The sequence below is a fragment of the Chanodichthys erythropterus genome, chromosome 7 (assembly GCF_024489055.1).
Source record: "Chanodichthys erythropterus isolate Z2021 chromosome 7, ASM2448905v1, whole genome shotgun sequence".
Lineage (NCBI taxonomy): Eukaryota > Metazoa > Chordata > Actinopteri > Cypriniformes > Xenocyprididae > Chanodichthys > Chanodichthys erythropterus.
The window spans coordinates 31,469,166-31,613,344 of record NC_090227.1 but is presented as its reverse complement, the minus strand read 5'-3'; the positions used below and the strand labels follow the sequence as shown (position 1 = coordinate 31,613,344).

The window sequence follows — 144,179 nt, the reverse complement described above, 5'->3', positions numbered from 1 at the left end:
CAAACAATATACTTTCTCATAAAAAATAAAAAAATTAAAAAATCCATTGGGCTTTATTATAAATAGTGAAATTTACTGTCCTCTAAAAGGCTCAGGAAAAATTCTAGCTTGACAGATTCATCACCATCACTATATATTACAGTGAACCAGTTTATCTTTGTGCTTTCTTCAAAGGAAGTCCTGGAGAGAGCTATCTGTTAGCATTTCCATTCATTTCAAGGCATGTAGCCTGGCTAGAACAGGAAGTATGCAACTTGTAAGACAAAGACTGCATTTAAAATGCATATATGGTAAAAGTTGGTATGCTAAATATTTTTGTAGCATACTAGCATATATATGGATTCAAAGATAATAGACATTGAAAAGTCATCTGATGTCATGGGTTCCTTTAACCATAAAACATGTCCTATATATAATGATTCCAGTATTGCACATTACCAATACTCCCCCAGAGACACATTTCATTCTGAGAGTTTTCCTTTTTCCCGTGTGTATAATGTCTGGGCTAACAAACACAAGATAAATGTAGTCAAAAGACTTCTCTGAGTGAAGTCGTGTGTTGATGTTGAGGCTGAATTATGGATGAGTTCACTCAAAAGATGAGTGTTATATGGAATTCATTGTGGATTTGCTGACAGTTCTGGTGCACCTTGATCCAGAGGGATAGAGTGAGAGAGAAAGAAAGTATATGGGGAGAGAAGTACTGTAAATCCTCTCCACCTCATCATACAATAGTCACTGTGATATAGCGCGAACCCTTCACTAGTCCATCCAATTGTTTCATCCACACTGTGAATTTACTATAGGCTATATTTCTGGATAGTAGTTACTATTCACTGTTTTATGAATATAATATCATTGCGATATTTTTAATTGCAAAAATTACACACACACACCACATTGGGTTTTCATGTTTTATAGTATGGGGATATTCCATAGAAATAATGATCTTGATATTGTACAAACTCAATATTTTATCCCCTTTTTACGAACTGCTACGAGACTTGGGTTGGAGATCCAAACACAGTTTTATTGAGGGTAATCCACAAGTAAGAAGAAGGACTGGAGACTGAGGCAGATTGGGGAGCCAGGACGGAGCCATCAGAGCAGGTGGCCAGAGTGGAGCAGACAGGGCAAGTGGCCAGGGCGAAGCTGATGGGACTGAGAACCATCTCTGCAAAGTTGAAGACAACAAAGGAGGAGCTGATGACCACCACAGCTGAGCAGACAGGACAGAAAATCCCCACAGCGGAGCAGAAGATAACCACAGCAGAATAGCTGGGACTGAAGATTCCCATAGTGGAGCAGATGAGCACCATGGCAGTGTGGGAGGAACTGCAGACAACCACAGCGGATCAGGCAGAACTGGAACATAAAGCACACAAAGGCTAAAGATGGCCCCTGAGGCCATAGCAGGACTGGCACAGAGTTCAGATATGGCCTTCGTGGCTGTGACATGACAGGCTGAGAGTTCAGAGATAACCTTCGTGGCTGTGACATGACAGGCAGAGAGCTCGAAGACGACAGGGCAGGTAGGACACTCAAGGTCAGGAGTTCAAGGTCGACCTCCATGGTCATAACAGGACAAACAGGAAGTTCAGGGACAACTTCCATGTTTGTAGACAGAGAGTTTGCTGACGATGGTGGGAGAACTTCTGAGACCTCCAGATTTGATGCACTGGACTCAAAGCTGCTCGCACTGTCATCAGTGGTGGGTCTGCCAAACTGGAAGCCAGTCTCAAATGCCTAGCGACTGGCTTAGTAGCTTCAGGTACAGTGTCCATGACGGCTGGAGATTCTGCCATGGTGTCCATGATGGCTGGCTATGACGTGAAGAGGCCCTGGTGTAGCAGCCATGTCGTGAAGAGGCTCTGGTGTAGCAGCCATGACATGAAGAGGCTCTGGTGTAGCAGCCATGACGTGAAGAGGCTCTGGTGTAGCAGCCATGTCGTGAAGAGGCCCTGGTGTAGCAGCCATGTCGTGAAGAGGCCCTGGTGTAGCAGCCATGTCGTGAAGAGGCCCTGGTGTAGCAGCCATGTCGTGAAGAGGCCCTGGTGTAGCAGCCATGTCGTGAAGAGGCCCTGGTGTAGCAGCCATGTCGGGAAGAGGCCCTGGTGTAGCAGCCATGACGTGAAGAGGCTCTGGTGTAGCAGCCATGACGTGAAGAGGCTCTGGTGTAGCAGCCATGTCGTGAAGAGGCCCTGGTGTATCAGCCATGTCGTGAAGAGGCCCTGGTGTAGCAGCCATGTCGTGAAGAGGCTCTGGTGTAGCAGCCATGACGTGAAGAGACTCTGGTGTAGCAGCCATGACGTGAAGAGACTCTGGTGTAGCAGCCATGTCGTGAAGAGGCTCTGGTGTGGCGACCCTGTCGTGAAGAGGCTCTGGACTTGGGACCACCGGAAAAGCAATCCTCAACTGATTATTTCCTGAATACTACATTTAAAAATGCAGATGTTTAAATTTCCTTTTAAAAAGCAGAAATTTCTTTATAGATGATGTTAGATTAGATATATTAGATATCTTTATACATACATACTAAAAGTATACATACACAAGAAAAACTACCATTCAGCTAATCACACCACAACAGCATTGCAAACACCTCAGCAACACTTAATTATTTATAAAATATTATATTGTTTTTGTAATTTAATAGTCCCATGTATATTATAGGTTCCAAGTTGGTCTATAATCAGAGCTTATTTTCTCCATGTAATACAGTGAAACCAATTGTGTTCTGTGACACATCTGCTGGGAGTAAATTAATTAAAAGTAAATACATCTTCCCAGCCAAAGGGAACACTAGTCATCATAATAGTGAGTTCAAATGAAACTCTTCACACTATTATTCCACAATGCAGCATAACATGTTATTGTTTTTATAGTAATTTGTTTGTTATGAAAGAATATATGACCTAGTCTGAATTACAGTAATACTCTTAATACAATATTTTATTGAAAGAAATTACCTTTAAATCTACTTTAAAAAAAAAAATCTGGCAATTGTTCTGTACAAAACAGCAACAACAAATAAACCCAAGAATATCCAAGGAGCATGAAAATTTCAAGGGGCAATAACGGAAACAGATTGACTGGTATGCTTTCAGAATGCGTTGTCTCATTGCATGCTGCAGTTCACACACGTACAACACTGCAGAATAGCTATTTTTGACACAGAGTTCATGGTATAATGGTTAAAACGGAGCATGTACATATGAGTGACTACTTAACCATGCCATTTACTGTAACAACACACATTACCGCTTTTAAGCTACCGATATACTGACAGAGACAGTGAGACACATTTACTCACTAGCTCCTGTTTCTGCACTTTGTAGAATATTATGCTTTTTAAAGTTAACTTAGGTAATCAACTTTTCATGAAGGAAAAAATTCTCAAAATGCCTGGAATGTGATTTATAGAGAAAATATAGTGTGGGAGGAGTGAAAGTGGGGGTGCCGGTTGTTCTGAAAAACACTGACAGAACAGATGCTAAGTTTGCATAGTCGTATATATGCACATGAAAACTCACACATGCGCACATACATACACCTACACACCCCTTTACCGCTCTATCCTGTTCTCAAGCTGCATTTCTTCCATTCCTGCACTCAGATTCTCTCCTTTTTTAGCACTGAAACATCACGCTCTTCTTCTATGGCTCTGGGCCCACTAGACACTATAAAAAGATACAGGCTCATGAAATATAGAGAGTGTTCAGGATTCAATTTTATGGTGCCTATTACTGCAAATTGTAATATGGCTAATTACTCCTTGCCGTGTAGGATTGCTTCAGCAATTGTCTCGTGCCCCCATCACACGAAATTTCAAGCAAATGGCACCTGAGGGGCGTCAATTGAGCATTTCATTATTTTAATTATGTGGACTTATGATTTACCTTTGCAGACGGAGAGAACAAGGCAATTTGAAAATCTTTCGTTAGGCTATGCTTTCCTCATGGGTACTGAATTCATTTTGTACAGCTTTCCAGATGTACCAGACTGATCTGAGAAGGAGACAAGCTAGATAGATAACATGTATCGCTTTTTTTTTTTCTCAAACCAATGTGGTTATACATATACATGGTCTGGGATGTCTTGGCCATTCATAAATTACACATATTTTTATTTGTACCCCCCTTGTATAGCTTATTGCCTTCACAGCACTTGTCAAATCAGTCTTAGTGAATCACAGTGTTAAACACATTTAGCTTGGAGAGTTATTCATCTTAAGTTTTACTGTGGATATTGAAAAACTGAGAATGAGATGGATGAAGATACATTTTAAGACTGGTATGATGGAGGGGGCAGAAAATGTTGGATTTATTTCACAGTTGTTAGGATTGATTAGATTGTGCTTCATCGCTAATTTCAATAAAAATGGTTGCCCTGTCTTTATGTAACTGAAGACTGAACTGTGTGGTCAAAAAGTCCTGAACCACATTAAAATTCTGGGATTTGTTTGTGAACTTGAAAATAAATAAAAACTAGAATTTTAACAAAGAAAAAAAGATTATTTCTGTCAATCTAAAAAACAAATTAGAGACAGTTCAGTTCAGTGAATTCAAAATTTTATGCTGAGGATATATTTTGTAGTGTAACATTTTGCATTAAATTAGGAAAAAAATAAATTTAAAAATTATCAGGAAAAGTTGATTTAAAAGTCAACTAATCATTTAAAAGTATTTCTAGTGTAAAAATATGCATAATTTTACACATTCTATACAATATTAAATGACATGCTCCAAACAAAGCACAAAATGGCAGTCTGCATTCTGAATGTAAAAGAAAAAAATATGTAAATATAGTTATATTTTGAGCAGTGACAGTAACCCTTTATAACATAAACAATATTTATCTATATAACATTTGTTACATCCAGTTCTCATGTTCATGATTTCTGCAGTAGACTCATTTTCCTCCCCCACAAAACTGTGTCTGACCTTTATGTGATCGGTTTTCTAAGAAAAAAGGGGTCAATCGTGAAGAGCAGGTTGATTTTTCCCCCCTTTTGTTTCTCTCTTGGCAACAGAGCATATGCTAGACTCTTGACCTGTGGCCACTTCACTTCCATCTCTTCATGCTAATATATTACATGTATAAAAACACACTGTACACCCCCATGCATTGTGGATTTGCTCTGACCATTCGTTACTGCCATCCTCGGAGGTCTAAATTTGTCAGTGGGGTTAAGAGGGACAGAGGGGGCTGGTATTGGCTGAAGAGATGGGCGATTAACTGTGTGGCTGACTCAGACGGCTGGTGTCTTTGTATGTCAGGGCACGATGGAAAAGCCAATGAAACAGTTCTCAGAGGGTGTCATAAACTCTGCTTTATTGCCGGTTTGTGTTGCCTTTGCAGATTAAGTTCAAAGAGAGATGGCTTCTCTTCTCCCTCCATCTTAAATCCCGTTTCTATTGAGTTTCTTCTATGGATATATTCTCAGGGCCTCTGAGAAATAACCCTGCAGTCAGCAGCTGCAGGGCTGAGAGTGATTGTAAATGAGGGAGGATTACTCCCTCAGGGCGCTTTTAACCCTTCAGATTCTGGTTAGAAGTATGTTCTGGCATAGAACCCAGTGGTTACATTTAGTTGGTTTTTTTTTAGATGATAGTGACTCATCTCGCAGTATCCGTGTTTTAAGGTGTTTTTGCAGCCATTTACTCACGATGCCTCTCTTGAGCCAGACTTGTTTTTTCTTTATCCAAAACAAGTAATAAAATTGGGCTGTAATATTGAACTGTCATGAAAATAGATTTTTTTCCCTGCCACTACTATTACACTACAATGTTGAGGAGTAGCCTAACTAAAAATAGCGGCTATAGCTAAGTGTGTTGTTCAGTAGCATGACACTGACTCGCTCCGTTCAAATTACAAGAGCATAGTAGCCTTACAAATCGCCACATCGCTGTTTTTAATCACAATTTATTTCACCCAAAGCTTAAGAACCAAACAAGCTATGAAAATTAAAGTAAACTCACCTGAACTGTCCTGTATTTTTTCTAAGCAGCTCTAGGAAGTCCGCTTCATTTTAGTGAATCGGTTCATTTGCACGGTTGTATAACAATTAACTGATTCATTCCTTCCGCAAAACTGCAGCTGCTTTCGGCTTCAAGAAAAGATGATAGATAGATAGATAGATAGATAGATAGATAGATAGATAGATAGATAGATAGATAGATAGATAGATAGATAGATAGATAGATAGATAGATAGATAGATAGATAGATAGATAGATAGATTGATTGATTGATTGATTGATTGATTGATTTGCATATGCCAGCCCATGATCGAGGCATTACACAAGGGCAGCCAGTATTCACGTCTGGATGTGCACAGGTGAATCATCAGACTAGGTAAGCAAGCAAGAACAACAGCAAAAAAGGGAAGATGGAGCAATAATAACTGACATGATGCATGATAACATGATATTTTTAGTGATATTTGTAAATTTAAGGCAAGTGTGAGCTCCGGGGGCGGAGAGCGCGAGCATTTAAAGGGGTCGCAGCATGAATCGGCGCATTTCTAATTATTCCCCAAAATAGGCAGTTAAAAAAATTTATAAAAAAAAATCTATGGGGTATTTTGAGCTGAAACTTCACAGACATATTCAGGGGACACCTTAGACTTATATTACATCTTGTTAAAAAAACGTTCAATGGCACCTTTAATGCCAGCATTCCCAGGCATCCTTGCTTTGAAAAGAAAATGAACTGTCAAAAAGAGAGTACGAACCATGGCCATATCCCTTCCTAATCACTTTTTTGGTTTCCAAGCTGAAGCTGGACTGCTGACGTTGAAAAGGTGATCAGCACTTCACCAATGCTTCAGCCTCAGCAGAACACCACAAGTATGTCAAGTATTAAAAGAAAGAAAACTGATGAGAATAGCAGACCATAGAAAATACCATACAGAAGTAGCAAACACCTACATCAAACCAATGCTTTCAATTCATTTCTATTTGTCAGTCCTGCTTAATTATTCATAAAAAGACAGGTCAATATGTTTGTGTATTACATAGAAAGCATACATATAAACAAATAAGCATTCAAAATCATTAATACCGCTACACCAGTCACAGAGTGTCCTGCATAATTCTGTACCTTTTTCATAAATAAATAATTTGTTATAAATAAATAACTAAATGAAACAAACACATTATGTATCATTATTCCAAAGGGCTGAAACAAAATAAAGGTAATGAGGAATAATTTAGTTCACCATAGATTTTCTCTTTTATCTGCATATTTATTAACTGGCAGTGCGGCTGAAGAATTGCATTTAATCATCATATACCTGAGATGAGTAACAGTTGTTTACACAGCATTTGTCCAATATGTAAAAGTGTTTGCGCTTAAGGGCATGATTCATTTAGAATTAATGAATTGCTTAATGGCATGATGGCATGAACAACAACACAAAGTTACCAAAGACATCATGAAATTCAAGAGCATTTAAGGCTAAAGACTGGCACAATTCCATATTCCCACACCTCATAATATCTGCATTACTATTCTCAAAAAACTTTTGAGAATTTGAGTATTGGTACTTCCAAAATATCATGTGTTCATGGATTTAGTAACTTAATCCATGATATGAACTAAAATAGTAATTAGCAGATCCACATTAACCCAAGGGATCAAATGGGCTACATCCAAATTCTCAACCTCAAGGGGACCCTGTGAACAGGAGATAACATAATTAAATCAGGATTTTGGTTTGTATAATTTCATATCTGTTATCCACAAACTGCAAAGTAGCTTCATAGCTCCAAAGTGCTTTTCCTAATGTTGACAGTGCACTTAGAATTAGTCCCTGACTCTGATTCACAAATTCCCAAATGCCATCAGAGACAGATTATTTTTGAAGTTGTGGCTTCTAAATAATTTGAGGACTTCAGTGGATGGAAACACATTGAACTGTCTGCCAGTGATTTACACTGAACACGACCTTCTGTGCTGACTTGATTTTATTAGAGACTTTGCTTTTAAGAAGAACATAGATGGGTTTTCAATGGCGCTGAGTGGCATTTCAGTCATTTTAGATCTCTGCTTGACTGTTTATGAGGTTGTAAGGACATTTTTGCTGATCAACATTCATACTTAAGGCCATAAATGGGCTCGTCCAGATAACACATGCTCTTCCTCTGCTGTGCTTTTGTCGGTAGTGTTACTTTGATCATATAAATGCATATTTACATGCTGAAAATGATAGGCATGTATGCTCTTTTAGCATCATGCTATTCTAAAGTCCTGACTCGGGAATATTAATTACTTCATGTGACCGGGCCCTTAAAGGCATAGTCCACCCAAAAATAAAAAAATAATGAAAATAAGATATTTTGAAAAATGTTGGTAACCAATTTTTTTTTGTTACTACCGATTTAATGAAAATAAATAAATAAATAAATTAATAAATAAATAAAATCCATAATATCTTATGTTCCAAAAAAGAGGTTTAGAAAAACATGAGTAAATGATTTTTGACAAAATGCTGCCTTTAAGGGAAGGTACCAAGCATCATAATCATAACCTAATTATTATTCATGAGCAAAATTTTCCCCAAAGTAGTATCCATAATGTTGCATGCAATCACATGGCATGTATGCAAGTTGTCAAAACAAATAAAAAAATATGAAAAGCAATTAACACAATATTATGCAACCAAATATACTTTGATGGGACCTGTGAGCCCTGTTTAGTTCAATGTATACATTATAAGTCGCTTTGGATAAAAGTGTCTTCCAAATGAATCAGCAGTTCACATAAAAGTTAACTTAACTACGTCCTGGGCTCCATTAAATGTTTTGTTATATTCCTCAGTTCATCTACAGACTGGACAGGCTTATAGCCTAGTAGGGAAAGCGTTCTGTTACACAAAGATTGAACTGTCTTAACAATGTCAAAGTTCAGATGTGCTCTCCAACTCTGAGCTGTGGCTTTAGAATCTCTTGTGGTGGAGTACTTATAGTTCCACTCTGAAGAGGACGGCACAGTGCCATTGGTGTTATGAGCAATCCATGTGAGAACTTTCTGATGCAGGTCCAGCCCCAGAAATCTGTATATCTCCTTGACCTTTTCCTCAGGATTCAAGGCCAAGTCTTCATAACGCACCAATAGATACCTCCCCCTCAGCCATGAGGGTTTCTGCAAGCCGGTCTCCACAGAATACTCGATATCTCTGCACGTCCTCGTTATCTGCGTCAGGTCCACGTACCGCGGTTGGCGGCCAGTGGCGTTCCAGATCTTCCAGGCCCTGAATTTGCCAGCAAAAGCAGTCATGCGGGAGGCGAGAATGGCTCGGGGGTCTCTCACCAAATGGATGATTCTCAAATCTAAACGGGGGTCTTCTGACAGCGTGCGTAGGTCGCCTACCTCTGGGATACGAACTGTTTTTATGGCCACATGGCTTCGTGCTTGGCAAGCTTGAGAGGCTAGAGTGAGGTTTAACGCCTGGCACTTTTTCGGGCACCAGGTTTCATCCGGTTGCCCTGCTAGAATCTCCTCGCCACCCTCCTGGCAGACAGGCGGCGTACACAGGGCGTGGCTGGAGCTGCGGCGGAAAAAGGCCCCAGTCATGTGATCCTGTGGTTCGGGGCGAATGTAGCTCTCCAGGAAGCTGAAGTCACAGTTGTAGAGATTGAGTAGGAGGTCTCGGTAGGCCCCCAGAAGAGCCCTGCCATCCAAAGCCCTTTGTAGGCGGCTACTAGAATTGGTAAAGGCCTGTTGCACATGATAAAGAGGCTCAAAAACATAAAATATGCCAGGATGTTGATTGAAAAGCTGTCCGGTAAAGGAGGAGCCACTACGGGTTTGCGCAAACAGAAGGATGTGCTTCCGAGCAGTGGCAGCGCTAGTCTCAGCAGGGACATGGCTGTCATCGCAGAGAGATTTCCATCTCTGCTCTGGGGAAGAGAAGCAGAGAAAGTGAGATAATACGGCACTCTGAAACCACAGAGGACATTATAGGGCCACAAAAGACCCAATTAGTTCAGCTTCATCTTTAATCAATCGGTTATTTGGGTAAGAAAATACCTGGAGCTTTAGTTAAAAAAAGTTTAAATTTAACAAAAACTTGCAATTCAGAAGCCTATTCTTACTGCAGAGAGAAAATGTACAGCAATAATAATGTTGTTTTGAAGACTTGGATTGCCTCCTTCTGCAATGGTAATCATTTCACCATTGTGGAGCATGTGAAAAAACAACAACATATAAATCTGAAATATGAACAATGACTGCATTTCCTCAGATATGAAAAAAGATGATGTGACTTTTGCTCAAAATGAACAATTACTATATATAGCAGGGGGGTGGGAGAGACTGATAACGCTTGTAATTACGGCTGATGAGAGACTGATTGCGCGTGGCACATTAGGTTGTGCGAGTCGACGCTTGCTGGAAGTGCAAACAGCTGGTCCGTGAGGACATATTACGGTAGATTAATGATGAGATAATTGTAGAATTAATTATTGATATTCCATCTCTCGCTCCTTACAGCGGATGAGGAGGGAATATCCAGGTTGCATTTCTAAAAGTTCTCTGCTAATTTCTTTCCTTACAAACTCAGTCATTATAGAAGTGATGACCTGAGAGAGATAAGCCTATAGAGAGAATGTCATTCGGATCCTTCAGGATAATCTTGTCAAACCAGCTAAAGCTACGTCCATAACCAAACATGAATTTTAATTGAATTTAAGTCTCTATGCAAACTATAATTTAATGGAGGGCTTAAACTGTGTCTAAAATGCATCCTGGCACTTGGACTTGAATGCAGATGAAATTGAGGACACATCACAGATGGGTCACTGCAGTTTTTGAGCTATGTGGCTTTAAAAACTCCCTGTGTCAAAGTTTATGGAAATATTCCTATAAAAGGTTTTTTAGATATATGTTCTGGTCCTACGGCTTCCCTATTCAACTTACGGAAAAAGTTTAACTGATGCCACGCCAGTTTACACTTTCTTCGTAATTTGAATAAGGAAGGCGTTCTGGCGGAAGCTACATATTTTACTTCTTAACTTGTTCTTAACCAGAACTGTGTGAAATATGTTTATGATAGAAGCACTTTTTTTTAGCTCATACTCGTTAGTCCCGCTCACTGCCTTTTTAAAGCTTGGATGCCTCAGGAAATGTATTAAAATATCTCAGATTGTGTTCATCAGAAAGAAGAAAGTAATATATACAACTAGGATGGCTTGAGGATGAGTAAAGTTTGGGCTAACTTTCATTTGAAAGTGAACTAATCCTTTAAAATAGCTTGAATGTAACTGTAACACAGTTCGTATATACGGGAAGAGGGAGGCGGGAACCGGCGAACATTCAACAAAACTTTAATACCAAAATAAACAAAGAACAAAACCAAAGTAATGCCGGCAGACCCTCGCGGACGTCTGCCGGCCACACAAACATAATAAAACATAAAATAATATCCAGGCCTGGTCCTCTCTCGTCCTTCACTGTCATCGCTCCTCCTTTTATGCTCCCGGAGCTCCTCCGTGAGAGACTCAAGGCTGGAGTGCCTCCCAGGTGATGCTCGTTAACACTTGTGTCACCGGCCTCGCGCCGTTCCCTCACGGCTCTCGCCCGCCCTGCTCGTCACAGTAACTTTACACTCTTGCCTTATTTAGTATACGTGGATCTATGAATATGGTAATTAGCCCCGCCTCCACTCATTTGCACAAGCTCAGAGATCCACTCAATAAACACTGCACAATGGTATTGCTTTTTACAAAGTTGGACACATAACGGTAACTAATATGATTAGTCTTTTGCTTGACTATCAAACAGCTAATAATGTGTTGCTAATAATTACACAAACCGTGTTCCTTTTCTTTATCTCAGAGTCAGACAGCTTCCTTCAAAATCTCAATATCCTTAGAAACGCTTTGAACAACTTCAGTGGAGAAAGGCATAAAGTTCATCATAGCATCGTAATACACCCGCCATACCAGATTTTTCATATCAACAGAAAAAAAACAAACAAACGGGATAACCTGGCTTCTTTTCAGACTCCCTTGCGCAGTCAGATAATGATATACTAAAGCCTGCCGCCACATTGATGTGACTGGTTACAAGGTAGTTTGTGATGCCACAAACACCAGCAATTTCAAACCACATTTAGATAACGCACCAACGCATCTTTAGATCATTGCAGTTTTAAAGAGAAAATACTCAGCAATGGTGTTAACTTATGAATTTGCACATGGTTTGTCTTAAAGCATATAGACATAGACATATGAACAACATTAAAAAATATGATTTTCACCAGAGGGGGACTTTAAGGAACCACCCCAGATTTAGATAATGGAAAACCTAGTTGATTTGTTAATAAAAAATGCATGTAAATAAAATCCATTAGTAGGGTATTGTAAACCTAATACGATTTGAATGAAAACCACACATTTCCACTTTCAAATTTCATTTTCCATTCTGAGAGTGAGAGTACTATTCTGCAGGAAGCTCATACAATGTTAAATGTCATTGTGAAAATCTAATGCTTCATGTTACAGGACAGTGACTCACCTTTACCCTGTCGTCCTTGGCAGTGGGCGGAGTCTTGGCATGGGCCACTGAAGGAGTCATGAAGGGAGCGGATGGCAGTGTACTGCACCCCCAAGGATGTGCACACGAGCAGCAGTAGAGTCTTCCACGAGCACTCCATACTGCTCCGTCACCATCACATTCTTCACTCTGTGAGGAAAGCAAGCATGAACACTTACATTTACTTTTATTTTACATGGCTTTTATTTACTATGATAACCTATATAGCATTTTGGAAGGATGACACTTTTATTTGTTTTATTTTTTAGACTTAAATGCAAGTGCATTTCAAGAACACTTGTTTTAAGTATGCATCAAATTGCAAATAGTGTGTCTGCTTTGCATTTGATAATCATTACACTGAGTGCTTGTGGAGTTTCATTTCAAATAGGTAGATGTGAGATGCATTATTATTGTGGGAGGTAAAGCCTAAACAAGAAGCTGTTTAGAATTGGGACTTTATTACATATTTTAAACATTTGATCATTCTCACAAGATGCTACTTGGCCCTATTGCCATACTATTTCCATATTTAAATAAGTGTAAAACCATAGCCTAAACCACAGTAACATGGTGGCCATTTCTGTCACCTGGACTAGTGTAAAATAAATTGCTTTTTAATAGTTGACAGCAGAATGATTTTTGAGGTTCCTATAAGGCTGAAATGGCACACCCACAGACCACCGAGTCATTTCGCTGACCAAATACTTGATGCATGTACAGTAGTTCTCGCTTGATCTGTCAAGCTCTAATCTGATAGATTAGTCCACCAGGAACAAAATTTGTGTTTAAAAGGTACCAAGTTGATACATCTGAGTAATAAATAATTCAAATAGTTTACCATATTAGCCTATTATTCTATCATTGTGGTGTAAGAGCATGTAAAAACATTGACATGTTGCTTTACATAAAATGAAGATGGAATATATAAAAATAATAACATAAAAAACTATAATACACTGCCCAGCCAAAAAAAAAAAAGTCACTGTTTGGATTTTAATAGGCAAATACTTAAGAATCTATGAATGGATAATTATTACAGTGATTATTATGTTTCTAGCATGTTATATGTTTGGCAATGGTTCTTTTAACCCTAAAAGATGGAGTGTGTAGCTTTTCATTTCTTAAACAACCATGTAGGAAGAAACATCATGGCCATATTCCAGGATGACAATGTCAAGATTTACCAAGGTTAAAATTGTGAAAGAATGGTTCAGAGAGCATGAAGAATCATTTTCACACGTGAATTGGCACCTCTGGGTCCAGACCTTAATTTCATTGAAAGTCTTTGGGATGTCCTGGAGGAGACTTTACAGAGTGCTCACCCCTTGCATTAAAATACAAGATCTTGACCAAAAATGTATGCACCTCTTGATGGAAATATCATCACAACATTTACTCGAGAGGTGCATCATTTTTGGTCAAGATCTTGTATTGACAATGCAAGAGGTGAGCACTCTGTAAAGTCTCCTCCAGCACATCCCAAAAACTTACACTGAGGTTAAGGTCAGTGCCAATGTGTGAAAATGATTCTTCATGCTCCCTCCCAACAATTCTCTCACAATTTGAGCCTGATGAATCTTGACATTGTCATCCTGGAATATGGCCAAAATACATCTTAAAAAATGGTTGTTTAAGAATAGAAAAGCTACACACTCCATCTTTTAGGGTTAAAAGAACCGTTTGCCAAACATATAACATGCTAGAAACATAATAATCACTAATAATGATCCATTCATAGATTAGTATTTGCCTATTAAAATCCAAACTTTTTTCTTTTTTTTTTTTGGCGGGGCAGTGTAGTATCTCAGTGATCTTAAAATAACACTGTTCCTGTCCAAGCAAGCAGTTCTTGGCCAGAATAGGCTGTGATGTGGAATAGACCATTGTCATTTTGTCAAAGGTCTGGCTCTGTGAGACTAGTGAGGTGGAAGCCCATTAGCATGTGCTTCAATACAGCAATGTGAATTCCTCTACCTCTGAATGCCTAAAATTCAATTCAAAACTTTTAGAATGGCATCTCAGTGTTAGTCACAGATGACAACCCAAGCTAGTTGGACTTTCCTCAGCTGAAAAACCGTTCCACTTTCAAATTGCCCAAAACCTGCTCCAAATCAATGTGTTGCTACAGTTTTCAGTTCACGCTGGTTGAGGTGTTGCTATTAGAAATGCAATATCTGCAACATATTCTGTGCCTCTCTCATCGCAGTTTCATTTCTCTTCAAATGATGAAAAACACCATCTTAAATAATGCAGAACCTATTTTAGCTGTGATGTATGTTGCCACATGTTTCTCTCCAGTAAGCCCTTAAGAACCATTTCATCAATCATAGGTGGCACAAAATTGGCAGTGATGGCCTCCAAGTACAATTTTCTCTGTTATTCCATGAAATAATATGGTCTGTGGTATCAGTGATTTTGTATGAAGAAAAGTAAGAAGCAGAAATGCAATATTATATATTCTCTTCTGCAGCTAATATAGATTAACAGCCATGTCAGAAAAAAATGTAGCATGGCACTTTTGGACGTTTTCAGAATTTCAAACACATTTTTAGGGCATACATTTACTGATATGACAATCAAGCACTCAACAAATTCCTTATCAATGAACAGCCATGTCGGTTGCCTCAGGTTCCTTGAACTTTGCATGAAAAGGCTCTCGCTGGCCTGCTAATTGAGCATTCAATGAGGTGGTTTCCTTGTGCTCTCCATTAGTCCCTGAGAGGGGCTAGTTGCCACTGCAGTAGTACAGTCTTAAAAAAATAAAGGTTCTTTATTGGTATTTAAAGTTCCATGAAGAATCTTTAACATCCATGAACCTTTCCATTCCACAAAAGTTCTTTATAGTGGAAAAGGGTTCTGTAGATTTTTAAAATGTTTTCCAAACTAAGAAAAAAAATGCTCTTTTAAGATCTGTTGAGTGAAAGTTCTTTGGGGAACCAAAATTGGTTCTACTATAGCATTGGTGTAAAAAAACCTTTTGGAAAATATATGTGTATATAATGACAGTTATATACGCTATCGGCACAAAAGAGCTGTTTTATTAAAACAGTCAAGCCCCATCAAGAGATTGATCAGACTGTCTGTGACGATCAATGTATTGAATTTATTCAACTTACAGCTGTATGTAACATGCTGGTCGTATTTTTTTGAACCTCTGGTTGGGTCGATGTTTTCTGACATAACTACACTTTCATTTAACAAGAACACATTATGATGGCTCCTGAAATAATAAAAATAGAATCAAATCTAACATATGCTTCAGTGTCTATACTGCAGTAAGACAGTCTTTCTCTCTTCAATCACTGCAAACTTGAAAGCCTCATTGGCTGCAGCTCTTTTCATACCATTTACAGGATTTTCAGGGTTGTCTCTTACAATAAACTCTCTTATGATTCTGCTTTTTCATTCAACAAACTGATTACCACATTGGGAATATGGAATTCATTTCCATCAGTGTGCACACTGAGAGCTACGATTAGCTTTCTCTGCCATTTGACAAAATCGCTCCAGCCACATCGACCAACACAATCAAGCACCAGCACAATCATGCACTATCAGACATGAGAGTGCTACTGAAAGAAAATGTATATCTATGACTCTTGTCACATTTCTCCCCTGTAAATTTCTTTGGGTCTCTTGACCTGCTGTGAATATATTAATCTGTTTTTAAAAACTAGTTAATGTCTCCAAAGGTGACAAATGGATTAAAAAAGTTATGCTTTCACCTCACCTAATAAATGAGTATAGTTGGAGAATTAATTAAATATTTGAATACTTTGGAGTACAGGATTTCAAACTCGTCACAAGTTTACATCCTGCCAAGAAATGTTAAAACCAATGTTTTGCCAAGTTCTCAACACAATAGCATGTCTATAGCACATTTTTTGACCACTCTGAATTGAATCACAGGAATGAAAAGACCCTTTAATGTAAAAGCAAATGGATTTATTCCCTTGCAAATTTACTATTAAGATAGATGTTAAAGTGTTAGTTCACACCAAAATGAAAATTCTGTTATTAATTACTCACCCTCATGTCGTTCCACACCTGTAAGACCTTCGTTCATCTTCAGAACACAAATTAAGATATTTTTCATAAAATCCGATGGCTTAGTGAGGCCTGCATTGCCAGCATAACAATTGACACTTTCAATGTCCAGAAAGGTATACTGAAGACGTATTTAAAACAGTTCATGTGGCTACAGTGGTTCAACCTTAATGTTATGAAGTGACGAGAATACTTTTTGTTCTCCAAAAAAACAAAATAACAACTTTATTCAACAATATAGTGATGGGCAAGTTCAAAACACTGCTTCATGAAGCTTCAAAGCTTTACAAATCTTTTGTTTCGAATCAGTGGTTCGGAGTGTATATCAAACTGCCAAAGTCACGCAAACCATTGAAGTTTTGAAACACTTATGATGTAACGAAGCCTTGTTTACTGAAATCATGTGACTTTCACACTTCGAACCACTGATATGCAACAAAAAATTTAAGCTTTGAAGCTTCATGAAGCAGTGTTTTGAACTCTCCCATCACTAGATATTGTTGAATAAAGTCGTTATTTTGTTTTTTTAGTGCACAAAAAGTATTCTCGTCTCTTCATAACATTAAGGTTGAATCACTGTAGTAACATGAACTGTTTTAAATATGTCTTTAGTAGCTTTCTGAGCACTGAAAGTGTTAACTGTCTTGTTGGCAATGCAGGCCTCACTGAGCCATCGGATTTTATGAAAAATATCTTAATTTGCATTCCGAAGATGAATGAAGGTCTTACGAGTGTAGAACGACATGAGGGTGAGTAATTAAGGACAGAATTTAGATTTTTGGATGAACTAACCCTTTAAAAGCACAATATGTAGATTTTTCGCCGCTAGAGGTTGCCTATTCAAAGCAAACACTCTAAAAACTGCTGGGTTAAATATTGACAGAACCAGGGATTGGGTTGTTTTCACCCAGCCATTTTTTCCAACCAATTTTGGATTTATTTTTTTAGCCAGCAATATATTAATATCGTAAAAGGCATGTTTTTACTCACCCCAAATAGGGGCAAATTTGTGGAGTATTTTAAGCTGAAACTTGACCAGACCAGAGACTTATACTACATCTGTGAAAGAGGGCATAATAGGTGCCTTTTAACCCAACCTGCTGGGTTTGTCCATATTTTACCCAGCTTGGGTTTTTTTTAACCCAGCATTTTTTAGAGTGAAGGCGTAGCTTGATAATGCCGAGTTTGAGCACGGAATATTGGGAGATGTCATCTTCACCTCACAACCGGCGGAAAAGAATCGGGATGGGACTCGGGCAGAAATCATGTACATGGATGAGATTATTAACGTTACTGTAGTATGAAGCAGAGCGGGGCACATAGCGACACATGGCTCAACCGTAGCGGAATTTATTATGCCACAGTCGCCGCTTCCGCTTCTTCCGGTCAAGCGTACGAGGGAACGCAGTGCTGTTTAAATACATTTGAGTGTGTTGCAGCCGAACAAATGCTTTGAGCCCACTGCAGTAGATCGATTTTAGAATATCATATTAATAAATGCCGGATGGCTTTTGCTGATAAATGGCATGCAATTAAATACAAACCTTATGGAGAAAATGCTAAATTACTGTTACTAAAAATAAAGCTGCATCTGATTAGGCCTATGCTATGTTTGCTTCTTGACAAAATAGAGTTTTTTTCTGAGCCATGGTACTCACAGAAAATCAAGAAAACAAGATTCAAACAATAAGACTAAACTTGTTGAGCTATATAGCAATTCGTTTTCTGAACAGTTGTTCTCTTGCCTAATAAAACATGTAATATATTAAAGCGTCTTTAGTGTTTCCATGGTTTCTACAAAATAAAACCAGAAATCGAGGGTAGTGCAGGTATGACGTCACTGATAGGCGATGTACGGACAGTCGGACACGTCCATGTCCTGGTTAAAAATGGCTTCTTTCTCTGGATTTAAACATTCTTGGAAACATTTGGGATAATGTACATAAACAAGTCAACGAAATATATATCAGTGTTCTAGTGGTTTTTTGATATTTTAATACATATTGTGCCTTTAATACAAGAGAGATATGCAGGATTCTAAGGTATGTGGAAGAACATACGTTATGTATGTTCAAACTCTCTCCATGTGTCTATGCCTACAGGCACAGTATTATTCAAGGTTAATGTGTGTCTATGGTCAATATAGCTATAGGCAAGACACTAATGTGAGTGACAAATCCATAATATCCCAAAAAGCATAAATATAGTATCACTCAATAAATAACCATCAAAATGTCTATAGTGCATTATTAGCCTAAAATGGTTTGCAGTTTTTGCTGGTTTTTGGCTAGTTTGCTGGTCATAGCTGATTTAAGTTAGTATACATGCATCTCCAAGCCTAACCTGCTGAAAAGTACCCAAACACCTCTAAAACCAGTCAACAGACCAATATGATCATGTTTGGAGACCAGATAAGACTTGCAATGCAGTTTAGCCTGGTTTGCAATAGATACTAGAGTATGTCTGATATCTGGAACAAGGTACAATGCATAATATTTTACACATAGTTTTAAGACTGTAAAGTGATTATAAAATGCATTCAATATTTATTACCCTTATAAAACGAATCATACTTAACTCTTTCACCAAGACATTACACAAATAACTAATAAATAACTGGTATATAAATTAATTTACAACTGATTAGATTCAGGACTGAGCTATTCGCAGTTCACATTCCTAGATTAGTTTTAAAAGACTGAACCCAGCTACATCTGTCATGAGCATCACTCGCCACACAGCCTCCGCTGACACAACTTCTTGCCCAAGCTCCGATCGAGAGAGGCTTTATCAAATGCATTTGCAGCCTAGAAGTTAGTATGATCTGTATTACGAGCATAATTCACACGGCAGACACACAACATTTATAAAAACCTGATGAAAGCATTTAGATCAGAACGTACAGTGACGAGAGGACGATCCACGGATCTCTTACCATTCACGATGTGCTTAAATATTCCCCAATAAAATACGCATGGACTCGATCCAGTAAAGTTGCTATTCAAATAGTCCTGTGGTTCCCGAGTCAACCCACCTATATCAACCAAATGATACGTGTGCGGAGCGTCTGTAAGTGACAGATGGATAATGTTGGCTTTCTGTAAAGGCAGGGGGTGGGCAGCGCGCGTGGATAACCAGTGGGGTATTCTCTTCCTCTGTCATTGGTTTGTCTGCGTTCTATGACTGAAAACGGGCAAAAGGGAAGACAAGATTCTGGTTTGTTTGTACCTGAAGAACAACCAGTTGCTTTTTGAACAGTTCGTCCCTTTAACTTAATGAGTTCATTAAGGGTTCACTCAAAAATTCAATTTCTGGTATTTACTAACCTTCATGTCGTTTCAAACCTGGATGACTTTCTCTCTTGTGGAAAACACAAATAAATTAATTTCGAATTGATCAATCTTTTTCATGCAGTGACAATAGTGATAAAGAGCCTCGCAAAGGGATCACCCTAGTCGACAGGGACAGATGAAGTTCATCTAAAGTCATATGATTTGTGTGAACAGAGCGACATTATTCATTCTATTTTCCCCTGTGCGTTTAGACACTCGAAAGCGGCGTAACAGCGTAACTGTTTCTGCAGTTCCTTGCTCTCGGAATGATCGTAAATATGAGTTTCCTATAGATAAAACAAATTTGCATATGAACGCCCTATCATCTCAAAACTAAGCACGTAATCTCTACTTCAGAAGTGGGAATTATCAAATTTCCTATAGCACGTGAAGGCAGCATTTGTTCAGACTGACTGGCAGTTGTTTTCCTTGCGCGCGCTCTGTAAAATCCTGTACGAACGCCGCGCTCCACCCCAACATCGGCGTGAGACTGGCGGCCTGGCGCTGTTGCCCTCAGACTGCTGTCACGTATGGTCTCTGCGGTTCTGCAGTTTGTTATAATTGGTTAAAGGTAGGGTGGGTAATTTTCAGAGAGGCTTTAACAGCAATTCATAGGCTGCGTCCGAAAACTAAGGTAGGAAGGCATCAAGGCACGTCCGAATCCAATGTTAGCTTCACTTCCTGTTTCCTGAGACACCTTCATCTGATTGATTTTTCAAGGCAGCATAGATGTATCCTTAGCTGCCTTTGATATCCCACAATCCTGTGCTTTCCGATCTGTGACAGTTGAGCTACAAAAATAAAGATGGCGTCCGAAAGTTGCGTTTGTGAGTAAATGTACATTTTTGACCAACATTTTACACTTTTGATGTCATTTCTAGTAAGAAATTACTACTGTAGTAATTAAAGGAACACTCCACTTTTTTTTGAAAATAGGCTCATTTTACAACTCCCCTAGAGTTAAACAGTTGAGTTTTACTGTTTTCGAATCCATTCAGCTGATCTCCGGTTCTGGCGGTACCACTTTTAGCATAGCTTAGCATAGTTCATTGAATCTGATTAGACCGTTAGCATTGCGCTTAAAATTTGCATTGCGCAATGATATTACGCAGTGTCTCTCACAAACGTCTCCATGGTTGCAAGGCACGTTCCCTGTGCAAGCAGGGGCTCACGGGCGCTGCGTAATATCATTGCACTGCTGCAGCCATGGAACGGCAGCAAAGTTTCTTGATTATTACGCCTGAATGAGAGTATAGTTCCTAGCCATATCAGCCTAGAAAATCACAACTTTTTATTTTCTGTCGGTCTTAGTACACGATTTAACTACAGAAGAGTCAAGTTTTAAATAGGGAAAATATCAAAACTCTTTGGTCATTTTTAAGCGCGATGCTAACGGTCTAATCAGATTCAATGAACTATGCTAAGCTATGCTAAAAGTGGTACCGCCAGAACCGGAGATCGGCTGAATGGATTCTAAAACGGTAAAACTCAACTGTTTAACTCTAGGGGAGTTGGAAAATAAGCCTATTTTCAAAAAAAGTGGAGTGTTCCTTTAAATATTTGTTTAGTTCTCACCAAAGCTCGTGCTATATTGTGGTAGATCATTAAACTCATATGCTGCCTCAAAAGTCTGTCTGAAATCCGTTTCATGAGGTGCCTTCATACCCAAACGTAAGTCTTTGCTTACAAGTCATTGTTTGATAAGGCAGCGATGCAGCAAGTGAGCTACCTAGGTTTTCGGACGCAGCCATAGTTTAATATACGTGACTGTCGCGGAGCCCTGGAGGACAAAACAGCCATGTAAATGCAACACAAGCCTGTCAATTATCCATCTTAAAAACAAAAATATGTGAACAAGATGCAAGTTTTGGGCATTTTTGATCCATATACACCACCTACAGTGATTTTAATCACTAAAAACAGTGGGACGAGGGTGGGTTGTACCAATAAGGATTAAATTAAGCAAAGTTTAACACTAATCAAGGATTTTTTGATCTGGGTTTTATTTTAAATCCAGTTGTGTTGCACCACTTAATTTTAAACACAGATTTTAAACGCAGGAGGACCTTTAGAATGAAAGGTCTGATCAAGCAGAGTGAACCGACGCCAGGCTAAAGAATCCTTAGTGCAACCCACCCTTAAAGTGTCTTAATGTACTAAAACACTGATATTAAAAGATCAAATTCAGTTAAAGGTGCCCTAGAGTTAAAAATTGAATTTATCTTGGCATAGTTAAATAACAAGAGTTCAGTACATGGAAATGACATACAGTGAGTATCAAACTCCATTGTTTCCTCCTTCTTATATAAATCTCATTTGTTTAAAAGACCTCCGAAGAACAGGCGAATCTAAACATAACACCGACTGTTACATAACAGTCGGGGTGTACGCCCCCAATATTTGCATATGCCAGCCCATGATCGAGGCATTACACAAGGGCAGCCAGTATTAACGTCTGGATGTGCAGAGCTGAATCATCAGACTAGGTAAGCAAGCAAGAACAATAGCGAAAAATGGCAGATGGAGCAATAATAACTGACATGATCCATGATAACATGATATTTTTAGTGATATTTGTAAATTGTCTTTCTAAATGTTTTGTTAGCATGTTGCTAATGTACTGTTAATTGTGGTTAAAGTTACCATCGTTTCTTACTGTATTCACAAGAGACAAGAGAGCCGTTGTTATTTTCATTTTTTAAACACTTGCAGTCTGTATAATGCATAAACACAACTTCATTCTTTATAAATCTCTCCAAGTGTAGCATTAGCCGTTAGCCACGGATCACAGCCTCAAATTCATTCAGAATCAAATGCAAACATCCAAATAAATACAATACTCACATAATCCGATGCATGGATGCAGTATGCATGACGAACACTTTGTAAAAATCCATTTTGAGGGTTATATTAGCTGTGTAAACTGTGTTTATCCACTGTTTAAGGCAAGCGCGAGCTTCGGGGGTGGAGAGCGCGTGATTTAAAGGGGCCACAACCTGAATCGGCGCATTTCTAATTAGGCCCCAAAATTAAATGGCAGTTAAAAAAATTAATAAAAAAAATCTATGGGGTATTTTGAGCTGAAACTTTCATTCATTCTTAGACTTATATTACACCTTGTAAAAAAACATTCGATGGCACCTTTAACTCTTTTTGATGATGCATACTATATACAGGTGAGCAGATGAGCCCAGAATATGAATGCAACGCGTTTTCTTTATAATGGTTTTTGATGGAAAAAATGCTTAATGAGAAACCTCGTGTTGCATTAATATTCTGTGTTCATTTGCTTGCCTGCACAATGTATACATAATAAGGTATATATTGAATTTGGTATTTTAATATCACTGTCTTTCTAGATCTTACTACAAACCTGGTAAAAATGACTGGCGGTCAGTGGAGGAAAGCCTTGTTTTGCCTGCCGGGGGGGGGTTGACATCACGTGAAATCTATCAATAGCGAGTTAGCTTTGAAAGCATTAGATTCCACTCTCCCTTCAGAGCTCTCCAAAGCCACGTCTCCTTCAAAACACATGAATGCATACAACAGGGACCAAACAAAAGCGTCATGACAGGTGGCTCTCATGTCTCAAAGCACATAACATTACAATAGTAAATAAAGCTGCAAGCAGCAGTTAACAGTGTTCAAATGCTTTAAGGCCTTTAAGCACTTGCATAAAAAAGATATTAGCTTATGTTTTATTTAGCAAGCATGTAATCACTTAGATCATAGATGGAAAAGACCATTTACAGGCAATTTACCATAGGAAATGTATTGTTTTTAAAGCTTTTTAACAGTTATAGCACCACCTATGGTCAGATTGCAATTAAAGTATGCATGCTTGTTTATGCAAAAAAATCGCAATATACATTCCTTTACACACGTGAAAAATGCAAATTTCTTTTGAATTTCTCACAGGCCTCTAGGGCCGTGAGTCAAACAGGACCAGGAAGTTTCATTCCGATCAGCCTTACATATGTGTGCCGATTTTGTTAAAATATATCTCATTCCGTTCACGAGTTATAGACATTTTAGTAAATGTAGCTCTTGCCACTTAGAGATGGTGAATCTAAATTTCAACTTTTTTTTATAATTATTGACATACTCCAGAGAATCTTGCTGCACTAGTTTGGTTCCAATCGGGCCAAAATCCTAGGACATGTTCGCAAAAGTAGGTTTTTCAAAAATTCCAAAATACCAAGCTATGTACTTAAACCCCTAAAGAACATAAATAACTTACAGTAAAGAACACTGACCTGTACTAGCTGACTGCTGCACATTCATTTCAGCGTTGATAGTGTTGTTACTGAAACGCATAAATTCCAGTGTTCGATTTTTTTTTATTCAATTGTCTTCTGCCATTCCCCTCCAAATCTCTTGAAACCAAATAAGTGGGAGAACCAAATAAGAAACACAGAAACCAGATTGCTGCTCAGTTGATTCTCAGTTTAATACAGGAAACATGATGATCGCGTAAACGATTGGCTGATGTTTTTAAGGCCCTACCTCGTGCGCAGATGATGTATATTAATATTATTCCTTTCAGTGCAACTAATAAATAGTCTTTTATCAGTTAGTAAAGACAGTTTCAAGTAATATTGCAAAAATGTATAAAACAAAACATCCTCTTTAGCACCTTTAATCCCTTAAACTAAACAGCGTTCGGGTTTACATCAATTTCAGAATGTTGCTTTCTGCAAAAACCTGCAGGTCCACCAACACCCTGAGGCAGCGTACAAACAAAGACAGAAACATTATTTAGACTAGGCAGCTTGTCCCATAAAAACAGATGAATAAAGCTAAACAATGCTTCAAGAGAGGAATAGTAAACATTATAGAATCAACAAGATGAAAATAAACTGGCTATCGGACAAAATCAAACAATAAAAACCTTAACTCTTTACTGGCGCTGTCAGTTCAATGCATTGATTTTGTATAATTTATTATTAAAAAAAAAAAAAAAAAAATTATATTTCCTAAAACATATGTGAATTTCATAAAAAGGTTCAATTATACATGCATGTTTTAAATAATTTTCATTTGAGGGCTTTCCTCAGTACATTTTGTGTTATGAAAATATTTAATCAGCAAAGAGTGTAATTAATTTATCACATAAAATGTTGTGTTATTTAATAACCCTGCTCTATTGATTGATTTTTCAGGTTTTTCAACCTAATTCATAATTCGAACAGCCATTATCTCACCTAGACGCCCGTCACATTCTTGTTAACATAAGTTTAAATTGATGGACATTCCTGACGATCCTCTCTCCTTAATTTCAGTCCCCTCAGAAGGCAAGAAGACTTATGCCGCTAGTGTTTTTTTGTCCTAGAACTCACTCCCAGCTCATAGTGTTTGTTTGTGTGTGCGTTTTTAGTACGGTTAGGCTGTTCCAGGGCTATTTCAGGGGCCATATCCTGTCTGCACAAATACGCTTGGTTGGTTGAGTTTATTAATGTGATTTTTTTGATTTAGTGTTGCTGTACGGCAAAGTCACATTGCCTCATGACACATATTTGAGTTATAAACATGGCTCATCTCTAGGAACTGACATTTTTTGGAAACAGTCATATCATGTGTCATGTTTAACATTAATGGAAAAAAAAAGAAACCAGATACTGAGGTCTGATAGGTCGGTGTGTTTCTCTCTCTGAAAAGAAAAACAGCCTTCTTTCATGCTTGCATTTTTAATTAAAATCAATAAACTACAAGGTAATTCCTGTCAAATCTGCTGGCCAGTTAGATCGCACAAATGCGATGTTTAATTTTCTTTACAAAAAGGACACCCCCCAGTGGACATGCACTTCATTACAGGCCTGATAGAATCTTGCAGGTATAACTGAGGGAGAGACATGCTTTTCATGTGCTTAAGGTAATGTCTTTCATTGCATGCTGTCATTAAATGAGTTACACAAGACAAGACCATGCAGCACCTAGATAACCTGGGTAATATTAACATACAAGACAACCTTAATAAAATCAAACTTGGGTATTAATGAATTAAGGGTTTACAGATTTTTCAAAATGTTACAAATAAAGGACAGAAGGTTTAATAAAAATACATACATGTGTGTTGTTTGTGGAGCACAAATGACACCCATGAAATATGACTCTTGCCTTTTGGCATAATGCATAATGACAGTTAGGGAGGTTGACAGCTTATTTTGACAAGTGAAAGCAAACGTGGCCCATCCAAAAACTTGCCTGTCTAACTGGTCTACATTACTAGATGATTCATGTTTAGGGACTTCGTTATAAATCATTGACATACATCAAAAGAAAAGAAAACAAGAAACTAGAGATTAGATGTGTCACACTGGCTTCAATCACGCAAAGGGAGTCTAATCGGTTATTTCAAAAATATTTTTATTTAGTGTTGTCCATCAACACCTCTTATAATGTTTCTTTGTGTCTCACTCAGCAAGTTCTGCATGGTTATGTTGCTATAGCATGTTCAGTTAATTCTCAAGATCGTTATATGTTCCAAAATCTGTTTTTTAAACATTTGACAGCATTTTTGAATGCAATCAAGGTGTTATTATAAAAAGAAAATCATTTAAATCCACTGGATACATTGAGAACGCACCTGTATAATGAAAACACAAATATGGATTAAAGCTTTTAAACAAGTATGACCATTCCATTGTAACTCAAATGCTTTTAATAGCTGTTTAACAAACAGTATGTTGGCCGCCAGCCCAGCCTCGGTGAGAATGCATTGGTCATGTCATGCATGCACATTAACAGAGCTGTTTCACTAATCTGTGTTTCCACACAGGACCACCAATGAAGCTTTACGTGACATAACCGTGTCCATCAAATCTGTACTGTGCTCTCTAGACATCATCAGCCTTTCTCTCACTAACTGCCGCTGTTTACACAGCCAGCTGTTAGACTAGGATATTACATTCAGCAGTAGATTCAGACTTTGTTGACACATTAATGGAAACCGAAGAGAAATTAGAACAGGAAATATACTACATGTCACAGTGAGGAGAAAAATGAAAATGTTTACGGATCATTACCAAGATCTCTGTCATGGGAGACATGATGTTAACGGTTGCAGTTTAGTAATACTAAATGCTTCATTACAGATGAAAGCATGGGGTACGTGATCAGTGATCACACATGATGCAATTTTAAACAGAAAAGAGCTAAAAAGAAATATGTATTATATGTATACCATCTACTAAAAATGATCATTTTGTCATCATTTACTCACCCTCATAATGTTCTGAGAACAAAAACATATATAGTCATACAGGTTTGGAACAACATGAGGGTGAGTAAATGATTTTTCATTTTTGTGTAAACTATCTCTTTAAGACCCATATGTTTGTCTTCATATGAATTCAGCTTTGATGCAGGCTTTATGGTGTGTTTATTTTTAAAGCGCCATTTGCTTACTGTGTACTCAAGATTTGACAGGGAAACAAACCAGCCGGGCTTGTCTTCTTTGCACAAGAAAATGTCACGTGTTTCAGTAGCTGTTTTACATACCCTCACGCCTGAGACTTGCACATAGAAGACACTTGTCATCCATTTAAGCATTTACAAGATTTATTGTCAAATTAAATTTTGATATTGAACTCCCTTTTGCAGTACTTGAACGCCCTTTTAAATAAGTCTTACAAATCTGTTTTTTCACCTCTAGGATGGTTGATGATGAGGTGAAAGACAAAGGTGAAATTGCACCATAAAGGCATAGTCCACCAACACCCCCCACAAAAAAAAGAAAAAAAAAAGTTTGAACTGCCATTTTTTGGTGAAATATCTATTTACATTGAGTAGTTTCCTCTCAATTTTCACAATTACATTTTTTCATGAACATTATGCATTATGCAAATTATTGTGTAAAAATAAAGCAGTAGAAGAATCATGAGGAGTGACCTCATACTCTACGTCTTTGTGGATTTAAGTGCTCTTCCTTCCTCTTCAGATAGTTCAAGACCTCTTCCTTGAACAGATGCAGATTTTTTCTTTGCTCTCCTTTTTATAACCATCACAATACCAACCAAAAAAGCCAATGCTAATAGGCCTCCAAGCCCTGCACACACAGCATATATTGTCAGGCTAGTCTCAGGTTCAGGCTCAGGCTCAGGCTCAGGCTCAGGCTCAGATTTAGGCTGAGCTCTACGATATGACTGAAATTTTAGATTGGTGACTTGCCTAAATAGACACTTTTCCATGTACTCTTCCTCCATCACAAATTGATGGTCCACCTCATCCTCTTGATCCTCTTCATCATCATCATTGGAAGAAGTATCCTCATAAACAAAGCTTTCATCATCCAGCAGCACCACGCACCAGTACGTCCCATTGTCCTCCTTTTTTGGTTTAGTAAAGGTGAGAGAGGAATATGTCTTTGAGAACTTTAACCGACCCTTTAGATCATTAGGTAGGGTTAAAGAAGGATCCCCTGAGTCCATTATTTGGATTTCTTGGTCACCAGTGTTTCGATACCACAGAACGCTAGTGTCCTCCTCTTTATCTTTAAATTCTGGTAAAGACATGAAGTCACATTGGAGAACCACCTTCTTATCTTCTGCAGAAAATGAAATATCAGGTGACTCACGCAAAGGGCACACATTCACAACATACTCTTCGACGAGGAAGGTAGAGAAACATTTATAGCTCCCAGAATATTCTGAAGAGAGAGAGGGAATGTCTAGGGAATAGTCTTCTGAATTCTTGCTTGTCGACACGGACAACTGATCCTCGATTGTCCCTTTGAGACGTAACGGTGCAGATGAGTTAACTTGTCCAAAAGGTGTTTCCCAGTGGCTCTGTCTGAAGCGGTCTACTGAACATGCAAGAACTATGCGCTCTCCTACAGAACGATAAACAATCTTCATCTCAGGATCTTCTGGTAGTCCTATGGGTTGAAAACTACTGCATTGCCCTCCCTCCATAGCCAGGCAGTAAAAACGAGGTCTGTCCTGAATAAACTCATCTGAAACGTGTAAAAATGAGCCTTTGTCTTCCGCCTGGATAAGGCTTTTAAGCTCAGGTTGTAATGGTTCCAAAGAAATCTGAGTATCCATGAACAAAGATATGTCTTTATACCATTTTACTGTTATGTGTTTTCTGGAACCCGTATTACATACCAGATCTGCACCTGTTCCAGGTTTCAGTGAGATTTTCTGTAAGTCGAACTCCTCATTACACACGTAGAGATAGTGTTTATGATAATTTTCCATAGTGTCATTGTTCCAGCACTCTCTGATGTAGGTTCCAGAGTCAGAGAACTGAAGATTTGTGATCTTCAGACCAAGCAGACCTTCAACGTCATCTGAGAAACTGATCCGACCCTTAAAAGCATCAGGTGGTGAAATTGAGGGAGTTGAGGATTGACCCAATAGCTCCTTTTTTCCAGCATTCAGTCTGTACACAGCAATGTCATCACCAAAGCAAAAACCCATCTCAAGTTCCCCACCAAGTGCTCTGAATATAGGCTCTGGGTCATCTTCGGCGAGAGCGCACACCAGCAGCAGAGCGAGAAGTATCACAATGTTCCTTGTTTGGCTCATCCTGTTGTATTCTGTCCATCCGCGAGACTGCTTTCTGCCTGTTGCCTTCCACATACTCAGAAATTTGAGTAACCTGTTTCTGAAGTTTGGCATTAAGATCCACCCACGTTGGGATGTTGTCCTTTTTAAGTGCAGAGTTTTTTCTTTCATTTCTCAGGTGCAGTTTTTCTTGCTTTTCTTTCCTCATCCTCCCTTATAACCCAGAGCACATGGTTATCATTTATCTTTCCATTTAAGGTTAGTCTTTTAATCTTGTTGAGCTGTTGTTGAAAGTTTTATCTCATAAATCAAAAGAAATTTTGAAACATTGCATAGACAAAATAGTTTACTTTCTCTATCTTTAGGTTTTATCTTGTGTATGTCTTTGAATATTTATTCCAAGAGACACTATACACTTCAACCACATTGTTAATGAAGCATAACTGAGAAAATGCTCTGTGTTAAAAAAAATAAAGCAATTCAGTCTGTTTGTTAATTCTCAGTTGAAACTTAAGGAACATACCTTTTTTCCGAGTCAGCTTCAGTCAACCATTTCAGCAATGTTCTGCAAGAACCAGATTGTTTGCATACAAGGAAAAACATTCACAAGATTGTTGATTCTTGTACTACAAAAACATACTGCATTAAAGGTGCCATCGAAAGTTTATTTACAAGATGTAATATAAGTCTAAGGTGTCTCCTGAATGTGTCTGTGAAGTTTCAGCTCAAAATACCCCATAGATTTTTTTTAATAAATTTTTTTACCTGCCTATTTTGGGGCATCATTAACTATGCACCGATTCAGCGCGCGGCCCCTTTAAATCTCTCGCTCCCTGCCCATCGAGCTCGCAACTCTATAATACAGTGCATTTACAAAGTTCACACAGCTAATATAACCATCAAATGGATCTTTGCAAGATGTTCATCATGTATGCTGCATGCATGCTTCGGGTCATGTGAGTATACTATTTATTTGGATATTTACATTTGCTTCTGAACAAGTTTGATAATACTCCGTGGCTAAAGCTAACATTACACACTGTTGGAGAGATTTATGAAGAATGAAGTTGTGTTTATGAATTATACAGACTGCAAGTGTTTAAAAATGAAAATAGCGACGGCTCTTGTCTCCGTGAATACAGTAAGAAACGATGGTAACTTTAACCAACGGTAGCCTACATTAGCAACATGCTAACGAAACATTTAGAAAGACCGTTTACAAATATCACTAAAAATATCATGATATCATGGATCATGTCAGTTATTATCGCTGCCATTTTTCGCTGTTTTCCTTGCTTGCTTACCTAGTCTGATTATTCAGCAGTGCACAGATCCAGACGTTCTGCCCTTGTGTAATGCCTCAATCATGGGGCTGGCATATGCAAATATTGGGGCGTACCACCCCGACTGTTACATAACAGTCTGTGTTATGTTGAGATTTGCCTGTTCTTCTGAGGTCTTTTAAACAAATGAGATTTATATAAGAAGGAGGAAACAATGGTGTTTGAAACTCACTGTATGTCATTTCCATGTACTGAACTCTTGTTATTTAACTCTGCCAATATAAATTCAATTTTTAATTCTAGGGCACCTTTAAAGTCACCATGACTTCAAATGGAGTCACAATGGACTTTTAGGGATGTAAAGACTATCGTAACTTCCATTTAATGTCGACCTTGTATTGTGTGACCAGTATAGCCCCAAAATTACATTTGAGAGATGTCTAATATGGTTTCTTAAAAACGTTTCTTTCTGAGAGACAAAGATTTAAACATGAGAAAAATGAGTCATAGTCATTAAAATAATGAACATCCTTTGTCTTAACCTGTGCCTTGTACAGGTACCTAATAGTCTCTGGGGGCCGTGTGAATGCAAAGCACTTTGTAAGTCGCCAGATTGTAGAGACTTCAAGGGTGGGCTGAATGAACAGTTTGAGTAGGCAGGCATGATCCAGCATTGTGATTAAGCTCCAACTGTGACTCACTTTCCACTGCCGTTCAAACAAATTGCTTTCTGTGCTGATTATAGAACTCACAGTCTCTGATGCCATTTTAAGCAACGTTTCAGTTTTGAAAACACACAGTCGCAAAAAGGTTGCTGTTAAAAATATCTGTTGCTTGAAATAGTTTGTGTGCCATTCTTAAATGTTCATATTATATTAGTGCCCGTTTTGACTATTTTGTAGTTGAGGTGAAAGGTCAACTCATAATTCGTTCTGCTCTGCTCTATCAAAATCTATAAATCAAAAAGTTTCAATGTTCCTCCTGTACTGAGGGTGGCGCTTGTTGTGCTCAGACCGCATGGCCGTCATAAAAAGAACAAGAGGTGCCATGTTTCCGCTGTACTACTGACGTTTGACCGCTGTCACTACGGAGGTAATGATCAGTCTGATTTACTGTATGAGCACGTTACAGATGTGATATTTTTGCCGACTAATAATAAATGCAAGCCACTGTTAGACTGTGGAGTTTGTTTCTTTATCTCGATGTCACGACTTCTGTTTCGTAACAGAACACACTCTTCCCCTCATGTTCTGTTGAGATTGACTTGTGTAATAATCATAATGATAATAATAACATTGTTTTCCTTTCCTTTTCCATATATAGTATGTTATAATACATTATTACATAATAATGTAATATATATTGTTTTTTTTATTTTATTTTTACAATGATTTTGTTAATGTTTATTGCATAAGTCTCAAATGCTCACCAATGCTGTATTTATTTGATTAAAAATACAGTAATATTGTGAAATATTATTACTATTTAAAATAACTGTTTTCTAATTTAGTATATTTTAACATGCAATTTATTTCTGTGATGGCAAAGCTAATTTTCAGCATCATTACTCCAATCTTCAGTGTCACATGATCCTTCAGAAATCAATCTAATACGCTGATTTTGGAAAATGTAGTATTATCTTAAGTGTTGAACACAGTATTTGCTGCTTCATATTTTTGTGGAAACTGATACATTTAAAAGTGGGGTAAATTAAAAAAATAAATTAATATTTTTTATTCAGCAAGTACACATTAAATTCATCACAAGTGACAGTAAAGTAATTAATAATGTTACAAAAGATTTCTATTTCAAATAAATGCTGCCTTAGTGGGCAAAAGAGACTTCTTTCAAAAACATTAAAAAACCTTAATTATTCCAAACTTTTGATGGGATGTATGTATTATTGATATTTACTATGTAAGGAAAATCTTAACATATGAAAATACTCTCTTAGACTGCAAATATTTTTCATGTTGGGCATTTCAAGTATGTTATTCTCATTTTAGAACGCATTTTATTGAACAAAAATTTGGATGCACCCCTCAGTACAAGTTGAGTCATTGATATTTTCTACTGTTGCCAAAGACTGTAAAATATTTTATGAGTATATCTTCTAAAAGTTTATTTTGTCAAAGTTTTTCTCAACTGGGGGTACACAAGCACATAGAGTGCATCAAAAAAAAAAAAAAAAGAAAGAAAGAAAAAAGTTTATTTAAAGGCCTGAAAGACCCTAAACTGAACATGAGGGTTAATAGTTTCGCCTCTCTCAAATGTCATTCAAAATCTATTGGGACATCCTGGTCCCTCAAGGTATCTAGTGTTTTTGTTTTCAATTTCAAACAAAATATGTCATGATCTCATTATAAAGGAACTGTCTAACTATGTAACTTTTTCTGTTTGCATACCAAACAGTGGTTGTTGCATAACTTCACAGTTTTCTGATATAAAACCCTTGGCTCTTTTGTGATATTAACATCTTGTGGGTGTCGGCAAATAGAAAGCTAGTTAATATCAGCTGGCAATAATTAAGTACCAGGGCATGTGTATGCATTGCATCTTCAAAATAACATCCTATGGCTAGATGATTTGTAGTGTCTGAATTCTCATTCTATTCATTAAACTCAGAAGCTTGTGCATATATCAGCTTTGCATGAGAAATAGGAACGAGGAAGTGTTTTATTAAAATAGTTTGAGACTTTCTGAAATGTTTTTCCCCTTGTTTCAGGCACGTCACTTGCGTGCAATGCACACAATTACCCAACAGTCCCACCCACAGACCTGTAGATTGTGCAAACATGTTGCGATTAGTCACGACATCGTTGTGTCTCTACTGCCAGCGGGCTCAAGTAACACCTTCACTCCTCACAAGGCCTTACTCCTCAATCGTTCACAAAGAGAACCTGGTTGCTATAGACGCCCTTTACGACTTATCCGTAGACATCAGTAAGATCCGAAAGCTGAAGGGATGGGTGTTGCGGCAGAGGCCCTTATACGTGAGCGAGACTGCCGCCCTGCTGAGGGACATGGGGGCTAGTGGGCCTGTCATCGCACGTGTTTTGGAGCTCCATCCTGAGGCCATCCTCTGCAAACCTGAGCAAATGGAGGCGCAGAAAAAGCTGTGGATGTCTGTGTGCACCAGCCAGAAGGATCTGGTTGGAATCATCGAAAAATTCCCTGCCTCGTTTTTCACCTCGTCCGCCGATCACGACAACCAGAAGGCCAACATCATGTACTTCCAGACGTTGCATCTTAACAAACGCATCATTAGCAAGCTCATGGCCAGCGCCCCTCAGAGCTTCAGCCGACCTGTGAAGCAAAATGAGGAGATGATCCAGACCCTGCAGAAGACCTATTTGGACTTGGGTGGGAGGGAGGATAATATGAAGACCTGGTTGCAGAAGCTGCTTACTCAGAATCCCTACGTGCTCCTGAAGCCCCCAGAGGTTTTGCGCGATAACTTGGCGTTCCTGCGCGACAGGGGCTTCACCAGCAATGAGCTCTTGCGGCTGCTTTCCAAACTGAGGGGATTTGTTACTGAGCTGAACCCTGAAAGCATGAGACTCACCCTCAGCTACTCCCAGGAGACCCTGGAATGCACAGAAGCAGAGTTCAGGGAGATTGTACTTCAGTGTCCAGCCTTGTTATACTATTCTGTGCCTATACTAACTGAACGCTTCAAAGGCCTCCTCGCTGCTGGAGTAAGCATGGAGCAGATCATGAAGACTCCCACAGTGTTAGAACTGACAACGCAGATAGTTCAGTATCGCATTCAGAAACTGCGCTCTTTTGGTTATGATGTACGTACCGGCAGCCTGGAAGTCCTTAATGGCACCAAAAAGGACTTTGAGATGAGCAATGGGAAGCTGCGTCTTAGGCAAGAGAGGCCACTTTTTAACCCAGTAGCTCCACTTCGAACGGAAGATTAAATATGGAAGCCCGTTTCCACCATAAAATAAAAAAATATCAGTTATGTAATTGTGACTTTTTATCTCACTTCTGATTTTATTCTCTTTTCACATAATTCCAAGTTTATATGCTGCAGTTTTTTAGTTAGTTTTGGGTTAGTTCACCCAAAAATGAAAATTCTGTCATTAATTACTCACTCTCATTTTGCTCCAAACCCATAAGACCTTTGTTTATCTTCATCACCAGTGATGAACTGGCGTTCTGATGTAGAACCTGGAAGCTACACTGTGTACAATGTCAACTGCGTAGGAGACTGCCATGGAAGAGAAGAAATTGTCATTATTTTTGTCTGTTTTTTGTGCATAAAAAGTATTAAGGTTGAACCACCGCAGTCACATGGACTATTTTTGTGATGTCTTTGCTACCTTTTTGGGCACTGAAAGTGGTAATTGTGTTGCAGTCTATCGATAGCTCACGGATTTCATCAAAAATATGGGTTTGGAACGACATGAGGCTGAGTAATTAATGACAGAATTTTCATTTTTTGTGAACTAACCCTTTAACATCTCTTTAACTGGAAAAAAGTAAAGTCAGAATTGTGTTTTTAAAAACTCGCAAATCTGAAAAAGTCCTAATTGCAAGTTTTTTAACATACGATTAGTGAGTTTATTTGCTGGAATTTCAAGAAGCAAAAAGTAACAATTACGAATCGTGATATATAAACTCGGAATTGCATAGAATTTTGTGCAAGTTTATAAGACATGACTTTATTTCTCGCAATTACGAGTTTATATTTTGCAATTTTGAGCTAACATCTGGCAAAATTGACTTATTTTTCTCAGAATTGCAAGCTTTTTTTTTTTTCTCGGAATTTAGACCTTCAGAATTGCAAGGTTTCCATTGTTTTCTATATGAGTACATTTATTTATTTAGATCATTAATTCCCTGAAAAGGATAAATGATTGAAGGTTCTGTTTATGTTGTGGAAGACGAATCTTACCAAATAAATGTCAACCCATATTGTGCTCAAAGAAAATGTAATTTCTCTCCTTTACTACATTGTAGATGTACATTTTTGCCATTGTGGCACTGAGTCATTAGTTGAATTGTCATATACAGACATGTTGTGCTAAGTAGCTTTTGAAATTCCTCATCAAAGTCTCTAATAATGAACAATATAAAATACCTCTCAGAGGTATGCATTATGCAGATAAATATTCAGATCAATGAATGTTTACCCGTATGCTGCCGTCAGAATCTCATTTGCAAGCATTTCCCAATATTTTGGCCTCTGGGCAGCATTTTGAGATAATTTTGTGCTTTTTAATGATTAGACTAAAGACATTACTGGTATCTATAATGAAGTTACATTACATATTGCCTTTTGGCATCTGCTGTTTACGTGGTGGACTTTCTTTTAATGGTAAGCCATTAAATTTCTCACAAGTTTCTCAAAGCCTCTGTGAAATCAAAATAAGAATGTTTTTTAGCTTGATTAGAGCTGAAAATTAAATTTATGCATGACATTTTGGGCAGGTTTCATTAATATTTATTGCTGTTCTGATTTTTCTACATCTCCACATTTTCTGTCTCTCTTTTTTGTTCTCTATTCTTTGTCCACTCCTAGTGTAATGCTCCAACCGGATGGCTGCTTTATCCTGCAAATGACACTTTGAGTTATACCCGAACACATCGGAGGTTAATAAGCGAGGGTATAAATAGCTCTTTTTCATTTGAAATGTGGCAGTGGGTATTATTAGCAAATGTTACACATTGATTTTATGGGGCATAACTCAAGGAAATTATGAAAATAGATGACACATGCAATTAAAGTCTATAATTTCCTGCCCTGGACTTTGCATGCTGGAATATTAAGGTGGTAAATATTCCATGTCTGAGGTCATGCTGAAGCGCAGTGCTGTCCTCTGTGCAATCTGCTCTCAGATCTCCTAATCAGAGTGGTGTCCAGAAAAATGTGCTTTATGTAATAATGAGAACGTTTTTATAGATGTCAATGTGAACATTGTGGATTTAAAAACCCAAACAAATTAATTCAGTAAAATTAATTTATGTTCATCCTAAATTAGTATGACATTGTAGCCATTTTGGATCTTATTTTAGCTCTGTTCACCTTATATTAAGGGTGAGTTGTCAGTTTGTCAGTTTAACATATATATATATATATATATATCAGTCCAAAAGTTTGGAACCACTAAGATTTTTAATGTTTTTAAAAGAAGTTTCATCTGCTCACCAAGGCTACATTTATTTAATTAAAAATACAGTAAAAAAACAGCAATATTGTGAAATATTATTACAATTTAAAATAACTGTGTAGTATTTAAATATATTTGACAAAGTAATTTATTCCTGTGATGCAAAGCTGAATTTTCAGCATCGTTACTCCAGTCTTCAGTGTCACATGATCCTTCAGAAATCATTCTAATATGCTGATTTGCTGCTCAATAAACATTTATGATTATTTTCAATGTTGAAAACAGTTGTGTACTTTTTTTTAGGATTCCTTGATGAATAGAAAGTTCAAAAGAACAGCATTTATCTGAAATACAAAGCTTCTGTAGCATTATACACTACCGTTCAAAAGTTTCGGGTCAGTAAGAATTTTTATTTTTATTTTTTTGAAAAGAAATTAAAGAAATTAATACTTTTAGTCAGCAAGGATGAATTAAATCAATCAAAAGTGGCAGTAAAGACATTTATAATGTTGCAAAAGATTAGATTTCAGATAAACACTGTTCTTTTGAACTTTCTATTCATCAAATAATCCTGAAAAAAAATATTGTACACAAATATTTTGTACAATTGTACACATTAAATGTTTCTTGAGCAGCAGATCAGCATATTAGAATGATTTCTGAAGGATCATGTGACACTGAAGACTGGAGTAACAATGCCGAAAATTCAGCTTTGCCATCACAGGAATAAATTACTTTGTGAAATATATTCAAATAGAAAACAGTTATTTTAAATTGTAATAATATTTCACAATATTACTGTTTTTTTACTGTATTTTTAATTAAATAAATGTAGCCTTGGTGAGCAGACGAAACTTCTTTTAAAAACATTAAAAATCTTAGTGGTTCCAAACTTTTGGACTGTACTGTATAACAAAAACTATTACATCTAGTACTTATGGCCTCCGTGATTTTTAATGACAGCACCAAGTCTTCTAGGCATGGAATGAACAAGTTGGTGACATTTTGCAACATCTATCTTTTTCCATTCTTCAAGAATGACCTCTATTAGAGACTGGATGCTGGATGGAGAATGATGCTCAACTTGTCTCCTTAGAATTCCCTGTAGGTGTTCAATTAGGGTTCAGATCAGGAGCCTCTGAATCACTTTCACCCTGTTCTTCTTCAGAAATCCAACAGTGGCCTTAGATGTGTGTTTAGGATCATTGTCATGTTGGAAAAGTGCACGACGACCAAGGGCACGGAGTGATGGTAGCATCTTCTCTTTCAGTAGAGAGCAGTACATCTGTGAACTCGTGATGCCATCAATGAAATGCAGCTCCCCGACACCAGCAGCTCTCATGCAGCCCCACATAAGGACACTGCCACCACCATGTTTCTTAATTATTGTTAATTGTGTCTTTAAAATGATGTAGTGTGTGAAATAAAGAAATAAATAAAGAAATAGGCACCATGCATTTTTCTTTGTATTCCTCACCTTTGCGACGCCTTACAGTTTTGAAGTCATCAGTTCCAAAAACATTTATCTTGGTCTCATCACTCCAGAGTATAGAGTCCCAGTAGTCTTCATCTTTGTCAGCATGGGCCCTGGCAAACTCTAAGTGGGCTTTTCTGTGCCTGGGCTTTAGGAGAGGCTTCTTTCATGTACGGCACCCATGCATGCCATTCCTCTGCAGTGTACGCCGTATTGTGTCACGGGAAATAGTCACCCCAGTTTGGCTTTTTACTTCTTAAGATAACTGCAGTAAACTTGCATGCCGATTTTCTTCAACCCTTCTCATCAGAAGACGCTCCTGTCGAGGTGTTAACTTGACGACCTGGATGTCTCTGTGTGATGGTTGCAGTTTCATCTTTTTTACATTTTTGTATCACTTTTGCTACAGTATTCTGACTGATAAGTAAAGCTTTGCTGATCTTCTTGTAGCCTTCATCTTTCTGGTGTAAAGAAATGATTTTCTTTCTCAGGCCTTGTGACTTTTCTCTTCCATGTGGTGCCATTGCTGACAGCATGAAATGGGAAGGGGGTTTAACAGACTTAGTCAAATGTCTGCTGGACACCTGTGTAATGAATAATTAGACTCAGCTGTGGTTGAATTCTTGTTAAATTAGACATTTGTAGTCTAAAATTTAGCTTTGCTCCAGAGACTTTCAGTGGGGTGAACTCATTTTTGCATCACCTTTTGCATTTTGCATGTTATATAAAACGTAGTCTTGCCAACATTTTGGAAATTGTTTTTGACTTCATTGAGAGTTTCAAATGTTACTTTTCAAAGGGGGTGTACTCATTTACACTGAGCACTGCACACACACACATTTGTTTTTGTGAATTGTGGGGACATTCCATGGACGTAATGATTTTTATACTGTACAAACTGTATTTTCTATCCCCCTACACTACCCCTAACCCTAAACCTACCCATCACAGGAAACTGTGCACACTTGTACTTTCTCACAAAAACTCATTCTGTATGATTTATAAGCCTTTTGAAAAGTGGGGACATGGGGTTATGTTCCTCATAAGTCACCTCTTTTTGTAATATCTATGTCATTATACACATTTGTGTCCTGATATGTCACAAAAACATGCACACACACACACACACACACACACACCCAGGGGTTCAAATATGATTACATTTACATACATGTATACACGTGCGGATTTTCTGTTTATATGTATGTTTGAGTAAAATGAATTAAAAAATTATAATTCTATATACTGCTGACAACTTTTCTTCCCAATTTCAAATAAAAATATATGACATTTTAGAGCATTTATTTGCAGAAAATGACAACTGTTCAAATTAACAAACAAGATGCCATGTTTCAGACCTCGAATAAGGCAAAGAAAAAAATTAGTATTGTGTTCAAACAACACAATACTAATTTTTTAACTTAGAAAGAGTTCAGAAATCTATATTTGGTGGAATAACCCTGATTCACAGCCTTCATGCGTCTTGGCATGCTCTCTACCAGTCTTTTACACTGCTGTTGGGTAACTTTATCAAAGTGATGTGAAGTGTAGCCAATGGAGCGATTCTTGCTCAAGAGTAATGAGTTGTGGGTAATGAGAGTCGGAACTGAGACCTTTGTTTTTCCCACAGGACAGTGCTCCATGCCACACAGCCAGGCCAATAAAGGTGTCATAGCCAGCCCAAACTTCAGATCTTAACCCTACTGAAAACCTTTTTTGTTCCAAGCTGCTGACTCCATCTAGTGGGGAAAGTCATTCACTGTCAATGTACACTGAACATGCAGCATTTATTCAAATATATATATATATGTAAAAAAACATCATCCTATTATTTTTGGTCATAAAGTTTCACACTTAAAAATGTAATTTGGATTAGAAATGAACTTTAATATAGCACCAAAGATTAAATTTAACAAAAAAATAGTTAAATACACATCACTGAGAACTGCCTATAAAGCACACACACATACAGCAAAAAAAGAATACTAACTGCAGTAAGGCACTGAGTTCACACAGCAGATGGTATGTACACACAAACCATATATGCCTCCTACTGTGTCCCATCCTTTGATTCACTTGTCACCATGGTGACGGTGAGATGAGTAACAGTGGATCTGGTGAGTGGTCATAAACTGTTGCATGTGTAATCGTGAGTGAAGTGCTGCTCATCACTGACAGCATTGTCTGAGTCCATCTGCTGTTTCACATCATGTGTGGTGTGATTTCTTATGTAATAACTGAGCAAAAAAGATTAGGGAAATGATCTTCATAGGGTTTATATGAAGAACTAGCTGCTTCGAAATGGTTGTGATTTGAAAATTGATGAAATAGCACCAGTTAGTTGCTAAGAGCCTTTGAGTTAAAGTGTTCTTCTGTGCAATATTGTTAAGATTCTACAAAGCTGACATAACTGTATTAAAACCAATAAAATGCTGTAAAATACTGTAAACATCAAACAGACCCAGCATCATGTTTGACAGTCTGGACTCCCAGTCCTCGTGGCTTTAAGCTTCTTTCTTGAAGACTTGAAATTGAAATTTAATACCATTTTCTTCATGAATTTCATTTGGTACTCCAGGAAAGCTTATATAAAGAAAATATACCATAAAAATACATTTCTGGATTCAGAATAAACTATTATAGTATTACAGTGGTAATAAAATAGCACTGAGACCAATTACAATGCATATAAGTGTTATCTTTGAAACAAAATGAATAAATCAGAGGATAATCCTACCCTTTTTGTTTTCTGAAAACGTTGCGGTCAAACTTTGGGAAAAACACATCACAGTCAAAGTCGGCCATGATGTCTGTGAGATAGATGAGGTCACACCATGGATGCTCAAGACTTTCCTAAATAACACAGTTACATTATAAACTAAATTACTGTATTAATGAACATTTACAACAGTAAATTACATAAATCAGGCTTCTCACCTTATACACTTCTGGGCCCCCTAAAACCCAGATGGTCTCCACAATGTGACATAAAGGAGGCTCAGAAACCAGGCGAATTACCGACCCAAAATCCTTACACAGATAGTGGGCATGTGGAGGCTCTGCACTGAAGTGATGCAAATTAATCAAACTTGATGTACAGTAAATAAACAGAAATCATACGGTACTGTTCAAAAGTTTGGGGTCAGATGGCCAGTCAATGTTTTTGAAAGAAGAAAAACTCATCATGGCTGCATTTAATTTATGAAAAATACAGTCAAATCAGTAATTCTGTGAAATATTATTACGATTTAAAAAACTTATTTTAAAGGGTTAGTTCACCCAAAAATGAAAATTCTGTCATTTATTACTCACCCTCATGCCGTTCCACACCCGTAAGACCTTTATTAATCTTCAGAACACAAATTAAGATATTTTAGTTGAAATCCGATAGCTCCGTGAGGCCTCCATAGCCAGCAATGGACACTTCCTCTCTCAAGATCCATAAAGGTACTAAAAAATTATTTAAATCGGTTTATGTGAGTACAGTGGTTCAATATTAATATTATAAAGCGACGAGAATACTTTTGGAGCGCCAAAAAAAAACTAAATAACGACTTATTTAGTGATGGCCGATTTCAAAACAATGCTTCAGGAAGCATCGGGGCTTAAATGATTCAAATCGCGTGTCAAACTGCCAACGGCAGAAATCACGTGACTTTGGCGCTCTGAACAGCAGATTCGACACGCTGATTCATTTATGCTCTGAAGCTTCCTGAAGCAGTGTTTTGAAATCAGCCATCACTAAATAAGTCGTTATTTAGGTTTTTTTGGCACTCCAAAAACATTCTCGTCGCTTTATAACATTAATATTGAACCACTGTACTCACATAAACCAATTTAAATATGTTTTTAGTACCTTTATAGATCTTGAGAGAGGAAGTGTCCATTGCTGGCTATGGAGGCCTCACGGAGCCATCGGATTTCAACTAAAATATCTTAATTTGTGTTCTGAAGATTAATGAAGGTCTTACAGGTGTGGAACGACATGAGGGCAAGTAATAAATGACAGAATTTTCATTTTTGGGTGAACTAACCCTTTAATATATATTTAAAATGTAATAATTACTGTCAAAGCTGAAATTTTAAGCATCATTACTCCAGTCTTAAATGTCACATGATCCTTCAGAAATCATGCTGATTTGCTGCTCAAGAAACATTTCTTATTATCAATGTAGAAAAAGTTGTGATGCTTTATATATTTATGGAAACTGTGATACATTTAACATTTTGTAAAATTCACTTTTGATCAATTTACGGCTTCCTTACTGAAGAAAACTATTGATTTCTTTTCTCTTACCGACCACAAACTTTTTAACAGAAGTGTAGATGCATAAAATTGTTTATAAATGAATATGCTTACTTCAGCTTCCTGCTTAATACCAAATTGATGCAATTGGCCAAAGGGAAGACCCTCTCAGGACAAGAGAACCAGGAGACTCTGCCCCAGACAACCAGGTTCTTCTTTCCTGAGGTGCACCAGAACAAAATCTTTTCATTTATTTTTTTCTTCATACTATACAAATTAAGATCACAGCGTCAATTACAATATAAATCAAACCAAACATTAAATATAAAGCCCCTTACCAGGTGCTGACACGGCTGTAATTGTATCCAGAAAGAACTCAAATTCTTTTCTGTGAACAACATGAGCACATTAGACATATTGTGTGCCATTTGGATAAATATTAATTGAACTTTGATAACTGCATAGTGTGCAAAATGCAATTTGAACTGCATGACAAATACCTTTGAAGTGTTTATAGCTTTCAAAGAAGAAAGTTTGTGTGCCTAAAACAGAGTTGAACCAAGGCTATCCTGCATGCATTGATCCTGTTTAATATTTAAGGCTGAATATACCAACACAATATTCTATACCAGAAAGATAAAAAAAAAAAAAATCCTAATTGCCTATATATGCTATCTGTCTGCATGCTGTTATCTCTTATTTGTAATGGGCGGGCATTGGGGGGCTCAAAGTTTCCACTCCTCTAATTCAAAAACCTGCTGACAATGACATTCAGTTAGAGTTCTAAAGGTCAATGGCGTATTCCGAGAATAGGATACCAAATAGGACCTAAAAATCAATTGTATACAGTCCAGAAGGTCAAGACCTCTCTGACAGGTGATACAGAGATTTGATGTTTTTAAAATAAGCATGTTAGGCTTTTTTATGTTATAAAACACTTTATATGGCTTATCTAGTTTGTTTCACAACATACAGTACATGATATTTGTGCCTCTAATGCTAAAAAAGTAAGGAGACAGCAAAGTGTACTTCGAGTGTTCCGCTCAAATTTTCGTCACACGTCATGTCATTCATGTCTAACATAGCTTGCAAAATACATATATTCCAACTGGATTAAATGACTAATTATTATAATTTGGGTATCTCTTACGGAAGACTCCAGGGAAGCTGTCCGTTCTTTCCTATGCCCATACCACTGCAGGCAGCCGCGATGAGCCGGATTGGTTTGCGCATCTCCTCCCTCTCGATGTTCATCATTTACGACTTTCACTAAGAGCAGCTTAGCTGGTTTATGTTACAAACTACCGTCGTCCATGGGGCTGGATGAGGTGTTTGCATCCTTCTCGACCTCAAACCCAGTTAGATTATGGGGCTTTTAAATGTGTTTGGTTCACCATGTGACATCCAATGGGAGTGGCTCTGATTATAATAAATGGTGTTTACACAAGTACAAACAATGTAAAAAACTAAATAAAATTCGTATTAATTTTCTAATATTAATTATTATTAATAATATTATTAGTATTATTTGCTAATATTCGAATTCTTTCTTTTCTTTATTTCAAATAAATGCGTTACTTTTTTTTTTATCAAAGAATACTGAAAAAAATGTTAGTTTTAAAATAATAAGCAGATATTAAGCAGCAGAACTGTTTTCAACACTGATATATATATATATTTGAGCACCAAATCAGCATATTAGAATAATTTCTGAAGGATCATGTGACACTGAAGACTGGAGTAATAATGCTGAAAATTCAGCTTTACCATTAAATACATTAAAATACAGATAAGTTATTTTAAATTACAATAATATTTCTAAATATGCAGCCTTGGAGAGCACTAGAGATTTCTTTTAAAAACATCTTACCTAGGCAAAACTTTTGAACAATGTATATTGTAAACCACATATTTCTGGACTGCATTACTTTTAATATTCTTCACTGTATATCTATATTTTAAAATTTAAATATCTATATTTTAAGATGTAGTAATAGGGTGTTTTCTTGGGGAGTAATCTGATACATAAAGAAGATTACATGTGGTCCGTTACTAGCCAACACTGATAATGAATGTTAAGAAAATTCAATATTTTCAATAATACTATTTTACATGTGACTACTGATGAACATAGTAACTGCAACTTACTAACAGGTCTATCGTCTTTTAATGGTGATTTATAAAGAACACATTACAACAACCCAAAAAAGAGAAAAAGTATTCTCATATAAAAAAATATAACAGTGAGTCTGTAAATAATCAAGAAAGACGTTATGTACAATGGTTTGTAAACTGAATTACTTACAGTATATGTTTATATACAATAGCAGGCCTTGTTTCCCTGTAATTGTCTTGAAACAAATCCACTTGTGCTTAAGAGCCACAGGCCTCAATGATATAGTTACTCCATTACAAAAAGCAAAAATCTGACAAAATATACAGATTTTTGCTCTGACCTTAACAGACATGTTAATGTGTCTATTTATAAATTAGAATTGAACATTTAGATCAAACTTTTGACTTGCCAAATAGCAACTAGTTGAAACATTCTCAATTGTTCATTCTCTATATAATATAATCCTCTTAATATTATATAGAATTGTTTAAAACACAGCTCTTGCCAAAACAATCAGACAACATTGCACAAATGGACATCAAATGGTATGATAGATACACAGACTTGAATAGAGCAACCGATGTATGACAGTTGGACTGCGTAAATACTACATAACATTTTCCTCCACAATTTATCAACATACAGCTTGCAAAAAACAGACATCTCAAATGCTGAAACAACATATATTATGTCATTTTGAACGGCTTACAGCTTAGTTTACAGCTTCCTGGGCCACCAGGCTTGACCTCAATGCTAACTCAAGCTCTGCAAGCAGAATGTCACCATGCCAAAGCATAAAGGGCAAAGTGGAGTATGGAGGAGTTGATAACGGGCATAATGCTGTCCTTCGTGTTACAGGTCCCATCACTAGACTGAAGAGAGGTGTGTGTATTTCCTGGCTTCTGTAGTGGTTAGTTACTATCATGCCTGTGAATCTTCAATGCATGTTCTGATACTCGTTCTTCACTATGACGCTTCAAAGTACTCGTCGCACTTCCTGAACAGAAAAAAAAACAGCATGTGAGGTTATATTTTTTATGTCATTATGGATGAAGTGGCATGGAAAACACAATTGCATTCAAAAGTTTGGGGTCAGTAAGATTTTTTTTTTTTTTAAAGTAAAACTTTTCTGTAAGGATGCATTAATTTAGTGACAGTAAAGATTTTATTTAGACAAAAAAATTCAAATAAATACTTTTGAACTTTCTATTCTTTAAAGGATCCTGAAAAAGAGCATCATGGTTTTCACTAAAATATTAAGCATATCAACCATTTTTAACATTGATAATGAGAAGAAATGTTGAAATATCAGCATATTAGAATAATTTCTGAATGACTGACTAATGGGTGCTGAAAATTCACAGGAATCTTACATTTTAAAATATATTAAAAATAGAAAAATGTTATTTTATAAAAATATAATATTTCAACTTTTTTTACTGTATTGTTTTTGCATTGGTAAGCATAAAAGACTTCTTTCAAAAACATTTTTGGAAAATCTTACCGCCCCAAAAAATTTGAACAGTAGTGTAACTGTCCTTAGATGAATAGCACTGATTTTGAAAAGTATGTGCTTTCATCAACATATAATTCCTCAGAAACATGGTAAGCCCTTCTTTTCAATGGAAGATGTGTGTGTTTAAACAAGTCTGTCATTGAGAACAGCAAAGAACACAGTATGGAGTCGTTCAATTAAATTTTATGCCACAGTGAGACAAAGCTGCATTGTGGTTCAAAATAGCTTGATATGAAAAATCTGAGTCCTCTGAGACGGTTTGGACAAAACTCACCTCTTTGTGATTGTTTGTAAACTTGTCCAATCATACCACCACCTGAGTACCCTGGTTTAGAAAGAAACAGAATTGTATTCAAGCAGCCTAAGGACTGGTTCACACTTGACATGTAAGCAGCATTTATTTATTGCAAAATCCAAGCATCTGTGTCAATACTCACCTGGATGTGGCTGCACACTGTTGACAGGCTGTTGATCACATGACACTGTGAAAAGTGGGAACTCAGGCTGAAAAATTGCGGGTGATGGGTGCACTGTTAAATAAAGGGTAAATATTTCAACAGCACAAATGTGACTGGAATTACATAAACTGCCAATAATACACATAATGAATAAAAGTGCACAATATTACAAAACTTGAGCAGGTTTTCACAAAAACAGGGGTACATTAAATATACATTCATTACAACCATAGATACAATGCAATATAACAAAGTTGCAAATAAAGTCTAACTGTAGTATTCAGGTACAGAAATGTAATAATTAAGCGTAAATGTAAAATAACACTTTAGTGTTCACTGTATAAATGAAATTTAGATAAATCTTAGTTAAAGCCATTTTGTAGTTTGATTAACATTAACGACACAGACAGCAGTAGGTTTATTAGGTGACCTAATGCACGGATCCAATATAATGATAAACATCCGATTTCTTTCTCAACTATTTACGTTCATTTAAGACATAACCGTGCTGCTGTGTTTACGAGAATACTTACTGAGACTGGTATTTTGAATAGAATTGAGTTCTCTTTCACCTCTTCTTGCGCTTAAAATGGTTTAAAATCATGAATAACATGTTTAGGGCCTGGTCCGTAAGGAATCACGGATCAACTACGATCTGCTTAACCCCTAATTTATATTTTTGAAATATTAACTTAAAATCTCAGGGTGTACTTCAAGAAAATACTTTAAGTGTGTGGGGTTCAGGTGATGAAAAACCTAATATCCTAAATTAGAGCTAAATCTGTCAGCACACTCTTAAAAATAAAGGTTCCAAAAGGGGCAATGCCCCAGCAATGGCATAGAAGAACAATTTTAGGTTTCCCAAAGAACCTTTCAGTGAACAGTTGGAAAGATCCCATGGATGTTAAAGGTTCTTCATGAAACCATCAATGCCCATACAGAACCTTTATTTTAAGAGTGCAATATCAGACATGTACAGACAGAGATGAAATATAAGATGCGTGACAATGTGAATGTTGTCATACCTGTAATGTGAGTGCTCTCCTGTGTGTTGTCTGCTGAAGAAGGAGCTGCTCCATTACCATCTCCATTGTTGGCTGTGTTGGATGGAACAGTTGCAAGGAGCCCTGACAAGCATTACGAGAAGATCCATTAAAACCTCTCACAACTAAACAGCAGCATTTAATTTGACAAATCAATCAACAAATGGACTCTCATGTAAAAGTAAATATTAATAGTTAAACCTGATTTTTAAAGAGTTTTCTTACCAAGGCCCCGATAGCAGGACAGCTGCTGGTAAATCTGCTTCATACGCTCAATGTTTATCCTGCTGGCCTCAGCGTGATTAACCATGGGTTTGGGGTAGTGCACTCCAATTATGCACTTAGCGACCTTCTGAACACTTTCTGGGGCATTCCAAGGGTCATAGATGAATTTGGCAGGGAAGCCCCTCAATATGGGCAAATAGCGCCTGTAATAATAAGAATAATAAAAAACAACAACTTTCAAAGACAATAATTTCAATTTTGAAAATATTTAACCAAACTGGTAATTTAAAGTGAACTAAATATTAATAAAAGTAAGTAAGGGTTAAGAGTGGCACCTTATATAGTCTCCATTAGGGTCGGTACGTCGACCGAAGCTCACCGGACAGTAACAGTGAAAGAACTGCTGGAAGAATGAGCTGCACGAAAGCCACATCCAGCTTCCTGCGTTGACACTCCAGTCTGCATCCAGCAACAACTCTTCAAACACCTTTGAAAACAAATATGATATCAATATACATTCTAGAGGGTAAGATTTTATGCACATTTTATGATTTCACATAAAGCACACATTTTTTTTAATACGATATTCCAATTTTGCACCTAATTTAAATTTGCAACTTTGGATGGAAACATAGCTACTGATGGCAGTACCTTCATGCCCTCTTCCCAACTGATCCACAGGTCTCCACGTGTGAGGAAGCAAGCAACAGCATGCCTGGCCAGATGGTGGATCCATCCCTCCTGCCTTAACTGGGTCATTATGGCATCAATCCATGGGAAACCAGTCCGGCCCTCTGCCCACTTTGCTAGAGCTTCGGGATTCCTGTCCCACGGGATCTGCACGCAGATGGGATTGAACTCCATTTTGTCGAAGTGTGGGTTGTTAGTGGCAGCCGTGTAGAAGAACTCACGCCAGAGCAGCTGACCGTAAAGGGACAGTGGTGGGATGCTGTTCTTCTTGACCTGTGATCGAAAAGCCAGAGAAAAACAAGGATGAGAATAACTTGTCAGCCACTTATGATCTTACAATCAATTATCACAATGATGAATAGTGCCTTAAACGTCAGAGTAAGACAGTGTTGTACTCTTTACCTTTCTGTAGAGGTCTGTGAGTTTGAAATAGAAAAGTCTGCAGGAGAGGCAGCCAAACCGGAGGTAAGGACTCAGGCCTGTGGGGCTGGCAAGCAAGGAATTAGCATTCATTCTGGGACGCTCGAAATTAGCCACCCAAGCCTGAAAAAAAAAAAAAAAAAAAACCATTTCATACACAACCTTATATTCACTACAGTTCAAAACATTTTGAACATTTGATTTTTTTTTAACTAATTTATTCTTTTGATGGCAAAGCTGAATTTTCAGCATAATTACTCCAGTCTTCAGTGTTACATGATCCTTCAGAAATCAAGCTGATGTGCTGATTTAGTGCTAAAGACATTTTTTTAATAATTATCAATAGTTAAATTTACATGGAAACTTCTTGTTTCAATGTTTCAAATCATTCCAACTGATGAACCTGAACATACTGTTTACATAAATGTTAAATAAAGTGATTGGGTTGATGTGAGTGTTTATGTCACAAGCCTCAAAACGGAATTGATCTTTTGACATGCGCACACTGCACGAATATACAGAGTTTACTGCCGTTGGCGCATACTAACCACCATCCTGCCATCATTTCCTTTCTTTTTTTAAAAAGCAGGCTTAAAATGTATCTATTTTGGGTTCTGATTAGGAGACGACAAACATGTGAAGCTTTGTGCAGCTCTGGGCATCTGTGGATAAGAGTTATGGCAAGGACTGCTGGGACGGCATTCTCCCTCTTTACAGTCAATAAGTGGAATGAAAATTTTAGAACGACATGACATGCCATCTGAAATCTGGACGAAAGTAGGCGGCTACAATGAGGAGGAGTGAAACAAATGCATTCAAGATGGACAGCTGTCTCTTCTAATAGTGGATCAGACAGCTACGAGATCAAAGGCAGATATCGCATGATCATGCGCTCATGCACTTTGTTGCTAATAAACAAGATGAAATTAAAGTTCTGTTACTTTCATAAGTAAGTAAGTATGATGAACAAGATACCTAAAGTACTACTTGTTATTTAATTTCATACGAAAGACTTGTTTCCATTCATTTTTAGTTAATTATCATTATAATGAACATGGCGTAATACAAAGCAAAAATACATAACTGTAAGACAATGTATGAATGGATGTTTACCTTCCTCTCCAGGTGTCTCTCTAAACGAGTCAGAGCTTCAGTCTCTCCACCAGGCCACACAGCTGATGACAGCCCCTCGGTTTCAAAACCTGAAGCCACATATACTGATTCAAAATCTCATCCGCAACAGACACATGTACACATATGCAAAGTTAAGGAACACGGGAGTCTCACCGAGCTCCTCCAGTGAAGGTACGCCAAACTTGTCGTCGTGGTCTTCATTGACGGGTGTTGTGCATTTTCCCATGACTTCAGCCGTGATGGTCTCCGCTGGTATTTCCACAGGATCCATTCTGCTGATGAGCGTCTGAAATCGTTTATAGGTGAGAGGAGACTGTCCTCCATTTAACTCTATAATCCTAGAGACATAGAAAGAACACATGAGTCAGAGATTAGGATATATAAACACTATTATTGGATTTTAGTGTTGTCATGATATCAAAATTCAAAGCAAATAAAAAGTAGTTGCATGATTCTGAATACAGCAAAAGCTGCCATGCTTTTGAACACGCAAGCAAAATTATATATATTATATATATATATATATATATATATATATATATATATATATATATATATATATATATATAAAATTACATTAAAACTTTGATCAAACCCTGCTTAAATAAAAAAGTGACAGGCAATATAACAAACAAATGAACAACTGAAAGATACAAATTAATGGTGAAGCATACAATTTATTCACCACCATTCTTTTAGGTCTCAAACCTCAATATCTAGTATTACTGTAAACATAAATTCAGAAATTGAAACTTAAATATGAAACAGACAACAAAAGTGAAACTTAATAATCAATATTATAAGAATTTCCTTAATATAACAATTTAAATGTTAGTTCTCATATTTTTTTTGTATTATATTACAAAAAAAGTACAAAACTGAAGATATGTAATGAATAAAAGTACTTAAATAGTGTTTTATTATCAATAAGATTCTAATAATTTAATATTATATGACGTTATTACATTTTAAATTTTCATATTTATTTTCAATTTCTTACTTTTTGTCAAATAATTTATATACATCATACACCAATATTTTTATTGTGGCTGGCTTGACGATGTATATTCATACTGTGGTTTGTCTGCATTCTGTATTTTTTATTTTAGTATTAGAATATTTTGTATTTTAAGCACTTTTTGACATTCAAATGACAGATTAATATAACTCTGCATCTGTGTGATCTCTCAATATTTGTCTGCATGACATTCTCAATAAAAAGTTAAATATCAGGCATGATGAGTAACAACTTCCCACAGGACTGCTGGAAGCTATGTGGGAGTCATATGGGCATATGGCAATGATTACAGATACACTCACTTGTCCAGATCATAGAGTGTGTGGGAGATCCTGACAAAGACTTCCACCCCTGCCTCAGTGGCCAGCTTCTTAATGGCTGCATCACGATCCTTCCCGAAGGGCTCGGAGTCATACTCATATGACAGCCGGTTGATTTTCCACTCCTATGCAGAAAAAAAAGAGGGAGAAGCGAATCAAATAAGTGGCACAGATAAACACACAGAGCACGGCTTTACAGAAAACAGTTGACTAGTCTCTAGGCAGTCTGTTCGCTGACCTTGAATAGTCTTGGAAAGACATCTGTGGGTTGTCCCCTGATGACAAAGAGGCGAGAGTTAAGTTTGCGAAGGCTGGCGTCCAAGTCCTCAAGACACTGCAGCAAAAACCTGTAACACAAAGAATAATCCTTCAACATTTAATCTCAACAGTCAGTGATGAGCAAATAAAACAATACTTTAGATAGACATTCATTTTAATTTCTTGCAGCAACAGCAGAGGAATTTTTCTGACCACCTTGCAGTCAAAGCAAGAGTCCAGCAGAGGGCACTAACAAACTATCGGTATGAAAAAAATCACACTACTTACATTCTGTATTACATTGGCTGTGTTCAGAATGGAATACTAGTGTAACGCCTAATAAATATGCTATGCAGAAATAAACTTTGCTTCTTAGTATGGTACACTAGTGTTATTACTCAAGCTTTTTAGTACCAAAAGCCCCTCATTGTCCACAACAACATGCAAAGGCCCCATAACTCAAGCTTTGTTTTCAAAACTAATCTATGGGTGCTCCTAGATTCTGTTAAGAGCTGAATGATCTTTTGGGATCCCACTCTTTTTATTCCAATGAATCTGCATGACTTTTCAGTGGTCTTCGTGATTTACTGGATGAGGATTAAGCATAAGATTTTTAAAATAATTTTTACTCTCAATTTCTACCCAGTAAAATATTTCAGAGCTTGGCATAACTGGAAAAATATATTCTTTATAAAATACTTGAAATTTTAACTGCACTCCTTAAATGAGTCTACCTCATTTATCCAGGTTTTCCAGACTGTGGGGTTTTCAGTTGTTTCACCTTATTTTAACAGTCACTGTTTTGTTGAATGACCCAGTCTACCTTATACCTGAATTGCTGCTGCACAAATTAATCAAGCATGAAATTAACACTGGACACATTTTAAAATACTATGCATGATTTTCTTTTTGGCTGCACACACAGTACTGAATTTATAATGTAATAAGCGTGTAATAAGGGTATAATCCTGTCTGAGCTAGAGCTGTGTGCTCAGCAGACTAGAGTTCCCTCTTGTGGGGCTGTGTATTAGTAGCATCCAGTTGAGCCTGTCTGCAACCTTTCTTCGAAACGTCTGATCCTTTACAGCACATCCCAGCCTTCAGGTCAAGGCCATTTCAATTTCATCTGCATATGAAAACACATTTTGGCTTGTGCTACAAAAGCCAGCATTAAATGAAACCGGAAGAATGCTACACCAGCAAATGTTCTGTGTTTTTAAGCACAAATTTTACCTTGTTAAAGGTGCCCTAGAACTTTTTTTTAAAAGATGTAATATAAGTCTAAGGTGTCCCCTGAATGTATCTGTGAAGTTTCTGCTCAAAATATCATATAGATTTTTTTTAAATTAATTTTTTTAACTGCCTATTTTGGGGCATAATTAGAAATGAGCCAATTCAGGGTGTGTGGCCCTTTAAATCTGGTGCTCCACGCCCCAAGAGCTCACGCTTGCCTTAAACAACATAAAAAAAGTTCAAACAGCTAATATAACCCTCAAAATGGATCTTTACAAAGTTTTCGTCATGCATGCGGCATGCATGCGTCAGATTATGTGAGTATTGTATACTGTTATATTGTTTACATTTGATTCTGAATGAATCTGAGGCTGTGCTCTGTGGCTAACGGCTAATGCTACACTGTTGGAGAGATTTATAAAGAATGAAGTTGTGTTTATGAATTATACAGACTGCAAGTGTTTAAAAATGAAAATAGCGACGGCTCTTGTCTCTGTGAATACAGTAAGAAACGATGTCAGAGTAACTTGAACCACATTTAACAGTACATTAACAACATGCTAACAAAACATTTAGAAAGACAATTTACAAATATCACTAAAAATATCATGATATCATGGATCATGTCAGTTATCTGCCATCTGCCATTTTTTGCTATTGTCCTTGCCTGCTTACCTAGTCTGATGATTCAGCTGTGCACATCCAGACGTTCTGCCCTTGTCTAATGCCTTTTGTAATGTTGGGAACATGGGCTGGCATATGTTAATATCGGGGGCGTACACCCCGACTGTTAGGTAACAGTCGGTGTTATGTTGAGATTCGCCTGTTCTTCGGAGGTCTTTTAAACAAATGAGATTTATATAAGGAGGAGGAAACAATGGAGTTTGAGACTCACTGTATGTCTTTTCCATGTACTGAACTCTTGTTATTCAACTATGCCGAGGTAAATTCAATTTTTGAATCTAGGGCACCTTAAAAAAAGAAGACATACATTACTGTTTAAAAGTTTGGGTTCAGTAAATTTTTAATTAATTTATTTATTTATTTATTTTTTAAAAGAAATTTATAGTTTAATTCAGCAACAGCAAGTATGCATTAAATTGATCAACAGTAAAATAAATTTGTTACTAAAGATTTCTATTTCAAAAATACTGTTCTTTTGAACTTTCTATTCATCAAAGAATGATGAAAAAATAATAAATCAGTTTCCCCCAAAATCATGTTTTTTGTTTTGTTTTTTGATTATAAGAAATGTTTCTTGAGCACTAAATCAGCATATTGATTTCTGAAGGATCATGTGACGTTGAAGACTGGAGTAATGGCTGCTGAAAATTCTGATTTGCATCACAGGAATAAATTACAAGTTATTTTAAATTGTTATAATATTTCACAATATTACTATTTTTTACTGTATTTTGGATCAAATAGATGTAGCCTTGGTGAGAAGAGAAAAAAATCTTACCTACCATAAACTTTTGATTGGTACTGTACAATTCTGTAGAATTAAATAAAATCATTCAAATTTATACACAGTCTTCACGGTAAAAAGTCATTCTGTGGGTTTGTAGATTTCATGAAATTTAATATGTAAACTTTAAAAAATTAATTTCTTGTTTTTTGTTTAATTTGTGTTAAAATTAATTAAAATTGTCTGTAACAAAATCTACTCAATTTTGTCGTTAAGGATTTATCTATTCTTATTGAGTAATTCCAAACAATATAATATTGAATGAATCCAACATGATGGAAATTGTTGTTTTCAATTGACAAGCATTTCCGACTGCAGTGCGCGCTTTTAATAAATGACGTGGAGTTTCCCGCAGCAGACGGTGAGAGGACATTTCTCATGGTGCTCTTTTTGGGGGCTTCGCATAGTTTTGTGTTAGGTTAATATTAACAAAGAATGCTAAATAAGACATATATAAACCTATTGAGCACTAGATATAGTGTTTTTTTTTTTTGTTTAACAGTCCCTTAAGTGTTTACTAAATATGTTTAAAAAATTGATCAGTACTTTACATAGATTTAAATATGGTGAAATATTTATAAATATCCTGAAAACCTGTGGCTGTTATGACATGGCATACATTTAATAATTAAGAATTTATATTTTCAGATTTAATATTTACATATTAAATATTTAAACTGAAATCATGCTTCTGCATAAATTATCACTTCAGATGAAATTTCTGTGCTGCCTTTGCATTGTAAAGATGGCACAGTACAAATGAGTGTGACATCCTACACGTGACCTGCCTTTGCGTGGGTTATAATTTTGATTATAGTTTAGAGACCATAAAGGAGTGGTGCCACACTGTAGGTTTGAAAGAAGAGGACAAGTACGTCAGTGCCGAAAGGGGAATGAGGTAATAGCATCTCTACTGACACACTGACCTACTTCCCCACGTCCTGCACCAGAGGGAGAGGAGAGGTGGCTGAGCTGTATGTTACATCAGAACTCTGCTATGAGGAATTATCCCACAAGGATGTCCCACCACACAGTACATCCGTCCAGCACTAACAACAGGCCATAACATTAGCAGTTTCTTATTGCAATAGTAAGAATTTACTCTATTAATCCTTATAGAATGAACTTACTCAAAACTTACCTAGACCAACCTAAACTTAATTTAATGGTTTTTAAAATAACTACTTAAAATAGGGCTACTCATGGCTGACAAGTTTATTTTTTATTTAAAAGTAAGCTGGTCTTACAGCTAAAAGACTTAAAAAAGGAGAATAAAATAAAATTGGCAATTTTAAGATTTTAAGTTATAAACAGCAAAGCTTACAGAAACTCTGCTAGATACTGAGCTTTTCATTTTTAACCTGTGAAACAAAAAGACAGGTAAAAGAGATCATGGGAGATAATTTTCACCATTCAAATGCAGACCTGCCCTCAATTCAGCTCATCTCATCCGAAGACTTTTTACATATTAAAAAAAACATGCAAATATCATCATCACTAATGTTTTAACATCTATTCCATAAAATTAACTAATATCTATATTTTGTTAATAGTAGTGCTGGTAATCGAATAGTGACTAATTATATATATATATTTATTACACACAGTATGTATGTATGTATAAAAAAAGTTTATGATATTATATATATATATATATATATATATATATATATATATATATATATATATATAAAATATATATAAAATATATATATATATATATATATTTTATATATAAAAATAAAATTACACATTAAAATCATGTATGCCACTGAATTTTATGTTGATCTGTGTTTTTCCACATATTTATAGTCACAAGTAACTATTCTACTTTACTAGTGCTTATTTGAATACATTTTTACAAGGCATGGATACTAGTATACAGTACTTGTAATACATATTAGTACATTATGAGTAATTACTAGTAATACTGGAATATGTACCATCAACAACGGGAATACATACTAGTCTGAAGTGACTACTTATTATATGAAACATAGAATGCAATAGAATTCAATAGCTAATATTGATAATATTGGTGCCTAGTACTAGCAAAGGACTTGTGACTAATTTAACAGACACTTGTCATTTAAATTACTAGTCCCCAATGAATAGTTAATAAGGAAAGTGAAAATATACTAGTTGTTGCTGGATTACTTACTGGTTATAACATGTAAGTAGTATAAACACAAGTACAGACAGCTTGGCTTATCATAAGTGCTGATGTCTGATCCCCTCTGTCCTCTGTCTGAGCCAAATGAAACTCACCTCCATCTGCTGATTCCCACGTTGGACGATCCTGCAAACCAGGGGTCCAGTATGTAAACGCATCTCAGTGTATCAGCTCCTATTATAGAGTCCCGCAGTGATGGGTTATCGTGGAGCCTTAAGCCCTTTCTGAACCAGTGAATCGTATTGACCACCATTGCTGCTCCAAATGTACTGCAGTCCTTATTGAGATCCCGAATGCTCCGGCAACTCCCAAACTTGTAAACCCAGACTTCCCAATTCAGGTAAAAAATGTAGATCCGGTGACGTCTTCTTCAGCCTTGCTCAAGAAAAACTTTTCCCATGTTGAAGCTGGACCTCTGAGCCTGTAACTGTTGAACCACACAGCGAAAATTCATATAGTTGCTTTACACACCCTGTGATTGACACGACGCGCGTGCCTCAGCAAATTTGAAGTGTGTTCAGAATATACACCGTGACAAAACACACAACACTACTGTAACATATAAAAACACGCACAGGAAAATCCTAACAAAGAAAGCACGCGAACGTCAACATGGACACGCGAAGACAGAAAAAACAACAGCCGTTCAACTTCTTCCTAAAACATTAAATAAATGTGTTTTCAGATTATATCCACATGTACGCGTACATTCTCTGTCCATATAACAACACGAGCGTCGACTAGACACGAATGTTCACACGATTGTTGTCCTTTAGTTGGATGTCAATTTTAATTCACCCCATGAACCGTCAGCCATTAGTTGACTCCACCCACTCGTTGACGCAAATCGGCACCTACGCAGCTGATTGGTCAGATTCGCCCGCACACATCACGTTTCTGCGGTGTGCTCGCGCAACCCCGCACTTTTCTTTCAGTGATAACATCACAGATTAGGTTGGTTAGATTAGGTTCTCGATTAACATTGACCACGATACAAAATGACCAGTTAAAATAAGAGTGCGTTTTGATAAATACATAGGAAAAGCTTGTTATGCCCATGTTACTGCTCAATTCTGATTGGACAGTGTGTGAGTACCCGGATAGGCACATGAACTGAGGCACAAGGGAACAGATGATTTTGTTATGAGAAATATTTGTGCGCTCGTGGTAGGAAGTAATTCACTTCAAGTGTATAAAATACTATGGCCACGATTTCACTTCAACTTTAATGTAAACTAGTAGCAATTTAATAATATATAATACATAATAAACTATTTAGTTTTGACCGAGGCTAGTTGTCACGAGGACTTTATAAGATTTTGAATCCGATAACTCATATCTTTGTTTTTTTTCCTAGCAGTACTTTTGTTTGTTGGTTTTAAACACCTATAGTGCAAAATCCTCCAAAAAATAACAATATCGTCATATTTTTGTTGTAGATGGATAAAACAACAACAAGTGAACAAAGTGAAGGCAGGACTGTGTTCTCAGTGTCAGTCATAAATGCCTGGTCGGGGTAAGTTGTCATATGTATTAAAAGTTTTTTTTTTAAAGCCTGTATGATTTATTATTTCAATATGGCCAAAACAATGCCCCCCCCCCCCCTTTTTTTTTACATAACATTTTATATATTTGTTGTTTTATGGCTTGTTTTGTGTTTTACAATTGTTTTATGTAAAATTTGCTGTAAAGACTAATACTAACCCCATAGAATGTAACTCATATGCTCTACAATTGATGCATGTTGTCATAAAAGTCGACATGTACAGTATATCTTTTTTTTCTGAGCAATAACAGAGGAAATGTTTGATCACTTTGTTTTATATTAATGTAGCATAATATGTTGCATCATGTAGTATCATGTTTCAATCTGCTATTACTTTTCCTCACACCAGTGCATTTGGAGCATAGTGCATCAGCATAGTATGTGGAGAAAGAAAAAGAAAAAAAAAAACACTGCAATCCACAATGGGAATTACTACATTGATCCAAGAGATAATTAGTTTATTGATTAGGTTTGCACTTGCCTTTAGATACTGAAAACATTAACATACAATAAAGTAAATGAGGCAGGTTATCTTTTAAAGATACTACATTACTGCTGATAAAAATTATGGATGGTCAATGTCAACCAGCTTGATTACCTATATCTTTCATCCCTTATAAAATTAGTGACAAGTGAATGAGTTTAATTGTAATACTAATGACTCATATCTGAGCTCAGTTTGAGTGAATAAAACGATTTCTTTTTTAGTAAGTTTTGTTGAACACTAGATGGCAGTCTACCACGATAACATGCTATAAATTCAAGCGTATATCATTGATCTGATACTCGTTGATTATGATATAGGTACACATTAATTATCAGATTAGAAATAGAATTGTTACGAAACTATGAGGGTCAGTGCCTTTCATTAAGGAAAAAAATTACTATTGGCAAAAACAGCTTTCAAACTCCTATATCCCTTTTAGTTTCAGGTTTCTGAAGGAGTGCTGTCCTAAGAGGTCAGTGTTGAGTAGCTTAAATATGGTCCTCACTTTATCAAAGTTGGAAATATTTATATAGTGTATTTCAAGTCGAAAAGCGTTATGCTTTCTTATGATACAGTGACTTATACTATAATCTTCAGTCTTTAAACATAAAAGTCTTGATATAATTTTGAACTCTTTTAATGTGTGTTTTTGTCAAATACTTACTTACTACATTAGTCAAAGCTAAATAAGAGGTGCTTGATGCACCACCTTTATCTTTAGTTTTACATTGAGAAAACATATGACCTTTACAGACTCTGGAACTGAAGTTCACAAGAACCCTCCATTCAAGATGACTAATATATTATGCATACTCTTCATTATTAATGAACAGGAATCTCGTTACTCTAAGCCCCATCTGAAAGGGAGAATGGGGAAGAGAGGACAGGTGTTCATTTGATCCCTTGCTTTTTTTCCCTCAAACATACTGCCCTGCTTGGTCTACTGGATCGGAGCAGTTTCATGCATGCTGACTACTAGTTGTATAAAGTCTATCTGTTTGTTTTGGCCACTTAAGACCACTAGATCTAAAGCTCTGTTTTCACTCCAGAGACCAATTACAGCTGATTTACTGATGGAATTCTCAGTAAATGGAATGCTTTATCTGATCAGAGTAAAAAAATAGTTTTAAACTATATAGTTTAAGAGAACTGAAAGTTCTGGAAAAAGTGGATTTTAATGAACAGGTCGGAAGTAAATATAGTTAAATGGCACTTTACATTTTAAAGGAAAATCATAGTGGTACAAATCTATCTATATATCTATGATCTGCAATGACCTTTGTATCATAACACGAGGAAATTCTTCAGAAATTATGGTTAACACTTTATGCAAGTGGGTGTCAAAATGGAAGTTTTAGTTTTATACTGACATCTCCATTTTTTTTTTTTAAGGGGATCTCCAGATGAACAGAAGTACATCATGCAGAGCCGTGCACATTCAAAAGCAACTGTACGCAGCAATGGTCCCTTCAGCGTATTGGATGCAGTACTGTACGTGGCTCCTCCTCCAACTGACGCTTCGCAGCCTTCAAACACACTGGTGTGTGCCATAACAACACCACTGCTCCTTCAAAGTTGGGGGCGCATTTTCAACAGTAAACGCAACAATTTGGAAACTCGCCTTTGCATTTCCAATAGCATAGTGGGTAGAATAAAGCCGTCAAGCAGTGGCGTTTGTTTGCAAAGCAACGTTTCCCCTTGCTTTCAGCCTTATGGACAATATGAAGTGCAGTTATGGCAAAAAGGGGTAAATCCGTAGTGAGGACCCTGGAGGATTTGACGCTGGATTCGGGTTACGGTGGAGCCGCGGACTCCTTCAGGTCATCCAGCTTGTCTCTGTGCTGCTCCGAGGCGCACATCTCCTATGCGCATGGAGGGCACTGCTGGCATCTGACCGACTCCATGCGCAGTCGACACAACAGCCTAGACACCGTCAACACCGTCCTGGCCGAAGACGGCGAGACCCTGGAGTGTTCCGGACACTGTGCGAAACTTCCCGAGCTTGAGGATGTGCCCTGGAGCCTCGGGGAGGTGGAGAACGCGCTCAACAAGGAGGAAGAGTTGAGGTTCGGGACCGTGTCCGCGGATCTGCTGGCGCGCCTCTCCGCGCTCGTGAGCCGCGCGCTGGTGAGGATCGCCAGGGAAGCGCAGCGGCTGAGTTTGCGCTACGGCAAGTGCACCAAATACGAAGTCCAAAGTGCCATCAAGATGATCCTGTCGTGGACCATTTCGGTCAACTGCATCGCCGCGTCGCTCAGCGCGCTTTCCATGTACAACATGAGCACCGAGGATAAATTCAGCCGGGGGAAATCGGAGAGATGCGGCTTGGTCTTCTCCGTGGGGAAGTTCTTCAGGTGGATGGTGGACAGTAGGGTCGCGGTGCGCGTCCACGAGCATGCGGCTATATACCTGACTGCGTGTATGGAGAGCCTCTTCCGAGAGGTCTTTACCCGGGTGTTGAATAGCTCGGTGGTGGAGAAGGATAACGGGATCCCCAAATTTACACTGGAATCCTTTGAGCAGGCTCTGAGCAATGATTCGGAGTTGTACGGCCTCCTCTTACCCTATCAGCATCTCACATGTGGGAAAAATGCCAATGGTAAGTTTTGCACTTCAAAAGCAGTCTCACAAGATTAACAGATTAATTGCTTGTTTTATTCTGGGAGAGGGGGGGCACTTTGTTTTCATGCCTCACGTTCGTTTCAGATTTTAATTATTGTAATGTGGTGGAAAAATCGTAACCGGCGATGATGTTTATTCAGTCAGTGACATTAACTTTTAGGCCCATTGCCCAGAGTCTGACATCATCTGTGCATATATTATTACACTGCCTCAATGACTGAGTTTAGTGCACAAGAATATTACAATATTAATCAGAATTTGGCCATATATTCCGGTTATGCAAGCATCACCCTGATTGCAAATACCAGATTATGCCAATATTCAGGTTAAAGATATTTGTGAAATGTCAGGCTATTGAAGATGATGTGCAAGTGGCTGCATTTACATGCACAAAAAATAAATTTGCTCATTCTGTTTTATTGTTAAGGACATGAATGGGATTTAATGAGTTGATTGAATAACTGTTAAAAAATAATAAATGACAGAATATGGACCTTAATTGCAAAGTAATGTGCATAAAGACAGTTATTAAGATTTTTGGCCCTCAGATATGTGAGATGTAACTTAATTTTCCTGGGATGTGCTTTGATTTATGTGTACTTGTACGTATTAGACATTAGACATAGTTTGGTTGTGTGTGCCTTGTGTATAACTATGTGTTAGGGAGCGGTTCATTTCTAATACCATGCTCTAGCTGCATTTTCCATGGGTAATCAGCTCACAGTACCATCTTGTTCTTTTTAATGTATCATTTATACAGTTATGGTACTTATGAATGTGCCAACCAGAATGTTTCCAGGCTGTAGTTAACATAATCCAAGTGATTGACCCTGGAGCTAAGGGACTATTCAATGTATAACTTCCAATAATGCTTGCGCAACAATGTGGACCTGACAGTATTGCAGCACTGATGATGTCATTGATTTAATACAGCTGCCTGGCAGAAGGGCTTTTCTACAGTAGTCTATATATATACACACACACACTAACCTATACATACCATATATCAAGCAAAGTCTCGATGAATGACGAAACAAGCAAATCTCAGATTAGTTTTAGTGTATAACAGACAGATGTAAGTATCCCATTACTGAGTGTTCTCACCTCTGTTGAAATGCCTCATTTTGTATAGATTAAGAGGTGAGCGTTTCAACAAACTAATTACGAGGTGATTACATCTCCTCCATAGTAAGGTACATCTCTTCCTCAAGGGTGGTTTCAAGATGGGATGCCAGATAATAGCCCACCCTTTGTTCTTCTCTGGAGAGCTGTTTTAATTGCACTAGGGGTTTATTTTGAGAAACATAGAGCCTTCTTCCACTGTAAATTCTGTTACAGTTAGAATAAGCATACATTTTAGACATGCAATTGTTACACAACCTCTTAATTTGCTTGAATATGCATAACTGCATTACATGCGTTCCATAATGCAATCTGCAAGCTTCCTCCAGCCTGTCCTGCTGTGGTTTAGATGTGGAGGCAGTTGGTTCAGTTGCAGAGGTGGTCTGCTTTGAGTGTGTTTATGTGCCTGTGTGTATTTTGTGCCAAGCACCGAGGGGTATTTCAGTGTATGTTTGTGTGTGTGTGCGTTAATGGAAGCAGTGTTTGGAAGCCCAAGCATGACACGGCTCTAGTTGTACCAGGCTGCCCCAGTACACAGCAGGTTCTTTACTGTCTGGAGCTTTGGGTGTCAGGGATTTCTTCTGCAGCGGGTTTGCTGGAGGCATTAGAACAATTAATGGTAATGTTGGAGGATGAGGTAACACTGGCGTCTTGGTTTCACAGATTGTAGTTTTTAATACTTTAAACCCTTGTCTATTTTTATCTATCAGGAATCACTGAGAAATGGGAGAGCAACACAACCGAAGTCGGAATTCTAAAAGCTATCAATTGATTCTGATCTTAATTACTCAATTCAATTTGTCACATTGATGTCTTGACTGATCTTTCAGATTAGCTCTTGTCTTAGAAGAATGCAGGCAGTGCTGTGTTCAGTTTTTCCAGGTTCTTCTGAAGGCTCTTGGCCACAAACTTTGCTGAAAATGTAGATGATAACATTGCTAGAAATTTGCATTCTGCAGTGCAGCAATCCACCAGGAAAGACGATACACATAAAAAGTAAAGGCAACAACACCCTTCTGGGGTGAGATACCTGTCTAACTTGAATCTATAGCTCGAAGCAAGAGGAAATTTAATGTGATAGACGTTTGCATTCCAATATTGCACAATGATGTATTTTAAAGAGGTCATAATAAGGTTGGGTGGTATGACCAATATCTCATCTCATAGAATGACAAATTCTATGTCGCAATACATATATAGGACACAACAGTGTTTATGTCACAATACAAATATGACACATATATGGAAAAATCGTTTTTAATGGAAATTAAAGCCTCAGATGTCTTATATATTATATATTTGAGCTTTTCTTTGTGTTACATAGATAATGGTCACTACATTAATATAATGTTTTTAGCAAATCATTAAAATTATAAAAAGTCAGTAGAGTCAAAAATTATATAATATTATTTTAATAACAACAACAATAGCAACAATATATAATAATAAATGTAATTATAACAAGAAATATTTTTTATATTATATTTATATTATTTATAATATTATTTTATACAAATTATATATTATTTGATGATAGAATTAGTTTTTTTTGTGTATATATATATATATATATATATATATATATATATATATATATATATATATATATATATATATATATACAATATCACTACATTATAATCAACCAGACAAATTGATATTATAAGAAGACATTGGACAAATAATATTATTTTAAGAAGAAGAAGAACAAGAAAGTCACCTCTTTACATGATTTTTTTAGTTTCTGTTTCATCACTCTGACACTTGTTCTATCTTGCCTGTGAAACTTTTTGTGTTTATGACATTAGATATTAGACAGTTAAAAGTTCAGGCGATGATCTTCTGTAGGCATGTGATGTAGTATGTATGAGAGCGAAGCCCAATCGCACAGATGGCTCTCAGCATGACCGATGTGGCAGGTCCTGAGAGAGAAACACTCCTCTATTCATCAAAATTTACTGAACTATAAAACATAATGAGCTGAGCATTACACACTGTGTTTCTCACTCGAGCACAAGTATGTGCGGATTCACCCACACACATATGCACGCGCACACATTCCAGCTCTTGTAAATAAACAGACACACATATGGATGCGTGGCAGGAGTGAGGGCACCCACATTCACATAAACACACATACACAAGCTCATTGTCAACATACTGGGTTGATGAAGTGACACTCATTTTTTATGTAGATCTATTAATTTGTGTAAATTAAATAATTTGTAATTTTTTTATTTTTTTTTTAACTGGTTATACAGACCAACTTCAACGTTTTTTAATGAAGAAAATGTTTTGATCAAGTTCTGGATTTTTTATGTGGCAAAAATGTCAAGGTCTTATAGCCGTGCCTGAGATCGTTAAAAATCTCATTAAATGTCTGAAATTCTTGGGGGAAAAATATAGTTTGGCATTATCTGGTTTTTAAATTATTTCTAAAAAAGAATAAGAATTAGTGAAGTAATTTTACATAAACTTTAGTCTGCCAAATCAAATAGTGGAGTAACTAACATGGGGGGCGCTGTCTTATTGTCATGTGACAAAGAAAAAAAATGTCTCTAATATTATATTAATAAATATGTAAATAAATAAAAAAAACATTATAACTTGCAGATAATGCTCTGGCAATGTATTAGAGTATCTGTAGGCACATACCATAAACGTCTCTTCTATATTTCCCCACAGACTAGAATGAGATTACAAGCAGTCCTCACAGAGTCATGATAAACAAGGGCGCCCAAGACTGGAGGAAAGACCTGACCTTTATCAATGTAATGCCCAGACTGAAGTTTACAATTTAACATTACACATTCCAAGGGGAAAAAGTCAGATATGCATTTGTGGTGACTGCTATCAGCAGGCTCTTAGCAGTAGACAGTAATGATAAAAATCAGTTTGTGGTGCAAAGTAATGAACACATTCCCACAAGCCCAAGGTCAGACAGAGGTCAGACAGCCTCCTTCAATAGCAATCGATACCATTAAGGGTTTTGGCTTACTAGTTTGTCACTATGTTCAATAGTTGTAACAAGCTTCTATTGCTATATTCCACTTGGTATAATTCCTATCATATATTATAGGAATGTTCCGGGTACCATTCAAGTTAAGCTCTATTGATCGCATATGTGTCATGCTTATCACAGGCAACTCATTGACTCATCATTTGGTTGCTGAACAAACAAAGACCTTATTTGCAATTCACTTACGATAGCAGTCTATGGGGCATTCTAAATGGTTTAAAAGAAGAAGAAAAAAAGCTTTATTTATTATTTTGCTTATATTAAAGGGATAGTTCAACCAAAAATTTAAATTCTGTCATCATTTACTCACCCTCATGTAGTTCCAAACCTGTATGCATTTTTTTGTTTTGCTAAACACAAAAGAAGATATTTTAAAGAATGCTGATATAGCCAAACAATTTTGGCTCCCATTGACTGGAACCGAAGTTGATTTGGATTGTTGATTGTTTTCTTACCAACATTCTTCAAAATATCTTCTTTTGTGTCCCACAGAAGAAATAATGTGAGAGTGAGTAAATAATGACTGAATATATATATATACACTATATACACTATATTGGCAAAAGTATTGGGACACCCCTCCAAATCATTGAATTCAGGTGTTCCAATCACTTTTATTGCCACAGGTGTATAAAATCAAGCACCTGGGCACGCAGACTGCTTCTACAAACATTTGTGAAAGAATGGATTGCCCTCAGGAGCTCAGTGAATTCAAGCGTGGTACCGTGATAGGTTGCCATCTGTGCAGTTAGTCCATTTGTGAAATTTCCTCACTACTAAATATTCCACGGTCAACTGTTAGTGTTATCATAACAAAGTGTAAGCAGTTGGGAACAACAGCAACTCAGCTACAAAGTAGTGGACCACTTAAAATCACAGAGCGGGGTCAGCGCATGCTGAGGCACACAGTGCGCAGAAGTCGCCAACTTTCTGCAGAGTCAATAGCTACAGACCTCCAAACTTCGTGTGGCCTTCAGATTAGCTCAAGAACAGTGCGTAGAGAGCTTAATGGAATGGGTTTCCATGACTGAGCAGCTGCATCCAAGCCTTACTTCACCAAGTGCAATGCAAAGCATCAGATACAGTGGTGTAAAGCACGCCGCCACTGGACTCTAGATCAGTTGAGACGTGTTCTCTAGAGTGACGAATCACGCTTCTCTGTCTGGCAATCCGATGGATGAGTCTGGGTTTGGCGGTTGCCAGGAGAACAGCACATGCCTGAGTGTAAAGTTTGGTGGAGGGAGGATTATGGTGTGGGGTTGCTTTTCAGGGGTTGGGCTTGGCCCCTGAGTTCCAGTGAAAGGAACTCTTAATGCTTCAGCATACCAAGACATTTTGGACAATTTCATGCTCCAAACAGTTTGGGGATGACCCCTTCCTGTTCCAACATAACTGCGCACCAGTGCACAAAGCAAGGTCCATAAAGACATGGATGAGCCAGTTTGGCGTGGAGGAACTTGACTGGCCTGCACAGTCCTGACCTCAACCCGATAGCACAACTTTGGGATGAATTAGAGCGGAGACTGTGAGCCAGGCCTTCTCGTCCAACATCACTGCCTGACAAATGCACTTCTAGAAGAATGGTCAAAAATTCCCATAAACACACTCCTAAAGCCTGTGGAAAGCCTTCCTAGAAGAGTTGAAGCTGTAATAGCTGCAAAGGGCGGGCCAACTCCATATTAAACCCTACGGATTAAGAATGGGATGTCATTAAAGTTCATGTGCACGTAAAGGCAGGTGTCCCAAAACTTTTGGCAATATAGTGTATATACTATGGTTTAACATCACAATTTTAATATACATTTTTTTTTTATTATATTTTCAAATTTTAGGGTTTTGGTAAAAACTATGAAACTTCATATAATTTACGTTGAAAAACAGTAAAAGTGTATTCCCAGAAAAGCAGATTTTAATTCTTAAAGTCAATTGGTATATTAACAAAAATTTAATATAAAAAACATACTTAAAAAATACAGTAAGTTGTAAAATATGCAGGCACTAAAATTCCATACCGTCATACCTGAAACACTGTCACTGTATTTTTATGATGATTTTCTTCCAACTGCAGCCATTTTTTTACCATAAATTTAACAGGATTTTTTTTTTTTTACAGTTTTGACAGTTTGTAATACAGTAGTTAAATGTACCTTTTTATCCGAAATACCTAATTTAAGAAAAAAACAGTTTGACCCAAAAGATGTGCTCTCAGTTTTTAATCAAGAGCACCTCACCAAAGGGCTGAATTTTGAATACTCTGTGACATCCAACACCCACAACAAGACAACACATTCAGACATGCTTTAATGCGGTAGACCTGTACCTACTCACACCTGTTTGCTTTGTCACTGGCTGTTCTCTGCTAATCTAGAAGATGACATTGCTGCTCACATCCTGTGAAGATCTCTTCTCTGTTAGTGAATAGATTGGTGATCCTGTAAAAGAGAAAGACATAAAGAGTGAAAGAGACAGAGAAAAAGAAAGCCACTGTGAATGTAGTGGTGCTCAGATGAAGAGGTACTGCAGGCAGCCAGCACAAAAAAAAAAGGCTGATGTAATTCAGAGCTCTTTTTTTTTTTTGAGTAGAAGGATTCATTAAATATAACACCTTTTCATGTCAGACTATACCATGGTGTGTGTTTTGTCTGTGTGCATGTATGTGTGTATGTTCATGAAAGATTTGTGTGTGGGAAACCACCACATGTGCAAGATTGCAGTTATAAATGTGCACACTGAATCAAAACAACAGAAACCATAGTTCATATTAAGGTGTTCAGGGTTCTTTTACTTTGGACTTGGAAAAGCAAAAGTCTGTCATCCTGTGTGACCGATTGCTACAGCTTCATCCTGTGCAGTTGGCATATGGTTTTTGTTATTTCAAGGTATGTGTGTGTGCATGTATTTTTTTCTGCTTTCATGACATTTTTATTACAAACACATGCTCCTTCCAGAATGAAACGTTTCATGTAAAAAAAAAAAAGGGGGGGGGGGGTGCACTGCTAACATGATAAGGTGACCCATGTATCATCATCCTCTTTCTGGAGAGGATGGACACAGATGCATTCAATTAACGGTGCAAATTGCCACAAGTTATACCGCAGAAAATTAAGTTTAGAAAGAGCCTACTTCTTTTGTTCCAATGACATAAACAAGAGAAATCAATGTGCAATCACTGAAGTTGGTCTGTGTTGTACTTGATTCTGTTTTCCATTAATGTGGCTACTTATTACAGTACTGCTTTGCTGCTTACTTCTAATGGCATTAGATAGGTTGAGACATTTACAAAATGTATCAAAGCTTGAAAGCTTTTTAGAAAGCATTCAGACTAAATTTGGGTTTAGTTTCTCAAGCCCTCTTGTCCTGTGACAAACAAACTGGCAATTTCACATTTACATTTAGATTTAATCGTTTAGCAGATGCTTCTGTCCAAAGTGACTTTTACTCATAATTTTAAATCTGATGGTATGAAACCAAATTTCCACCTGCCTGTATTGGGATTTTGGTAAAAACATAACATTTTTTTAATGATAGCTTTTATTAGATCTTCTTCAAATTTTGGTCATATGGAGTAAACCAGGGGTTCCCAATTCCAGTCCTCACTCCTCCCCACCCTGTACAGTTTGTGTTGCTGCATCCCAATTCACCTACTTATACTACGCCCTAAAAGTATGTATTCTTTTTGTGAAGAAAAACAAACATACTTTTGAGTGTGTAGCAAAAGAGTAGACAAGCTATCAGTCATTAAATTGCGTCTTTTAATCGCAGTTACACGCATCCTGTCACTGTAAACTGGCCTGTCAATCATCTTGTCACTGTTAAAATCCTCCACATTTCATTTAATTTAAGTTACTGCTGTAGTGGAGTGAAAAGAAGCAGCACATTGATCTGCCATTCATGGGTCTTTCATGTGGAGAACTCTCCTCATGTGTTTGCATAATGATGCATTTAAAAGTGCCCTAGAATTAAAAATTGAATTTATCTTGTCATAGTTAAATAACAAGAGGTCAGTACATGGAAATGACATACAGTGAGTCTCAAACTCAATTGTTTCCTCCTTCTTATATAAATCTCATTTGTTTAAAAGACCTCCGAAGAACAGGCGAATCTCAACATAACACAGACTGTTACATAACAGTCGGGATCATTAATATGTACGCCCAGGGCCGGCTCTAGCCCTTTGGTTGCCCTAGGCGAGATTGCCCTAGCCCCGAAATCGCATACTACATGAGTAGGTACTACATTTGAATTTGAACGTACTTCTCGACCGTTAAAACAGTACGTTCTATATAGTATGAATATGGGTAGTATGAATGGAATTCGGACGTACTACATCCGCCATGTTAATGTTGTCACTTGTCATGCGTCATCACAACAGCGCGGAAATTTAAAGGGCCTGCTCTACTCCGCTTTCATCAGCAATGGTTTTTTTATTAATGCATTAATGCATTATTTTTTTAATAATTCAATCAACAGCTTAAAGGAGGCGTCGGTCAGCTGCTTGCAGATCACGCTTTCTTCAACAGCTTGTTAAATATGCCAAAGTATAATCACCTATTTAGCTAGGAAATTTTACCTCAGAATAAAAATACATCTGTGAATATCACGACAGAGGCTGATTTGAAGCAATGAAATTAAGTAATTTATTGTTAAAAATGAATGCATATATAAATACACGATAAACAAAAGACATGAATAAATGAACAAACTAGAATACATTATATATAAATAAATAATGTGTAGATAGACAGAGAGGGCGAGAGAAATACACAACACAGCCTAAATATTAAATACAATATATACAAATAAATACAATAATAATATACATATTCTAAAAAAACTACAAACTGTGAGCCCTATAAACTACTACCGCCTGAATGTTGCTGTCCGTTAAGTTTTCTAATCTCATTAAACTGCTTAACATCGAACGTCTCCGTTAAATAAAACAGTGTTAGCAAGCGGATGTAACTTATCTCGACCTGTTCGTTAGCTTGATGTGCTGTCAGTAATAATGATTAAACATCTTTTTACAGCCAACTCTTAATCTTCTCATTACATTGTTTAAACTTTCGATAAGTCAGCCGTTTACTTACATAATGTTAAACAAGTGCAATTTAACCACAATAAACACCGTTTTTCCTGAGGTACTTAAGGACTTGAATGAGCTGCATATCGCCGCTTTCCGCCATTTTTGAATATGAATATGAAGAATCCTCTCCTGTGGCATCACGGGATAGCGCAGCGTCCATCGAATGCCTACTACAGAATTCGGGCGGAAGTAGTAGGTCATCCGGGTACTTCTCGCCTACTGTTTTTCGAATACTATGAATTCGGACATACTACTCGCCTCGCATACTGTTTTTCGCATACTATATAGTAGGGAAGTATGCGATTTCGGGTCTTTACATCCATGTAGGTTATCAGTGAAGTTACGTTTGCTAGTAATACGTAGCAAACTAGCAAAGTAACTAGCTAGCTAGTGATAGCTTAGTGACAGCAATGAAACGTTCAAGGTGATGATGCACAATACTAAGCAAATTTATTTCATTTAACACCTTAATGGCTGAGATGAGAAGATTTACCTCTATACTGGGTTTTCCTTTTATCTTCTTGCTTTCTCCGTTTTCGTCCCTGTGCACCGGAGGGTTTATTAGACCGCTTCATTTTCTTCATCAACTGCGCACTTGCCTAATGTAACGTAACGTAACATAACGGCGACCCTAGAGGGCGCCCGCGCCCCCAACATATTTGTCGCCCTAGGCAACCGCCTAGTTCGCCTATAGCAATCGCCGGCCCTGTGTACGCCCCCAATATTTGCATATGCCAGCCCATGTTCAAGGCATTAGACAAGGGCAGCCAGTATTAATGTCTGGATGTGTACAGCTGAATCATCAGACTAGGTAAGCAAGCAAGAACAATAGCGAAAAATGAGAGGTAGCAATAATAACTGACATGATCCATGATATTTTTAGTGATATTTGTAAATTGTCTTTCTAAATGTTTCGTTAACATATTGCTAATTTACTGTTAAATGTGGTTAAAGTTAACATCGTTTCTTACTGTATTCACGGAGACAAGAGCCATCGTTATTTTCATTATTAAACACTTGCAGTCTGTATAATTCATAAACACAACTTCATTCTTTATAAATCTCTCCAACAGTGTAGCATTAGCCGTTAGCCACAGAGCACAGCCTCAAACTCATTCAGAATCAAATATAAACATCCAAATAAATACAATACTCACACAACCCGATGTATGCATGCAGTGTGCATGACGAACACTTTGTAAAGATCCATTTTGAGGGTTATATTAGCTGTGTGAACTTTTTTTATGTTGTTAAAGGCAAGCACAAGCTCTGTGGGCGGGGAGCACGAGATTTAAAGGGGCTGCAGCATGAATCGGCTCATAGTTAATGATGCCCCAAAATAGGCAGTTAAAAAAAATTAATGAAAAAAAAATCTATGGGGTATTTTGAGCTGAAACTTCACAGACACATTCAGGGGACATCTTAGACTTATAATGCATCTTGTAAAAAAACGTTCGATGGCACCTTTAAAAGTTAATGGACTAATAGTTCTTTATAAAAGTCCGCATTGATGTTGCAGATGAAATGGATAACATTAAATATATTTTATCAGGTTAAATGTTGATTATTAGTCACTTAAATCCCTTTATCTAAACATCTTTACTTAACCATCGGTCACACACATTCGCCATGTTTGTAGTTTTTTAACACTTTTTATTCATGTTTGTAGTTCTGAACCGAATCCACCTCCAAAGCAAAATGGGTTGTGGGCAATATTAGCTGTGATAGTGTGCACGGATCCACACTTTCAAAATCTACTAGAAATAGTAGACCATCTGGGGACTTTTGGCATACTCTTTTCAAAATACTTTGGGACACACTTATTGTAATCTCACATTTTACTTAGGATGGATAGTATTCACATTGGGACGCAGGGTCCGTCTCTCTTATCTGACATACCTGATACAGATCATTAGAAGGAAACTTCATAAACTCTGGTGTGTTACTATTGACAGGGTCCCTACGCAGCACAGGCTATCTGTTGGAGTTCACGTCACTTGTCAAAATGTGTTCATTTGCAACACCCTGCAACATCTTCAAACACGGATGAAACTCAATTCGCACATATTAGAGGTGTTTAGGGTTTGATGCCATAATATACTTCTGTAAATAAATATAATATACATTACTTTCATTTAATATACATGTGTATAATACATCCAAATAAAAATGAATTATAAATTTCACTTAATCTAATGTCAAATTCAAAAGCCCTAAACTGAATGATAAATTTATGTTGCGATCGTTAATATGGAAATAAGCATAATATGGTTAATTTAAATACCTTTTTATCTTATTTAACGTGTCTCGCGCACTTTACACACTTGGTTCGGATTGGAATCTCCTATAAGATAGCAAAATACCCCTCAAATGGGACTGAGTGTGTCAGATAAGGGACATACGGAGAGGGGTGAGGACTGAAATTGGGAACTCCATGGAGTAAACCAATGTTCCACTGAAGACCAGTATTTCAGTATTGGCCATTTTGTTGTACTGCTGTATTTTTCCAATACTTTAGTCTGTTTAGATCAAGGTTGCCTGAGCAATGTAAGATCTGTGTGTGTATTTGTGTATATTGGTCGTTCTGTTCTTGCACTTTTTGTTTATCCATTTGTGTGTGTGAATCTTAGCCATGGGGAAAGTTTTGTAACTGAGTCATTAGAATATTCATATTTTATGCCCCAGTCGTGGAATCCTGGCTGGCCTAGTGACTGTGATTCAGATGATGGATGACAGAGGGTGTGATTTATGCAAACAAAGGATTAAATTATGACTAAAATACTGTGTCATAGTGTTTGAGATTTCAAAAACATCTGGATCACAGCATCATCTTATTGTGAGGTGTTTGGACATGATTGATGGGAAGGACTTTTTGTGACCTTTCCAAAATGACATCCAGTAGAGTTGGTCAATCTGGTCAAATATCAAAAAAATCAATCTCTACATTACTGTTTAAAGGTTTAGGGGCAGTAAGACTTTCATGATGTTTTTCAATTTTATATCACCAGCAAAAATATTTTAAATTGATCTTTCTTGAATATTCAATATATTGGCCAGCACTAATAACTATTTAAAAACTTGTTTTTAATGGTATTTTTGTTGTTTCACTTCTTAACTGTGTCATGACCCATCTTGTCATCTGTCTGTGGTGGCTCATTAGTCTGCTCTCTTTCTGTTTCCTCAGAAGTTCTCCTTTTTTAGGATTTTACTCTTGTAGTTCTCTTTCAGGGAGTCTTTAAGGAAGTCCCTCTTAGCTGTTATAAACATCTTCAGAGAAGTTTGTGTAATTTTACTGGTTTCAGGTGACTTGTCTTTGATGTAATTAGGGGAAGTGGTCCACAAGCAGATGGCTCATGTCGTGACCATTAATCATATGCACATGGGCATCATGCCTAAATGCTAATGATGATAACAAGTTGTTTGAAAGTATGACTAATGGTTTTCATTTATTCAGTTATGTAATACTTGATATAGGCTCAGCTTTAGTGCCTCATTCTCTGAATTGAGTTTACAGTGCTACTTTTGAGGAAGAACCTAACAAGGACACACACAAAATAAAATTACTACACGCCCAGGCATGTTAACAAATGCAGCACTATGCAGCACATTTGCTAATATGCAGCAGAGATGCACAGACTCGTAAATTCTGTGGTTTTAGCTTTTCAACTATCTGCAGGGCCACCAGATCGCAATTAATTTCTGTTTACACATACCCTTCAGTGTTTCATGGCAAAATGAAGTGCTGTGGATCATGTTGACTAGGCTAACTCACTGCACATCTGAGATCAGTCCTTGTCTCCAAATCAGAATACTGCCGTGATGTGGTAATGGCTGCAGTTTTCCAGAAAGGTATCATCCGAGTCTCAAGTTACTCTCTCTATCCTTGCCATCTAAAGCTATAACGCTATAAATAGGTTTCTACTCCAGTATATCCAGAAAAAAACTTGCCTGCCATTTTCTATTTGTCTTCAGAAAGTATGCTCCCAATTGTGTCTTGTGCACTTCCCTTAGGAAGTGGGTTGTAAGCGCCTGCATCACATAAGAAAGAAGTAATCTTCCCGTGTGTTTGCCTGACCAACCAAAAGCCTTGTGGTGAATGGTCAGAGTTCCCCGCCTGCACACACGGGTAAAAACGTTTCCATCCAATTTAGTCCATTCACTCTCATAGCCGAGGCCGAAAGTAGGGCAGCCAATGACTAAACGCTGAGCTTCCTGGGTAAGCCTTTATTCGAATGGAACGATAGGGTTGAAGCTGGCAGTCGTTTCGACCTGGAAAGCATAGTGACGTAGTCTAATCAAACAGACGCACTGAAAATCCACTCACCGTAGCTTCGCATGCACCAGACCGCATTCTTTAATAGGGCTGTCAAAAAGAGAGTGACCATCTGGAAAACAAAGTATTGGATGGAGTATGTCATACAATGTTGAACTTTTCCTCTCTACATGAGCTCAGGAGCGCACTACCAAGCTTTGCTTGACTTTTTTGAAGGAGTTATATGATGAAGACGTTCTCCATCTTCTGAAATAAAATAATTTGATGTACTATGAAAAAAAACACTGCAGCTTTCAAAACTTGAAACTTTGTTTCAGCACGGATTGTCATTTTAAACTGCCAAAATGTAATACAGACTTGGCGAACAGGCTGTTATTGAAGGATGGAGCTGTTAGAAACTATATTGGAGCTGACAGCAAACTGTTACGGGTGGCTGGTAGAGAGATGAGGCAGATACGGATTTCCACGATAATAGAGACTTTACTTCAAACAATGGCAATGAACAACAGACAGACACCTTAACAAAACAGAGAACGGACCAGGAGTGAAGGGAGTGAGTGCAATATAAGGGGAGTGCTGACAATAGAGTCCAGGTGCAGGTGATGAGTGACGATGAGGAGCAGACGAGGGAAGTGAGTGCAGGTGTGGAGAACAGGAGGATTCTGGGAAATGGAGTCCAGGGAAACAAGGGAACTGTAACAGTACCTCCCCCTCCCGGTAGGCGCGTCCTCGCGCCGTAGATGTAACAACCGGGAGGGGGGCGGGCGCCCTGGAGACCTCAAACCGGAGCAGGGGAAGGAGTAAACTGGAGTGGAGGTCTCCAGGGCAGGTCCAAAAACCATGGCGGGTCAGGAGCCGTGGGCAGCCATGGGGGGTCAGGAGCCGTGGGCAGCCATGGCGGGTCAGGGGTTGAAGGCAGCCATGGCGGGTCAGGAGCCGTGGGCAGCCATGGCGGGTCAGGAGCCGAAGGCAGCCATGGCGGGTCAGGTGCAGCGGGCAGCCATGGCGGGTCAGGTGCAGCGGGCAGACATGCAGCAGGCATACATGGCGGGTCAGGTGCAGCGGGCAGCCATGGCGGGTCAGGTGCAGCGGGCAGCCATGGCGGGTCAGGAGCCGAAGCCTTAGAGGCGTTGAGCCCAGGCGTCGCTGAAGGACTGGCGGGTGATGGCGGAACCGAAGGCTCCGCCGACCGAAGCGCAGCCGGGGCTCCAGAAGGCCGCAGTGAAAGCAGAAGGACAGCCAACAAAACGAACACCGGGGGGAGTGAGGAGGCCAACTGAATCCGAGGGACGGAGTGACGGAGCGGAGACGGAGGAGTGAAGTCCAGAGGGGAGGGCAGGCTGATGAATGACCAAGGTGTGAGTGGAGGCAGGATGGAGACTGGTGAAGCTGGAGGACTGATGGGCAACGGTGGAGCAGAGGGAGGTTGGAGCCGGGGTGAAGGTAATCGCCCAGAGGTCCGAGTGGAGATCTGGGCGAGGGGGCTTGTGGTGGAGGTGCAGTATAGACATGACTGGGTGGCGGCGGGTGAGGGCGGCAGGGTGGGAAAACAGTCTTTGGGCTGGAGAGTTCAATCACAGAGACCATACTAGGAGCGGCTGGCTCGGCGGCGGCGGCTGGAGCGGCAGGCTCGGCGGCGGCGGCTGGAGCGGCTGGCTCGGCGGCGGCGGCTGGAGCGGCAGGCTCGGCGGCGGCGGCTGGAGCGGCAGGCTCGGCGGCGGCGGCTGGAGCGGCTGGCTCGGCGGCGGCGGCTGGAGCTGAGGGCTCGGCGGCGGCGGCTGGAGCTGAGGGCTCGTAGGCGGCGGAGACTGGAGAACTTTGCTCGGCGGCGGAGACTGGAGAACTTTGCTCGGCGGCGGAGACTGGAGAACTTTGCTCGGCGGCGGAGACTGGAGAACTTGGCTCGGAGGCGGAGACTGGAGAACTTTGCTCGGCGGCGGAGACTGGAGAACTTTGCTCGGCGGCGGAGACTGGAGAACTTTGCTCGGCGGCGGAGACTGGAGAACTTGGCTCGGCGGCGGAGACTGGAGAACTTGGCTCGGCGGCGGAGACTGGAGAACTTGGCTCGGAGGCGGAGACTGGAGAACTTTGCTCGGCGGCGGAGACTGGAGAACTTTGCTCGGCGGCGGAGACTGGAGAACTTTGCTCGGCGGCGGAGACTGGAGAACTTGGCTCGGAGGAGACTGGAGAACTTGGCTCGGAGGAGACTGGAGAACTTGGCTCGGAGGAGACTGGAGAACTTGGCTCGGAGGAGACTGGAGAACTTGGCTCGGCGGAGACTGGGGTTGAGGGCCATTTCATCCCCTCAAATACAATTAAAATCCCCACAGGCACTGGAGCTGGCTCTGTGGGGACTGGAGCTGGCTCTGGAGATACTGGAGCTGGCTCTGGAGATACTGGAGTCGGCTCTGGAGATACTGGAGCGGGCTCTGGAGATACTGGAGCGGGCTCTGGAGATACTGGAGCGGGCTCTGGAGATACTGGAGCGGGCTCTGGAGATACTGGAGCGGGCTTTGGAGATACTGGAGCGGGCTCTGGAGATACTGGAGCGGGCTCTGGAGATACTGGAGCGGGCTCTGGAGATACTGGAGCGGGCTCTGGAGATACTGGAGCGGGCTCTGGAGACATTGGGGCCGCTTTCTTCCTCCTCCTCCGCTTACTGGGCCCAGTAGCGGAATATGGGTCCAGCCTGGGGCAGGCAGGGAGTTCGCTGGAGCGGTGTGCGGAGGAAGCCGGAGGTTGACTAACAGGACCGTCCAAAAGAGTTTCTGTATGGACCTGACGACAACACTGATCCTGAACCTCTTTCACTAAGAATTTGGAGCCATTCAACCACAAAATTAAATTGATAGTTTCGCTTAAGGAGAAACAAAAAACAGGTTCATCAAAACGGATAGTGTCGTCATCCAATCCATCCAAAAACAGGGAGATCAACTGAGCGTCGGGCCAGTTAGACAAGTAAGCAAGCTCAACGAACTCCTCCACATACCTCTCCAGCGAACGTCCTACCTGCAGGAGCCCGATAATGCGTTCGCTGGCTGTTAGGGTGAGAGGCGATGGAGGAGCTGGATCCAGGGAGCTGGGGAAAGTCTCCATTTTTTTTGTTCGTGGAAAATCCGGTCGGTTTAGGTCCGTTCTTCTGTTACGGGTGGCTGGTAGAGAGATGAGGCAGATACGGATTTCCACGATAATAGAGACTTTACTTCAAACAATGGCAATGAACAACAGACAGACACCTTAACAAAACAGAGAACGGACCAGGAGTGAAGGGAGTGAGTGCAATATAAGGGGAGTGCTGACAATAGAGTCCAGGTGCAGGTGATGAGTGACGATGAGGAGCAGACGAGGGAAGTGAGTGCAGGTGTGGAGAACAGGAGGATTCTGGGAAATGGAGTCCAGGGAAACAAGGGAACTGTAACACAAACTCAGAGTTCTGTTACTTATTTTTTTATGTTACATCAAAGTCTTAAAGTCCGCGTGAACCGGAAGTTGCAAACGACTTTTCTCCAGTGTTGTGACGTATTTCCAAGTGAAACGGAATATTGAATAGAGGGCAGGGTTTTACTTTAGCGCTCCTCCTCTCCATCTCTCGCTCATAGCAGACTAACGGTTGGAGGGGAGTGGTTTAAGCGATTTCAACCCAAGCCATCAAACTGATGTCATTAGAGAAGGGGCACCGTTGCAGAGGGAGGAGCATTTTCAGATTTTGATTAAATATTACAAAGCCAAACAATTTTTGTGTGTGGATTGACTTGCACGGATGAATTGTTCACCACAAAACTAGCAATTTTGATTTCATGTGTACTTTAAAGGCACAGCAGCATTTACGACAGTGTGATTCACTAAAGGAAACTGTAGGGGGAGCTTCGCAAATCTTACTGAGTTCCGCTTTAAAGGGGTCATGACATGGATTTTTTTTTTAATATGTTCCTTGAGGTTTACTTATAATGTTAAGGTTTTTGCACAAATATATATATGTGGAAAAACAATTATTTTCAACCCTCATTTTGACCCTCTGTCTGAAATGATCTGTTTCTGAGATTTTCTGAATGCATCGCGATTCTCTCTCGAATCGATTCTGAGCTTAGTTTTTAACAGCAGATGGCACTGCATGCTTTAGAAACAGCCATACTTTGCTTGCTTCCAATTCCTTACATACACACACCATTTGAACCTTCTATATAAAATAATCATTCATAAAGTTCGAAAAGGCTGAAGCGAATTACAAATGTGTTTGCAGTTGACTGTTTACATTAACCTCGCGTCATGAAAGCATTCTGAGGTGCAAGTACGTTCTCAGAATCAGCCGAACGCACGAGTGCTCTTCTTCATGAGCATTTGAGTGTGCGGTTAAATACTAGCCTAGAGTGCCATCTGCTGTTAAAAACTAAGCTCTGAATAGATTCGAGAGAGAATCGCGATGCATTCAGAAAATCGCAGAATCAATCCACGAATCTTGAAGCATCGATTTATTTTCGTAACCCTATTTTAGTCTCTACAGAAATGAGCAAATGAAGTGCTTAAACAGGACTCGTCAAAGCCAGTGTTCCTTTATGCTTCTATTTACTCATCCATTTGTACAATTGTTGGCAGATTCAAACACGTGGAATAAAGTGAATGGGCATCTGTATACTGTATCCAGTGTAGACAGCGTCAGTGATTATAATGGATTCAGTTTGCTTTTGACACGACGCTCGCATCCGGTGTAGGCAAGTGTCAGCCGTAATGGGTTAAGGTGCAGTGATGTAAAACTATTAGTTGATATCTTGCTCTGGAGGCAGTCATATGCAAATGCACTTGCCCGTGTGATGTCACAAGTCCCCCAGTATACAAACAAGTCATTTTTGGAGCTTGATTAAATAAATGCTTTGTTTATAATGAGGACGTTAAAAACTATGAAACATGCAGGATGTTTTAATGGTACAAAGACCTCTTACATGTCAAAGATCAAGGCAGTTTTGATTTCTCATGTCATGACCCCTTTAAATTTTCCCTGAAATCTTTAAATTTTCCCTGAATTCCACAGGTCAGGGTGGACAACAGTCAGACAAGCTCAGAAATTATGTTTTAACATTTTAGGTTAAGACTAAAAAATTTGATATGGAAATTAAAGAGCAGTTTTGGTTAATTGTAGAGGGTTGAAGCATCTTATCAGTGACTCATATACACTATCCTCCCACTCCTACAGGCATTCAAAGGAGGTGACAAACGTGCTGATTTCTGTTTTCTTATTTCTCCAGGGATGTTAGCCTTTATTACAATCCATGACAAAAGAAAATTCCATGGTTGCAAAAGATCTGTCAAATTTTTTTGGCATTGTTTTAAACTACACCTGCAAAGAAAATATGACATCAGATGACTGACTGATTCTGCACTGATTCACTGATCTGAAAATATCTCAGAATGAAACTGAAAAAAAATGTCATTTTAAGGAAGATTTGACTCATTTAGAAATCACCTTGTGCTTGTCAGATGACCTATATTCTATGAAACCATTTAAAGGAAATTTATTTAAAAGAAGAAGTAGGGGTTTTTTATTAGAAGAATATATAGAAACATTGTGGTTTAGGATCAAGGTCGTACGTCTTGTCAAAATAAAAACTGCGGTACATTCAGTAGATAGTGAGTTGTCTTTGTTGTTTCTGTCAGCAGTCCATAGTTAAGCAACATGTTTCAAGGGATCGTGACAGATCTGGTTCATATTTAACAAAGTTATCAGATTTGCAGTAAGAAATATTTAGATTGTCCAAGCCCGAGGTGATCTAAGGATGCATCACTGTCATTCCAAATCGCTAGCTGGATCAAAGGAATTCTAATGAGAATTAATCCATAGTCCGATGATTAAATGTTCCATGTCTATATGTCTATATTAATATCAAATCAGTTTTGAAATTGATTCATTAGCAATAATTTACTTTAATGTGAATCTTACCATAGTTGATTTTGATGGATAACAAGTAATACTGCAATGTAATGTGCAAAGAATACATAAGAAAACAATTCATACACTACTGTTCAGAAGTATGGTGCCAGTAAGTTTCTTATGAAAAGAAATTAATGCTTTTATTCAGTAAGTATGCATTAAATTGATCAAAAATGACAGTAAAGACTTTTTTTTTTAAACAAAACTGTTCCGAAATATTTCAATTTATAATAAATACTGTTCTTTTGAAAAAAAATTCAGTTTCTGCAAAAAATATTAATCAGCACAACAGTTTTCAACATTGATAATAATAAGAAATCTTTCTTGTGCACCAAATCAGCTTATTAGAATGATTTCTGTATTTTTTTTTTTAGCTGAAATAATGGCTGCTAAAAATTCAGCTTTGCCATTACACAAATAAATAACATTTTAAAATATAGTGCATTTTTGTATAGTGTATACTGTATTTTTGATCAAATAAATGTAGCCTTGGTGAGCATAAGAGGCTTCTTTCAGATCTATTTAAAAATCTCAAACGTTTGAACGGTAGTGTACATATCATGTTATATAAGATTATACACTACATTTCACACTGTTACACCATCACCAAATAAAGTCATCAAACCTCACTAGAGTTTAAAAAAAGGTCAGTTTTGGTGAATTGACAGTTGTTTTTTGGGATCCTTGTCAGAGTTCTTCTCTTGCTTGCCTCTCTGGAGACTTTTGAGTCTCTCTTTATAGTATGTCGATAGATGTTTACACAAAAAATAGCTCAACACGCTAAAGGGCCCGCATGTCAAAAGAAATCAGCGAACAATAAAGCGGTGCCCCTGCCAATCCCTCTGGCTTTTGTTCAGAACTCATGCAACCAGCCCATCTGTCCTGAGATGCTCCCTCTGAAATGCTCCTGCCTGGCTCCCTTTTATATTAATCTTCCTGCCAAGCGCAGCAATTCCCTATGGTAGAGTTGCACTGTAGATTGGAAAAATGTGTTGTGTGTATGCTAATGATGAACCACGCAAAAGGCCTTTGTGATACTTCATCTCCATCTCTGAAGTGAGATGCTTTTAAGGCAGGTATGCCTACATATTACAAGCTATTTATTTCTGAACGTCATGACAGGTGCTTTATCTGGTATAGAGCGCATGTGAAAGGGATTCTATGATCGTAGTTTTGGAATAAAAATACAAGACAGCACTCATTGACTGAACTCTCTCCAGCTGAGTTTCTTGTGCAAGAGGCAGCAGTGCCTGTCAGCTGTAATTCTTGCATTGATATTGTTGTTTAACATCGGTTTCTTATATGCTGCCTTTGACATGGTGGCCTATCGCCTTAGGATGCATTACGCAGAAGAAAAGAACAAGCTTGTTTGAATTACGTTCTGCATGAGGGGTTATGCCACTGCAGCTCTTCCATATCTGATGGACGTGTTCTGGCAGCAGTCTTTAACAAAATACAGAATTTTCAGAAAGAATAATACAGATTCTTGTTTGTTAAAGAAAAACAAAAAATAGATGATCATTGTCTATTTATTTCTCAATTTCATTTCCTCATTTCCTGTACTATCTCCAATTCTCCAAACTTCCCTGTTCCACAGAACATTGTGACACTACAATAACACTTCACAAGCCTATATATGGCTTGTATTGAATATAGTTGCACTTTTTTCTGTCCTTTTCAGTTGTTGCTTGTCAGATTGTTCACCCCAGTGCATAAAAAATGGGAAACTTTTTGCCACTAGATGTCTTTATGTCAGACTTTGTGATATACATCATAATCAATCAACACTCTGGTCTTAATTTTGGTCTTTTGTATTATACATATGCATGCATGTTTGTTTTTATAAGATATTTTAAAATTGAATAAGACCTTTATAACAATTTTTTATTTAGTTAATCTGGTACCCCAGTTTTGGTTAGATGGCTTTCCAATGTAGTGACTGATTTGTAGCCAGGGTCATTATTTCCTGACCTGGGTTAACATCCGCCATGATCCTTGTTTGTTTGACCACATAGTGCTGGCTCTAAAAATAAACCAGCAGCAGGCAGTTCCTCCTCTGCTGCTCAGTTCAGAGTGTATGTGTGATTTAATACATGTGATGTGAAGTTTCTCTGTGCTGTTATCAGGTGTGGCCTTATAACTACTGATAATTTAATATAATATTTAATATATAAAGTAAAAGTTAGTGTGTGAGTAACTTTTGTCTTTTGGCTAGAGGGCATGGAATGAGTCAGAGAGGCTAATTTCCATTATTTGATAAGGGACAATGAGGACACGCTTGATTGGTTCGTTCACTTCATTGCTTTGTCATTTAAGTCTAATGTTAGTCATTCAGTGCCAGTGGGAAAGCGTCAGAAACATTTAAACTCCATTTCAGCAGCATGAAGAGCTATTAAGATTATCCACTTTTTGTTGTAATTGCTTCATTTACAGTTGAATGAAAAGAGATGATTTATTTGTGGTCAGATACAACCAACACATAGTTCAGTTTATGCACTGGGTTAAAGCCTAAAGCCATTGGGTTTGGATAAAGGAAAGACCAGTTCTTGGTCTGTATTTATGATTAATATACTACATATTTAGCTAGGCTTTTACTGTGGCTCTGAAGCTTTATTTGCCTCTGAAGTCACTAGTTAACCCCTCCTGAAGGAACAGAAACACAGCATGGAACATTTCATGTCTGTGGCCACAACCCACTACATGACTGGAAACCATTGAAAGAATCTCTTGCTAACACCCAGCAAACTGACATCATCCCTTAAATATCCAGAGTAAACAAAGTTTCCTGTACTCCACCATGGAAGAACTCCATGTGCTTAGAGTTTGTCCTGCGAATGCTGTAGAATTTACAACCTCATTATGTGTCATCGATTCATAAGTGGATGGATAAACTGCCCACTATTATGCAGTTGTAAATGTTCATTAGTTCTCGTTTTTGGAGTTTCTGAGGCGCTATGATAGTGATGTCAGAAAGTGCTGCATTCACGTCATTTCAGAATTAGCATAATTACAACATGACAACTTTTCCTCTGAGCTAAAATTACTCATTTCGATGGCAACATTAATAACTTGGGTGTGGCTTAATCACTACATTAATTGTACGAGCTTGCGAAATGTTTAAAAAAAAAGAAAGATAAAAGAAACATACACCAGGTAGCACTGGATATAATAAATAGGCTGTGTGTAGAGGTTATAATTGGTAATTGTCAGCCATTTTAGTTTTACATGTCAGAATAAAGATTGATATGCTTATTTTTTAAGTGAATAAATGCTGTGTAATAGTGGTGGGGAGTTTTCAGTGATTCTTTTTGCATGTAACGTTACGCCTGTAAGTGGCGGAAAATTAGTGGGCCCTATCATATCGATGCAAGTGTTTTTTCTAGTTTCAGCCGGGTGTGTCTCATACGTCTTGAAAAGTGAAGCTGCGGGCTCTTTGATCGCCCCCTGGATGCAGTACAGGTCATAAACCCCGCCCTCTCAATGCAGTCGAATGAGACTTCAGTGAAAACTTAAAAATAAATTCTGTTTCAAATAAAACTTTCTGAAAGATGGTTTTGGTCATTTAAGGTAGTTGTTATCATGCTGATATATATTCAATTGTTCGTTTTTGTGATGATTTAGATTTTAGCTAGCAATTTGATGCTATAAAAACGGGGCGTGTCGTCATGATTCGAAGTTGATTGACAGCTTGTCTGAGGATTGTCGGTGCTTCGACGGGAGATTGAAGATGTATTAACTAACTATTAATTTTCGATTTCTTTGTAATTTAACACCAACAAAATGAGCTTTTCAGCAGTAAACTGTCCTAACCGACCTACGGGATCTGACGGATCACTGAACCTTTTTCTGTTACATTAAATATGGGTGTTATAAGCTAATTATTAAATGTTATTAGTTAAGATAACACACCTAATGTTAACCATGTCGGGGAAAAAGCAGGTGATCGTTATCTGGCAGTTACTTATTATTTTTATGGGTATAAAATAATAATTAGCAGGACAAAACTAATGATAGCCTACTCTAATTACAGCAATCGATCTCGTGTAACGTTAGTTGAACTTGATTTAAAATGGCAGGACCGTTTTTGATGATTTAGAGTTGTTTATATATATATTATATTGATTTTATCTACTGAATTTGCTGTCTCAAAAATATTATTGCTCTAGAAACAGAATAGACTATTATTTTATAGGTAGAATTTTAAATTGTATATAATTTTTATAGTCTATTTAAAATACATGAATGATGACGCAGTCATCTGGGCGGAAGTTTGATACCGCAACTCCGCCTCCGGGCTCCACTGACGATTCCTTCTGCGTATGCGTAACGTGTCAGCGCCCATTCAACGGCCCATTTTGGCTTCAGTTCAATACTATGGAAGGAAGCGGCGTCGCGTCGTCCATCTTTTTTTTACAGTCTATGGTTTCAGCCCGACGCAGTTGATCATTTTCATGTCCAGCAGCACGTTGTTTAAATATCAAATGCATTTGCACCCATTTGTGCGCCTGTTGCATGTTGGTCTGAAAACTAGATGTGTTCAGGTGCATTTCCTTGCTAAAGAATCATCAAGTTTTTCCGCTTGTAAATAGCGAATCCGCCATGGCACGAGCTCAGCTGCAGGTTACGCCCAAAACACAGCCTTTACACACACCTTTAAGACCATGCGCCAACCATTTTTCCCCTCATTAAACTAGCAAAAGTGGATTCGGACACGCCCTAAGTGCACTTGCGCCTTGCGCTTTGGACCATGTGCTTAGATCATTAAAATAGGGCCAAATGTTTTTATATTCATTCCACCGATTTATTCAGCAGATTCGTTTGAACATGCTGATTCAGGACCATAACAACTGTGAAGGGTAATTCATTTAATTGTTCACGCAACCAATTCGTTTAAAAACGAAATGCCACTACACTACAAGTGCAAAACTTCACTGCTTCTTTGTTTGGATCTGTTTTTTTTTTTTTTTACAAAAACAGACAAAGTAACTGCCAGTAATGTATCTACCAATGTAAGTTTCTCAGTATAAACTTGTGTGTAGGGCTGCAACAACGAATCGATAAAATTCGATTATTAAAAGAGTTGGCAACAAATTTCATTATCGATTCGTTGTGTCGCGCGACTATTATGCCTCTCAATAAAGACGCGGAGATGTTTGAGTAAAAAACGCACGGTTGAGCGCGAAGCAGAGCGGAGCAAAAATAAATAAATAAATAAATAGCAGAGCTGAGTTAGAGGAAAGACCATCGGAGAGACCCGTAACGTTGTTCTGAACAGGCGCGCCGTTGGCACGAGGGACAGGACCCACGCAGTTTTGAAACGGGCTGCTTCGATTAGTCACGCTATATCATCTTTTAGCTTTGGATATTTTCTTTCAAATGAGACCATTTTCACGTTTCTGTGAGCTTTCGTTCATAAATAATCAACTGTTTTGTCGCGGATGTGAAGAACAGGAAATGCGCTCTCGAACGGAGAAACCGTCTATGAGAGAAACACGCAATCTCCACACCACCGGTTAAAGCGTTCTAACGTTTTAGGACAGGTCGATGGTATATAAATCATGCCCGAATGTCAATCAAGCCAAACCGTCCATTCAGAAACCGAGAATTTGACACCTGAAGGTAAGGAGACTGATCTCTCAGGTTGACGCGCGAGCTGGCTTGACCGAAGTTTTCGTGAGGATTTAAAGTTTATGGACTGTTTTGATTTTGGTAATTACATCTAGAAAGATAAAAGCATTGATGGCATCTATAAAATAGATATCTGAAAGCGAAACAAAAGTGATATTGCCTCGTCCAGTGAGGAGGACGCACGAGAGGAGACCTGCGTGTTTAATTGGTATGTGTACTGTAATACTGCATTTACAATGCTTATCAGTGGCATACATTTCGATTGCGAATGTGAAAATCCAAAAGACCATGACTAAAACTAAATCAAAATTTGCTGTCAAAATTAACACTGATCTGTTGTCATGTATTTATTCTGTGATTTGTCCCATATCGGTTATTGTTGACAATATATTTGTGTTTGTTGTAGCCTACTTTTTAAATTTCATTTTAAAGTTTTTTTTTATTTATTTATTTTTTTTTTTTTTATAGCACTTGGTCATCTTAAGCTAAACAAAAATATACATCTTTTTGTGCACTTTATAAAAAAAAAACTATATTTTTGGCAGATGTAAAGCATACATGTGTTTTTTTTTGTGTTAGTCCATTTGTTTTTTGTTTTTTATTACTTTAACAGCTCAGGGATGTTAAAAGAGCAACCTGTTTTTGCACGTTCTGAGGATTTTTTGCACTGTGAATTTGCACTATCATTTCTGTTTTTGAATAAAAGGTTGGAAATGAATGCCCCCCAAACCCCCGATTCATCGATTAATCGTAAAAATAATCGACAGATTAATCGATTATTGAAATAATCGTTAGTTGCAGCCCTACTTGTGTGGTGTAAAAGCAATGTCAAACTCTTAGTCGTTCGAACGTGCTTTGGCTGTCGGCAAGAGATCGCAGTGTGATATTGCTGTTTTTTGCTCTGTTATTTGTTGGTTTATCTTCACATGCAAAGTTTTTAGGGCTGTCGATTTAAATCTTGTATTTGTGACAATTCTGACATGGTGTGAACACAGTATAAGCACAGGTTGTGGGGATCTGGACAGTTTATGGACAGCTCTGTGGCTCAGTGTATAAAATGTCTGCCAAAGCGCTACATAACATTAATTTACCAGGGAACACAAATTCAGAAAGGCCAATGAAAGAGGTCCAGGGCATTATCACTGATTTTGCTGGTAAAACTCATGTTTTTAATTAGGTCTGCTGAGGCATTAAAATAACTATGAAAACATTAAAGAAACATTGAGAACACGTTTTGCCCTGATGAGATCTGTAAGATGGAGCCAGTCCATACAGTGAAGCTTGCTGACATTGGGTTTCTCTGTTACTGAACAAACTTCATCCTGAGTGTGTGATTTGATCTCTAGAGACTGAATTTACTGCTGCTCTCATAGATATGCCCGTGCTAGGCTGCTTTCCCACACAGTTGTCAGTGCCATATGGAAATTATTTCATCAATCCACCTGGCAATTCATGAGGCCAAAAGTGATAAGAATATTCCCTATAATCTAACTGGACATTTGAGCCTTTATGTAACTGACAGGGGTTCTTTTCAACTCAGCACACCTGTCAGCTGTTGATGCATTATGTAGAGGACGTATTCCGTTTTCATGGTCCTATATACAGTATGATATTCTGGAGCATCAGTGATAAAAGCAGCCTAGGTCAGATCTGTTAGTAAGTGTACAAGCATGCCCTCAACAGCCAAAGCTGTGGCTTACTCATTACTTGGCCAAACCCCATTATGCACTTGACCTCATAGGAATATCAGCAAATTACATTTATTCAACCAAGATGGGTAGACATCCAGTTTTCTCAACACAGTCTCAAATTTCACCCAAAAAAATGAACATTATGTCACCATTTACGTCCCTCATGTTATTCCAAACCTGACTTTCTGTGTTGTTGGTGTTTTTTTCCTGCCCACTTTTGTCAGTATAATGAAAGTAAATGTGGACCAATATGCTCTAAAATGACAAAACAGCACCATTAAAGTGTCATGAGAGTGTGGAAAATGCACTATTTTGTCTTCTGAAGCCATATGACAGAGTTCATGAAGAAATAGAAATGTCTCATTTGTGACATCATTCTTTTGAGTCATCTTTTGAATGAATCATTGTTACTTTTCACAAAACAGTCTGAATGATTCATTCACAAATTGGACTTATTTGGTTCTCAAGTTCAGCTCACTGACTTAGTGATCTGGAAGCATTGATTAATAGTAAGTTATTGGTTAATAATAGAGGTGTAACAGTACACAGAAGTCACAGTTTGGTACGTACCTCGGTTTTGGGGTCACAGTTCAGTACAATTTCGGTATAATAGGAAAAATGGTCTTGACTTTAGTTTAGGGTCCAATTCTCACTATTAACTAACTATTAACTATGACTTTTGCCTCAATAAACCCTGAATTACTGCTTATTAGTAGTTAGGTATTTCTTAAGTTTAGGTATTGGGTAGGATTATGGGATGTAGAATAAGGTCATGCAGAATAAGGCATTAATATGTGCTTTATAAGTCCTAATAAACAGCTAATATCCTAGTAATATGCATGCTAATATGTAACCAGTTCATAGTGAGAATTGGACCCTAAACTAAAGTGTTACCGGACAAAGGAACAAATCCATAATGCTAGGTTTCTTTTCATTTATTTTGAACAGAGAGAAGTGCAAATTACAGTTTGTTCCATCTAGCGGTATTTAGTCCCCCCTGAGGTAGTTGGTACAGTACAGCCTCCTTCAGTGTATTAAGCACTAACAGTAAACAGAATGCACTCTTGCATAGGACATATCTTTTGCAGGGCTGATAAAAAACAAAAGGGATTTGGTGACAATCAGCTACACAACTGAAAATCATCTCGTGTTATAAAAGTACAAAATAATGAAAAATAAAACTTGTGCATTAGGTGTCTTACAATTTGCTCCACTTAAACTATATTTAAACATTCGAAGCTTAAGCCCAACGCTCCTATATTTAATTTTCAGTGTTCCACTCCGTTTCCCAAATAGTTGAGTGCACAAGGCTTTCAGAGTATTCTCCTTTGTCCATGAGCACAGAGAGATGCATTCGGCTCGTGCGCACTACCTAGTGGACTTTGTTTTCAAGTGCTCAAGTCATTCACGTATGCGCTGTTCTTCTTCTGATCTTTTTTCATGTTGTGGCGGTTAGCAAACAGCGTTGTATTACCACGCGCCCCCTTCTGGATCGGAGCATAGATCGCATGTATTCATCCTGAACCGCACGGTACAGACGTCACAGTTTGGGACGAATACATGTACCTTTACACCCCTAGTGAATAACATATTTTTCTTTCTTTTTCTCATTCTAAGCTATTACATGTCTTCAGAAGACTTGGAATATAAAGCACAGGTTATTCTGTATGAACCACCTTTATGACATTTAAGGATTTTTTGGAATGCTTCAGTCCCAATTCGTTATATTTTCAAAGAAAAGAGTAGCATTATTCAAAATATATTATTATTGTGTTCCACAGAAGAATGAAAAGTAATTTGGGTTTGGAATGACAAGATGAGTAAATTATAACAGGAATTTCTTTTTTGGCGTAACTGTTTGCAATTTGTGCAGTAGATGTTCTAAAATCAAGACAAATTTCAAACACGTGAAAAGGGTTTCAAATATGGAAAATAATTTTTCTGGAAAAAATAGAATGTCTAATCAAACACTGTATATTTTACTTTTGCCTTTATAAATGAATGGGAAGTATTTTAATACAAGAGAAGATCAAATTAATCAACATAGCAGTGAGGATTCTGTGATCAAATGCGTTTTGTGAAGGTCATGGAGGTTTTTGTGTTTTGTGGTTTGGAAAACTGCTGATGAAGTCAGCTCTCTAGCTGACAAAGGACTGATTGTATTTCATATGCTCTAGCAACAAATCTCATGCTTTTTCAATGCAGGCATGTTTTTTTTCTTCTATTTTGTGCCTATTTCGGATCTATTAAGAGTAAGGGTTCTCCAGGGATCATAAGGCCAAAGTTATCATCCAAGACATTTCACATCATTAGATCATGAAAGGTATGATGTAGTGGTGACTGAAGACGTGGTCATACTGTGAATGTATCAAGACCCACCTGCACTATTGGTGCAAAAGGTCTGTAAATGTCATAAAAATTAAGTTCTACTCAAGTATGTCAATGTTTTTCCACCACTGGTAGAAAATGTAACCTGTCATAAAAAGAATCTTTCTCCATTGATGGCCTTTCAAATGCATGTATTTTGACTAAATGTTTTTTCATACATCACAAGGTAATTTTTTCCCTTCTAAATTTTTCCTTGTTATTTGCAAATCAATCTCCAGTGAGGAGAAAATGACTGAGGGTAGACAGGAAACACAAGTTGCTTTACTAAATGATATGGCAGGTGTTGTCAGTTAAGTCATTAACAAGCTGGCAATTGTCCATAAATTTCGACAGTGATGCCCTTACAGTAATTTGCATCATATTGCAAGTTGTTTTGGTACGAAAGTACCTGCTAAGAACACAAATGTGTGTGTTTTTAAGTATTTGAACTTACGTTCACTGCAAGTGATTTATTTTTTCCCCAGCAGTGGAGTGGTTTGTTGTTTCTTTCATCACTTTGTGTAAAATCATTTTCATTACCATGTACTTCTGGGGGATGAACAGGGCAGATGACTATGTAATAGTTACTTGTCATAGTTTCCTCTCATTTTTGTTCATTTGCACTTTATTACACACTCCAAGCGAACAACAAAACCAAAACAGTCCCGTTAATCAATGGAGCTGTCTATGTTCCAAGCATGCAACATTGATTATGACAATTTCAGTGTAGACAGCGTGTTAGCCTGAAGATGAACTGTAGGCCTCTCATCAGAAGCTTCACTGAAAGATCTCACATTTCCTGTTGAAACCCATTCAATAAAGTTTAAGAACAGAATTAAAAGCAGAAGTACAGCCACAATTTAGCCAAAGGCTGATGTTTTGTGATATGAGGATAAATAATACTAATACCATTATACAGTCACTCTCGTGTGTCATTGCCAAGTAGCACACTTTGTTTCAGCCAACATGGTACATAGAGTGAATTAAGGCCAGAGATGGAAGCTGAGAACATATACTTGTCCACAAACACTGCATTCTGTATTTATAGTCCCCCTGTTATGGATAAAAGTAGTGTTTTTTTTCTGCTATAGATTTTAATCTGTTTAGTTACCTTTGGCCGTCTCTCAACTGCAAATTCAGGAAGTCTGTAATTCTATCAGGTTCACTCAGTCACCAAGACCCAAGAGACGGACGGTCAGTTCAAATCCACTCAGGTCTGTTACGCCGAACAGTATTAAGTACGGATGTCATGTCTCGGCTCACAGTCAAAACGCTATCATGTTTAACTACTATAGACGTTTCACTCTTGGAAACATTTTGGTGTGTTTGGAGTTTTATTAAGTTTCATAATACTATTCTAAACTTAGTTTGCTTTTGACTTTTAAATGGTTAGTTCACCCAAAAATGTACGTTTTGACTTTCTTTACTCTGTGGATCACAAAAGAAGATATTTTGAAAAATGTTTTTTGTCCATGCTAATAAAGGATACAATGTTCCATTGACTTTCATACCTTTCTTTGTTGCCAGCTTATAGGGTGCGTTCACACTTGTCATGTTTAGATCGATTAAAACGAACCCTGGTGCGGTTGCTCGGTTAGTGTGGTTCATTTGAACATATGTGAACGCTGCCATCTGAACCCTGGTGCGCACCAAACAAGCGGACCGAGACTGCTGAAAAGATGGGTCTCGGTCCGCTTCCAAACGAACTCTGGTGCAGTTCGAATGATATATGAACGCAACACGGACCAAAGACATGTAACCGAACCAAAAACAGGAAGACGAGACCCTAAAATGGACAGAATCCTCACGCATGTCGGTTTTTCTCATCATAGAAGCGAGTTTGCCCATGACAAGCATCAGACGAGCGTCTCCACGCAGCAGATCGTTTGTGTGTGTGACGGAGGGATTCTCGCCGCTGTTTTGACTACTTTACACATTTTATAAACTCTTCACGAGTTTCCAGCTGGCCAAAATACCATCACATGCAGGCTACGCACCGCTACACACACACAACGAGCGCATTTACCTCAGAAAACAGTTTTGGATGTTCGGTAAGTTCCGTCTCAAAATAGTCAATACGTCATAAAATCTGACCAATCACGTTGTGAATGTATCCCTATGCCTGATGGTTCGGTATCTTTTGGTTCGGTGATAAAATTGCCAATCTGAACGCTAATCGGACCAGGACTAAATGTTTTTTTTTCTTATTTGGTCCGGACCAAATGAACCAAACGAACCGAACTACAAGTGTGAACGCACCCTTAATTACATTATTTCTAGATTAATAACCTTTCCTGGGTTTTTCCGGGGTCAAAAATGGTCTCCGGTGGTGGCGAACGAACACGGTCACCCACTCCTACAGAATAAAGTTCCCTTGTGAACAGCAAGCCCAGTACTGACAATAAATCCAAAATAAATGCAAAGATAATATTAACTCCCATTATAATCAATGACTCTGCTTATTGACATGGTGTGTATACTTTGTGGGTTAAAATGAAAGGATTCAGAACTTGCGCTGAACAAAATCTCCTGTTTTGAGCAGTGTTGAATGGATTATGACTTAACTTAAACATCTGATTGGCCATTGCATTCACTCACTCAACAGATATGTCTGTGATTGGCTAAGCTCAACGCTGCAAAAACACAATATAAATAGAAACCTTTACAGAGTGCTTGCACAAACACTCACAGGAGCTTTTTAAAGCAGCCGACTGTCAGCCGGTACTGGTACTGCAGAACGGCAGGTATCGTCACATCAGATGATCAAATAAATCTTTGGGGGCTGCCAAAATATTTTCAGTGCAGGAAAAACCTTGCCTTTTTTTTTTAAGCAACTATAGCGACAAATCTAGCAACATTTTGGACTGCTGGTTAACATATAGTCAGTCACTATATCATATTCTTTCTGTTGTCTGACAGATGAGAACAGCTTTATTGAACATTTGTTGTATTAAAATACAGAATGTAAGCACAAATTAGGAAAGAAACAGTTGGCACATTACATCATCTATCGACATTTAGCTACTTTTTGAGCAGGCTTTAGCTGCTTTCCATTTATGTGAACTGTCCCCCCAAGAAAAGATAACAAACCATATGAACATTTGTTCAAATTAATGTTGCATGTTAACCAAGCCCTAGCTAAGCATCTTAATGCTTCATTTCTATTCATTTAGCATCCAAGTTTACAGTGGACTATAAAAGGTGTGTTTTAGTAATTAGGATTAAGTAAATGGGTCTAGTCTTTGTTCTGTGATAGTGAACCTTTCCAGTTCTCCACACCTCTGGAAAATCAGCAAAGCTTTCCAAATTCAAGCATAGCAGTAGCGTTAAGTTGGTCTCTGCACCTCCAAAAAGTCTTTTATTCTTCAGGCATTTTCTGCAAATCTCGTACCTTGTAATTACAGTTTGAACTTTTCCCAGTCTTTCACTGCTCATAATTGCAGCAATCACGTTTTATGAAAAGTGTGGTTTGGACCGTTCTCTTTAAGCTTAGTAGTGTGTGTTGTTTGGGTGGGAGTTTTGGGGGAACGAGGCACAATAAGATGAGAAGGATGGAGGAGATGAAGTGAATGGGGTATTGCTTGTCACCGAAGCAGAAGCTGTCCTTTTCAAAACATGCTGTCACTTGCGCATGCTAATCTGCAAAGCTGTTGCTCGTGGGTGTAAACAATGCCAAAGCGGCATGGCACCCACATGAAGTAATGACAGGGCGATATTTCACGCGAAAGGTACAAGCTGACTCCAGATGACGTGTGTATTCTTGTGAAGTCAGTTTCGGTTGACGAATATTCAACAAGCCTAATGTTCACTTCCAGTATTTTGATGAAATGGCCACTTAGTCATATTTGTGTGGTTTTATTGTTTCGAAATAACTCTGATTGGTCAGAGTGATTTTTAAGAAGACCTTTGGAAATAAGATTAACTTTTTTAGGAAGCACTGTAGAAAAACACATTTTAGACATCTTTCTTTTAAACATGTTATGACAGCAATTTTATGATGTTTATGATGGAAACTGTGCACAATTGAATTAAGCCTATGATTTAGTGATGCATGATGTCATCACCACTGCAGACTTTCAGTAAGTGGATTTTGAAGCTGTTCTGTGAAGCTGCGCTGATACCAAAAGTGTCATCTAACAACAAAATTGCATTGGAAACGTAGGGAATAACCTTGAAATGATGTAATACTTCTGCAGTGCTGGTTAATGTCTACAGTGAGGATTAGAGCTGGAATCCAGAGGTCAGGAAGTATAAAAAAATAAGTAAAATCTCATTGATTTTAAATAAATCTTGTTACTTGACTTATAATCTGTTACAGGATGTAATTGGTCTAGCCTTTAGAAACATTCAACATTGGAGCTCAGGAAGCAAGGTCAGTGCATCCAAGACGTTCACTAAAAGAACATTTTTAGTCACAGGAAGTGCTTACCATAGCTGGTGGTGACATATATAATATAGGGAGTTTAGAAGGGTTTGTAGTCTCTTCTTCCTTTAATATGCCAAGTGTATATTTTTTGGGGGGATTATGGCCTATCTGAAATATTTCTAAAAACTGAAACACTGAAAAAATTGTATTTATGTCCCAACCACACTGATTAAGTTTTATTTTATTTTACTTTTCACCCCTGTCAGAATTTCCCAACATAATTTTAATTAAATTAATCGAATTAATTTAGCCTGCGTCATTTAAAATTGTACAAAAATTGACTTTGGAATCACCTTCTAAAGTAAAAGGCATCATGTCATAGAATGACTCATATATTGGCACAAGCTAGCTGTGCATTTAAAGATAGGGGTCTGTTAATATGAAACCTTTTTCCCACAAATCTAACATTATTTTGATCCACCCAAGATTGGACTCAAATTTCAAATTTGGAAACAACTCCTGGAGACCGGTTTGATTTTCTTAAGGGGTTTCCACCCTCTTTTCAAACAACATTAGCTATGACCTCTTTGGCAGTCAATTCAGCATTATGTAATGCATGTGAATATGCCTATTGAAACACTTTTAGCATGGCTTTAATGTGTGCTATATCACAAATAACATAAACAGTGAGAAAGCCACAATCAGACATCAGAGGACTAAAAACATGCCTAAAAACACTTTTTAGCTTGAAACACTGACCTTGAGATATGCATTATGACAAGAAGGTTCAGCGGGGAATGACTGAATGTTGAACTTTAATCTGTAGTTAAGAGGCTCTGTTTCCAATAATATTTTTCATCAATGTGTTGCATAAACCTCTCCCAGTTTTGGCTCTCAGCTTGAGGAGTTTGTTCAAAGGGGATGAATAAGGCAAGTTGAACATTTGGAAAACAAGTTAACGCTTCATCTACTGCGGGTCTCTGGTTTGGAGCTGATTTCTGCTAGACTGCGAGCTGGAGCAAAACTCAGAGCTCTGAGTCAGGATGACGCTAGTGGAGATCCGCTTCCAGCGCGTCTCACGGCCGAGATCATGTTGAACAGAATAATACTTACACTTTTGTTCCATAAACACAGGCTCTGTTGTCTTAATGGACACAATTACCTTTGAGCCCTCTTGCTTGCTGTAGAGGAGAGCACCAGCTGTTGTTGTGCATGCTCAGCTAATGTTGTATAGTTTGTTTACAAAGGTTAGAAAGTGTGGTGTCTCTGAACACACCAGAGCTGATTTACACCATCATTCAAATTCATTAAACAAGCAAATTTTGCCAGCTGAGCCCGAAATGTGTCCTGCGTCAGAAAAGAATTGAAGCAAAAGATATATGTATAAATTATTTCTGTCTTGACATCTATATTCACTTTGTGTGTATGAAAGGGTTTTTTGCAACGTTAAAGTGTGAATGAGGTGCTATGGTGGCATGTTGTCATTTTTTCCCCCATCACATTGCCATTCTTGATGTGATTGTGCATATATTTATACAGTATGCATGTCTATGTGTTAGTGTTTGAGAGGAAGAGAGTGACAGTAATGTGATGGTAACGCTATTATGCCTGGAGGAAATGCTGTGACAACAAGTGGGTAAGATGCATTTGTGAGTGACCACCTGCTGAAAAATTGGATGGAAGACTAAATTTTAAATATTTATATGGTGATTTTGCAAGAACAGAAAGTTCTACTATAAATAAGTCATTGCACCATAAAATTAACATGTCTAATCATTCTGCTATGAAAAGCTCATAAGCTTATTTCTCCAGTGTGTATGAGAGGCTTTATTGGTGCATAATCCCAGAAGTCCTGTGTTCAGGAAGTATTCAAGTTATTGAGTAGCTGAATAAAGAGGTCAAAGCTAGGCCCTTGTGAAATCTGTTAGGCAGATTTTAGGAGTTTTCTAAAGAACTGGGAAAGCCTTCATTCACAAAGTTCTACTTTATCTATATTGCAAGATACAAAGTCACAATTATAAGAAATAAAGTCACAATTACTGTACAGGGCTCGACAATAAGGACTGCCCGATGGCCCGGGGCCAGTGTGAACGATGCTCGGGACAGTAGACGGAACGGTCACTTGCCCGATTGGGCCAGTGCTGTAGTGTGTGCGTTATATATCGTCTATGATATCGTAATTGTTGATTTAACGACCTGATATTATCAAGTATGTCCCTCACTTTACAAAAAACAAACAAAAACACACCCGTTGAGTGCACGCGTACACTACGTGATGTAGTCTAGTAGGTTAGACTAGTGCGCGTGCATATTTAGAGTGCACGCTTTCACTGCGTGATTTAGTCTATTAAAATGCCCCCAGATTTCAAGATAAGGGGCAAAAATACATTTTAGACACCAAATCGTCTGTTTCGCTCTATTTCGCCAACGAAAATAGTTCCAAAGTCCACGGCATTGTTTTGCGTCTTTTGAATCAGCCGTTTGAATGAATCGGTTGAATGATTCAATGATTCGCTCATTAACAGTGATTTGCTGCCACCTACTGGCAGGTTTAGTTTCACATTTAAAGTGTCTTGATTTTTTTTTAATAATTTCAAATAACAGTATTTAACGTTTTATATTTTCAACATTAAAAACATTTTTATGCATCTGTTACTGCTCTTGACTGATTAACTTTAATAAAGTTTAATCTATTCTATAGTTATACATTAGATCACAATTTCTGTACCTGAAAACCTACATGAAAATCTTGAAAAGTTTATTTCATTTATATGTTTGTTCTGTTGTATTTATTTGTGCTATTACTTGTAATTTGATTATTTGTTACCATTTTATTACTTATTGTTTATTTGTCTAACAATATTTAAAATATAAGTTAATCTAGCATTTTGGTGCATTTATTGAGGTTAAATGTAACAAAGACCACGAAAACTATAACTATGCTTATTTTATAGGCCCATTTTCTTGTTTTTTACTTTTGCTAATTTTTTGTTGTGGGGCCAGTGAAAATTTAGGCAGGGCAAGTAAAAATTTGAACCACTGGCCCAACTGGGCCAGTAGAAAAAAATCCTTATCGTTGAGCCCTGCTGTACCTTTTAGTACAGTTTAAAAAAAAAATGGAAAATGTGGTAAAAACAGAAAATTATCTCACATTTTATATCCATTCTGCAGAATTCCACCCATTTCTCCTTCAAAATCAGCACAGAAAATAGCTATCTTTTTGTGCAAGCACTAATTTGTTAGTTATCTGATTGATGGCTCAATCTGACTGAAAAGCCTTCATGCAAACATCTCAATCATTCTAATTAAGTTTTGATTGAACTGGAAAGAGTGGTGTAGACCTGAAATAATCCGTTCAATAGGAAAAAAATTAAGCTTCTAAACACACTTGATTCAATGCAGTGTCGTGATATGTATGTTTACATGCGTTACAAATATGCGTATTTTTATTTGCACCTTACATCTCATAAACTGGTCAGTGGAGGAGACTGAATATTTACTAAATATTTGCTCAAAAAGCTTGACATACGACTTTCTTTTTAGATATGTCATCATGGCAAAAGCTACAGTTATACTCATGGTGGCTTTCTTTGGTTCTGAATGCTGCAGCTGGGCACTGCGCATACAAGTTTTGTTTGAAAAATATGTGTGTGTTTGTCAGCAGGAAAAAAAAAACAGAAAGCAAAGTGCCCTGCCTTTATGAAGTGGAACCAAATGCCAATTCCAATGAAATTTTGTTGTTCTTAAGAACGTTGACTTGTCACCGTCTGAACAAGCCTGATGAAGCAGTTAGAAAATATAGAACAGAAAAGCACCTCTCACTAACTGCTTTTCCATTACTCTTCAAATCGCGCAAATTGAAATTGTGAATTAAAAATACGGCCAATGGAACCAGGCCAATTTCACAAAAAAAGTTCTGGATTCTAAACAACAAAGAAATGCGACAATTCGTCAAGACCTCAAAGCAGATAGGGGGGAGAAACACCCAGAAACGCCTCATACGTGGCCGCTCCCAAGTATAAGGGGCTTTCCTTGCCATTAATGCTTGAATAACACGCCTATGTCTCCTTCGATTAAAAATAATGGCTAGTGCAGTGGCTGCGATATACTTAGACTTACTAACATCCGTTGCCATGATTTTTGGAATGTTTTAGTCACACAACAAAGCCTTCACATAGTTTTTTTAATTGACATTTAGAAACTAATGCAAAAGTTTTGCGCTAATTTGTAACGGAAACTCGAAATATATAAATTTTTTATGTTAAATTAAAAATTATATTCTGATCTATTATACTGTTATATTTTTCAGTGATTCAACGACATTACAAAGTGAAACTATTGCATGTTGTTTTTTTAAAGGTTTAATGGAGGGTGTGACCAAAAAAGTTTGAAAACCACTGACCTAATGTAAAAAATCCTGCAAGTTCCACTTGGGCCTAGCCAAAAAAACTCTCTTTTATTTTTTCTTAGAAGGAATTGATCTATTTTGAGTTTTTTTTTGTTTTGTTTTTCTGAACAAAAAGAATGTAAATTGCAGTAACCGAAAACTAGACTGATGAATGACTGGACAGTGCATGGATGCTGTTCTTGATTGTATTAAACGCCATAGAATCTGGCAGACCTTCTTAAAAAACTGGGTGTACCATCAGAAAATTGTAGGAAACTATTAAGAGTTGTGTAATTACACTCAGTCTTTAACTGGAACTCATAAAATATGAGGACTTGCAAATGGCAATTTGAAGTATATCAAATGACAGTTTTAACTACGATTGATTGGTTCTTCTTCTGTGCTGTTTTAAAGTCCCTCATTAGGGCCTCAATCAAATAATTCTCTGACGTTGCGTGCGGCCCACCTTAAAGAGCAAGTAACCCGTTCCTCTAAACAAAGTCAAAATGATAAATCCTGCAGATCCAGTCAAACAATTACTGCATTTTGGAGCCCAGTTGCATGCAAATTACCACTCAGCACTGGGAAGAATGCAAAGAGTAATGAGCACAGACTCCAAATAAAGATATGAATACCTCAGAGGAAACTCTCACTTGTATCTGCTCTGAACTGTTAAACTTTTCTTCCAACAGTGTACCCCTTTGTTTCAATGCCTGGAGATTGGTCTTCGAGGGGGTTGGCTGATAACATGCTGTCCCAGATCGCTGATAAGAGAACAACGTGTGTTTTTGATTGTTAGTGACAGCAAGGCTTACTTCAGCAGGGGAGAGCGGGGGGCAACACTTGTGCTGTTTTGGTGATGTAATCGGGGTCACTGCAGGAGGTACCGTTTTCCATTACCAGTTGTTTTGGAGTTTTCCAGAGAGAACTACCACAGGGTATCCGGGCTAGCTATGACACAGACACTTAGTTCAGTATCACTTTGGTGCACGCAGCAGGCAGACACAGCATGGTCATTACCCAGCATCCATTCACAGGGCATGTTTCCACATGTAAACACGACTGTGTTTGTGTTTTAGTGCCTTTCATCTCTTCTGATAACAGTTATTATCAGCTTTTGTTGAGATTAATATCATTTCTGCTTGTGTGAATCATACTATTTTGAGGTTTTCATGTACAGATCTGCAGTACACTCCTATTCATTGGAGTTGCTGTTCTAATTTTTTTATCAATAACAAATGCTCTCAGTGAAGATTACTGAATGTCCAATAGGACATTTATTCATTTGGCAAGTCAATAATTTACAAGAATTCCACACAATTTAGATTTGAATCTCTAAAGATGCTAAAGTGAAAAAAGTAAATAGAAAGATCATAGCACAAAGAGGAAATGTGCAGAAAAAATACTGGAACCAAATGGCAATCAGTTGAATATAGAATGAATGACTCTTATGAACCAGATCTTTTTATTGAACCAAAACCATAGAGGTCAGTTCAACTGATTCTCAAACTAACGACTCTTAGGAGCCGGCTTTTTTTGGTGAATCAACCATAGTGATCCAGTTCTTTCTACTGAAAAAAAACACATACCTTATGCATATAATTTATAGGGCCCTATTTTAACGATATAAACGCAAAGTGTAAAGGTGCACTCAGGGCGTGTCCAAATCCACTTTTGCTATTTTAACGATGGAAAAACGGTCCGTGCGCCGGGGCGCATTTTTGAAATGGGTTGTCCCTGTTCTCTTTATGAGTAATGGGCGTAACGTTCAATAAACCAATCAGAGTGTCATCTCCCATTCCCTTTAAGAGCGAGATGCGCTCGCGCCATGGCGGATTGCTATTTATGGCGGAATTTGTTGGCAGAAAAGCTGAGCGCTTTTCAAGCGAAGAAACTGATCTGCTCGTGCACGAAGTTAAACGTTTAGTTAGAAGTTAAACGAAGTTACATTTTTATATTTATGTAGCCTACACAATAATATTCTTTTATACTGTAATCCTTTTGTTTTTAATATTTGGCATGTTTGTGTGATGCGCATCCCTGTGTGTAATAAGCAAAGTCAACGCGCCCTGTGAACGCGCCCAGAGGCGCAGTTTCTACCAACGCGCTCTAACAAAAAAATATTGCGCCACTGACTTTAGACTTTAGACCAGGTTTGAGTTGGTCTATGGCGCAGTCTATTTTCAGCTCCTTAAAATAGCAATGCGCCTGAACACACCTCTTTGTTAGACCAGCACGCCCATGAGCGCACTAACTGGCGCAAATGCATTTACTAATTTAAGGACGTGGTGCTGAACGGGAAAACGCAAACGGCGCCGGACGCAAACTAGCAAACACACTTGTGCTGCGCCTTGCGTCGCATTGCGCCGGGTGTATTATAGGGCCCTTAGGCTTAAGAGACTTGTGAACACATTTTTGTTTGTTTAGTATTGTTATTTAATTTTTAGATTTGCATTTATAAAAGTCAGAAAAAAGTCGGTACACCAAAGGTCCAAAAATAAGCAAAAAGTTTTAATGTAAGACTCACACCCATATGTGGGTCTTATATTAAAATTTTTAGCTTATTTCTTTAGCTTTGGTGTGCTGACTTTTTTCTGCCTTTTATTAATATTTTGTTTGGTCGCACACCCTTTGAGCATATTTTTGCCGGCGATGTGCGTGCTTTTGTCCTGATTTTGCTAGATTTGCAATTATGCCATGTCTAAAAGGCCATAATTAAATAGTAAATGTAAGCATACCTTTTGCTAGAATTGTTGTAAATTGATTTATTTCAGTCATTTGGCTGTGGAATTAGGGAGACCTGTCTGTCTGTTTTATGAATTCTGTTTGGTGACACTAGCGGCTCGTAAATGACACACTTCACCTTTAAAAATCAAATCAATGAAGACTGGAAGAAAAAAAAGTTAAAAGCTTTTGTGAGCTCTTGTTTATGTGACCTGCAATTTAAGAACCATCTTGGATCATTTAGAAGTCAACACACAATCTGTTCATCCGTCATTATTGTTAAAAGGCCTATTATGGTGAATGCTGTTTATGTACATGTCAATTTTTTCAGTTTGTCACCTGTTTTATTGGCCTTGTGTCTGCTTGTCTTTGATTTTAAGTGCCTTAGAAAACATTTCATGTGTTAAATACTAATACCTATATTTTTGTACACATTACTGTTCAAAAGTTTTGGGTTGGTAATATATTTTTTTTTCAAAAGAAGTCTCTTATGTTCACCAAGGCTACATTCATTTGATCATAAAAACAATACTATTGTGAAATATTATTATTATAACTTTAATAATCTATTTTAAAATATTATTCCCGTGATGGCAAAGCTGAATTTTCAGTATCCATTACTCCAGTCTTCAGTGTCACATGATCCTTCAGAAATCATTCAAATATGCTGATTTGGCGCTCAAGAAACATTTCTTATTATAATCACAGTTAAAAAGAGTTATGCTGCTTTATATTTTTTTAGTGAAAACCATTATTCGTTTTTTAGGATTCTTTGATGAATTGAAATTTCAAAAAAGAACAGCATTTGAAATATAAATCTATTTTAAGAGTCTTTAATGACACTTTCATCGATTTAATGCATCTTTACGTACTGTATGTGTGCGCAGTTGCTTAGTGGGAATGTTCGAGGGGTTTGTGCTGACCATTTCTCTGACAGTCATGTGTGTCTTAAATTCAAACAGACATATGCCGTCAGCGACAAATCCACAGACCGTTCCAACTTTCTGATCACCGAACAACTCAGAGCAAATCCCTGGGGATGATTCCAAAAACCATTAAAGCTCTGCGGTCAGCCAGCACTGGAGACATACTGTGCAGTCACACGACGCATGTACTGTAGACACTGCCGCATCTCTCTCCTCAAACTCCTCCCTCTGTTCCCCAGAAATGCAGCATTCCTGGTACTTATTGCCGTACATATGGACTCCATCTGCATGGGGGTGCCAGAATTCAGCATGTGTGATTTAACCTATTACAAAACTCTCTTAAACGATTGTTTTCGATTGTCCACTACATGGTTAAGCTGATTTTGGATGTGTTTATGCAGGGCGTAGGATATAAAGCCATTTCACAAGTCTCTAGTGTGTCACTGAAATACCATCTTGCACAAGAAATATTGGATATTATCTTACTTATGTGTGGGTTTAACCTAGCGTAGGGTTAGTAAAGGAGTTGACCAAGCACATAGCTGCGTGAGTGTAATAGGTGTTGTGGGTGTAGGTTTACATGGTGTGGCTTGAATCACTTTCTAGCTTTTGCATGCTGGCATTGCTCTGTGAGAAATCCAGGGAGTTGTTTTTCCACATTTGTGCTTGGAAAGAGACAGAAAATGTGTGTATGTGTGTGTGTTTTAATCTGCATTCTCAGGCTAAGAGAACCGGCTGGGCTTCACAGGCCTTTAAAATAGATTTAAATACAGACTCTGAGCCCCAGTGAGGTCAGTGGCGTATCCACACTCGGCACGCGTGCATGGGAAAGCTGGGAAAACTCTGGTATGTCCCAGCGGTTCCTCCCCATTGACTTCCCAAGCATACAGCTCTTCTAATATCCCCCTGTCAAAGAGCTTTTGGTCAACTGGTCCACTGTGAAGCATGTGATAAGTAGCCTACCGTAGTGCGATTCTGGCACCCTAGAGGTGAAATAAAAATCATTTTATAGAGCCTCTTATCTGAGCCATCCTGTGGATGCTGTGTTTTCCAAACCAAAGCCTCTGGTTTTGGCCAAAGAGTGTGTGTTGTATGTTGCCAATGTGAATTCATTAGGTTTTGACATTGTTACAAGGCTCTGACGCCTGCACACCCACAATCCTCAGCTGGTTTAAACCTGGCGGACGCCTTCATTAAACGTTCCCTCTTATTCTTCAGATTGCATTTTGAAATCTGCTAGGTTTTCAGTGTCGATTCTGCTGCTGTTTTGATAAGCTCAGTGGTTGTTTGGTGAAAACCTTTGGCAATTTGAGGCCAACCAAAATGCTTTATTAAGAACAAACTACATCACAATGTTATGACTTATCACTCTTATAATAACACACTCCAGTTGTAATGTGGGCTCTAAACCACAGCCCCAGATTGAGGTCTGTATATTTTATGGTCAATGTCTTACCCCCACCAACATCCCCCCCAGGTTAGTTTACTGGTTTTCACACACACACACAGACACACACACAAACACACACATACACACACATGGCAGCAACTTGATGCATTTAGGCATGTCAAGATGAGCTGCTGAAGTTCAAACTGAGCATCAGAATAGGGTTGGTGTTCAGAGCATCTCTTAGTCTTAACACACAACACATCAAACCTTGAAGCAGATTTGCTATAGCATTTCTTGGCATACTTTGGGCCCTTTAGTACCAGTTGAGCAACTTTTAAACATCACAGCCTACCTAAGTATTGTTGCTGACCATGTCCATCCCTTTATGACCACAGTGTACCCATCATCTGATGGCTACTTCCAGCAGGATAACATGCCATGTCGCATAGCTCAAATTGGTTTCTTGAACATTACGAGTTCACTTTACTCAAATGGCCTCCACAGTCACCAGATTTCAATTCAATATAGCACCTTTGGAATGTGGTGGAATGGGAGATTTGCATCATGGATGTGTAGCCTACAAATCTGCAGAAACTGCATGATGCTATCATGTCAATATGGACCAAAATCTCAGAGGAATATATATATATATATATATATATATATATATATATATATATATATATATATATATATATATATAAAACAAAGGTTGAATGTTTTAACTGAATCTATTGAATCTATTGAATCTATTCTAGCAGACAATCAAAATGGAGAAAATGTAGGCTATATCGTGAGTTGAAAAAGAAATGCTGGAGGCTCTACTATTCTCAGTCTCTCTATGTCATCATAAACTCAGCTCCTTGAGAACAGAGACTTTGTGGAATGGGTATCACTTTGGACACACTTTTAATGGTTTCCAAACCCACAGGCCTTTTGGATAGTGAGCTAGAGCGAGTAAAGTCTTAATCTGCAGTGGCATCACTGGCAGATACTGCAAACTTCAGGAAGACGAATAAGGAGCTTGAGGGAAAAACTTTTCACATCATGACCTGGCATCATGATCATTTATTTATTATTATGCAGCATTATGCAAATTCATTTTCACACTGTTTGCCATAACTCATTACAGCCATGAGTGAAGTGGTGGAGGTGCTGTATGAATGACAGTATGGTTTCAGGGTTTTTTCTTCAGTTTTTCCAGTAGATCAATTAATTTTTTTTTACTCTTTATAAAATAAACATTTCACAATCTTTATAATACAGACGGAACACTGATTTTCTTCTTTTCTATCAATTTCTTTTTAATAATTTAACTGCAGGTAACTTGTTGTTGCAATCACAGGCTTCCTGACCACTGAATAACCTGCAAAATATTAATACTAAAATATTAATATTATTATTCTAGGTTATTTTCAATTATTTATTGAATATACTGACCCACTCAGGGATCAACAAAGAGAAACCTCAGATATATAGGCATCTTATTACTTAGTACTCTTCTTTGCCATTATCTGTTTTGTTTTCCGTCACTATTTTGCCTGAGTTTTCATTCATTATTAGTTGTCATAGTTACTGATTAGTCCTCACCTGTTTCCTGTTTTGTTAATGATCTTCCTCTGTGTATTTAAGCCCTCATTTTTTTCCTCAATTCATTGTTTCATTAACATGTATGGTTTGTTGTGTTTACTGTTCTCTGTGTTTATTACAAGTAATTATATTTTTCATTCTGCGTCACACATCTCGTCTGCTCATCGTTACACATCTATAAGCATTTGAACACTTACACTGCACATAAAATGTATGAATTTTATGGCATTAAATAACAAAACCAAGTGGCATTTTTACTCATTTTTGCAGCTACTTCTATTCTTTTGTTTTGCTTTTAACATTTATCAGAGATAATAACATAAAGTGTTCTGATTTTTGTTTGAAAGAAATTAATACTTTCATTCATCGAGCATGTCTTAAATTGATCAAGTAAAGACATTTATTGTCACTCATCACTGTGTAGATTGAAACGCACAATGACAGGAAAATGATGACAACAATATTTTAATATAACACTCAAGAGAACAAGAGTACACAGTCACTAGTATAAACAAGAACGGACAAAGGAACAAATTGAAACTCAGGGTATATATACAAGAGGAAAACAAAGGGAACTAATCAGGACACAGCCGAACAGAATAACCAATCAGTCAGTAACCAAGGAGACTAATGAGAACTCAAACAGGAAAAATAACAAACAGAAACAGAACATGACCGTGACATTTATAATGTCACAAAGGATTTCTGTTTTACATAAATTATGTTATTTTCTACTTTTATTCATCAAAGAATCCTGAAAAAATGTATTATGGTGTCCACAAAAATATTAAGCGGTATGACTGTTTTCAACATTGATAATGAGAAGTGATGTTTCTTGAACACCAAATCAGCATATTAGAATGATTTCTGAAGGATCACGTGACACTGAAGCCAGAAGTAATGATGCTGAAAAGTCAGCTTTGCCAATTACATTTTAAAATAAATAGAAAACAACTATTATTTCACAATATTACTGTTTTTACAGCATTTTTGATCAAATAAATATGTCACTGGTAAACATAAGAGACATCTTATCTTATTGACCCCAAACCTTAGAATGGTTTAATAACAAGCTTATTTTTGGGAAATATTTTGCTTGTGCTGTATATTTTGTTATATAATGTGTTTACCTTCATAAATAATTAAAAATAACTTTTTTGGGGGATAGGCCAACTCTAAAAACCTGCCATAAAATATTTTAGCACAATTTATTTTTGAAGCATAATCACACAGAATAAAAGAAGGCATGGATTTGGAAGAAGCCAGGCTTTTAGAAGTTTGTGTTTGTGTATTTCTCTGCATGTGAGGTCTTTATAGCCTACAGTAATTTGAAAAGTTTACCCTGACCGATGTTTGAGGATGTGGAGCTGAAAGGAAAGTGAGCGAGATGCCAGTCTTACCACCCATTGCTTTAAGTGTTTCAGGCTGGCTGTGCATAAGCCTGGCACACTCATCTGTCACAGAGACCCGCTGAGAGTTTTAATAAGAGCTCTGGACTCAAGAGATTGTAGGGAACAAAGGGGAGTTTTGCTCCGATCTAGGATCTTATACACCTGTCAGTCAATCTTCATTGAGCTGAGATGAGGGAAATGGAGAACAGGATTTTTTAATAAACATTTATGAACACCTGCAGGGCTGTGAGTTAGTTTGTATTAATACATGAGTACAATAGCAGAGCACTAGGCCCAGGACAGTGAGGTGTGGTCTTGCATTGCTAAACACCTGTACTTCCTCCCATGCCGCAGGCAAGTAACCATCACTCCACCCCTGCCTTGTCTCCATGGCAACCTATTTCAAATTCTATCAGGATGCGCCTTATTTTTTTATTCCTCCTTGAAGCAAAACACACTTACTGTAAGATGGACTGCATGATCTATATCACAGTAATTACGAAAGGGTGCATTTCTTGAATAATAACATGCATTAGTAGACCTATGATGAGTCTTGTCGAGCGATATATTTACATTATGAAAAGCAACATACAGTACGCTGCCGTCACTTCTCCCTGGGTGAAACCGATTAAGGATTTACATCATTCTCACTCTGAGGCAGCCCCCTAAAATTACATTTGCCTCACAATAGTAAATGAGACGGTTCAAACGAAAGCCCCTCTGTCAGTGGACAACAAAATAAAGTCATTTGTTTCCGCTACATCATAATTTAACACACCGTCGGCTCCAGAAGTGTTCGCCAACAATGGAAGTGATGGAAACACAAGGATGAGAGAGAATCCAATTTTCGAGGAGCCCAACAATCCTGTTAAAAACAATAACCAATGTGATTCAGACACTAGCAGAGTCTCACCTCAGTGGTTCGGCTGTGAGCTGGGATGAAAAGCTTTGTGATGGTGCAGTAGTGCTGAACAAGTGAGCCCTCAATCTAATGCTGATTTCAGCATCGATGTGTGATGTTGAGTCTGTTGCATTGGTACAATGCAGAATCCTTACGTTTGTCATCATTTAGCATTAAGTTGTATGCATATCCGTGTTCCACAGATAAAGTGGTAGTTCTTTACATTAATTGCTGGTTGTCCAAGAAAGGTGATACGCTTTCTCCTTGTGAGCAGGCAAAACAAACGGCCGGCCAAGTTTCTCACCTGTTACCACCCAGGAGGGTGTCCTGTGAGACCTGTTGTATAGTTAGTCTGCTTATAATTAAAGGGATAATCCAGCCAAAAAAGAGTATGTCATCAGAATATCTTCTTTTGGAATAGGAGAAAGGGCCCTGTTTACACCTGGTATTTACAAAAGTTTTCATTGATAGGATCACAAGTAGACGACGCTAAATACAGGTGTAAACGGGCTCTAAAACATGTTGAGTTTGTTTACTTTCGACAACTTCCAGAGGATTGCTTTTGTGGTGCCCATGTGGTCAAATGCATTCGAATAGCCACAAAAGACCGCCTACTGTCCGACTACTGACCTAATGTGTAAAGATTATGGGAAGCACGCTATCCAGACGGTATTGAATCTTTGTTGGCTGAAGAGCCAAGTTTGGTTTAAAGACAAAATATGTACCAAGCACAATGTTCTCTCACCATTCCTGATTTCTAACACACACGCACAGCGTTCGGTGTGGTCTTGCATCTATCAGAGCAGAAAGGAAAGCTGCTGCTCTCTGTATGTTTTCCATCATCTCCTTTCACATTCATATGTAAATTGCACAAGCTTATTTCGTCCATTAGATCGAAAGATGTGAAAAAGCCCATACATTTACCTGCCCATAGACCCTCCCTTTGAAGAAATCAGGACAGAAGGGTTTGAAAGTGGATAAAAGAGACAGAATAAAACACCAGATGTAAACGTAAACGTCAACATATGATCCGATCAAACAAAACATATTTTAATACCAGGTGTAAACAGTGCCAGAAAGTCATACAGGTTTGGAAAGACATGAGGGTGAGTAAATGATGACTTTTTATTTTCATTTTTGGATTGACTATCCCTTTGAATGAAGATGAAGATCTCATATCTTCCAATTCATCCTTTTGAATTTGTTTTTATATTCTTAAAGGGTTAGTTCACCCAAAAATGAAAATTCTGTCATTTATTACTCACCCTCAAGCCGTTTCACACCCGTAAGACCTTCGCTAATCTGTAGAACACAAATTAAGATATTTTAGTTGAAATCCGATAGCTCCGTGAGGCCTCCATAGGGAGCAATGGCACTTCCTCTCTCAAGATCCATAAAGGTACTAAAAACATAATAAATCGGTTCATGTGAGTACAGTGGTTCAATATTAATATTATAAAGCGATATATATATATATATATATATATATATATATATATATATATATATATATATATATATAATATATATATAATTCACAGATCAGTGTGTCGAATCTGCTGTTCGGAGCGCCAAAGTCACGTGATTTCAGCCGTTGGCAGTTTGACACGCGATCTGAATCATGATTCGATACGCTGATTAATTTATGCTCCGAATCTTCCTGAAGCAGTATTTTGAAATCGGCCATCACTAAATAAGTCGTTAATTAGTTTTTTTGGCACTCCAAAAATATTCTTGTCGCTTTATAATATTAATATTGAACCGCTGTACTCACATGAACTGATTTAAATATGTTTTTAGTACCTTTATGGATCTTGAGAGAGAAAGTGTCCATTGCTCCCTATGGAGGCCTCACGGAGCTATCGGATTTCAACTAAAATATCTTAATTTGTGTTCTGAAGATTAATGAAGGTCTTACGGGTGTGAAATGACATGAGGGTAAGTAATAAATGACATCATTTTCATTTTTGGGTGAACTAACCCATATATCTCCCATGGTCGGACAAAAGTCTTTGTAGTCCTAGTGTTGAGCTGTTGAACATGATGTTAACAGCAAGGTCATGGGCTCATTTCCTGAGGAGTTTGTGTTTTTGATAAATCTTTAATGCACTGCAAGTTGCCCAATGAATGAATGTTAAATTATATTCACGCATTTGGCAGACACTTTTATCCAAAGCATTCCCTGGGAGTCAAACCCATGGTCTTGGCGTTGCTTGGATTTAACTGCTGCATTTTTCCTCATGCTTTTGTCTTTTTGTTTAATTCTTTTGCGCAGGAATCCTCAGTTTGCCGGACAGTTTGAGCCTGCACAGGAACCAGCAGCGCTCTAATAAAGCTGGAGACGCCTACAGTCAGTCCGAGCAGCGAACTATTGAGCAGTCCCTGCTGGCCACACGCGTGGGGAGCATCGCTGAGCTCAGTGAGTAACCAAACATCTATTTTTCAACTTAAATTGAGCTCTTCTGCACCACATACTTTTCCTACCGATCATATCTTGCTCAGAAAAGTGGAAGCTGCCATCATTCTTTGGTTTAATACTTGTTTGTTTGTGTATGTGTGTATGCGCAAAGCTGTTTTAAGGGTTTATTCAGTAGTAGTTTTGTTGAGTGATCTACAGCTCTGTTTGATTTGCATGTACATCACATTTTCACAGTGCTCAGGAACAGCTGCATGGTGCAGAATGGTAAAGATATAAATTTTGATTGAAATTCATTTCGTTTGAAGTAAGTATTAGCCCCAGGTTGCAGTCATTTCACACCAGAGTGGTATGTGTTTACTAGTTGGAATCCATCTGCTCGTGATTCAGGTCTCTCTCTCTTACCTCAAAGAGGCCTTTAGCTCTCAACATCTCATACACACAATCCACTCTCATACAAGTGCCATACACTGTATTTGATTTTCCCATGAATTTAATGCAGTACTTTAGATATATCTGTTTTTAAAAGGGTCATTGTTATCAGTAACTCAATTGTTCAACAGAGCACTTAGTTAGACAGCATGTAATTTATCAATTTATCATATTTCAAATAATTAATTAATTAGGCAATGGCAACACTGTTGTATGTGTTTGTGTGTGTGTGTGTATATATATATATATAAAATTGAAATAGAAATTTAGATGGAATGTTCATCATTCAAGTGTAGCTCTCAGCTGTGCGTAAATTTCCATTGGTATTTTTTCCTGCATTTATTTGCATGCTGAATTATGATTGGCTGTCTTTCTTGCATATTTTTGAATACTGAATTGTTATGGCTCTTGTCTTCCTGGCGCATGTTTATTCAGTTATCCTGTACACTGCACATTGACGTGTGATGTGCAGCCGACTGAAAACATGATGCATGCTGAGTGTCATGACAACGACAGCATTTAATTTATGCAGAAAAAAAGCCTTTAAACTCATTCTCAAAACTTTAACACTATTCTTTTGCTGCCTTGCAAGCACTGGTATTTCCTTCAGGAAATGCAAATCTAATTAGATGTAAAGCTCTCTTACTTAGAAGATTGGTGGTGTAATTCAATATATTTCACAGCAGAAAGCTTGTTCTATTCTGGAGAACATCGATTTTAAATGCAATACTATATGTTCTGCAGTACAGAAATCTTTGTAGCCACAATGCCTGCCTTGTATGAACTCGGCAACAACAAACACAGAAATTCGCATCGAATACAACAAATACGCATGGCCCTGTTTAATATCTGAAAAGTAAATGGAAAACATCCCAAAGCAAGCCCCCAGAAGCAGATATGCGCAAAATGCTGCTGTCTGTTCCTTCAAAAATGCATGTGCTCTTCAAAACTTAAATATCAAATCTCCATTAGTACTTTTTTATAGACACAGTATCCATGGAGATTTCCATAAAATGCTTAGTCTATTTCCAGCTCTTCTCTTCTGTCTCTCTCTCTCTCTGTCTTCCTCATGGTTGTCCCCAGTGACCCTGCAGGGGAAGTTGAGGGCAGTTTGAACCCTGGATAGGGACAGCGGTCCTCCCCTGCTTTACACATCCAGTACACCGCCTCCAGCAAGGACAGGAACAACAACTGTCACATAGAGAGTCTTTCTGCATTTGGACAGTCATAACAGAGCACTCTTACTCAAAGGCCAGACTTTATTTTAAGAGAAGGCTGAACTTGCAAAATGTAGATCTAATTATACAGATTCTTGTTATAATGATATAAATGAGTTTTTGTGTGTGTTGCAGGGTTTGCCTGTGCAGAAAGCTTTAAAATATTATAAACTTAATGTGAACAAGACACCAAGTCAGAAAATTCTGTTTCAGAATATTTATTGCGTAATGTATATTTACTGTAGTTGTGCTTTTCCAATATGCACGATTAGCAGTAGGATCAGGGTTATTATGAGGTTCAAATCTGTAAGTTATTAAATCGGAATGGAAGGCATTCACAGCGTCAAAGTCACTGCCGCTCAGGAAATCATTGTAATTTGAAGCACATATGACCTTTTGTAGGCTTGTCACGATCCTCTCACAGCTGTATATATCCAGAGGGATGTCTGAAATCTCATATTCTATACAGTAATTGTACTTTAATATAATTACACTCTTATAAATCCCATAACATCAGAGCACAGCAATAGATAAAATCTTTCCATTACAGTACATAGGTTTTTATGTGTCACTCATGATCCAGTTAACTAGAAGACATCACTCCCTGTAGAGCACTAGAAGGTCAAAAGGTCAATGCATTAGAAGCCTTTTTGTCGTATTCGTCTCTTAAAATTCTATTGTGTCCTTGAGTTAGCAGATCTTAATCATTCTCTCTCCGGATTTGCCTGGAAAAATACATTTTCTCACTGTTTCTGAGGTCATTGCTTATTTTAATGCAGATCGAAAAGCTCTTGCTTGCTATATAGAAAAGATATTTAAATTTAGTTTTCTATTATTTAAAATAAACTCTCTCTAATAACTAAGGGACAAATAACCCCCAGAAAAGCTAAGCTCATTTGCACTTTATGGACTTTTTTCCTACGCACTACAGTTGTTCATGTAATGGTTTGTTTGATCTAAATAAGACTAATTCTCTGCTTTCAGCATTTGAGTGTGCGTACAAGAACTTTTCTTTGGGCTATGGCAGTTACTTAGCCATTAACAGCTAATTGGGAAATGCACATTTTTGCATTAGTCTGCACCGATTCTAAAAACAGCCCTAAAGGAGAATCAACTCTTATGCAGAATAAATAGCTGTTTAAGTGTCTTACATTAGGCTCTGTCTAAATGAGACTTTCACCACAGTCAGTTATTTTTTAGGTTGGCCAGACACCAATCAAAGAACTTTGTGACTAAATTGCCATCAGTGAGTGTTTCCATGCCGTCCATAACATTTTTTTCCCTGTTTTCCTAAAAGTCCCTGTTTCCTCCCATAACTCTGCTAATGCATCTATTCCCTCTTGCGCCATAAAACGCTCATTACATTTCATTGCTTCATTGCTCTGGAGCTCCGCTGGTGCCCAATGACTGGTTCTTAATTGTTTATCTACACTTTTCTTACAGGATATACAGTAATTCTGATAAGCAGCGAGTTTTCTGTTGCAGGAACTGCTGTAGTTTTGATGGCTGCTGGAATATACTGTATGTCTGGAAAAGCCAACTGCATTACATGGGTGTGATGAGACCCAGACCAGGTGGTCTTTTTTTAAAGAACAATAAAAGAAAACTATTGGTGAAACTCATGAAATGTGTAAATATACAGTATCAAATTTAAATATAAGTAATATATCTAAAAGAAAGCAAAACTCAAATGGTCCTAAAAGTCTAAAATATTATTAAAAATATGAAATGATAATCATTTTATAAGTCTACACACACACATACACAAAATGTCACAAAAAAGTCATAATGGTCTTAAAATATAAAATGGTATATAATATTATCATAATGTTTATGATGTTTAATGTATAATGTTTATATATATATATATATATATATATATATATATATATATATATATATATATATACATTTTATAATATTTATATTATTTATATACATTTTATAATATTTATATTATTTATATTTTTAGGACCATCTTAGTTTATTTTTAGGAGTTTTGCTTTCATTAGTTACATATATTTAAAGTATATACTGTATATTTAGTTAATTGTAATGGAATTTTTGTGTGACAATGCAAAAATTATGTTTTATATTCAAGTTTTAATTTAGATTTTAATAATTTATACATGTAATATTTAATAAGTTAAAAGATTGTTAATTAATTAACTACCTATTGTTAATTTTATATATATATATATATATATATATATATATATATATATATATATATATATATATATATATATATATATATATATATATATACATACAGTCAGACAAAAAATTATTCAGACACTAGATATAATTCATTTATGTAAGTGAGGATAGCAAAACAAAGAAAACTGTGACATATTACACCCAAAAATTCGTCATACAGTGTACTACCAATAAAACTGATACAAATTTGGGACCAAAAATTACTTTGACCTGACCATGTTTTGCCTAAGTGTTATAATTAAGTGATATAATTAAGATTATTTTTTTCTGACACAGATTATCTCTGAGATCTTGTCATATTTTATTACCATTTTTTTAAACTATAGTGAATAAACTGAAATAATGAATGAAATGTTCAAGGTGGTTTGACACCTTATATATATGTGTGTGTGTGTGTGTGTGTGTGTGTGTGTGTGTGTGTGTGTGTGTGTGTGTGTGTGTGTGTGTGTGTGTGTGTGTTCTTTTCTCTTTATTTTGGTGTTTCTTTCTTTTTTATGTTATACTCATGAAGTGCAATTTTCCAGACATTTTAAATAAGACAACTACAGTTAATTCAGTAAATCCCAGTTTGACGGTTCAGAAAGACTGAAAAATCTGTTCTCTAATGTAAAGCCAAGCTGAGCACCTTTCTCTCTCATGGCCTTTACTTAGTAATTTATGTTGTGTCTCAGGGAGGACAGCCAATCGATTCTGCTCAGTTTTCACAGTAAAACACCATTCTGCATCCTCCATTCCCAACGTCTCATTCTCAGTCTGGTGATGAAGGGCACCTTCTCTGCTGTTACGGATGAGAGTATCATATTTAAACCAAGACACTCAAGCAAACAGAAAATATTCTGCTGTGTTGTTTCCTTACGTCGCCGTGCTTACCCATACAAATATCCTGCATAACCTGTAGACGATTAGCCCTCTTGGTAATGAGTTTTACGGTCATGACTAATCGACGAAGACCTTTTGCCATTGCTGTGTTTGTTTAGCTGGTTAATCTTGAGCATATCTCTCAGTCAGTTCCTCTTCTGCCCCTCTGACTTGAGGAAATGTCACACGCTATCATGAATAAGAGATGAGTGTCGGTCACAGAAGTGCCCCAGGTGGCTTCTAGCCCCTCTCCTCCTCTTGAGAGCCTCCTGCCACCCCCTCTGACTGCTAACGCTGTGTGTTTCTGTGCTGACAGGTGTATTCTTATGCTTTATTGTTTTGTGTGTGTAGCTGTCGTGGCTCCTGATAATGTATTCTGCGTAATCCTGTAATTACTGTGTAATTACAGTGCATATCTTTGCCCTCCGCTGTCAGACAGTCCTCATAGCTTCCTCTCAAAGTCATCAGTATTCTGTCTTTACAATGGCTCCATTCTTGCTTTGTTCTGTCATTATTTACTCGCGCTCATGTTGTTCCAAACCCATAAGAAGTCAACTCTTTTGTCTATATAATGAAAGTCAGTTGGATCCAATAAAACTTTGAATCCCGCTTGCTTTCATTTAGTGTTTTTCAGAATACATTCTTTTATGTTCCACAGAAGAAAGAAAGTCATACAGGTTTGAAACACCATATGGTTGACAGAATGATGACAGATTGTTCATTTTTAGGTGAGCTATTCCTTTAAATCTGCTGCCTTGGCAGAGGAAATCAGAATTACAACAGTTAAACAAGCCGCTTATTCTCTAAATGAATGCTTATCTCGCTCAGGCGGCCTTGTTAATTCATTTGGAGTAACAGAGATGTGAAATGTTCCTAAGAGAACAAGTGAGAGTGCTGCAGTTATTTAAGTTGCAGAGCAATAGATGAGGCTGTTTCTCAGTGTGCCTTTCAGAGTGTATTATTGACTGTACTGAACACACTGCTGTTCAGTTCAATGCATTCAGAAGAATTAGGTCTCATGGACAAAATGAGACCGTAGACAATCTGAAAGTTTCGCATATGAAAGGAAATAGTCATTGGAGCGAGAGGGAGAGTGTTTAATGTTCTGTGTAATGAATGCAGAGCTTTGTGTGACCTTGTTTGAAAAGAGGTTTGTGACATTTCTCATCTATCAGATAGTCTGCTCTTTACAAAACATCTCATGCAAACGTGCACACAGTTGTACAATATCTTTGCATGTGGTTTAATAAGCTATACATGCAAAAAAAAAAAATTGCTCATGCTTTCTTTAAAGGTGGCCTAGAATTAAAAATTGAATTTATCTTGGCATAGTTAAATAACAAGAGTTCAGTACATGGAAATTACATACAGTGAGTCTCAAACTCCATTGTTTCCTCTTTCTTATATAAATCTCATTTGTTTAAAAGACCTCCGAAAAACAGGCGAATCTCAACATAACACGGACTGTTACGTAACAGTCGGGATCATTAATATGCATGCCCCCGATATTGCATATGCCAGCCCATGTTCAAGGCATTAGACAAGGGCAGCCAGTATTAACGTCTGGATCTGTGCACAGCTGAATCATCAGACTAGGTAAGCAGGCAAGGACAACAGCAAAAAATGGCAGATGGAGCAATAATAACTGACATGATCCATGATATCATGATATTTTTAGTGATATTTGTAAATTGCCTTTCTAAATGTTTCGTTAGCATGTTGCTAATGTACTGTTAAATGTGGTTAAAGTTACCATTGTTTATTACTGTATTCACGGAGACGAGAGCCGTCACTATTTTCATTTTTAAACACTTACAGTCTGTATAATAAATAAAAGGGGCCGCAGCCTGAATCGGTGCATAGTTAATGATGCCCCAAAATAGGCAGTTAAAAAAATTTATTTAAAAAAATCTATGGGGTATTTTGAGCTGAAACTTCACAGACACATTCAGGAGACACCTTAGACTTATATTACATCTTGTAAAAAAACGTTTGATGGCACCTTTAAAAATAATTTATTATTATTCCAAACGTTGCCAAAAGTGATGTCCAGCCTTGGAAAAGTGACATCTTCACCCTTTATTTAAATTATTCAACATTTGTTAAAGATTTTGTTAGCATATTGCGTAGTTGTACTCGGGGTCAGTTGTTTTATTTGTGATAATGCAATGAAACATGAAAAATGTGTGGACAGTTTTAGGCTTGGCTCTCATGGACACTTGCAAAAACAAGAGAGAATCAACTAAATATTAATAACTTATGTTTTTATCAATGTATGCTTTTTCCTGTGAGCTTTTTGTTTTTATATGCATTTCTTTTGCATAGTAAAATAAAACCTGTAACTGTAGGTTACCCCTTTTTTGCCAAATCATTTGTCAGATAAATACCTTAACCAAGTTTAGTGCATTGTTCTTCCCTCATATTTAAAATATTTTCTTGGCATACTATACACACTATATGGACAAAAAAAATATTGGGACACACCTATTAATTGTTTAATACAGTTGTTTCAACTAGACCTATTGCCACGTGTATAAAATCAAGAACCTAGTCATGCAGTCTGCATTTACAAACATTTGTGAAAAACATGTCGTTCTGAAGAGCTCAGTGAATTCAAGCATGGTATTGTGGTAGGATGTCACCTTTGCAATAAGTCAGTTCATGACATTTCATCCCTGCTAGATATTCCACTGACAATTATAAGTGGTATTATTGAAAAGTGGAAGCATTCAGGAACAGCAGCAACTCAACCACGAAGTGAAAGACCACATAAATTCACAGAGCGGGGTCACCAAGTGCTGAGTCGCATGGTGTGTAAAAGTCACCAATGCTCTGCTGATTCCATAGCTGAAGATTTCCAAACTTGCGCTGGCATTAATATCAGCACAAAAACTGCGTGGTGGGAGCTTCATGGAATGGGTTTCCATGGCCGAGCAGCTGCAGGCAAGCCTCACATCACAGAGTACAATGCCAAGCTTCGGATGGAGTGGAGTAAAGCACACCAACACTGGACTCTGGAGCAGTGAAAAACATGTTCTGTGGAGTGACAAATCATGCTTCTCTGTTTGGCAGTCTGGGCGAGTCTGGGTTTGGTGGATGCCAAGAGAACTTCACCTGCTTGACTGCATTGTGCCAACTAAAGTGAAGGAGGGATAATGGTATGGGGCTGTTTTTCAGGGGTTGGGCTAATGCTAGGAACCTAGTAAAGAGAAATCTTAATGCTTCAGCATACCAAGACATTTTGGACAGTGCTATGCTTCCAATTTTGCAGGAACAGTTTTCTATTCCAGCATGACTGCGCCTCAGTGCCTAAGGCAAGTTCCATAAAGATATGGTTGGATGAGTTTGGTGTGGAAGAACTTGAATGGCCCACACAGAGTCCTGACTTCAACCCCACTGAACACTTTTGGGATGAACTGGAATGGAGATTGCAAGCCAGGCCATTTATTGACCTCACAAAAATTCTAATGTATGAATGGGCAACAATTCCCACAGAAACACTCCTCAATATTTTATATAATATATTATTAGACGGATATATAAAGTTCTGACCAGTATACTGTGGCATTATTACATAACTGGTTTGAGTAATATTCAGTTTGATGGACTGGCCAAGAATTTCATTACTGACAAACATGCAGCCGAGGACCTACAAACAGCTGACTAGCAGACAAAGATTGACAGAGTTGCTAATTTTTTATGCTGTAACATCAATGTGACGACAGTACTGTCCTTCACCATTTACATCATTCCCAGCAAACTAAAGGTCTCTTGTGCCCTGACAGGTGATTTAGTGTCCAGAGCCATGCATCACCTCCAGCCTCTGAGCATAAAGAACCACAGCAACGGCACTCCGCTCCCTCAGAAGAGCAGTTTGATCCACTGGGAGCCCGAGGCTTTATATACACTCTGCTACTTCATGCACTGCCCTCAGATGGAGTGGGAGAACCCCAACGTAGAGCCCTCCAAAGTCACCTTACAGACCGAGAGGTGAGGGGACTTCCGTTGTACCTACTGTAGGCGTTGCAAAGTGTCTTGGGTATTTTTGTTAGGGAGGTTTGTGATTGATGTAGACACTCAAGGTACTTACCTTAAGCCAAGTAGTCGTTTATTCAACTTGACACTGTAATATGATGAAATGCAGAGGAGTGTAAATGTAAAATACAGTGCAACAGACTGCAAGGTAATGCAACGGTAATGCAATGAAACGATGACATGTTATGAATACATGCAGAGTAGATGAAACACTGTATCTGGTGAAAAATGATATCGTGAATTTAAAAGATATTAAATAAGTGAACATTTATTGGATGATTTATTTGCTAAATTTTGAACTAGTTTGGAATGAAAATTCTCAGGATACTTTGTGTTACTCAACTGCTAATAAGATTTAGCTTAGAAAGAAAATAAAACAAATCAATTTTATCTTCCAATCTCATAAAAGGACTTTTGCTAGTTGAGCTGAATCAGTTGCTTTTGTCTCTGAGATTTAGGTATTTAAAGACCAGTGTCATCATTAATTAAAATGAAAACTATTAAGAAACATTTTTGTTAATATTGAAATAAAGCTGAAATAAAATAAATATTAAATGAAAAACTTAAACTAAACAAAATTAGAATTGTTGCCTTTGCAACTAACTGAAAAAAGTTGAAGTACTAAAATTACCTGAAATAAAACTAAAATTGAAATTAAAATAAAACTATTTAGATTTTTTTTTTAAAAGCACAAACAAAACAACTAAATGTTCAAATGTTCAAACAACTAAACATTCAAATGTTAATCTATAAATAATACTAATTACGAAAGTCAAATATTATGTATTTGTTAGAGAACCGTAATCACATTTTGTCTCCCCCTGCAGGCCGTTTCTAGTACTGCCTCCTCTGATGGAGTGGATCAGAGTGGCTTTGGCACACGCAGAGCACCGCCGCAGCTTTTCAGTGGATAGCGATGATGTTCGGCAGGCTGCCAGACTCCTGCTGCCCGGGGTGGATTGTGAACCTCGCCAGCTGAAGTAAGCGTGCTGCCATTAAATTAACATCCAGCTACCAGATATTGCTACCCATCATGAGTGAAATGAAAATGGCTCATAAACAGTCTGTACAGGGAAAGCAAGCCCAGTCAACCTCACACATGCCCTTCATTGCACCATAACTGCTGCTTTATTACTATTAGTCCAAGTGTTGTAATGAAAGATTCACCCATAGATGAATATTTAACTTGGAATGCGTGACTCAAGCTTTTTTGCAGAGGGTTAAGACATCAGAAAGATGTTTTTGTGTGTGTGCCGCAGGACGGATGACTGTTTCTGCGTGTCACGTAAGCTGGACGCTGCCTCCACCGAGGCCAAGTTCCTGCAGGACTTGGGCTTCCGCATGCTCAACTGCGGCCGCACTGACCTTGTCAATCAGGCCATCAACTTACTTGGGCCTGGCGGAATCAACAGTATGAGTGAACAGGTTAGAATGAGAATCACATTTTTTCAATTCAACATTAATGATTGTTACATAAACAGACATGTTCATACATACTAATACAAAATGACATTAATTTAGTTTTAAACAGTATGGTAGGGTAGGGGTTGTTGATTACCAAAATATTATGATTCGTCCATGTGGGAACCCCTTCCTAAAATATACACTACTGTTCAAAAACTTGAGATAAGTATTACTTTTGTTACTTTTTCATTATTACAAATCATTTATATCTCATATATAAATGCTGTTCTTTTGAACTTTCTTCCAATCAAATCCTGAAATAAATTTATCACAATTTCCACAAAGATATTAAGCAGCACAACTTTTCAACATTGATAATAGAAATGTTCCTTGAGCACTAAATCAGCAAATGAATAGGTTGTTTGCACATGACGTCACAACAGCAGCGCAATTGAGTCTGGAGGGCAGGGACTGATTTTTCTATATAGGAATCCTATCAAAAAAGTTTTATGTTTTGCATCGTTTATGGTTGCTCAAATCGATAAAATCGAGAACCCAGAAGGTGTTTATATATCGTTTACATAACTTATACCGTTTTTTTATAACTTACATACAGTAGTATTTTAACTTTTAAAGTTGTCGCCTTTAATAGCGTTTTGAGTCTGCTGATACTGAAATGAATATGGATACCTGGATCCACATTTGTCATGGTATGGTTTTCAGGGAAGAGAAGCTATTTTATCCCATTGAATGATAATTTGGTGTTTTCACTTAAATTTTGTAGTTTTGTACGGTAGAAAATATCCAAATAAATAAATGTTTAACAAGCTGACAGAAGTCGATTCAACAACAAAGACAAAGACAACACTTTCAAAATGTGATTATTTTATTGAGTGATAGGGAGTGGGTTAAATCGGGCGTCTTCCCGTCACCTCCTCAAACAGCTTCCCTTAGTGTTTTTACATGTATAAAAGGCAACAATTTACACCGTCCAGTTTTTTCTTTGAACGATTATGTGAGCTCCTGTTGCAATTCTCGATTCAGCATAAATGACCTACAATGGTGACATTTTTCACAATCACGACAGAAAATCAAAATACTCCCCTAACTTCACTAGCAGAAAGGCAGCGCGATATAAATAAACCAGACTAGAACTGAACGTGCAGCTTCACATTCTCTATATCTACCTCCCCGATGACAGGAAAGTCTTTCAATTCAGTGGAAAAGTCACTCATCTTCATAACATAAAGATCACGTCCAACATATGTTGTGATTTTCTGTTTATTCCTTTCTAAACCAGCACAGAAAAGACTTTTCTCCATCTCTTCCATTCTAATTTTCACTGCTTGCCCTCCACCGGTATTTTGCGCGTCACCAGAACCGCGTGATTGCAAACAACCTATTCTAAAGGATCATGTGACACTTAATACTGGAGTAATGATGCTGAAAATTCAGCTTTGCCATCACAGGAATAAAGTACAATTAAAAAAAAAGTTATTTTACATTGTAATAACATTTCACTGTACTCTTGATTAAATAAATGCAACCTTTTATAAACCCATTTATAGTGTGTGAGAAAAAATGTTAAGTGTGACAATAAAATTCAATACACATTTCCTCAATTAAATAATTGGCTTTTTTGTTATCGTTGTAATGAAGCTAATTGTTAAAATATTGTCTGAAAAATAATTTTTACTTAAAAAAAAAAAAAAATAAAATAATATATATATATATATATATATATATATATATATATATATATATATATATATATATATATATATATATATATATATATATATATATATATTTATATATATATATATATATATATTTATATATTTCATTAATATCCTAAAGTTATGTGTTGACTTTGACAGCCCTAAAACAATTTATTTAAAAAAAAAAAACTTTTCACAAAATGTTTCCTGAGGGTTAAAAAACCTCAGTGGGAAGTGATTGTCTGTTGTAATGGTCTTGGCCTGGTCTTATAACCTAAAAGTTGCAGGTTCAGACCCCTGAAGCGCTTTGTTCATGAGATACCTTCTAATACAAATGCAGGTGCTGCTCCAGGTGCAAAAATGTATGTCGCTTTAAATGTATAAATGTGTAAGTCGACAGGTTGCAGAATTTAAATGCTTGCACACATTGCTGTACTTTTCCTTTATGGAAGCCCAGAAAAAAAAAAAAAATCAGATTTGCACTGCAGGTTTCTCTCAAGATTCAGAGTGTTTAACGGTTGAACGTCTTAATCAGAGCCAGCTTTTAGGAAACATACCAGTGCTCTTTCCATCACTGATTGCTTTGCTCCATTTTCGACTTTAGGGAGTGGAAATGTTTGCCATTACATTTGATTCTTACCTAGTTCACTTATCTGATTTTCCAGCTCTTGATTTGAGTAACATTTTTCATAGGTTTTCCAGTAGATTAATTATCAGCACAAGAAGACCCTTTCAGTGCTGGAATTATGTCCATATAAAATAGAGTAATGTATTTGAATGAAATGCTGTCATATATATATATGGTCAAGTTGTATACTGTCATTACGATACAATCAGAAGATATATCTGGCTTATGCTCAGTGTGGTCTTTTGTGTGTTTTCCAGGGCATGACCCCTCTGATGTATGCTTGTGTCCGCGGTGACGAAGCCATGGTTCAGATGCTGCTAGATGCAGGAGCTGACATCAACAGTGAGGTTTGTGACTACATCTCTGCTGCGTTCTTATATACACATTATGTACACTCATCCTGCTCGTCATGTAGTTTCATGTGTAGTGTTTGTGTTTTCTGTGTTGTGGTACAACAGGAGAAAACTCAGACTGCTTTGCATGCCCATGAGGGATTTGTCTGCGTAGAGTTCTGCTTTTTGCTGGAAGTCACTGTCACTAGGTGTTGTTCTGCCAAACTCAGCCCTAGAATCTAGTACAGACAGATTTCTCACTAATACACACACTCACTATTTGTCGCTATTTTCAGCTACGTCTCAGAGATGTTTTCAGCGTAAGTCATAGTTTCAGTCAACTGTAGCAGGGAAATAATATTGTTTGCAGCTCTGTGTCAAAAAATATGAAAAGTTTATTGACGTTTGCCATGAATCAGGTGCTGTTTTCCCTTCTCACAAAGCCTTACACTTTCAGAAACATTTCACTAGACTTTTGACTTGTTTGTTACTGTCACTAAATATGTAATCCAGAATATAAGGTAAAATATTGATGTCATGATGTTAAATTAACCTTCAATTTTTAAACTTAAGAATATATCTACATAATTTGAATGGAAGCAAGATTATCTGACCATCTGTACAAAAAATTATTATTATTTTTTTTTTTTTGGATAGTTTTATTTATTCCTGTGATAGCAAGGCTGCATTTTCAGTAGCCGTGATTGATAATAATATTAATATTGATTATAATATTCTTATTATTATCAATGCCTTCAGTGTCACATGATCCTTCAGAAATCATTCTAATATGTTGATTTGGTGCTCAGGAAAAATTTCTTATTATTATCAATGTTAAAAACAGTTGCTCCTTAATGTTTTTGTGGAAACCATGATAATTTTTTTCAGGATTCTTTGATAAATAGAAAGTTCAATAGAACAGCATTCATTTGAAATATAAACCTTTTTATTATAAATGCATAATAAATACATTATATATATATTAAATATTAAATATATTATAAATGTGATTAGGGCTGTCAAATGATTAATCGTGATTAATCACATACAAAATAAAAGTTTGAGTTTGCCTAATATATGTGGGTGTACTGTGTGTAATTATTATGTATATATAAATACAAACACATTCATGTATATATTTGAGAAATATTTACAAGTATATGTATTTATATTTTTATATAATTTATATTATATATAAATAAAATATTTTGTACATAAAATATTTCTCTTAAATATATACATTAATTTTTGTGTATTTATATATACATAATAATTACACACAGTACACCCACATATATTATGCAAACTCAAACTTTTATTTTGTATACGATTAATTGCGATTAATCGTTTGACAGCCCTAAATGTGGTATTTTCACTGTCACTTTTGATCAATATAATGCATCCATGCTGAATAAAACTATCAATTTTTTAGACCCAAAACTTTTGAATGATAGTGTGTGTGTGTATATATACTTTATATATGTATATACAGTGCATGCAGCTCCTATAAAGTGGCAGAAAGGCCAAAGCTCCTCTCCTATCTCCATAATTTCAGCTGAGCACAGCGTCTCTGTGCTTTTCCCAGGACTTTTTTTAAAGGTCTCCTTCTCTCATTTGTGCCCTGCTCTGTCCCCTGTACCTCCCGTAGGTGCCAAACACAGTGCAAAAGTACCCCTCAGTCTTCCCAGAGACCCGGCAGGCCACGCCTCTCACCTTCGCCGTACTTCACCAGCACATCCCCGTGGTGCAGGTAGTGACCTCTCTCTCCCGCCCGAACTTTCGGCAGTTTTTTGAGCCAGTCGACTGAGTCAGAATAACATTCCTGTAGCATATGCATCAGTTTTCTCCTGAAAATCTTGTCTGCATGAAATGGGGTGCTTTGTGCTCTCTCATTTTATCATTAAGTCGTACATTCATTATGATTCATTATGTTTGCTTATTTCACTGTCATTGTCTCTTGGCTGAGCTAATGCCTTTTATTAAAGGGAAAATTTACACAAAATTGAAAATTGTGTCATCAGTTACTCACGCTCTTGCCATTCCAAACCCATAAGACTTTCGTTCATCTTCAAAACACTGTCTATTTACTATTTACCTGTAACACTGACGATTCAAGACGTTCATAAAGAGATCGTAAAAGAAATCCATATGAATTGAGCGATTCTTCCGAAGAGACACAATCGCTTTATATGATGAACAGATTTAATTTAGATATTTATACACCTATAAACATTGATCTGCAAACATACACAGAACATTCAAATTTGGTAATTGGAAGCTCAACAGAACCTGCTTGGTGCGCAAGAACAAACCTCCGTTTACCAAATTTGAGTGTTCTGTGTATGTTCGCAGATCAATATTTTTATGTGTATAAAAACTAATGCTGTCAATCGATTAAATAGCTATTTAAATAGCTATTTAATTTAAACATTAAAGGCTCACTGAAGTGCCTTGAAAGACGCAGCATTATTCAGTGTGTTGACGTAACTGACACAGGAAAACAGGGCGGACATATCAAACAGCTTTTTTAAAATAGCTAGTAGCGTTTTGTTTATATCACAGCTCGTGGAGCTCGGTAAAACCTCAGTTTCCTTCTAATCTCTAATCATTTCTCCTCCTAATCTCCTCCATATTGCTTTAAAATATACACTCTAAAAAAAGCTGGGTTAAAAACAACCCAAGTTGGGTTGAAAATGGACAAACCCAGCAATTGGGTTGTTTTAACCCAGCGGAAGGTTTAAAAGTTTGCCCAACCTGCTGGGTAGTTTTATTTAACTCAACTATTGTTTAAAAATTACTGTATTGCTTAATTAAAATGAACCCAAAGTATGTTGAAAATTAACATTTATTAATGTTCAATGAATAATTATTAAACAATAAACATTTATTAAATTGCTTATTAATAAATAAACTATTAAACTATTAAATTTATATAAAATATTAAAGCTTATTAATAAACATTCACCTTTTGTCTATTATTGTTGTCTCTAATTGCATCTGGTTTTTAATTTCCCAACTATTTTGGGTTCATTTTAAGCTAGCCATATAGCAATTATTAAATAATAGTTGGTTTAAATAAAACTACCCAGCAGGTTGGGCAAAAATTTAACCCAACTGCTGGGTTAAAACAACCCAATCGCTGGGTTTGTCCATTTTCAACCCAACTTGGGTTGTTTTTAACCCAGCATTTTTTAGAGTGTAGCATTCTGTGCAGAAATCAAATGGGTCTGATATGCTTTGTGGTCTGCGACTCGCGGATATGATCCGCTCTGTGCTATCGTGTCTCTGGACTGGAGCAGTGCACTGCAGTTTGTGTGACACTAGCATGAAACCAGACTTCATTTGCCTCAATGGAAAGCATATTTACGCTGTATTAATTGTTCCGTATCCCCTATATAGTGCACTATGTGCCATTCACCATATAGAAAAAATTAAATGCGTGAACAAATGACCGATTTCAGCCACAGCTTAAGCGTCTGTTTATAATGTAGGGTGCAGGATGCTTTAGAGTCTAGAGAGCATTTGATTGGACAGAAGATCTGATGGGAAGCTGAAGTCCGCGGTAATGTCAATCAAAAAATCCATGATCCGTTTTAGCGGAAATGAGAGACTGTAAGTTTTTAATGCTTATATCTCCTAAATGCAAGTTTTGTCATAGTTTTGGAACACACCAGCCTATTCATAACCTTAAGGCTGACATATTCATAAAAAAAGCTAAAAAAAACTTAAATTTTGATTTCAGGGGGACTTTAATGGCAGACTGTAGCAGGTTTATTAGGCTGCTGTCACTTTAAGACCTGCCGCACATGACGCGGCTCTGCATCCTATTTTCTTTGTGTTCATTTAAGACTTTATTTAACTAATTTAAAGGTGCTAAAGAGGATGTTTTGTTTTATACATTTTTGCAATATTACTTGAAACTGTCTTTACTAACTGATAAAAGACTATTTATTAGGTGCACTGAAAGTAATAATATTAATATACATCATCTGTGCAAGAGGTAGGGCCTTAAAAACATCAGCCAATCGTTTAAAAACAAATTGGCCCTCCGGCTTGTCAATCACTGCCGTGACGTTCCTTGTGAGAGACGAGCGCGGCTGCGCGCTCCAGTAACTTTCCACACTCCACAGGCGCTGCATGCAATGTTTTTGTCCGGAGACAGGAGTAACAACTGCAGATTATGAGTTACCTGCGGTGAGTCCGACATAATGAATCCACTAACACGACACAGCGAATGCCGGCGGTAAACACTTGTGTTCCAATACTCGTGTTTACAAGTTTTGGGAGGCGTTCCTTCGAAGGAGGGGGGTTGTTCTTACGCATGCGCTCATTTAAAAAACTCAGTAACAGTCTTTGGTTTCTCAGTCGACGAAAAGATCCTCTTTTACATCTTTAAGACTGTGCTTATGAGGATACCCGTCAAAACGAGTCGCACACAAACAGAAGATTCACAGACAGCGTACCAGTACTGCACTGCGCTCTCTTTTGTGTGTTGTTGCGCTTGAATGGTTTAAAGCAGAACTAAGCAAGATTCGCAAAGCTCCCCATACAGTTTCCTTCAGTGAATGACACTGTCATAAATACTCCAAGCGCAGCTCTGGACTACAACAACTACAACACTCGCCATCGCAGTAGTTTTGCAAATACAGTACTAGAAAGAGGAGGTGGGTAATTTGCAAATACAGTACACTCGATGGAGGTGGGTAATTTTCGAAATTGTCTTATAAAGACATAATATATACATTGTTTTTGAATTACCGTAAAGCATGTTGTCACTCTCGCGTGAACGTGAACATGAGGCGAGATTGTTTCGGGTCGGTGCAGCTCAAGTTGCAAGTGCTATTCTGGCGTAGACGTGCCAGAGGGGGTTAGTGCTCGCCTCAAACACAACACTATAAATCAATTAACAATTGTAAGGACTTAGAAAACTATTTATGAAGGTAAAAAAAGTTACTTAGTTCTGCTTTAAAAGCATTAGCATGAATAAGAGTCTGATCATATAATGTAACGCTAGCTAAAGGATGACGGAAACAACGGATGCTGTGGTGATTGTGTAAAATATATTTAACATGTTAAACTGAAAAAATTAATTTGCGTTGCGTTAACACTTTAATTTTGACAGCACTAATAAAAACCTAAATTAAATCTGTTCATTATATAAAGCGATCATGTCTCTACAGAAGACTAGGATTAAACTGTTCAATTCATTTGGATTTCTTTTATGATCTCTTTATGAATGGTTTGAACTGTCATAGATTTGGGTGAATAGACTTTCAATAGAGTGACAGAATTTTTTTCATTAAAATTTGTGTTCTGAAGATGAACGGAAGTCTTATGGGTTTGGAACGACATGAATAATTGATGACAGAATTTTCATTTTTGAGTGAACTAACCCTTTGATCTTAGCAAAAAGTTTATACACTAGTTAAAACCTCTCTTCTTCCTTTTATCTCAGCTCTTGCTGGACGCTGGAGCTAATGTGGAGGGCTCTCTGCAGGACGGAATGGAGAACTACACTGAGACGCCTTTGCAGTTAGCTGCCGCTGCAGGTAAGAAAGCTCACACTGCAGACCGGACAACAGTGCCGCTTCCTTCTCGAATTACTGAATTATAAGCGAGCGAGGCCACAAGAGAAGACTCAGCAGTTTGTTTGCTGTAGGGAACTTTGAGCTGGTCAGTCTACTTTTGGAGAGAGGAGCAGACCCCATGGTTGGGACCATGTACCGCAACGGCATCTCTACTGCACCACATGGGGACATGAACTCTTTCAGCTTGGCTGCTGCGCATGGACACAGGTAACACACACATGCATCAGTCAAATACACACACACACACACACACAGTCTCGTAATTTATTAATAAAACCTGCAAAATCGTATCATCCTCATCCCCGTGCTGCAGGAACGTGTTCTGCAAGCTTCTGTCGCAGTCGGAAAAGGGGAAGGCGGATGTTCTGTCTCTACAGGAGATCTTAGCTGAGGGATCAGAGATGGAAGAGAGGAATTCCCTCAAGATAGAAGCAACCCGCACAGGGAAGGCCAAACTCAAAGCTCTAAGAGAGGCGATGTATCACAGCTCTGAACATGGCTATGTCGACATCACATTGGACATCAGAAGTCTAGGTCAGTGCTCTTATAGTATCTACAGTAATAAAATAATGGTATTACAATGAATTTACTGAACTTAAGTTAGAATTTACACAGTGCTAATGCTTACAGTACGTGTAGCTTAAGGTAATGAATAGCTTGTTGAGGTGTGCTATTGCTTTTCTAAACATTTGGACAATTTTGGCATGGCATACAATAAAACAGGCCAAATTTGCATGGACCCGTATTGAAGGAGGGACACAAGTTATGTCTGGAAACTAGTATATCTGGGCTCTTTTGGCTTGTGCCAGTAAGAAATAACATAGGATCCCTCCAACCACCACCCTAGCAACTGAAATTTGCATGGGCAAGCACTACAGACATTTTATTCATAAAATGTAAAAAATGTACATACACTACCATTCAAAAGTTGCTGTTTTTAAGACATTAATACTTTTGTTAAGCAAGGGTGATAATCCTACAATTTTTTTTTCTTTTTTTTTTTCAATTAAAAACTGTTCTCATCAAAGAATCTGAAAAAATGTATCATGGTTTCCAAAAAATAATAAGCAGCACAACTGTTTTCAATATTGATAATAAGAAATGCTTCTTGAGCACAAATCAGCTTATTAGAATGATTTCTGAAGCATCATGTGACACTGAAGACTGGAGTAATTATGCTGGAAATTTAGCTTTGCCATCACATGAATAAATTACATTTTGCAGCCTTGATGAACATAAGAGACTTCTTTAAAAAACCTAAAAAAATATTTCCAACCATAAACCATAGATTTTGAATGGTAATGTATACTTTTGTGAAAAGCTCAAAGATGTCTCCACATTACTAATCGCATAACATTCCTACTTGTTAAAAAGTATAAAGGTGATTGTCATGTATTTTGTGTGTATCAGGTGTGCCCTGGACGCTGCACACCTGGATGGAGTCCCTGCGAACTTGTTTCCTGCAGCACCGGCGGCCGCTGATCCAGGGTCTTCTGAAAGAGTTCAGCTCTATTGAAGAGGAGGAGTACACAGAGGAACTCATAACACACGGCCTCCCACTCATGTTCCAGATCCTGCGTGCCAGCAAGGTGAACTAACACACATGCAAAACTCAGCAATTTCTACATTTGACCTCATATTTCTTCATCTTGCAACAGAGTTATTATAGTTTTTAAATGTCACTAGGTTTAGTTTTGTTTCTTTTTGTATTTTGGTTTTCATTTTCAGTTTACATCTAGTGGTTCATAAACAGTTCTGAATTAAAAAAAAAAAAAAAAAAAAAATAAAATATAAATATATATATATATATATATATATATATATATATATTTTTTTTTTTTTTTTTTTTAAATTTCTTTGTTTTATTTATTTTACAAATGGGGTTTTGGGGTTTTATCCCTTGAAACTTAATGCCAACTAATTTTATTTTTCAAAATTTAATTTAGTTTGAGGCCAATTGTAACAAATAAACAAGATTTCTTTCATGTTGCATAGACTGCAATGCAAATATTTGATTGAGTTGCCACATACTTTGCTCCACACTGGTTTATTATTGTGGTGTCACCGAATTTACCTGCCCCTAAACTTCGTTTATATAAAAAAAAAAAATGTTAGAAAGATCAGACAGCTATATAATCTTGCTCTTGCTATAATCTCTTGCTATATAATCAGGCTGTTCTTTTACAGGAGATTGTCAGAAGTCAGGCATGAAAGATTAATTATAGGAGAAAATCCTGCAATAAAAAAAAAAAATATATATATATATATATTAGTTATAGTTAATATTGCATTTATAGTTCTATGTTTATTTTAATTAATTAAATGAAGTTTCACTGCCAATTTTCATCTTTGTAATTTTGTTCAGTGTTGTTATGGTTAACTAAAACTATATATAAAAAATAAATAAATAAAGCTAAATAGAATTTTAAAAAAAAACTAATAAAAATGACAAAATCACATAATAAAACATAACCAAGGCTAAAAATTTGCAGCTAATTAATATATACTATAATAGCATATTAAAAGGTTGGAAAATGAAATTTCTGTCATTAATTACTCACCCTCATGTCGTTCTACACCCATAAGACCTGCGTTCATCTTCGGAACACAAATTAAGATATTTTTGATGAAATCAGAGTTTTTTTTTTTTTTTTTTTTCTCCTATAGAAAGCAATGAAATTACCACATCCATGGTCCAAATAAAGATATTGTGTTATGAAGTGACTAGAATACTTTTTGTGTGAAAAAAACAAAACAAAGATCACTATTTTATTCGACAATTTCCAAGATTTTCAAGGAAATTTTCAAGAGCTTCCGTGTTCTATGTCCGAACGCCGGCTCAGTATTGGCCGGCTCCTGCGTCAGCATCACACACATGCGTCTTGGTGCTCACGTGAACAGCGTCGACCAATACTGAGCCGGCATTCGGATGTAAACGTGGAAGTGCTGCACTGCGTCAACTGCGCAGGAGACTGACAGGGTTGAGAAGAAATTGTTTAATAAAGTCGTTATTTTTGTTTGTTTGTTTTTTGCGCACAAAAGTATTCTTGTCACTTCATAACATTAAGGTTGAACCACTGTAGTCATGTCGACTATTTTAACAACTTCTCCAGACCTTGAATGTGGCAATTTCATTGCTTTACATGGGAGATAAAAAAAAACCTCTCGAGAAAAATATTTTAATTTGTGTTGCAAAGATGAACAAAGGTCTTGCAAGTTTGGAACGACATGAGGGTGAGTAATTAATGACAGAAACTTCATTTTTGGGTAAACTAACCCTTTAATAATGCCAAAATAACACTGATTTTGTTGACAATACCTTATTTGGCAGACACATTAATTCAAAGTGGGTTGCACTGCATTCTAGTTTCTAGTACACTTTATAAATGTGAATTCCTTGGGAATCGAACCTCTGATCTTAGTATTGCTAGTAGCTTGCCTGAGATACATGATTACTTCTCTCAGAATCTTTAGAGACCAGAACCCTGGGGAACACATTGGTTCTTCAGAACAGGAACTGAAGGCAGAAACTCACATAATTTGAATTGGGCATTCTGTTGACGTCCTCCCACAGTGTTATGGAATAGTGAGCTTTTCTTTGAAACTAGGGTGCTTAAAAGAATCTTTAAACACTGACCATTACATCTGCTTCACACATCCATATCTACTCCCTCTACAGTGTGTTAGACAGTACAGGAAGGAAAGATAAACGTGGACTTCCTTCCACTGGGGCAACAGTAGGTGTATGTGTGAGCGTGTTTGTCAAGGTTGATCTATGGTGGAGTCAAGGAACTTTACTCTGAGCCCTGCAGGGATGACTGACAGTTTCCGCTCCCTGCTCAACCTTCACAAATAATGTGTGTCTGCTTGTTAGTACAAAGAGAGAGAGACCAAGAGAAAGAACACCGGAGAGAGAGAGTGAGAGAAGGAGGAAATAGCAGTGCTGTGCTGACAGCAGGTGATTTGTAGAGACAGAGGCAGGCCGAGTGAGAGAAACGTCAAGTTGATGAGGAACCTCTAACAATCTTTCAGAGAAGCTGATCGTTCAAACTGCAGAGGGAGTGATTTGACAGGGATTTAAGCATCTTCCTGCACTCACCTCTTTAACAAAGTACTGATCCCAAAAAACACCATGCACTGATGCTTCTCAAGAATGCTATGCAAGCTCACACATACACATAACCCTCACAACATTAGCATTGCTAACACCTACAAGGCAAGTCAAAATGTGTTGTTTTGTAATGGGACTTGATGAGAGGGGTCTTACTGGTTACTCTTTCCCATGGTTTGCAGAATGAAGTGATTAGTCAGCAGCTGGCCGTGATATTTACTCATTGCTACGGGCCGTACCCGATCCCCAAACTCACCGAGATCAAGAGGAAACAGACGTCAAGACTGGGTATGTTACACCGGATTTCAGGTTGTGCCATGCTCTCTGTAAAATACAATCAACTGCAAGCTTTTCTTTACCAGAACGAATTTAACTTTTTGAATTAAACTGAGCGCTCTCTTTGTTAATGAAATGTCAAGTGAAAAATGGCATTTGTGGGTGGTTCTGCCATTAAAAAAAAATATTTTAAATGCAAGTTGAATGGATTGTTCACACAAAAATGTTCTAAACTGTGTGACTTTATTTCATCTGTGGAACACAAAAGGAGAAATTCTGAAGTATGTACTGCTATTACATAGTTTTTTTTTATTAATTTCCATCTTCATGATAATTTTGTTTAGTGTTATGGTTAAAAAAAAATGAAAACCAATGAAAGTAATTTTCGCTAATATATATAAAAACTGCAACAAAATATAAATATTAGATGAAAAACTTAAAAATGTTAAACAAAAATTAGCTGCCTTGGCAAGCTGATATAAAATGTTTTAGTTGAAGTACCGAATTTACTAAAATTAAAAACTGGAATGAAACTTAAATTTAAAGCTAATTAGAGATATTAAAAAACAACAAAAACTAAGAAAGGCAAAAGCACATGTACAGCAATTAAAAGAGGAGTGGAGCTTTCAAGCTTCAGGGTCATAAGTCATATGATAGCTTACGGTGACGTACGGACCAAATTTTTAGTTGTAAGTAAGATGAACTTCAACAGTCCGATTTACAAACAAATCTGTAAGACGTGATTATCCTGCTAGACAAAAACAGAGATCAAGCATCCTGCAATAAAGCAATAAAACTCATCTGGAAAAACTCATCCCCCTGACTCAAGTCACTGAAAGTTCTTCAAAACATATAATGTAACTTGTGTATCTATTGTTTTTCCCTTTTTATGTTTGGTATCATTTTAAATGTCTCAGTGCGATTGGTAAAATGGTCTCAGTTTCACAGCAGTCACTAGTACTATGCAGAAGATTGAAAACTAAGGAAAATTCTGTCCTCTTTTTGGGTTGTGCCTTTGTGAAAACCCACTCCTCTCCCCCCAAAACAGGTTTTGGTGTAGTAAATATTTATAATCCTTTTGTTTGGTCTGTATATAAGGTAAATTGCAAAGCAGTCATGGGGGATTTTCTGTTGCCAGAGGCCCCCATACAGTGATGGACAAGTGTCTTCAAACACTAACTAAGAAAACTGTGTTTTTGTATGAACAAGCATGTGGCGGTCCGAATCAAATGCATTAGAAAACTCTGCACCCTCTGACTAAGATCAGAACTGGCGAGTTTGTAATCGTGAAAAGCGTTCAACGGCCGAAGTGACTTTTCTAAGTGATATGGGTCCGTAATGAAAGAATAATTAAAAATCTGAGATGCCCAGAATAATCAAATATCTAAATTAATACATAACAAATGATTAATTTCTAATTGGAAATTGGAGTCATAATCATTTGAAATTGGAGTCAGATTAAACAAGTAAAATTAAGTGAACTTCACAGAGGCACTGAAAAGACATACACGCGTTAACCTTCGCCCAGGCCATCGGATTCCGTTTTTGGGCAGATGCGGGGTTCCTTACAAATCGTTGAGACCACTTTTGTGAACTGGATCACAAGATTGATTCAAAAGATCTGACTCAACAATACATACACAGAACAAACTTTACTCTCACATACATTCTAAGGAAATCTAGGGCTAATTTTCAGTGAATAAAGACTTAAATTTCAGTCAGTTTGTCAGATAAAGCGATCACCTGGCCTCAACGGACTTACATAGTGCACAATTCTCTCTGTCTACTTTTGTGGTGCTTTTGTGTCCTTGAAAGCTCCATTCCCCTTTCCCCATTGTTTGTAACTGAATGGAAAACCAACCAGTACATTCTTGAAAACATTCTCATTTTATGTTCCACAGCAGAAACATTGTGACATTGTGAGAATTGAGAAGTAAATGATGACAGAATTTTAATTTTTGGATATACACTTTGAGCTTTGTTGACAGCAACTGTAGCATGCTGTTGATGACACTTATGACTAATGAAATGCATCTGTGATATGTTTGTGTGTCAGACCCTCATTTTCTAAACAACAAGGAGATGTCAGATGTGACCTTCCTGGTGGAGGGAAAACCATTCTATGCTCACAAAGTTTTGCTCTTCACCGCCTCCAGCAGGTCAGTTGATGTACTGTATCTAACTAAAAAGAAGCACGGTATAATTGCATGCAGTGATATGTTTAACTTGTGTTTTGTTGTTTCAATTACAATACCTTATTAATAACACTGATATAAGGCATCAGAAAGGGCTTGTTTTCCTTAGTTACTCTGTATAGAGTATGTTTATCATTGTTTTAACTTCTCCTTCTTATACCCAAGGTTTAAATCACTTCTAGCAAACAGACCAGCTGCCGAGAACACCTGTATTGAAATCAGCCATGTCAAATACAATGTATTTCAGGTACAGTCTGACTCCTGCACTAAAAGATGCAAGCATGTCTTGTTATTTTTATGTAACTTTTATTGAAAATGAAAGGAAAGCTTGTCATTTTTTTTTTATTGTGTTCTGTTGTGTCTGACTGATGCATTTCCTTATAGCTGGTTATGCAGTATCTGTACTGTGGTGGAACGGATGCACTTCACATCAGAAACACTGAGGTTATGGATGTAAGTACTAATAACTCCATTTCAGCACTTTTGTTGTACAATCTAGAAAGTTTATATTTAAAGGGATAGTTCACCCAAAAATGAAAATTTGATGTTTATCTGCTTACCCCCAGGGCATCCAAGATGTAGGTGACTTTGTTTCTTCAGTAGAACACAAATGATGATTTTTAACTCCAACCATTGCCGTCTGTCAGTTGTATAATGCATGTCAATGGCAACACAATCTATAAGTAAAAAAAAAACATGCACAGACAAATCCAAATTAAACCCTGTGGCTCGTGACGACACATCGATGTCCTAAGACACGAAACGATCGGTTTGTGCGAGTAACGGAACAGTATTTATATAATTTTTTACCTCTAATACATCACTATGTCAAACTGCCTTGAGCATCCGGTGTGTGAGGTCTGAACATGTTCTGACAATGGAAGTGATGTCTCGCGAGTGTATCTCAATGAGTGCGAGAGATCACTTCCGTTGTCAGAGCGCGTTCAGACATAGTGGTGTATTAGAGATAAAAAAATGATATAAATACTGTTCGGTTTCTCGCACAAACTGATCGCTTTGTGTTTTCAACTGTGTTTTGACTTTAATGGATTAGTTCACTTTAAAATGAAAATTACCCCAAGATTTACTCACCCTCAAGCCATCCTAGGTGTATATGATTTTCTTCTTTCTGATGAACACAATCTGAGTTATATTCATAGATATCCTGATGCGTCCAAGCTTTATAATGGCAGTGAACGGGATCAACGAGTATGAAGCTCATGCATCCATCCATCATAAATTTTCTCAATTCGGCATCAGTGGGTTAATAAAGGCCTTCTGAAGTGAAGTGATGCCTTTGTGTAAGAAAAATATACATATTTAACAAGTTATAAAGTATCTAAAAACAATAAATACATAAAATATCTATCTTCCGCCAGACCGCCTTCCATATTCAGCCTACGAAGAGTGTAGCGCCTTTTCAAAACGCTTACACTACGTACTATGACTTCCATATTCAGCTTATGAAAAAAGAGTAACTGATATCGCGTCAGTTACGATTTCTTCGTAGGCTGAATATGGAAGGAAGTCTGGAGGACGTAAGATATTTTATATTATAACTTGTTAAAACTGGATATTTTTCTTACACAAACGCATCGCTTCGTTTCAAAAGGCCTTTATCAACCCCCCGGAGCCGTGTGGAGTACATTTTTGATGTAGATTCAAACTTGTTGCTCCCGTTCACTGCCATTATAAAGCTTGGATGCGTCAGGATATTTATTAATGTAACTCTGATTGTGTTCATCAGAAAGAAGAAAGTCATATACACCTAGGATGGCTTGAGGGTGAGCAAATCTTGGGGTCATTTTCATTTAAAAGTGAACAAATCCTTTAATATTTTTTAGTGGAAAAAAATGTAAAAGAACAGCTTTATTTGAAATAGAAATGTTTTGTAACATTATAAATGTCTTTACTCTCATGTTTAATCAATTTAATGTGTCTTTGCTGACTCCAAACACTAAAAATGTCACTAAGATTCACATTTATGGTTATACTAGGCTAAAATAAAATTAGCCTTATATTGAGGTTTATATTTTTATATTCTCAACTTCTCTCTTTCTCCCATCTCTTCCAGCTCCTCTCTGCATCGAAGTTCTTCCAGCTGGAGGCATTACAGAGACACTGTGAGATCATCTGCGCCAAGAACATCAACACAGAAACTTGCGTGGAGATCTACAACCATGCTAAAGTAATGGCAGTCTATTCCATTTATGTTACAATCTTACATGTTCTCAGATTTAATTTTCCATGTGGTGTGTACATGGAATATTCTTGACATTCTCAGTATTTTCTTTCCTCTGCTTCTCTCTTAGTTCCTGGAAGCACCTGAGCTGTCGGCCTACATCGAGGGCTACTTTCTGAAGAACATGGCAGTTCTCATAGAGCTCGAGCCATTTAAACAATTGCTCTATAACACTCCGGTGGAGAACTGCTGCCCCGACGTGTTGCACGACCTGGAGAAGACGCTAGCCACGCGCATTCGCTCCATTCATCTGTCATCCTCGAAGGGATCCATCGTCTAAAACTTCCAGACCTCATCGAAGCATGCTGAGATCCCAACACGTGCACTTCCTCCAGGACTCTAGCAGTGCGCTCTAAATGTGTTCATTCAGTGGCAGTAGCAATGCACTCGTAGTTCTCCATCTAAGACTGTGGTGATCTCTTCTCAACAGACTTGATCTGTGTTTTAGGTTACAGCCATAAAGGAAACAATGCCATTTTACATGACGTCTTAAGATTGAATAACAGCTGTGACAGATTATGGTTTTGTTAGATGCAGGACCTCTACTAACCTTGGAATATTGAAGCAGTATGAAGAAATACAGCTGCGAATGTGATGACCCAAAAAAGTGGCATTGTTATGATCGCTAGAGCAAGCAGGTTCCACTTTCTGGTACTAGAAATCACGGCTTAGGGGTACAAAAGGTTAGTCCTCTGGAATAGAAAACAACTCAATCATTGTCAGCACTGATTATAGATGTTACTAAATATGCTTCCTAGATTTGTATTTTCGAGCATTGAAATGATGCCTCTCAGTTGTACAGATATAGCTCTTATTATCAGCAACCATATGTGTAAAATGTGGGCAGAGAATGTGGCTGCCAATGTAAATATCCAATCGAAATCTCTCACATGGAGTTGTTGATCTCCAGCTGTAAGTAGATGTATATAAAACGTCATCATCTTAAGACTTCCATTGAGAACTCACAATAATGTACAATAGAAGTGTTCTTGAAGTCTTGTTAACTGTTGTAAATGTAGATGAGCATGTAAGTATTTTCATGCTTGGGTTTTGTTGCTGTCGTCATGTCTTGCATTGACTTTACACTCTTATGTGTGTGTGCGGGGATCTGTTTTGTCTGGGAAAACGAATTATTATCAGCATGGAGTTGCAGAATTGTAGCTGTGAATCCCCTGACTGAAATGACTGATTCAGAATGTGCCTGCAATACGTTCTGATGTGCTGTGTCTCTAATGACATTTGTGTAAAGCCTCATGGTGACTAAATCAGTGTTCTTTATAAAGATTACTACAAAATACCCATGCCTCTTGTCATATTTTATTGTATGGGGATTATTTTAATAGGCTGGAGGTCCATAAATATTGTTTGCTTGTGTTGTAGAATCCAGATTTTACTGTATATTAGACAGTGGTGACCCAAAACCAGAACTATATACAGTATAGCACAAAATAGGCTAAATAATAATATTGACTATTTTATAAATGAATATTGAATTTGGTTTGATGCAACCTATACCTTTTAAATTTTAATACACCTATTTATTTTATCAATATTAATTAAATTTAATAAATATATAAAATATAAAAAGGATAATTAATAGACCTTTTGTGGTCCCACCCCTTTTCAGCGGTGCGCTCGCTTTGTTTCTATTTCCACAGCATGAAGGTAAGATCTTTAGGATTTATGAATGAACTGCTCTTTTAAAATCTTTCCTGTCTGTTAAGATATCTGCTTCAGACATTACATTGCGGCGAATGGACATGGTAACTTTTGTTGACTTTACAATAAGTAAAACTTCACCAGCTAATTACTCTAAGACAGCTATGCCACAGAAATATACAGCAAAAATGGAAGTTCAAAGACAAAATTTTAAAGATGGCTGCGCTCTTGATTCTCTGGCGCATAAGGTCTATGAGGCTATTAATTTTATTATAATATATTAAATTATTAAAGAAATGGCAACTTAATTTATTAAATAAAGAGAAAGAATTTTCTCCTATACCTTTTGAAATGTAATGAGGCTATTTAAGGTACTAAAAACATATTTAAATCGGTTCATGCGAGTACAGTGGTTCAATATTAATATTATAAAGCGACGAGAATATTTTTGGAGCGCCAAAAAAAACAAAATAACGACTTATTTACAATGCTTCATGAAGCATCGGAGCATAAATGAATCAGTGTGTCGAATCATGATTCAGATCTCGTGTTACACTGCCAACGGCTGAAATCATGTGACTTTGGCGCTCCGAACAGCAGATTCGACACACTGATTCATCTGGGCTCCGATGCTTCCTGAAGCAGTGTTTTGAAATCGGCCATCACTAAATAAGTCGTTATTTAGTTTTTTTGGCGCTCCAAAAATATTCTCGCTACTTTATAATATTAATATTGAACCACTGTACTCACATGAACTGATTTAAATATGTTTTAGTACCTTTATGGATCTCGAAAGAGGAAGTGTTCATTGCTCCCTGAGGCCTCACGGAGCTATCGGATTTCAACAAAAATATCTTAATTTGTGTTCTGAAGATTAACGAAGGTCTTACGGGTGTGGAGCGGCACGAGGGTAAGTAATAAATGACAGAATTTTCATTTTTGGGTGAACTAACCCTTTAATAATTTTAATGCGGCTTGCTGAATTTTAATGCTGTTATAGTGCTAGCTGATTCGGCAGTACTGCGATTTATCTTTTTGTAACTTTGGAGTGCAACTCTGCCCTCAAGTTGTTTGTACTGTGTTAAAGAAGACTTAATCTCAGCAAACCAGACAATGTTTACAGGCACAACAGATGCGATTGAGGAAGAGGGGCAGGGTAGGAGGGCAACATGAAGGAATGCTATGAAAAAGGTAGGGATATATCAGAAAAGTGAAAATAAAGTGGGATTTAAGGAAAAGGAACAAGAGAAGCATTGTCCTTTTACAGTATGTGGGAAGTGGTTACCAAATAGTGAGGAGGAGTCTGGGCTGATGAGGTATAGCCCTCCTTTTAGTTTGTTTTTGGGTCAGTGGCATGATGCTATTATTATTTTGTGTGTGTGTGTGTGTGTGTGTGTGTCCATATAGTTTAATTAAATTTAAAAAGGTTAAAATTGCAAAATAAATTAGCAAATTACTTGCATACTCTTTTTTTGAGGACCTAAAGTCTAAAATTTCTGGTTTTAATAAATTTTGAGAGAGAATATTTGGGGATTGATTTTATCGATTTGTTTTAACTTTAGTGAAAAATTGTGCAAAAGTAATTTTTATTAACATAAAATCAACATAAATACACTATAAACATTTTAACGCACCTGATGCATGCTTTTAAAACAAGTTTTTAAAAGATTTTTGAATTTCTCATCTTGCCAAACCATATTTGTCACTGACCCTTTATTTTTACCACAGATTGTTAGTGATTTACAAGAGCATATTAAGCTTTATGAGAATATTTTTCATATTTTACATAAAACAAGATTTATGTCAAATGCCTTAAATGGAATATTATGTTAAATCTTTATATCAAATGTTAAATAAAAAAATTAACCAATTGCTTCACAAAAGCTCAAAACTCTGCACAATAAATGCAACAAGAACAATGTTTTCATTAAACTAAGTATAATAAAATAAAATACCAGTATCAGATAATACATATAGTCTTAATTTATTCATTTGACAGAATTTAAAGAACTTATTTATATGCTGAAATGACAGTCTGATACGTGCTCAAAGCACTGATTTGAATTAAAAGATTCATAAAGGTTTTGAAGCTTTGTAAAGAAGAATTTCGAACGTGTCAGTCCAGTTTATGTCCAATAAGGTTCTCAGTTCAACGACTAGTTTGAAGTGGTCTAAATATTAAAAAATGTACATAAATCTTTTGTGGAAGTCTCAGGACCAAAAAATGTTCTGTAGGTTATTTACATTCATCATTGTAATGTTATGTGTTTTGAGACATGAGGTAATTTAATTTTGCAGAATCTGCTCTGGCTGTGCGTGACCTGCGCGTTGGTTTTAGAGATCTCTCTGAAGAGAGGGTGGGGTCTAATGCTTTCAAACGAAATTGCCTACCCTGCCTTTAAAGGACCACTAGATATTTATGGTGTGTGAGCTTTCCCATCGGGCCACTATAGAGAAATTTTTGATTTAGGTGAAAATAAAAAGAAACATTTAAGTTTCTCTTTTCTACAGCTCACAAACTTTATTGCCTCATAAACCCCTAAAATACTATTGAATGCTGAGTTTCAGTGAATCAATAATGCTTCTTTCGGGATTTCAGTGGTTTGCCATGTCTCTGGTGTGTGTACGTGTCCACGTGAGCGTGTGATCGTTTTGTTGAGCATATTCAGAGGGCAGTGAAGTGTGGTGGCCAGCCATTGGAAGGGGGCTGTTTAAAAGGTATCCATGGATACTGCCTTTCAAGGACACTTTTGAACAGTTGCATTACTGTGAACAAATACAGCGGTGAGAATTTTTACACATACAGTACACTCACTCTCCTCTTATTAATCTCTTTCATACCTATACACCAAAATATGGTCATCTAAATCGACAGTTATATTTATTTATATCATTGAAATGTATTGATTCAGATACTTCAAAGCTATGTGTGATACAATACTTGATTTTTCTGAAATGTGCTTGAAGAGCCTGTTTATGAGCCCACTGGTTATAGACTTCTGAAGCTCTACGGGGTGTCCCAGTTCTCTGGTCTGTTTTGTCCACCCCAGTAAAACAAAGGCACAAGTGGGAGGAGCCAAGAGAGAAGTGCAGGACTGCACAGCTTTGAACTTGTTATGCACAAGAACAAGTTTTCTGCCATATACTACAGGTCAGTTTGGGATAATTACAATTGTTTCATGTTTTTTGTGCTCTAAAGGCTCAATTTATTTGATATTAAATGCAGTAAATACTGTAATACTGTAAAATATTATTACAATTTAAAAGAACTGTTTTCTGTTTTAATATATTTTAAAATATAATTTATTCCTTTGATGGCAAAGGTGAATTTTCAGCAGCCATTACTCCAGTCTTCATGATCCTTTGGAAATCATTCTAATATGCTGATTTGTTGCTCATGAAACTATTATTATCAATGTTGAAAACAGTTATGCTGCTTCATATATTTGTGTAAATCCTGATACACTACCATTCAAATGTTTGGGGTATGTAAGATAAAAAAGAAAATATTTCTGCAAGGGTACATTAAAATGACAGTAGAGACATTTATAATTTTACAAAAGATTTTCTATTCATCAAAGAATGCTGAAAACAATGTCAGGGTTTCCACAAAAATAATGCTTGTTTGTGTGCACATGGGAAAACTTCTAGTTCTAGTTTGTGTGCATTCTTTCTCTGTGTGAATGGCAGCGAGGGGGTGTTGATTTATGTGTGAGTTCTCTCATTGAGTTCAACAGAGCAGTAAGAGAGTCTGGCCCCAGCAGCCCCTGATCTGAGCCTCATCTCTCCGCTCCATTTGCATTCACTGGCTAAAACTGGCTGGCAGGGCAACACTCTCAACTTTCTGTTCCAGGCTTTGAAGCCTTCCAAAAGTTTTTTATTGACTTGGAGTGGAGGGGGACAGAGAGAGAGAGAGAGTGGAGACGAACAAGAGGAAGAAGACAAAGATAAAGTACAACTAAAACCTTAGACTTTCACAGGAACAGGGGACCAGGTGGGCTAAGCCGAAATAAACGGTGTCTTGAAGCTGGAGGCAGGTGAGTGGGAAGCAGAGATTAAGATAAAGAGGGTTGGAGAGATAATATGAATGAACGGAGGGAAGAAAGTAGGGCTCAGTTGTGGAGCAGAGGTTGAGGGAGGGGTTGGTGTGTTTTCAAACTTTTTATGAATCATTGCCTTCATGCATTATCCCCACACTGTATCCTCTTTATTGCTGTGTTCCTGTGCCTGTTTACGTAATACAGTGAAAGTGCTTTATATTCATTGTCTGTGTGGGTTTTCAAGAGGGAGCTGTTTGATTGCATTTTATTTCTTTATTGTTGACCAAAAATCCCCCCCCCCCACCCCCCTGAAGATGAAGATATTGGTAGTTATTAGTAAAATGTACTCAGGATTTTATCAGTTCAAAGATGAAAATTGTGTTTTTAGTACACTTTTGTGTTCTTGGAGCTCCTTCAAGGCCCTGCTGTCTCTAAATTGTAAAAAAATAAATAAAAAAAATGCATTTTTCAAAAGCAGGTCATGGAGAGTAAAACTTAGTGGGTTGTGGATATGTCACTGTAAAGCCAGAGATTCATCGTCCATATGTTTTCTCAACTGTGTCTAATTAAGGAAACATTTTTGTACATTTATTTAATGAAACAAGACGCTAAAAGTAAATCTGTTCAGTCTGGCACTTTTAATATTGGGGAGAATATTAACCATATCTGTTATTGTTATTAGTTTTTTGTTGTTGTTATTAGTTTATTTTTCAACTGCTGTTGTTAAAAATAACTAGGGATG

The 144,179-nt window shown here is 37.4% G+C and overlaps 5 protein-coding genes across 7 annotated transcripts; 2 read left to right on the top strand and 3 right to left on the bottom strand.

Annotated features, from left to right (window-relative positions):
• Window positions 1-8,780: 8,780 nt before the first annotated feature.
• Window positions 8,781-12,660, bottom strand: si:ch73-62b13.1 (Carbohydrate sulfotransferase 1-like). The gene is made up of 2 exons (XM_067389234.1): window positions 12,522-12,660; window positions 8,781-9,904 (listed from the first exon to the last, which is right to left on the bottom strand). Exons 1-2 carry the CDS (start codon window positions 12,658-12,660, stop codon window positions 8,781-8,783), a joined length of 1,263 nt encoding a protein of 420 aa, XP_067245335.1.
• A 19,074-nt stretch (window positions 12,661-31,734) lies between these two features.
• mterf2 (mitochondrial transcription termination factor 2) lies at window positions 31,735-36,194 on the top strand. The gene is made up of 2 exons (XM_067389233.1): window positions 31,735-31,805; window positions 33,439-36,194. Exon 2 carries the CDS (start codon window positions 33,509-33,511, stop codon window positions 34,637-34,639), a length of 1,131 nt encoding a protein of 376 aa, XP_067245334.1. The 5' UTR covers window positions 31,735-31,805; window positions 33,439-33,508; the 3' UTR covers window positions 34,640-36,194.
• A 4,018-nt stretch (window positions 36,195-40,212) lies between these two features.
• On the bottom strand, window positions 40,213-43,837 carry zgc:153031. The gene is made up of 6 exons (XM_067389232.1): window positions 43,706-43,837; window positions 42,894-42,943; window positions 42,670-42,775; window positions 41,247-41,373; window positions 41,047-41,162; window positions 40,213-40,892 (listed from the first exon to the last, which is right to left on the bottom strand). Exons 1-6 carry the CDS (start codon window positions 43,810-43,812, stop codon window positions 40,814-40,816), a joined length of 585 nt encoding a protein of 194 aa, XP_067245333.1. The 5' UTR covers window positions 43,813-43,837; the 3' UTR covers window positions 40,213-40,813.
• An 878-nt stretch (window positions 43,838-44,715) lies between these two features.
• On the bottom strand, window positions 44,716-57,451 carry cry1b (cryptochrome circadian regulator 1b). Its single transcript, XM_067390184.1, has 13 exons — window positions 56,723-57,451; window positions 51,734-51,842; window positions 51,478-51,620; window positions 50,311-50,495; window positions 50,137-50,225; window positions 49,006-49,146; window positions 48,565-48,876; window positions 48,249-48,400; window positions 47,914-48,116; window positions 47,671-47,772; window positions 46,625-46,717; window positions 46,462-46,512; window positions 44,716-45,668 (listed from the first exon to the last, which is right to left on the bottom strand). Exons 1-13 carry the CDS (start codon window positions 56,878-56,880, stop codon window positions 45,583-45,585), a joined length of 1,824 nt encoding a protein of 607 aa, XP_067246285.1. The 5' UTR covers window positions 56,881-57,451; the 3' UTR covers window positions 44,716-45,582.
• Window positions 57,452-58,081: 630 nt separating this feature from the next.
• On the top strand, window positions 58,082-138,987 carry btbd11b (BTB (POZ) domain containing 11b). Of its 3 annotated transcripts, XM_067390180.1 has the most exons (18): window positions 58,082-58,143; window positions 60,053-61,259; window positions 110,339-110,482; window positions 118,992-119,196; window positions 120,069-120,221; window positions 120,501-120,666; window positions 123,252-123,341; window positions 124,975-125,076; window positions 128,782-128,875; window positions 128,986-129,121; window positions 129,228-129,448; window positions 130,325-130,503; window positions 133,208-133,313; window positions 135,358-135,460; window positions 135,662-135,743; window positions 135,881-135,949; window positions 137,571-137,684; window positions 137,809-138,987. In XM_067390180.1, exons 2-18 carry the CDS (start codon window positions 60,395-60,397, stop codon window positions 138,016-138,018), a joined length of 3,039 nt encoding a protein of 1,012 aa, XP_067246281.1. In that variant the 5' UTR covers window positions 58,082-58,143; window positions 60,053-60,394; the 3' UTR covers window positions 138,019-138,987. The 3 variants fall into 3 exon arrangements, with proteins under 3 accessions (XP_067246281.1, XP_067246282.1, XP_067246284.1); XM_067390183.1 differs by lacking the exons at window positions 58,082-58,143; window positions 60,053-61,259 and adding an exon at window positions 99,864-100,024; XM_067390181.1 differs by lacking the exons at window positions 58,082-58,143; window positions 137,571-137,684; window positions 137,809-138,987 and adding an exon at window positions 136,063-136,307 and having other exon boundaries at window positions 59,765-61,259.
• Window positions 138,988-144,179: the final 5,192 nt, after the last annotated feature.

Excerpts from the sequence above, each read along its gene's own strand:
- si:ch73-62b13.1 (XM_067389234.1), bottom strand. The coding sequence starts at position 12,660 with ATGGAGTGCTCGTGGAAGACTCTACTGCTGCTCGTGTGCACATCCTTG. Across the intron at positions 9,905-12,521 it reads CCAAGGACGACAGGGTAAAG|AGCAGAGATGGAAATCTCTC; the intron begins GTGAGTCACTGT and ends TCTCTTCCCCAG.
- zgc:153031 (XM_067389232.1), bottom strand. The coding sequence starts at position 43,812 with ATGATGAACATCGAGAGGGAGGAGATGCGCAAACCAATCCGGCTCATC. Across the intron at positions 42,776-42,893 it reads TACAGCCGTGTCAGCACCTG|GAAAGAAGAACCTGGTTGTC; the intron begins GTAAGGGGCTTT and ends GGTGCACCTCAG. Across the intron at positions 41,374-42,669 it reads GTATTAAGCAGGAAGCTGAA|TGCAGAGCCTCCACATGCCC; the intron begins GTAAGCATATTC and ends GCATCACTTCAG.
- mterf2 (XM_067389233.1), top strand. The coding sequence starts at position 33,509 with ATGTTGCGATTAGTCACGACATCGTTGTGTCTCTACTGCCAGCGGGCT.
- btbd11b (XM_067390180.1), top strand. The coding sequence starts at position 60,395 with ATGGCAAAAAGGGGTAAATCCGTAGTGAGGACCCTGGAGGATTTGACG. Across the intron at positions 110,483-118,991 it reads GGGGAGCATCGCTGAGCTCA|GTGATTTAGTGTCCAGAGCC; the intron begins GTGAGTAACCAA and ends GTGCCCTGACAG. Across the intron at positions 133,314-135,357 it reads GAAACAGACGTCAAGACTGG|ACCCTCATTTTCTAAACAAC; the intron begins GTATGTTACACC and ends TTTGTGTGTCAG.
- cry1b (XM_067390184.1), bottom strand. The coding sequence starts at position 56,880 with ATGGTGGTCAATACGATTCACTGGTTCAGAAAGGGCTTAAGGCTCCAC. Across the intron at positions 50,226-50,310 it reads ACCTTCACTGGAGGAGCTCG|GTTTTGAAACCGAGGGGCTG; the intron begins GTGAGACTCCCG and ends ATGTGGCTTCAG. Across the intron at positions 46,513-46,624 it reads CAGTGTGCAGCCACATCCAG|GGTACTCAGGTGGTGGTATG; the intron begins GTGAGTATTGAC and ends TTTCTAAACCAG.